At 41.7% G+C, this 144,179-nt stretch overlaps 1 protein-coding gene across 2 annotated transcripts; it reads right to left on the reverse strand.

The window, feature by feature from the left end:
* Nucleotides 1-50,939: 50,939 nt before the first annotated feature.
* On the reverse strand, nt 50,940-107,952 carry LOC124596029 (transcriptional adapter 3-B). Of its 2 annotated transcripts, none has more exons than XM_047134991.1 (2): nt 107,769-107,952; nt 50,940-53,202 (listed from the first exon to the last, which is right to left on the reverse strand). In XM_047134991.1, exon 2 carries the CDS (start codon nt 53,082-53,084, stop codon nt 51,672-51,674), a length of 1,413 nt encoding a protein of 470 aa, XP_046990947.1. In that variant the 5' UTR covers nt 53,085-53,202; nt 107,769-107,952; the 3' UTR covers nt 50,940-51,671. The 2 variants fall into 2 exon arrangements, with proteins under 2 accessions (XP_046990947.1, XP_046990946.1); XM_047134990.1 differs by lacking the exon at nt 107,769-107,952 and adding an exon at nt 97,461-97,600.
* Between the last annotated feature and the right edge of the window lie 36,227 nt (nt 107,953-144,179).

Raw genomic sequence — 144,179 nt, forward strand, 5'->3', positions numbered from 1 at the left:
AAAGACTGGACAAAGGGGAATCACGCCAAAAAAATTGCGAACGATCTCAATGTAAGCGTACAATTGCAGTACACTTTTGATTCTTGACATGAATCCTGTGTCTTTACAGTGGGCTCTATCATAATTACTATTACTCTTCTACATATAAATTTCATAAAAGAATAGGTTGGCATCATGTTTACACTAGTCTGACATATTTTTGATTTGTAGTGCAGTATCTCCACAAACATATCAGATATGTTTTAATTTCATCTTAACACTTTGCTGTCCACACGTCTCAAACAAATTTATCCACTTGGTGCCAACAGCACTAATTCGTATTACTTGTCTGGTCAAAGGCTGTTCTTGACGTTATCAGGAGATAATAAATTGTTACATTTTACTAACCTCGCCGTTAGTTCTCATAAGTTCTCCCTTTTCCCCTACTTTCAAGAAATTTTGAAGATATACATACATAAACAAATAGAAAATTTGTTTATTTCATATATTTGTTTATTTGCATTGTCTTTGGTACTTAGTATTTCTCTTTCATATGATACGCAGCAAAACAGTCCCCAAGATGTAACGCAACCCCACAAGACCTGCACTTTAAGTTTGTTGTTTTTTTGTTTTGGAACATACATGGCAGTTTCTTTATTTTTATTTATTTGTTTCAGAAATACACAGGCCTATTAGTTGGTGTTGCTTTATGTGACTGGAAAGTCTGTCAACCGGATCATAATGAGATGTATGTGATGTAGTGGCAACCTGCAAGATTTGTTCTGTGCATTCATCGTAAATAATCGTATCGTCTCTCGTGTCTGCCATGGTGAAAGGGCACAAGTACTTATAAAGACAAAAAACTTGTTGACATGTGTAACTTATTTTTACCTAAACGAAACACCAACAGAATGCAAAAGATACTAAAGTGCCGGCCACTGCGCATACTAAAGTGCGCGTCATTTATGTTGGCGGCTGAGCTTAGGTTCGTTCTGCGCATCTGACGGCCCAAAACACAGTCACCCAATGAACAGAGAACGACGTTGCGAGATCTAGATTGCAGTGCAGAGCATGGACGAGTGTCTTCAGTTTTAGAAACGTTCAGTCATAAATACAGTAATAGAACAAAAGCAATGTCTTGATAGCAGACTTTCTTTTATAGAAAGTTTGGAAAAAGCATTCTTTATACCAATTGCTTCATATTCTACATATTCTATTAATTAATTAAACCAAACAAGCAATAAGACTCCTAATTCAGGCGATAGCAAGGAAAGGTGTTTAACAATCTCACGAACCGCTTTTTCGCAATAAAGAACAGCGGTAATTGTTTATTTCCTATTGTACTTCGACGAAGCGTGAGTAATTCATAGTCATACCAACAGTGTTGCGTGACATGTTAGAGTCCTCATGGCGTTCTACAGGTAGACGAACTCCGTTAGTGTAACGGATAAGATGGGCTTCTACACGAAAGGTAATGAGTTCAAACCTTGTGCGGTGCTTAATATTTTCATTATTTAAAAACAATATCGAAGTGCCTTACTTCACGAATTATATTCGTTTGAATGCAATTTTTTGAAATTTCTAGTGCTTTGACTCTTCATTAACCCCTTCGCTGCTGCAGACACGTGCTCCCCGCATTCCGCACTGTGCGCGATTTTGTCATCACTGCACTGCTCTCGCCTGTGCAGACACATGGTGTTCCCACTGCTTTGACACACTTATCATTCGATTTCACAAAAACTATTTGGCCCGAAAATTTGATTTTTAACGTCTTCGTGACTGATACCTTCCCCCCATAAATGACTTAATTTTGTTTCGATGTTCAACGCAGTTATTATGCAGCATTTTAACGTATTAAACCATTGCACGAAATTTTGAAGAGTTTGCAGAGGTAGAAGTCCATAGCGTATACTTTCTGTATGGTCGATTTTAGCTGCCACAATGTTGAGAATGAAATGTGGACAAGATACCTAAATTTCATATAAAATTTACTGTATAACAATATCTCATTTAAGTACCACATAGGTGTCGCATGTAACATTGAGAAATATTCCGTCTTTCGCGACTGTAATAAAAGTTTTATTTACACCGGACGCGTTTGGCTTTATTTTAAAGCGCTTCAATCAATGAAAGGTATGGCACATACACAATGGTACTTATGTTCTCTTTCTTGTTTTCGTTCCACAGTCACAGTTTTATCAATGGTACTGAAATATATTCCTCTTCTGCAACTGTAACAAGCGACTTATTTAGACCAGACGCGTTTCTCTCTTTTGAAGTATCTTCAGTGGACGGTATTTTGTCTCCTCCATTGCCAAGTCACCTTCCGTAGTTTTGTGCTGCGGTAACACAATATTCAACGTTTGTGTTGGCTGATCAGTGTTTTAGCAAATAAATGATGTTTGTGTGTGCCACATACAAAAATTATATTTGACATAGCTCAGAGCACTTCACTGATAGACGGTATATTCAAGTCATAATGTTTTTGTAAGTCCACAGTTTTGTTTAATGTATTTTGTCTACTTCCTTTTGATTGATTGAAGTGCTTTAAAATAAAGCCAAACGTGTTCAGTGTTGATAAAACTTTTGTTACAGACGCGAAAGACGGAATATTTCTCAATATTACATACGACACCTATGTGGTACTTAAATGAGATATTGTTATACAATAAATTTTATATGAGATTTAGGTATCTTGTCCACATTTCATTCTCAACATTGTGGCAACTAAAATCGACCATACGGAAAGTATACTCTATGGACTTTTACCTCTGCAAACTCTTCAAAATTTCGTGCAATGGTTTACTATATTTAATGCTGCATAATAACTGCGTTGAACATCGAAACAAAATTAAGTCATTTATGGGGGGAAGGTAACAGTCAAGAAGATGTGTAAAAATCTAATTTTTGGGCCAAATAGCTCTTGTGGAATCGAATGATAAGAGTGTCAAAGCAGTCGGAACACGATGTGTCTGTACAGGCGAGCAGTGCAGTGACAAAATCGCGCACAGCGCGGAATGCAGGGAGCACGTCTTTGTAGCAGCGAAAGGGTTAATGCGGCCGTGGTGGCTTTACGTCATGAACTACGCGCTCCCCCCTAAACGTAAGCTTGCGAACAATGCTATACTATGGCGCTGCTTCTATTGGCGCGTGCGTCGTGTGCAACTGGCAACGCAGCAATCTCCCGCGTCTGGGCGGGCATGCGCGAGCCGCCAAGATAAAAGAATTCAACTATAAGCTCATGACACCACTGTGGTGTCGCCGGCCACTGAGCAGTACCATACACACAACACCACTGTGGTGTCACCAGCCGTTGACCACTATTTCTCGCACACCACTGTAATGTCGCTGGACGGCAGAGTGTTAAGTCAACTAGTTTTCATTAATACAATAGCCTGTTAATGTTGCAGTTTAGACATATGCAATTACGTAACTTTGCATAGTATCATAGTCTCCAATACATATCAAATCACATCATACACAAATTACTAACATATATTCTTTTCTTTTATAAATGCCTTGTTAGTGTCCTTCCTCCACATCCTATTTGAAGCACCACCATTCAGCATCCCACTTCTCCTCAACTTCGTTCAGATGCTTTGTTATTCTCTGAAGTAACACACAGTCCCCACAATAATAGCTCAGTCACAGTACAACTACATAAAAATGTAATGCATGTTTAAGCTTTACTTTTTCTAATATTGCACAGTTAAAAGTTAAAATGTCCCAAGTAATTCTATTATTAAATTGTAAAAGTATATAGTTAAATCACACATGTTTCAAATAGTAAAACTTCTTCATGTACACAGGTTCTTAGTACTTGGGATGCATACAGCGTACATGGAGCTACTATACTAAGCAGCTAATCAGATATTTATGATACAAACCATCTTATGTGTACAGTCGAGCATGTGTGCTTGTAAATTAGTGTATAAATCAATTCTGTGTCATCGAATATGTGCTTACACAAGGATTCTTTTCACAACCTTGTAAATATTGTCACGTAGAAGAAGGAGTGATTAGATGAATGACGAACACTAACTTCACTTAACGAAGGTTTATTCAGCGCTTCGACATACAAGAGCATGGAGCGAACTGCATCCGGCCAGAACACATACGTATATATACAGCTACGGAACATTCCAGTACAATGATTTGTGACATTTGTGGATACTTCTAGAATGTACTCGAACCGAATACAGAAAATAAAATTGTACCGTCCACTCACGACCCTCCATACAACAGTTTAGTATCATAACCACTTCACCACGGTACTACTCAACTACTCCTGCGACATTGCTCCCTCCTTAAGGGAACAGCGTCTCGGTGTTACGTCATCCTAGTCCAGGAATGAGTCATCAGTTCTGCCTACTCCGACTTCTGATGACTGATGCTCACCCCGGCAGTGATCTTATTAGAACTTCTTTTGCTGCTACGCTCTTCGTTACCTTTCCACTTGTTGCCTGTTGCCAGGGCTTCGAATTTACCCTGGGTGGCAGGATCCCTGTAGGGCTTCATTTGACGGACGTGGACCGTATCTTTGATCTTTCGTCGTCTTGCGTCAGGGTCGAAATCTTCAATTTCATAAGTAACATCAGACAACTATTTTACTACCTTATAAGGTCCAAAGTAGCGCCCTGAGGAGCTTCTCAGAGAGACCAACCTTCCGAACAGGAGTGAAGATTCAGACGAGGTCACCAAGCAGGTAGACAACAGGGCGGTGGCTCGTGTCACACCTTCGGCGATCGTTTTCTTGAGCCTGCAGCGTGCGGAGTCGAGCTAACTGCCGACCTTCTTCAGCTCTAGTTAATACCTGGCCGATGTAGTCGTCGCCCACGTCATCAGGATGTAATGGAATCACAGTGTCTATCGTCGTGGTCGGCTCACGCCCATGCGCCAGGAAAAATGGCGTAAATCCCAGTTGCTCTGCTCATCACTGACGAACGTTGATAGCATGTCTTATTAAGTCGTTCAGTAAGCCCGTTAGTTTGCGGATGGTAGGCAGTCATCACGTGATGAGTAATGTTGCTCCGACGGTTTATCTCTGTCACAAGATTCGACTGAAAAACTTTCCCTCGATCCGTAATTAACGACCTTGGGGCACTGTGTTTTAATACAATGTCTCCCACAATGAATTTGGCTACCTCGGATGCTTTGGCTGTTTTCACGGCTTTTGTAATGGCATAGCGTTTCAGATAATCAGTGCAAACAATAATCCATCTATTGCCACTAGCAGATGTTGGAAATCGTCCAAGGAGGTCAACCCCAACATGCTGGATAGGCTTTTCAACTGGTGGAATTGGAAAGAGTCGGCCAGCTGGTTTCTGAGGAACTACCTTTCTCTGGCACTCTTGACAGTGCGACACATAGTGACAGACACTCCTAAATAAACCTGGCCAGAAAAATCTCTTGCAGATTCTATCGTATGTCTTAATAAATCTGAAATGTCCAGCCTCAGGTGTGTCATGGAATCTCTGTAGAACATCTAAGCGCTTGTGTTTAGGAATCACTGGTGGCCACATCTTTCAAAACGGATCAAAGTTTTTCTTGCAAAGTAATCCATTAACTACCTTAACTTGTCCTTTCACATCTTGTGACCGATTTAAGGCAAGCAAAATTTGAGATATCTTGGTGTCCTTCTGCTCAGCAGAGAGATCCTGGAGTGCAGAGAGACGGTCACTATCTTCATCAAAGTCTTGATGGTCTTGCAGAGGGTTTCTTGAGAGACAGTCGGCATCTTGGTGTTTTCTTCCACTTTTATACACTATGGTAATGTCATACTCTTGAAGACGTAGTGCCCACCTGGCGAGTCGTCCTGTTGGATCCTTAAGACCTGTCAACCAACAAAGTGAATGATGGTCTGTAACAACTGTGAATGGCCTTCCATAGAGATACTGTCGAAATTTGCACATGGCCCAGATCACAGCAAGACATTCTCTTTCTGTAGTTAAGTAGTTTCTCTTGGCTTTTGTAAGTGTCCTGTTTTCCATCCGAAATCTGCACCAGAACAGCGCCGATCCCATACCCCCTGGCATCTGTGTGTAGTTCTGTAGGTGCTCTCTCATCATAGAGACCAAATACAGAATCAGTCGTCAGAACTTTTCACAGCATATCGAAAGAATCTCGTTGAGCACCACCCCAGATAAATTTAGCATCAGCTTTTAACAACTCTTGGAGTGGCCTGGCTTCGATACAAAAGTCTTTGCTAAAATGACGATAATAAGAACATAATCCAAAGAAGCTTCTCACATCTCTAATACTTTTAGGAAGGAAATTCCGTTATAGATCTCATCTTTTCTGATTCTGGCCACACACCTTCGTTTGACACAAGATGTCCAAGTATTTTTATGTCTTTTGCTCCAAAGAGACACTTTCTTGGATTAAGTTTCAGGCTGCCTTGTTGGAGACACTTAAGAGCAGCCCTCAGTCTTTTTATATGTTCATCAAATGACTCTGAGAACATTATAATGTCATCTAAACAACAAAGACACATCGTCCACTACAGGTGCCTTAGAAGATTACCCATCATCCATTCAAAAATTGCTGGTGCATTACACAAACCAAACGGCGTTACCTTAAACTCATACAGGCGATCAGGGGTGATGAATACAGTTTTCTCACGATCAGCCTCGCCTACTTCAATTTGCCAGTATCCCGAGTACATGTCCATGGTTGAGAAAAACTTAGCCCCCTTCAGACAATCTAGTGTATCGTCAATTTGTGGAGGAGGGAAACGTCCTTTTCAGTTATCTTATTAAGCTTCCTGTAATCAACACAAAAGCATCAACTGCCATCCTTCTTCCTGACGAAGAGCACTGATGACGACCATGGGCTCTGTGAAGGCTGAATGATGTCATTCATCATTTTCTCTAGCTCATCTTGAATTATTTGACGTTCTGTTGCTGACACACGGTATGCTCTCTGGCTTATTGGTTGATGGTCTCCAGTGCTAATATGGTGCTTCACCATCGATTTATCTAATTTGCTCTTCACCTGTGAACTGAAGCATTCAGAGAAATCTTGAAGAATGGCAAGTAGCTTCTTCTGTTGTTCCTTAGTGAGATCTGGTGATAGTCGAGCTAGAAGATCTTGTCTCATAGTGGTAGCGCTAATTTCGCCCACAGACTCGGCATGGGAGGTTTCTATGACGCTCAGCTGTTCTTCAGTTAACAGCTCAGCATTTGCTACACATATGTGTCTTGGAAGGATCTGCAGTTCTTGGCGACAGTTAACTATCCACAATTCACCGAATCTGTTCTTAAACGAGACAACAGAGGCTGGGATGACCAAGTTATTCTTCAGTGGTAGGCTTTTCTTACATTCCATTACAAGATCCAAGGGTTGACATGACATGTGACAGTTACCTTTCTAGTGCTGACTGCAGGAATGATCACTTCATCCAGCACACATAATCTCCACACACTCGGATGCACATCTTCCTGTTCACAGTATCTCATCTCGTTTAGCATAATCTTCAAGTGACCACAACCTATAAATGTCTGAGAAACTTTCAAAAAGTCCCAACAGAGAATGACGTCATGACTACACTCTTGTAAGACGATGAACTCTAAGGACTGTGTATGGCCACTTGTACCCACACGAATGGTACATCATCCTGTAGGTTTTCCATATTTCCCATTAGCCGCCTTGAGCGGAAATGTTTTGTTGTTGATGAATATGGTTTTCTGCAACTGGCGACGGCAATTCTCCAAAATGACTGAATTTGATGCTCCAGAGTCCACAAGAGCTAGGGCTGGTCGGCCATCCATGAGGATATCGACGTAGTTTCCTACAATTTTTGTAGTGATCGACGGCGGAGGATTTTTCTCTTCGGCCGCCTCACCTCCAAGGAAGGTTTCATTGGCTAGGTGACTGGTTGGAGCTTCTAAATGGAGACTCGATAGGCGTGTTGGGGAGAGTTCTCTCCAGCGGCTAGCTTGCGGCGATGGTGACCTACGTCGTCCTGCATCCACATCTTCTTGTTCACCTTCGTCGTCCCGGAGCTGGCATCAGCTAAGATCAGTCTGCTGTCTTCTGGCATGGGCGTCATCAAATATCCGCCACCTTTCTTGACAATAGCGCACCACATGTCCCAGTCGTCCACAGTGGAAACATACTGGGTGGTTATCCTGGGTCCTATAGACATCAGTCTTCCTTGGTGCCCAAACAGGTTCCTGAAGCGGCATTGTAGGAATGTAACTCCGCCTGGGTATCGCCTTTTTCACCGTTTTAAATGGAAATGAAGGACGAGAGATTAGGTTCAATGTCTGTTCCACTTCTTCCCTTATGACCTCTTGAATCATCTCGGTGTTTTGCTTGCCGTGCAATCCAAGTGCCTTCTGAACTTCGTCTCTCACTATCTGACAAAGAACACTTGTGAAATCAGTTGCTTCCTCCATCACAGACATCGATACGATGTTTGGAAGCCGTTCAGACTTCTTGCGTGTAATTCTTTTTTGATGCATTGTCTTGATATACTGGCACCATTTTATGAAGTCGTCTGTTGTCGAAACCTCATTCAGGAGTAGGGCTTGATACAAGTCCTCAGCAACACCCTTCGTGAAATGTGCAGCCTTGTCTTCCTCCTTCATTCTAGGATCCATTGCTTTACACAGCTCCAAGACATCTTGAATGTAGGATGCTGTAGTTTCTCCTGGGTGCTGTGCCCTGCACTTTAATTTATCTTCAGCCTTGCACTTCTGTCATTGTGTGTCACCAAAATACTTGCGCAGTTCTGCCTGGAATATTTACCAGCTTTTGAACTTCTCCTCGTTGTTCTCATACCATTGCTTCGCGGTGCCCTCCAAGTAGAAAAATACGTTAGCCCAACGCACAATGTCATCCCATTTGTTAAATTTGGCTATACACTCATATACCTTCAGCCACTTGTTTGGATCTTGGCCATCATCACCAGAGGACCCAGAAGGATGTCTCATGTGGTGGCACACAGTTGCTGTCCTCGTAACATCATAACATGTTCTTCTGTCTCCGATAGATTGCCATCTGTTGAATATGGCTTGAACTCGGGTTTCTCGCCACATAAACGTCGGGAGCCACTGTGTCGATGATAATGTGCACTATCACAAGTTCCAATAACCAACGCCTACACCAGAATAATGTCATGTAGAAGAAGGTGTAATTAGATGAATGGCGAACAATAACTTCAAAAAAATGGTTCAAATGGCTCTGAGCACTATGGGATTTAACATCTGAGGTCAGCAGTCCCCTAGAACTTAGAACTACTTAAACCTAACTAACTTAAGGACATCACACACATCCATGCCCAGGGCAGGATTTGAACCTGCGACCGTAGCAGTCGTGCGGTTCCGGACTGCAGCACCTAGAACCGCGTGGCCACCATGGTCGGCGAACAATAACTTCACTTGTTGTTGTTGTTGTTGTTGTGGTCTTCAGTCCTGTGACTGGTTTGATGCAGCTCTCCATACTACTCTGTCCTGTGCAAGTTTCTTCATCTCCCAGTACCTATCGCAACCTACATCCTTCTGAATCTGCTTAGTGTATTCATCTCTTGGTCTCCCTCTACGATTTTTACCCTCCACGCTGCCCTCCAATACTAAACTGGTGATCCCTTGATGCCTCAGAACAACTCATCCCTTCTTCTGATCAAGTTGTGCCACAAACTCCTCTTCTTAACAATTCAATACCTCCTCATTAGTTATGTGATATACCAATCTAATCTTCTGTAGCACAACATTTTGAAAGCTTCTATTCTCTTAACGAAGATTGATTCAGCACTTGCACAGACAAGAGCGCAGAGCAAACAGCTATGGAACATTCCAGTACAATGATTCATGACATTTGTGTATACTTCTAGAATGTATTCGAACTGAATACAGAAATTAAAATTGTACAGTCCAGGTGAATTTCGAACTCACAACCCTCCATGCAACAGTTTAGTTTCATAACCACTACACCACACTGCTGCTCAGCTTCTTCTACGACAATATAAAAGAGCTGTTGTACATATGTTGAAGGTACTTCAAGTTTTTTCCTTTAAGGAGATCAAAATTAGCTAGGATTGGCAAAGTTTAATGAGGATAAACTTTTAAAGGTTCTTTGTTGCAAGTTTATATATTAATTATTCATTTCAAGATGATCCTTTTTCATTTCAAAATGGATTTTTTTTTCATGTAATAAGTTTGTCAATAAGGATTGATATGTATTACTGTGGTTCTATACTCATATATTCAATGTAGTTTATACAATAAGTGTGATAATGTTTTGTTCTAACAGTATGTGATTATTTTATTGAAGGTAGGAACAGTCAGGAAGGCTAGAAATACGAATAGGCACCTCCCTTCCAAATAAAATCATCCATGGTTGCCATCCCATCATGTATACAGAATAGAGGATATCAAATTAAACAGCTTTCAGGCACCTGATTTCTACACTGTTATTTTATTTGGCTACCAGTTTTGGCAATTTACTACACCATCTTCAGGCCCCCTGATGAGTGCAGGAAGATTCCAACCTCAGTTCCAGTCAAAATACGGGCCAGCATTCAATACCAGTATCTGTACCTTTCTGCTTGATACAGCGATCACTTTAACCATAATCTGCCGACTCAGATGATCCTGTACCGAACAGTCAAGTCCCTCAACAATCTCTGTAAAGATGGACATACAGAGACTATACAAAGTAGGTTCATGCAGAGTCTTGTTCCTGTCCTGTAATAGGTATGACTAAACAATACTTCTCCATTCAACATAAAGTAATTCTTACAGAAATTGCAGACAGATAAAACAGTTGTGTATTTTCTCGGTGTATCAGTGGTGTACTAGTTTCAGGATATTCTTAGCACGGCAATCATAACATAAGTAATGATGGTAGTGATAATCATAATATTAATATAGTACATTGCAAGATTGCATATTCACCCCACATAAAATTTTTGTAGGTGTACAATACTGAGTGTCAAAGTGGTAATAGTGAATGTTTTTACTTGATGTGTTTACAGATAATGAATGTGTTGGTTGACCAAATGTCTGTTGGTTGACTAACTGTCCAGTTAATTCCATTGTGTACACTGTTTTGATAAAATGTTTGTGAAATATTTCATTACAGGTGACTATAATTCATATGACATTCAATAAACTCTTCAGAACATGTAAATTCAAAATTCTGACCAACTGTGAATCATCTAGCATTAATTCACAGATGATGAATGTGTTGGTTGACTAATTGTCCAGTTGATTCCAGTGTGTACACCGTTTTGGTAAAATGTGTGTGAAATATTTCATTATAGGTGACTAATTTTTATAACAATCAATAAACTTTTCAGAACATTTAAATTCAACATTTCTGAGCAGCTATGAGTCATCTAGGATTAACTAGAATGAATCTATGAATTTAGTTTCAACTGTGAAGATGTAACTCCTTCAGCGACATGAATGTTTGATCTTGAGATCTGCTCCCACACATCTAAGTTTTTCTTTAAATGCATAAACATAGATCATTATTGTTCTGGCATAACCATAAGTAGTGGAATGAAGGTGAAAAATGGAAAACCAGAGAAGCCACTGAGGAAATGTCAGCCAATAGCCACTGACAACGACCAAGTCATGCCAGGAGCGTCCCCTGCAAGAAGTAAATATAAGCGCCGCTCCTGCCAGCCTCGGTCACTCAGATCGGCTCCGTATACAGACAATAGCAGTATTAGTGACACGTCAACTTCCAGGAACATTACACATAGCCAAGACTCTAAATTATATTGCATGTCGCCCCTCACTTGCAACTACTACTTGTAAATCTTGAAGTTATGTATTGTCAATCTGCTTTATAGAAGTAAAACTACTAATGTTATTTAGTTGAATTGTTGTATAGCATTCTGAAAATGCAGCAACCACCTTTTCAACAGTTTTGTGGACAAGATGAGGAATGGCTGGAGTTCCAGTCTGAAGTGCATGTCATCGTACACAATGTTACAGGTACTATGAAACTTTGCTATCAATTATCCACGGTAAGAAGTGCAGTGTTCAGATTAATTCAAAAACTCTTTCCTAACACCACTCCAAGTGAAGTTGTGTACAACAGTGTTATAGACTCACTAACAAGCTATTATGACCAACAAGCGAATGTGGTAGCAGCTACGTATCAATTCTTGAATTGCAAGAAATGGTCAGAACAAACTTATCACAAGTGGGTAACAGATTTGCAGGGAATGACAAGGAAAGGCAAAATTCAGATGTGCTTGTGGGCTATATATTCAGATATTATGTTGCATGATGCGATCGTGTACAATGTACCTGGTGTCAAAATCAGAGAGCAAATTTTGAAACAGTCTGATCCATCATTTCAGCAGGTAGTGCAAATACTAGACCAGTACAATTCCAATGCCTTGTCGGCTCATACATCTGAGCAGCCAGCTATTTGCTGGGTTGAATCCCTTGCTTGTGATCACCCCATTCTGCACCGGCGACTTGTGCTAGCCAAGCCGAGTAAACAACATCTGCCCACACCATGTAAGCAGTTTGCTAAACAGGCAGTTACACAGGCAAACAGAATTAAGTCTTGCCCTAGGTGCTATTCATGGCACAAATGCCAAGACTTCCCCTCCCGACAATCTGTGTTACGCTTGTGGTAGGAAAGGACATGTGCAATCTGTATGTTTGCAATAGAACAAATATAACAGTTCGGACCACTCACAAAAACCTAGTCATCAGGCCCATATCATTAATGCAGTATATTCCAAGTCTGCAACTAGCAAGTGTGCAGTTTTGTCACTGATATGCTGGTCAAACAAACTTTTTGTTCATTTTCAGTTGGACATAGGTGCCTCTGTCACATTGCTAAATCATCACATTCATGAACTGTTACGTTCCCCACACCTGTCTAGAACTAGCATGCAACTAATGGCTTATAATGGACAAGACATTCCCATTCTTGGAACATGTACTTCGCTTGCCTTGTATCGCTCGCATACGTGAACAGTGACTTTTACAGTGCTACAACCACGCCAGTGTGAGAACAAATTTGGTCTTGATTCTTTTGACTTGTTTGGCTTGAACATTCAGGAGAATTTGTTGTCAGTCTCTGCATTCAATGTAAAAGAATTCCTGGAAGTCTTTTTCTGAAGGTTTAGGCAAAGCTAACAATTTTGTTGCACATATTACACTGAATGACAATGCTCCATTGAAATTTTGTTGGGCCAGAATTGTTCCCATTGCACTATGGGACAAAGTCACTGCTGAACTTTAAGAACTGCAAGATAATGGAGTTATTGCGCCCATATTATCTAGTCAGTGGGCAAGCCCATTCTTTCTGCTCCCCAAACCTTCAGGTCGCATTCACCTCTGGGTTGACTTTAAGTCTACAGTCAACCCACAAACTGTCATTGATACTTATCCATTGCCACACCCAGAGGATCTTATGGACAAATTAGGTGCTGAACACTACTTTTCAAAAATTGGTTTGTGTGATGCATATTTTCAAATACCGCTCAATGAAGAATCTCAAAAAGTGTGTGTAGTTAATACTCACTCGGGCTTATTTAATATATTTGCATTTGCCTTTGGCAGTGCTTCTGCACCTCCCATTTTCCAACAGTGTTTGGAACAGCTGATTGCACAAGTGTCAAACTGTTCAAACTATTTTGACGATATTGTTGTAGCAGGTCATACACCTGAGGAACATATTGCAAATTTACGTGCTTTGGTTCATGTGTTACCTAATGCAGGACTAAAGTGTAGACTGGACAAGTGTGATTTTTTTTAAACCATAGTTGCAGTATCTTGGCCATGTCATAAACAGTCAGGGTGTACATCCTCTTCAGTCACATTTGTTAGCAGTACGTGGCTTATCAGTTCCTCACAATATCACAGAATTGCAGTCAGTTTTAGGGAAAATGAACTATTATATTTGGTTCAAACCGAATGCTGCACAAATCGCAGCTCCATTGACTTGCTTGTGTCACAAGAACGTCCCCTTTGTTTGGACAGATGAGTGCCAAGTAACTTTTCAAAAATTTAAAGATGCATTGCTTAGTGATCAATGCTTAGTTCAGTTTGAACCTGAAAAAGCAGTTTTTTTGCAAGTTGACGCTTCCTCTTACAGAATCAGTGCACTGCTTTTATACAGAATTGGTGATAGAAACAGATCTATTGCTTTCACATCAAAAGTGTTGTCCAAAGCTTAGTGTAACTATTCACAAATTGTAAAAGAGGCACTGGCTATTGTGTATGGTGTCAGCAAATTTCACCACTATCTGTATGGCAGAAAATTCTACTTAGTAATGGATCACAAGCCTTTTCAGTGCTTGTTTCATCTGACTAAACTGGTTCCTGTACAAAGTGCCCAAAAACTACAAAGATTGGCTTTGTTGTTGTCTCAGTATGAGATTGTGTATCGTCCAACAGTTCAACTGGATAATGTGGATGCTGATACTTTCCATGTCAGCATAGCCTCACAGTACAAAAGGTGTGATTCTTGTTCAAAAAGGACAGTGGCCAGTCACGTGTGTTGATCCCTAAAGCTTTGCAAAAAGGAGTGTTGCAGTTACTTCACCAAGCACACTGGGGGATTGGTCATACGAAACAGTTAGCATGTCGACACTGTAGTTGGCAGAGTATGGATGCTCAAATAGAACAGATGATGCTACAGTGTCATGCATGTTCAGAAAAGTCAATCCACTCTCCCACAAAAGTTCTCTACTTGGCTTAAGTTGCAATCATCATGTCAGTGTGTGCACATAGACTTTGCGGGACCTTTCTCGAACCCTCGCTGGTTGATTGTGGTCGACTCATATAGCAAGTTTCCTTTTGCTGTGCCGAACTCGACAACATCACGGAGCACAATTCAGGTGCTGTCATTGATTTTTGCGTAGAAGGCTTACCTCAAGTAATATTGTCAGACAATAGCCCTCAGTTCACGTCAAATGAGTTTGAAACATTCTGCGAACGCAATGGCATACAGTGTCTAACTAGTGCACCATTCCATCCACAGTCAAATGGTGAAGCAGAACATTTTGTCACAACATTCAAGCAGAAGATGGCCAAACTTTACTCTGCACACACCAGGGATGAAGCACTGCAACTGTTTCTAGCCTCATATCATTCACACCCATGAGATGGACCATTGCCAGCGGAATTGCTTCATGGCCGCCACCATCTGCTCCACTCTCCTCAGCATCTGGTGCTGAAGGAAGGCTGCAAGTATCGCTTCGTACTGCATGATATTGTCTTTTACAGGGTTTTTAGAGGCAGCAGATGGTGGGATGAGGCAAGATCATCCGTCAACTCGGTGCTTTCATGTATCTTCTTTCAGGTCAAGATGGCTTGCAGCACCGCCATCAAAATCAACTTCACCTATGTCATGTACACAATGATCTTTCAGTCTCTCTTCCCCCAGATTCATAGGTCCAGAGGACGGCACAGCCACCGCAGCCGGCAGAGGGTGTCATCGTGACACCGCGGGATGACCCCATGGAGACGGAGCCTTTGCCATCCTATCGATGGAGCTGGACCCACCCACACCACAGCAGCCGCCGCGTTCTTCATCTGGTTCATGGCAGCAGGAGGTGGAAGCGTACCCTTCTGGTCATTTTTGGGGGACATTTCCGCCAGAGCACAGGCCGGATGGCGGGGTACGCCCTGAAGCCTGACGTCCCCTACAGCCACAGCTTCTGGCCTGATGCAAAGCCCACACTCCTACATCCCCCGCTGTGGTCGCACTCCATGCACAATGACAATCTGTCACTTTGGGAGGGAGGAATGTTCTGGTGTAACCAAAAGCGCCAGAACGAAGATGAAGAATGGAAAACCAGAGAAGGTGGTGAGTAAATGTTGGCAAATAGCCGCTGACAAGGAACAAGCCGTGCCAGGAGCACCCCTTACAAGAAGTGAATATAAGTGCTGCACCTGGCAGCCTCAGCCACTCAGATCGGCTCCACATATGGACAGTAGAGGACAGGATTTGCCGAGCAGTATCAGTGGCTTGTGTCAACTTCCAGGAACATTACACATTGCCATGGACTCTAAATTATATCGCTTGTCGCCCCTTGTTTGTGACTAATACTTGTAAATCTCAAAGTTAAGTATTGTCAATCTGCTTTAGAGAAATAAAACTACTAATGTTACTTGGTTGAACTGTTTTATAGCATTCCAGGAATGCAGCAACCTTTAGGCACCCTATAAGCAACAAGTGAGCAAGATCCAACAATTATAATATCATTTCATATAAATTTGCACCTTCAAGGTAACTCCATCAAATTGTCATTTCTGTCTCTTGAAATGTACAACCCTGTTACAATCTCTGAACTAGTTAAATATTCAGTAGCATGAAAACATATTTTTATTTATCAGTCTTCATAGCATAATCTCAGTAATTGTGTATGTGGTTTAACATCTTCACATATTTGCGCATACAAGTAAGCATTATGCCACACGTAACTGGTAACATTCGTGTTTACAGGAGGTCAGATTAAATGGTTACTACAAAGCATACTTGTTTACATACATTTCTGCTCAAATGGTGCACGGCCAGATGGAAGATTCTTGGTCGATTACATGTAGCATTATCACACAGTGGATACAATGCAGTATCTTATTCACAGAACATAATATCAGGTTTAAGTATAGTCTGTATTCATGAGCATAAGTTATACAGTGACAGTAAAGGTGATGCATCACAAATCAGTGAGCTAACAATGCAGGGTCCCTGAACAGATGGGCATTGAAAGGTTCAAATGACTCTGAGCACTACGGGAGCACATCTGAGGTCATCAGTCCCCTAGAACTTAGAACTACTTAAACCTAACTAACCAAAGGACATCACACACAGCCATGCCCAAGGCAGGATTCGAACCTGCGACCGTAGCAGTCGCGTGGTTCTGGACTGAAGCGCCTAGAACCGCTCGGCAATCCAGCCGGCGATGGGCATTGAATCTGTACCAAATAACATAGTAGTCTTGCCTCGTTCAGCGTATCATTATAGAGAAGGTTAGTTAATATGATAGTGGTGCAACATAACAAAGTATAAAAATTGTGTTTTGTTGTAGTCTTGAACCAAGGTATATAGCTTTGAATAAAAACAGTGTGCAAAGAAAAAAACTGCAAATAATACATTTCAGTTTTGTTGTGTTGTTCATTTTTCTCATAGATAATCAAGTGCTTGTTCTAAATATTTCTTCTTTGAAAGAGCTTTAGATAGATAGATAGATAGATACTTACATGAAGGAAGAGTGTTTGTTTGTGTGTGTAAAATAAGAACAGATATGCTGATGGGCCTTCCACAGATTTCAAATGAAATTGCCCTTGCGGAGTGGGATCAGTCAAAAACAAACTTAAGCATATTTACATTTAAAATGATATAAAACTGGTCACCAAATATTAAATGTTCAATACACTTAGGTGCTTATGATAATTCTAAATATGTTGTAGCCATGCATCTTTGTTAAAAAATAAATAAATAAATAAACAGGTTACACCACTTATTTACAATTATCATGTTACTGCACAAAATTTGTATAGAAGTCATATTGTACACAATATTCACATTATGTGATATGATTAACAACATTCATTCACATATCAATTAGTTTTGCAAAGAAATTTATTAATCACATAGAAGGAGTTGCCCACCATTAAATCCTTTAAAGTCTTCTCAAACTGAACTTTATTATTGGTTAAACTTTTTATATCTGCTGGCATGTTATTGAAAATGCTTATTGCTGGATAGTGGACACCTTCTTGAAACAGTGTCAGTGACTTTAAATCTTTGTGAAAGTTATTCTTACTTCTAACACTAATCTCATGAATTGAGCTGTTGGTTTGAAAAAAAGATGTATTTTAAAAGACAAATTTCATTAAGGAATAAACATATCGGGAATCAGCAGTTAGTAGCCCCAGTTCCTTAAAAAGACCTCTTCAGAATGTTCTTGAGTTCATACCACAAATAATTCATTTTGCACATTTTTCAGCTTGGAAAACTTTAGCTAGGCTTGATAAGTTCCTCATAAAAAAATGGCATATGACATTACGAAACAAAGGTAAACATAGTGAGCTAGCTTTAAAATTTTTATATCACCTGTGTTTGACAACATTCCCATAGTAAAATGAGATTTGTTTAGGCATTTCAGCAGTACCATGGTATGCTCTTCGCTCCATACTACAAAATGTGACATAGATCATAAAAAAAATCTCATATTATTCCTTATATCATTCATGGTATTAACATAACAAAGTAGATTCAGTATGATACAGTGTATCATCACAGTATGAAGAAAGTAAGAGGTGTGTATTGTATAGGACACAATAAAAGATAGAACACAGAATAATGTGACTCTGGAAATCAATCTCGCCATCCCCCCTCCCATAAATTCACATGGCTAGGGGCCTACTGTTTACCACACACTTGATGCAGAAAGATGACAGACCACCTGAAAGTTTACTTTGTCTTTACAAAAACAAACAAATATTCCTTATATCCATTAACATCAAATAATTATAGAATTTATTTTCCAGTTTTTGTTCCAAGCTTAAATGGTTTCAGTTACCTGAACGAGGATAATGGAATGTAGTGGAATTAAGTCGGGTGATGCTGAGGGAATTAGATTAGGAAATGAGACACCTTAAAGTAGTAAAGGAGTTTTGCTACTTGGGGAGCAAAATAACTGATGATGGTCGAAGTAGAGAGGATATAAAATGTAGACTGGCAATGGCAAGGAAAGCGTTCCTGAAGAAGAGAAATTTGTTAACATTGAGTATAGATTTAAGTGTCAAGAAGTCGTTTCTGAAAGTATTTGTATGGAGTGTAGCCATGTATGGAAGTGAAACATGGACGATAAATAGTTTGGACAGGAAGAGAATAGAAGCTTTCGGATTGTGGTGCTACAGAAGAATGCTAAAGATTAGATGGGTAGATCACATAACTAATGAGGAGGTATTGAATAGAATTGGGGAGAAGAGGAGTTTGTGGCACAACTTGACAAGAAGAAGGGACCGGTTGGTAGGACATGTTCTGAGGCGTCAAGGGATCACAAATTTAGCATTGGAGGGCAGCGTGGAGGGTAAAAATCGTAGAGGGAGACCAAGAGATGAATACACTAAGCAGATTCAGAAGGATGTAGGTTGCAGTAGGTACTGGGAGAAGAAGAAGCTTGCACAGGATAGAGTAGCATGGAGAGCTGCATCAAACCAGTCTCAGGAGTGAAGACAACAACAACAACAACAACAACAACAACAACAACATTTCTTAGCCGAAATTTTTATTTTGGATGAGGACTCTTCACTACTTCAAATGATGCAACATAAATTCCAAAGAATTTCTTAATTTTCCAACTAACTGGCCTTGATTTTTCATTATTTTTCACAAGAACAAGGCCACCACTCTTAAACTGTGTTGCTTTCACTCTCCATCATGTCTCTGCTGCCTAATGTCACACGCGTGCAGGAAATTCTTTTGTGAATTGTGTTTTATTCGTCTCATGATGTACATTTGCAATCTATTTGGTTTGCATACAGGAGACATGTCAAATATTTATAAAACAATTACAATGATTTTTACATTAATAAATAATAGCATTATAATAAATAACAACACTATAAGGATAACACATTGTAACCAGCTCAAATTCCCAATTTGTCCTGCATGAATTCATCCACTGAGTAATAACACTTCAGTGTCAATACCTCATATAGTTTTCTTTTAAGTGAACCTAAATTCATCTGCATCAACTTGTTCCCTATTAATTTATTACAAATTTTCATTCCCATGTATTGAGGCCCCTGGGCATACAGTGTGAGGTAGTGGCTGGGGAGCATAAAATTTTCTTTGTTTCTGGTATCATGTGAATGGACAAAATGGTTTCTCTCAAATAATTCATGTCTAGTGTACAAAAATATAATAATCTCATATATGTATAAGGATAGCAGAGTTAATATTTTAAGTTTTCTAAATAATGGTCGACATGGGCCTTTGTGATTTGCAGTACACGTATTTCGTATTATTTTTTTCTATATTTTTTGTATCCACACTATGTTTGTCAATTAGATTAAATTAGATTTACTTTCATTCCAATTGATCCGTAGTGAGGAAGTCCTCCAGGATTTAGAACAGGTCATATATATATATATATATATATATATATATATATATAAAAAGAAAGATGATGAAACTTACCAAACAAAAGCGCTGGCAGGTCGATAGACACACAAACAAACACAAACATACACACAAAATTCTAGCTTTCGCAACCAATGGTTGCCTCGTCAGGAAAGAGGGAAGGAGAAGGAAAGACAAAAGGATATGGGTTTTAAGGGAGAGGGTAAGGAGTCATTCCAATCCCGGGAGCGGAAAGACTTACCTTAGGGGGAAAAAAGGACAGGTATACACTCGCACACACACACATATCCATCCACACATACACAGACACAAGCAGACATTTGTAAAGGCAAAGATTTACTTTGCCTTTACAAATGTCTGCTTGTGTCTGTGTATGTGTGGATGGATATGTGTGTGTGTGCGAGTGTATACCTGTCCTTTTTTCCCCCTAAGGTAAGTCTTTCCGCTCCCGGGATTGGAATGACTCCTTACCCTCTCCCTTAAAACCCATATCCTTTTGTCTTTCCTTCTCCTTCCCTCTTTCCTGACGAGGCAACCATTGGTTGCAAAAGCTAGAATTTTGTGTGTATGTTTGTGTTTGTTTGTGTGTCTATCGACCTGCCAGCGCTTTTGTTTGGTAAGTTTCATCATCTTTCTTTTTAGATATATTTTTCCCACGTGGAATGTTTCCCTCTATTATATTCATATATATATATATATATATATATATAACCTGTTCTAAATCCTGGAGGACTTCCTCACTACGGATCAATTGGAATGAAAGTAAATCTAATTTAATCTAATATATATATATATTCGTTTTACTGAGAAATTCATCAATGGAGTAGAAGGAGTTGGCCACCAATAAATCCTTTAGGCTTCTCTTAAACTAAATTTCATTGGTTGTTAAGCTTTCTATGGCTGCTGGCAAGTTATAGAAAATGTGTGTTCCTGAATAATGCACACCCTTTTTTGTACAAGAGTAAGTGACTTTAAATCCTTGTGAAGATTATTCTTATTTCTAGTATTGATTCCATGAATTGAGCTGTTGGTTTGAAAAAGTGATATATTTTTAATGACAAATTTCATTAAGGAATAAATATATTGGGAAGTAGTAATTAGTATCCCTAGCTCCCTAAACAGGTTTCTGGAGGATGTTCTTGAGTTCACACCACATATAACTCTTACTGCAAGTTTTTGTGCCCGGAAAACTTTAGCTTGGCTTGATGAATTACCCCAAAAAATAACCCCATATGACATTATGGAATGAAAGTAAGCACAGTATACCAGCTTTTTCATTTTTATATCCCCTATGTCTGACACAATTCACATTGCAAATAGAGATTTGTTATGACGCTTCAGCAGTTCTGTGGTGTGCTCCTCCGAGTTGAATTTATTATCAAGCTGTAATCCCAGGAATTTAACACTGTCCACTTCTTCTATCTGCTTGTCATTGTATGTTAGGCATATACTCGTGGGACACCCCTTACAAGTTCTGAACTGCATGTAGTGTGTTTTTTCAAAGCTTAGTGACAAAGAATTGGCTAGGAACCAGTGATTAATGTCCACAAATATTTTATTAGCTGATCTTTCTAAGACTACACTTGATTTGCTATTTATTGCAATGTTTGTATCATCGGCAAACAAAACGAACTTGGCATTTGGTAATATTACTGATGAAAGGTCATCGATATACACAAGAAAAAGTAAGGCCCCAAAATGGAACCTTGTGGGACCCCACATGTAATTAGTTCTCAGTTGGATGATGCCTGATAGCTTGATACATGTCTCTTTCCCCAAAAAGCAATACCATACCTAATAATGGATTCAAATAGCTTGTATATGCTACTTTTTGTGTGTCCATGTCAGTTTCAGTTGACAATATTTGCATTGCAAATGCAAAGCAGCTCAGTTTGTTTGCCAGGTATTCAATGTGCGCCTGCCAGCTCAAATTTTTAACTACATTTAAACCTAAGAATTTGACTGAGTCTTACTTCTTCTATACCTTGGTTTTTGTGTACAATCTTAATCTGCTCACATTTTGACTGTTTGGTTCTGAACTGCATCACGTGAGTCTTAGGTACGTTTAGATTCAACCCATTTAGCTGAAACCAAGTTTCTAAGGTACTGAGGGTACCGGTCACAGATTTGGGAATTTTTTTCCGAGTCCTGATCTTCAACTAAGACAGAAGTATCATATGCGAACAGAACTGATGGGGAGCTGATATTTAACGGTAAGTCATTAACATAAAAGAGAAATAGGACTGGACCTAATATGGAGCCTTGTGGAACACCCTGAGGGTTTTTTTTTTTTTTTTTTTTTTTTTCCAGTCAGAAAAATAGTATGTGCCATTTGAAGAAATGCTAACTCTTTGCTTTCTGTTGGATAAGTAGGATTTAAGCCATCGTAGGGCACTGCCGCTAATGCCCCTTGTCAAGTTTGTAAACAAGCAATGCATGGTTTACGGAATCAAACGCCTTTTCGAGATCGCAGAAAATTCCTGCCACCTTATTTCTCTTGTCTAATGATGTACTTATTTTCTCAATGAATCTGTTTATTGCATCGATGGTATTGTTACCCTGCTGAAAATCAAATTGATTGTTTAGAATAACAGAATATTTTGCAACGAAGTCTTGGATTTGTGCAACAGCGAGATTTTCAAATATTTTGGATAGGACTGGGAGAATCAAGATAGGACAATAATTTCCCAAGACCTCTCTTGATCCCTTCTTGAAAAGTGGTTTGACTTCAACATATTTCAGTACCTCTGGGAAACAGCCCTCTTCAATACATTGATTTATTATCTGAGCTAGTGGGTTTTCAATTCTATTTTTTCATTTACGAAATCGGCAGGTTTCTTGATACATGTGATGTCAAAGTAAAAACCCAGTCGACTTCATCTCAGATCAACTAATTATCATTAACACAGTAGTTTGGAAATGTAACAGTTCGAATTCCTACAGGCATATAACTTTGCATAAATATCGCATGATAGTATGGTAATCTCTGATATGTGTGGAATCGTACTCTTCATTTAACACTTTTCCATTTCACTATGTTACAACATTGTCATTAGACGTTACTGCACATAAATCATAAGATACCTCAAAGGCAATTAAAAGAAACAAAAATGAATAAAATGCATACGGTTTTGTGCTGCTCCCTAAGACATAACTACTTAGCGAAACAGAGCACAAGAACATCAGGAGGAGGGCCAGAATATGTCTGTCACACATGCCTCCAAAATTCTAATAGTTACTTACTATTATTTAGAATTTCTTATAGCTACCATTAACATACATGAGATTACTTACAAAACTGCATTTAGGCCCATACCTGCTGACTCATTCATTCCGTCTCATCCATTCCTGCCATCCACATAAGCTGCCTGCTGCTTTGTTTACAAACACTGAATGACGTGGCAGTTGTCATTGTCTTGTTGGTCTCCCACAGCATTGAGTGGCCTGTAGGACCCGTTTACATACATAGCTCTTCCGTAGCTGGAAATTCCATGTGTAGACATTCCACTCTTGCTCTTCAGCAATTGGGATTTACTCAGCACTCCTTCTGATAATCACTCATACATACTATTGGTTGACTATCATAGCTTTATCATAGGCTTTCAGTTTCAATGCACTAAATTCATATGTTTACATAACATTCCTCTTGTGACTTCATATGCAACACATAGAAAAGGGTTTAACAAAACACACTATAAATAACAAATGTATCTCATCCTCTTACATAAAATTTCTATATTAATTGTGATCTTGTACTAGATGGATGTTCTTGATTGAGCTTTCTTGCTTGTTCATTAACCTCATTTATCTGCAGTTTTTCACACATTGTTGTGCTATACGTTACAGCACCTGTTGCGTCTAGTGAGCATTCTCTTCTGCTTTTCTTTCTCCTGTTTCATTTCATTCAGTCAACAAAAGAATTCTTGCACTTTCTGCTAATGCTCTATCTTTGCCTCTTTCTGCATACATATTCACTGCTAGATCCTCTTACAGGCTTTGAGCTTCTTGCTAAAGTATCTCTAGCGGTACCCTATCTCCCATCATATTGTTTGTCTAAAAGGCTCCATTCCTCCTAAAGTTTATTTTTACTAGTTAAATTTTCTGCTGCATCTGACTTCTTTACTATAATGTTTTATTCATCACATTGGCTCCCACTTTATAACACATTTACTAGGTCTTGTTTCTTCTGGTAGGTAGGCTCAACCACTAAACTTTCTATTAATACTGATCTCTCCATTGCAACCTCCTTTGCTTAAGCTTTCTTTTCCTCTTTACCCTCTTCTTAACATTCATCCATGTATTCCTCTTCTTTCTCTCTGATGAAATCTTTCTTCATCTTCTACTACCCTTGCAGCTTCTGGTGCCTTCTTTTAACTCCTCCTACTGACATTCACCTTTCGATGACAACAGGTAAGAACATCAATATCACTTAACTTCTTCATTTCCATCTTTTGTAATATTCCTATCCCCTGCCTCTTTGACTACTCCCTCCTCTCTTCTTCTCTCTCTTCTCAGCTGAGTTCTTTTTCTCTGTCACTCTGCCAACATATTTTGCAGTTGCAGATGATGTTGTACACATGGTTCCAGTTTCATTTCTAGTTAATTCGGTTCTGCAGTCATTGATTCCACTAGTTCATTGTAGTTCAGTGTCTGTACTAGACAGCCTGCTATCACTTGTCCTCAGTTCCTTGACCAGGTACCAGCCATCTGCTATGGATTTATAACAGACTGACAATCTAGATTCTTTCTTCAGTTCTTGAATTGTAATCTTCTCAACTGAAAATTCTGCCAGTCACCACTTTGTTTCATTGAAAGTCAGTCTCTTTGTTGATGGAGTCTCCTTCACACTCAGTGTTGCCACTCACTGTATTCTACACTCTTCTCTGTATTATTGCTCATGTAATAAACAATTTCCCCTCCTCACCCTTCAGTGTTTGTTTCTATGTCTGCTTCCTGAATTATAATAACAGTTACATGGCCTTTGTGCCTACACCAAATAACTGGTCCTGGCCACCAGGTCATGTGCATGTGCACTTCCATTGCTCCCTTCCTGGACGGATCCTCATCGATCATTTCTTCCTTCCCTGCCTTGTGGTGTGTTATTGTTGCTCTGAGTCAACGCATTCATGTAATTCATGCTCTGGTCAAGTGTTGTATGATTGTTGAAGCGTGATTCTGCCCACTTTACTTTCTATATTGTATTCTCTTCATCATTCCATGTACTTGCTCCTATTACCTCCAGTACTGACTTTGGCAATTGCTTTCATTTGAGGTTGTCATCCACAGTTAGATTTGTACATCAGAGTTTTCTAAGAATTTCCTCACAGTACATGTACACACTTTCACTATCATACCTATCATCAAATTACATGACACATCTATTTTCTTTTCCTCATTCCATTCAACGTATTGGTAATTTCCGACTTAACTCATTCACAGATTCCTTGGGATATGCTGATTGCCACTTCTGAATTCTAAATTACTGAATTTAGCTTCCACAATACCACTCAAAGTTCTTGATTAGGCCCCCCACACATGACAATATTTCTCATCCCTTCTTAAACTGCTGATCCCTCTTATTTATTTTCTGTAAAACCATACAGCCTCAACATCAGTTTCAGTTGCATCTTGCTTTTCATCTACTTCCTTAACATGTTCAGCTACCTTGCCTTCTACTTGCTCAGTGACGTGCAGCATCCCCTTCTCAATTGTCTTCTTTATCTGTTCTTTTACATCCTCAATTTTCTTGTTCACTTCTTGTCATGACTTTTGAGTTGCTACTTCACTTCTAATTTCACTTTGGCAATGATTCCTTCTAACTTTGTTTGCTCTGTTTGCACCTTTTCTATGGTATCGGTTGAACCTTTTTCTTTTGTATCTATTGCCCCTTCCTACTTTCATACTGTGTTACTTCATACAAACTGTTCAATGGTCTCATCTACAGTAGCCATATTGATGCCTCTCAATTTCACTCGTCCACTACTGAGAACTATACCTATGGAGGACATCACAGCCATTCAGACGCTTCCTTGTGACAGAGCAGAAAAAATAAGCATTGAAAAAGCCAGGATACTGTGCCAAGCAAAACCACCAGCTTGCAACCTGAAGAAAATAAAGGTACAAGCAATTAGGAACCATAACGCTGATGAGAGTACATTGGTACTGCCTGCCAATAAGGGAAATGCAACTGTCGTAATGAAGACTGAAGATTATGAGCAGAAGATCCGGAACCTATCAGATCTGACAACATACCAGACACTAACTGCAGTTCCGATGCAGCATATCCCATGGAATATGAATTGGTTAATCGAGGCATCTTCTCTGCCGGCAGACTTACAGAGGAACCTGCAAAACACAGAACCCCTACCACCTTGGCTGCATGGATTACCTAAGATCCATAAGAATAATGTTCCACTAAGACCGACTGTTAGCAATGTTGGCTCACCAATTTATAAACTGGCAAAACACTTGGCCTCTCTGCTCCAGCCACATGTGGGGAAGACTGACAAATACATAAAAGGACTCAGGACATTTAACTGAGAAGCTGCAGAAACTAAAACTTACACCAAACGACAGTCTGGTCAGCTTTGATGTTTCTTTGTTTACAAAAGTGCCACTCACTGACTCTCTGGAGCACATCAGTTCCATTTTCCCACAAGATATCACAAAGCTCTTTCAAGCACATCTCACCACGAGCTATTTGAAATGTAATGGAAACTTCTACAAACAGCTTGCATGCGTCGCGTGGGTTGTCCTCTTAGTCCAGTGGCCAACTTCTTCAAGGAACATTTTGAAGCACAAGCTGGACTTTGCACCTTGTAAACCTAAGGTGTGGTACAGATATGTCAATGATACCTTTGTTATGTGGAGCCATGGTGAAGAACAGCTCAGTGACTTCCTAAGACACTTGAACAGCCTCCATGCCAACATAAATTTACCATGGAAGTAGAAAAGGACAAAAAACTACAATTTCTTGATGTGCTGGTCACAAGTGATGCTGAAAGGCTGGGACACAGCGTGTATCAAAAACCAACACACATGGACCGATACCTGCACAAACTATCAAATCACCACCTGAGCCAGAAAAGAGGCATGATTAACACGCTTGTAATGTGAGCAAGATGAATATGTGAACTGCAGCACCTCAGATGCAAAATACAACACTTGGAAAGTGTTCTGAAGAGCAATGGGTACCTCACAAGTTATGTTACAAGTATAGCAGGGCCAAACTCTCGGTGAAGTGACAAATCAGAAAAAGAAATGTCGGGTATGGCCTTTCTGCCCTACATTCCCTGAATGACAGACAGAATTGGCCATATATTGCACAAACATGGCATAAAGACTATTTACAAACCAACAAAGAAGATCAAAGAGTGTCTCATATTGGTAGAGGAGAAAAGGGATGCACTTGCAATGTCAGGAATATACTGCATACCACGCACAGGCAGAAAAGATTATGTTGGGATGACTGTACAATCAATCAACAACAAGATCATAGAACATAAGCGACACTGTAGGTTGGGGCAGGTGGAGAAATTGGCTGTGGAAGAGCATGTGCAGTATGAGACCAACCACATAGTAAAATTCGCCAAGACGGAAGTTCTGGCTGTAGAGAAGAACTATCACACCTTCTTGTTCTGAGAAGCTATAGAAATACACAAACATGAGAACAACTTCAACAAGAAAGAAGAAAGCCTCAAGGTAAATGGATCCTGGCTTCCCAAGCTGCAGCGAATGACCATCGCAGGTAGCCAAGAGAACCGCACCAGGAATGACAGCAGAGAAGCCCTTGGGTGTTGGCGCACCAGGTACATATAGTTCGCAGCCACGAGCTCAGCTCCAATCCACCACCAGCAATGGAGAGTGAAACTTTGACAATGGCAGCCACTCATGCTGGCAAAACAGCGGAAATATCATCAGATGAACATCAGCCGAAGAACCTGAGACAGAAGCCAACAGGTAGTTTGTCAACAAGCGACCACGAAAGTCTTAAAAATTTTGTATTTTTCAAACATGATTTCTGGAATGATTTCACAGTGAACAAGTGAACTGAATATGCCTGCTGGCAGATTAATGTAACAAAAGTTCAGATCAGTTGTAAAAATTAAATGTCAATCATTGCGTGTATTAGTGGCAACCAATGATCTGAATCCTAACTGGAGTTTGATTAATTGTAATAGTGATCAATACTTGAATGCAGTGAAAGTTAATTGTACCTCTATATGTGGTCTCAACTCAACATAGCTGTCAACCAAACAAAGTCTTCTGTTAAACTTTGCACCAAGACCTAGTAATGTCAGGGTATGACAACAAAAAGACGAAAGAAGATATTACTTAATGTATAAGCTGTGTGAGGAAACAAACCAATATCATGTGACTGTTAAGTTCTAACGGCAAGGGAAAATCATATCGTGCTGATACAACTGACATTCAGATTAATAACTTTACTTATTTCTTAAATAAAAGTGATCACTATCTCTGTCTCTCCAATTTGGCTCTTTTTTTATCTGTTGTTAGGATAATGAATCTGTTGTTACATGATATAAACAAATATGAGAGTTGGCTTTGATGTCACTGCTGTATTCCAGGATGCCTTGTCAAACTTGGATAATAATAAAAAAAAAAAAAAAAAAAAAGCAATGAGACTTACAGATATTAGAAGGAAGATACTGTCACCAGGGGCTCCTGAGAAATTAATGTGGCAGGCTGGTGGTGGCTGAGCATCTCACAATAACTTTTCTTTCCTCTTGGCTGTAGTTTAACTGCAGTTTTTACAAGCCAATAATTTATAAGGACTAATATTCAAATAATTAATACACTTTGAAATAGTGAGTATTTTAAAATTTGTGATTTATAAAGCTCAATAAAATTAGATTTCAACGTTAAGTTAAAAACATAGAATTCCCTGAGGTTTTACAAAATTCCTGAAATTCCCTGCAGTTCCCAATATTCCACATAATATGTACTTCTCCAAGAATTCCAGGTTTCCCAAAAGAATCACCACCCTGTTTTTGCTTGTCTAACCTGTGTCTCCATTGCCATGAAGAATGTATTCTAGATCCAGTGCTCTGCTGACCTGCTGCAAAATGGTGGCAGCAATCTTGATCATTACTAAAATAATGACCAAACATGAAATAAAAATTTAGTCGCCTAGTCACATCGATCACTGGCACAACCCCCCAAAATAGTAAACTTTAACTGTTTTTCAGACTGGATATGGGACTGGATCTAATCGGCTAGCTGTCACATAATTATTCCCCTCAAAACCAAAGGTGGAAGCTTGGCCCTCACACTTCTAAACATAGTTTTGTACAAAGTAAGTGATAGTTCAGTGTAAGAATGAGCTCACTAAAATTTCCATTCATCAGTTACATGAAACAACAAAGATCACGCTTTCTTCTTGCCTTTTATGTCATGACAATGAGGCTCTGTTGCTTGCTCAGTGTAAATTACAATGAAATAGTATTCTCCAAACAGCTCCTTATTTCCACACTATTAAAACAACTAGTCTTTTCGTAAACTAACAGACTGTTCTCAAAATTACAACACACTCACAACTTCCCATCTTACACAATGAAGTCCTGCCCTGAACCAACTCCTCCATCAACTGTCTCCTCCTCATTCATCAAACTTTTTCGTAGATATCATTGTCTTCTACTGGGCCTAAGCTTCCAGAAATATGTGCACAGTGTACACAGGTACATTGTGAATAACATTGCAATTCAAAATAATGACATCAATTTACATAACACTTTCTCATTACAGGTTAGCACACATAAATACGATAACTGAAAGCAATTAAAAGAAAGAAAAATTGATCAAATATGTAAAGTTTTGTATTGCTCCCTATGAGACATCGACATAGTGAAACACTGTCACAAGAATACCAAAAGGCGGGCCAAAACATGTCCATTAAGCATTCTGTGGTGCTACAGATCCCGCCTCGGCAATGCAGTGATATATACAGCATGAAAGATTGGATGACTTAGCTGTCTTTGGTCTGGAAACACTGTCTGATACAGAAATGCAGCATTGTGTCCACTAACAGTCATGCAGCTGTCCAAAAAGATCACACCTACCTGCTCCTCAAATGAATATCCTGTCATGTTTGAATGGAACACTTTCAACCAATCACTAGCTGTGGTAATTTACACAACAGACACGTTGAAGAAAGACAAATGATGCATGTAAACAAATCTCCCTGCAACACAATACCATTTAGGATACAATGATTTAAATGGGTGCATAGATAAGTGAAGTTGTTGGATTGTAACCGGAAAGTCTTTAAACATCAGCTTTCATTAATAACTCAAAAATGAAGGATTTTCAGACACAACAATGTAGGGAAAGACAGATTGCTACTTACTGTACAGAACACATGTTAAGCTGCAGACAGTCATAATTAAATGACACTTACATGAAGTTTTCGGCCACAGCCTTCATCAGAAAAACACACACACACACACACACACACACACACACACACACACACCACACACAGAGCAAGCACACCTCATGCACATATGACCATCAACTCCAGCATCTCAGGCTGGAATGCAACCATTACGTGGGATGCAATCAGCAATCTGGAGGGGGAAGGGGAAGGGGAAATTAGTGTATGAGTGAGGAGAGAGACAATCACTGTCTGGTGAAGTGTGCAATGATTAGAATGCAAACAGGTGAAGTGTCAGGAGGTTGTTGAGCAGAGGGGTGAGGGGAAAGAGCCAAAAAGGAGAGGAGCAGGTAAAGATGGGTAGATGCATTAGCAGAGGGCAATAAACAAATGGGGTGGGAGATGAAAATGGGGAGAAGATGATAGGACATCTCCCCTGAATCCATTTACCTTCTTACCTCTATGATACCCCACATACCCACCTTCTATACATGCTCCCCAAAAATCACAAACCCAACAATCCTGGACACCCAATTGTGGCTAGTTATTGTGCCTCTCCCCCTCCCCCCTCCCTCCTCCCTCCTCCCTCCCCCCCCCCCAAATTGAAAGAATTTTGGCCCTCACTGACCAACACCTCCAATGAAATGCCCATAATCTAGCCTCCCACATCAAAAAGACACCAACCACTTCCTTCACTGACACTCTGCCATCCCCACCCCTTTACCTCCTGGATCCCTACTCTCGTCGTCGTTGACACGACCTCCCTATACACCACATGCCCATGGTCTTACCGCTATTGAACACTACCTTTCCCAACGTCTTTCAGACTCCAAACCCCCTACCTCATTCATCATACACCTAACTTTATCCTACCCCACAACTACGTCTCCTTTGAGGGGAAGGTATAAAAACAAATCTGCAGCATAGCCATGGGCACTCTCCTATGCCAACCTCTTTATGGCCCATTTAGAGGAGACCTTCCTAGCCTCACAAAACACCAAACCCATAGTCTGGGCTTTGATTACTTTCATCATGCAGCTGAAATGAGGGACAACCTACCCGAGATACTTCCCACCCTTTCTAAAGTGGTGTTCCATTGCCGCCCCAACCTCCACAGCATCCTAGTCCATCCCTATGCCTCTCCCAGTCCCAACCCCTTGCTGCAAGAATCATATCCCTGTGGAAAAAACAGGTGCAAAACCTGCCCAATCCACCCACCCAGAACTTCCTACTCCAGTCCTGTCAGAGGTTTATCCTACACATCCAGTGGCTGGACCACCTGTGAAAGCAGCCATGTCATTTAACAGCTCTGCTGCAATCATTGCACAGCTTTTAATATTGGTATGACTAACAACCAGCTGCCCACCAGGATGAATGGCCACCACCAAACTGTGGCCAAGAGCGAATTAGATCACAACATCCAGCTGAACGTAAGACACTTGATTTCAATGGCTGTCACTATCTGAGCACTCTGGATACTCCCCTCCACCATCAGATTTTCTGAACTGCACAGATAGAAGTTATCCTTAAAACACATTTTCTGCTCCCATAATATCCCGGACTCAACCTATGGTAACATACTGTCCCCACACGCTCCACCCAGTAGTTTCCGCCCCGTTCTGTCATCTACCCCTTAGTCTCATCTCTCACCCTGTTTATTTGCCACCCTCTCCCAACGTATCCACCGTCTTTCCCCGCTCCTCTCCTTTTTTGTTCCTTTTTTCCCCCACCGCCCTGCTCCACAACCTCCTGACGCTGTGCCTGTTGGCACTCTAGTCCCGGCACCCTCCACCAGATAGTGTTCATCTCTCTCCCACCTGTACAATGTTATCCCTTCCCCTTCCCCACCACCTCCAGATTGCTGCTTGCATCTGACGTAATAGTTTCATTAGCCCAAGATGCTGGAACTGGCGGTCATGTGTGCATGAAGTGTGCTTGCTTGTGTGTGTGAATGGTGTATTTACCTATATATTGATAAAGGCTGTGGGCAAAAGCTTTATGTAAGTGCCTTAATTGTGCCTGTCTGCAACTCAACATGTCTTCTTTACAGTAAGTAGCAATCAATCTTTTTCTACATTATTGATATTCCTACATGGAGTTCCATTGATGGATTTTCAGACATATGTATATGTGAACTTTTTTTCTTGCTTTGATGAAAGAAACCTGTTCCCAAAGTTTTGAAAAGTATTTTTGAAACACACTATATACATATCACACCTAAACTAAAATTCAACAAATCCATCAACTTAAACATAGATTCTTTTGTGGGCTTGAACAATTGACAACTATGAAGCAGAGTGGTGCTGGTATGCACTCTAGTATTCTTGGAAGCGGAGCGGTGTCATGTACTGCCTATCTTATCACCACATTTATAAGCAGCACAATTTGCAGGAGATGGAAACCTAATTTCAGTCCAGTGCTCACTCTCATGTTTACATGTTAGGCCTGAATCTATTTGCTAACCCGATAACATATTCCTTTCTGAATAACACTTGTCCAACGTGATTGAATTACATAAATCTGCTGTTCTGTTTTAGTCAGCTCTGTCAAGTGAAATTATCAGTACCTCAGCTCCTTCATAGGTGTTTCTTTCTTTCTGGAAGAGATGTTTAAAAATCTTGTCCATTCGAGACTTATTACTCACCAGATTGTGCGTATTATGTAAATTAATTGCTAAGTGATCACTGGGTCAAGAGTATTCTAATCAAACATTTTGGTCATTTACAATGGCTAGAAATATTCTAAGTAATAAGTAGTCGAAAAAAGTATCTCGTGTATTCCTCTGCATTTGGAGTGTTTAAATTTATATGCTTGTCCAGAGCAGAGATGTAGCACAAGGCTTTGAATATATTTATGACAACCAAAATGTTGTCATATGAATCCCCACAGGTGCTTTGAAACTCTTAATTTTAAAATTTTATCCAACTTTGTTCACTATTTTTATTTAGTTAGTTGTATTTATTGAAGTTCTGATCCTCTGCCATGTCATTTCAATCATAATTTTACTGTTTCTGATTTGCCCACCACCTTATAGATGGTTTCAAAAAGTTGATCCTAGCTCAGCCCCACCCTCCCCTCCCTCACCTTGAGGTTACCAAATATTTTGTCACCAGCAAATGGTTATGGACGACAACATGTGCCAGTAAGAGAAAGTGGGTGTAATACTTTAAAAATTAGCCTGTTACAAACGACAATAAGGTTGTTACTGATTCATTGTGTTTTGTTAATTCAGGATATATTTCAGCATATGGGTAAACTGTTTCATCAAAGAAAGATGAAATGTGGTTCTCTTCAAATAAATAAGACTTCATGGTCATCACAATACTTTTGTTCCCTCACTCCACACAAAAACACTTCATCCAAACAATCAACAGTTACTGTTGGCTATACGTTTGCGAACAGTGCACAGGCACCTGTGCCCAAGTGAATTTATGTCATCAGGAGATGGTAGCTGCTCACCTTGGCATTATTTTTTTCACTCCAAGAGCATGACACTTGACATATTCCAACAACACATTTTATTTTTTTGTGTTATTGCCAGTCAGTTCTATGGGATTTAGGTCTGGAGGGTATGGTAAGAGGAGAAGGAGAACAAAACCATTTTGTATAGGCAGTAAACAGGAGAAGGCTGGTGCTCCTTAACTAATGTCAAAAGTTAGGCTTTCCATAGATCTGGCTCGTAATATACATTGTTTTAGGCCAGCCAGGATTGTATTCCACCTTTTAAAGAACTAGCAGGTGCTGGTTTATTCTCCCGCTTACTGTGATCCAGGGCTTTGTCAAGAACAACAATATTCTTGGAGGTAAGCCTGGCATAAGCTGGGACTCTGCATAGTTTTGAAGATTATTACAGTCTATTTCTGAGTGATACATATTTTGAGTTTTTGAGACATATGAGTATATGAAAAGTGAACTTGTTATTGAACCCTTGTCACCATTTGCATCCATAACAGTAAAACACTGACCAGCACTTACGTTCAACAAAACTCCCCGCACACATTCACTTTGCTGATATTTATTTGCTCTGTAATGCGTATGAATCCATGTTTCATTTACATAAACCACTGGCTGCTATATTTCTGACATTTCATTCTTCCGTAAAAATCTAATGAAGTATGCCATTTTTGCAACTATGTCTCTCATTTGCACATAATACCATGTTTGTTCTAGCACCTTTTACAACTAAATCCCACAGGCAACCCAAATTTTGTAAGTGTCTCCTTGCTAGTTCAATTCTGTGCTGTGTGACAAAAGCTGTGTAGTTTTCACAAAGTTTTTATTTCTTTATGTTGCGACCACCTCGCTCCTCCTTCTTTGGTGTAGCAACTTCAATTCCACTCTGGTCAGCTTTGTGTCCCTCCTTCTGTAAACTGTAAGCTATCCTGTTAATTAACTGTAACATTCCGGCTGCACATTCCATTGCATTCTCCAGCAGAACAATAAACACTTTTTCTTTCTCCTTGTCAACAAATTTAATCTTGTTAATTGCAAGCCGTTGCATCTCCCCATGAAGACATTTTCCGCACTTGCCTCCATGCTTCCACTGCGAAGTTACAAAGTGCACTACTTTCATCACAGCACGTCTGTACCTCATCACTTGATCAGCCACATGACCACTTCACCTGGCAGGGTAACAGTTATGGATGTTATAAGCAGTAATAATTTCAAATATTAATAACTTTTTCAGTGTGTAAAATAAGGGAAAGGCAGCCACTCACCCATTGTGGGCTGATGTGCTTAGAATAGAAACACGTAACAGAAAATAATACTCACAATAACTTTCAAGCTCTTGCTCTTTTTCTAGTAAAAGTAACGTATTTACAAATACAATCAAACAGACATGTACACTCCTGCAGCCATGTTTCTCTGCCCCATACATCAGGTTGCTATAGTTGAGTAGTTACCTTTCCCTTACTTCATATTTTGATCTATTTCAGGAATTTCCATTATTGCTATAATTTCCTCAATAATAAATCTACATGTGTGGTTTACATTTCAGGGAGCTCACTCAACTGCCATGAATCAAGAGCTGTCTTTCAATTTTCCATAGCGTGTCTGTTAGCCATTTCTGTACTTAAAGTGAATTATATTACGCTTTATTTCATACACTCATTCAATGCAACCCCCCCCCCCCTCCCCCTCCCCCCTTCCCCCCACACACCTTCCTCTTGAGATTTCCATGCTGTCTGCTTCCTGTAACTTAACAGCCAGTCCCTTTTTGGTCACAGCCTGCTGCCAACTGTTCAGCTGCACTCCTTAGGGCTCTGCCTGACTTGCCTGGCCCAATCGCACCATGGCAACTTGCCAGCCTCTAACCACCCAAGCAATACTAAGCACTCAAACAGGTCTTAGATCGCTAGCTGCTTGTAATATCACAACGTTCAAAAGGATTTTACTTGAAAATTATTAGAAGAGTTTTGAAACAGAAGATAATGTGCATTGAATCCAGAAACTAACTTGCATAAAACCCAGCAGTTCATAGAAGATATAATTATAATCACTGCCAGTGACATATGCTTGGCAGCAGTGTGGAATGCTCTCTGAGTGGTGGCTCAAGCCTATTATGGGCAGTGGATTGCAATCTTGAGAGAGAATGTGTGGAGAAGTTTTTGATGGCTGATGAAGGGCTTCAGTTCATTTTTCCAATTCATCCAAGACGTGTTTGTACAATGGGCTCAGAATGGCATTACTGTTGAATGACCTTGTTGCAGGTCACAATGATGATGCAGGATGGTTGACAGGGCAGCAGGTATATAGTGGCAAGTGAACGGCTGTCATGAAGTCATAGAAGCATTGAGAAAACAATAGTCTTTTTATATTTCACAAGCAGTTGGAGTGGTGTCGTGCTGTGGTCAGTGGGTGGCAGCACACCTGGCTCTGGACAATGGTGTGCACTTAACTCAGCACACATCCTCAGAAGATGGCCAGCTCACACAGAGTTGCCAGGTCAGATGGGCAGTAGTAATGATGAGGCTGTGTCACCACCTTTGGCAAGTACAGTGTTGTGTCAGACTCAGGCAAGGGCAAGAACAAAGAAACATCATACGCTGGTCATGCTGTTTTATGCAAATGCACATCTCAATGAACCGGTAGAAAGAACACAAGCTCAAAGGCAATCAAAGACCCTAGTATGCAGACAAGTCTGTGGTAGTACAGTGCCAGCATGCACAGCAGGTGGTGGCACAATAACAAGGCAGGCAAAGGTGTGAACCCTGGACACCTGGTTAGGTGCCCTGAAGTTGGCAGAAGTCAACTGGCAGATGATCCCCAGCCAGAAGGCACCAGTTTGACTCCTGGCAGCATCAGGCCTAGATGCAGCTCATAGTTCCACAGCTAGCAGAGGTAGCGTCTAAGAGCAGCAGGCTGGACAAGACACATCAGGTCAATGAATGTCACGGAATACCTCTCGGAGCTGGCAGCAGATGATAAACACTACATAGCCAAGGTGTGTGGCATTTATGAATGCTCAACCTCATCCTGTCCATTATAATTATCCGGGCTGTTATGCCGTGGTCGGTTGACGAATTCTGTGTCGATTCCCAACGTTTCGTCTCCGACTGCGGGAGACATCTTCAAGGGGGTCCGTAGCTCGATGGAAGGTCCAACACACCCACTGGCTCGCTACTGACTGCCGCTAAATTCCGTGTCCGCGCGCTCCCACGCCGCAGCGTGACATCACGTGTTTTGAAAACGTCAGTGCAATTGGCCACTGTCCGTCACCGTCGATCGCTGTTGCCATCACCCAGTAGTGGACGGGTGGTACACATCTTCCTTAGCACCGGCATCCATATACCATTTAATTTCACGCCCTCCTCCTTTTGGTTGAAATTATTTGGGTGTTTAGCGATTTCGATTGCCTCCCTGTAGAGCCTTTCATAATATCCGCTTGTGGCCGCTAGTATTTGCGTCTCCTCGAAACGAATATTGTGGTTCCCTGGCTGGAAAGCATGCTCCGCAACAGCTGATCGTTCCGTTTCTCCTCTTCTACAATTTCCCTTGTGCTCTTCCAAATGTTTAGAAACAGTTCTTTTAGTGGTACCCACATGAACATCACCACAGCTGCATGGGATCCTATACATTCCAGCTTTTTCCAACGGTTTGCGAGCGTCATTGGCAGGCTTAAGGTATTCCTGTATCTTCCTGGGGGGTTTGTAAATTACGGTAATATTTCGCTTCGTCAAGATTGGAGAAATTGACGGAGATCCGAAATGTGAAATGATTTGGGTGAAGGTCACGGTTAAAGCAGGCTCAGGCATGGTAATTGGATGTCTCTATAGGCCCCCTGGCTCAGCAGCTGTTGTGGCTGAGCACCTGAAGGACAATTTGGAAAATATTTCGAGTAGATTTCCCCACCATGTTATAGTTCTGGGTGGAGATTTTAATTTGCTGGATATAGACTGGGAGACTCAGACGTTCATAACGGGTGGCAGGGACAAAGAATCCAGTGAAATTTTTTTAAGTGCTTTATCTGAAAACTACCTTGAGCAGTTAAACAGAGAACCGACTCGTGGCGATAACATATTAGACATTCTGGTGACAAACAGACCCAAACTATTTGAAAAAGTTAACGCAGAACAGGGAATCAGTGATCATAAAGCGGTTACGGCATCGATGATTTCAGCCGTAAATAGGAATATTAAAAAGGGTAGGAAGATTTTTCTGTTTAGAAAAAGTGACAAAAAGCAGATTTCAGAGTACCTGTTGGCTCAACACAAAAGTTTTGTCTCAAGTACAGATAGTGTTGAGGATCAGTGGACAAAGTTCAAAACCGTCTTACATAATGCGTTAGATGAGTATGTGCCAAGCAAGATCGTAAGAGATGGAAAAGAGCCACCGTGGTATGACAACCGAGTTAGAAAACTGCTGCGGAAGCAAAGGGAACTTCACAGCAAACATAAACATAGCCAAAGCCTTGCAGACAAACAAAAATTACGCGAAGCGAAATGTAGTGTGAGGAGGGCTATGCGAGAGGCGTTCAATGAATTCGAAAGTAAAGTTCTATGTACTGACTTGGCAGAAAATCCTAAGAAATTTTGGTCTTCTGTCAAAGCAGTAGGTGGGTCAAAACAAAATGTCCAGACACTCTGTGACCAAAATGGTACTGAAACAGAGGATGACAGACTAAAGGCAGAAATACTATATGTCTTTTTCCAAAGTTGTTTCACAGAGGAAGATTGCACTGTAGTTCCTTCTCTAGATTGTCGCACAGATGACAAAATGGTAGATATCGAAATAGACGACAGAGGGATAGAGAAACAATTAAAATCGCTCAAAAGAGGAAAGGCCTCTGGACCTGATGGGATACCAGTTCAATTTTACACAGAGTACGCGAAGGAACTTGCCCCCCTTCTTGCAGCGGTGTGCCGTAGGTCTCTAGAAGAGCGTAGCGTTCCAAAGGATTGGAAAAGGGCACAGGTCATCCCCGTTTTCAAGAAGGGACGTCGAGCAGATGTGCAGAACTATAGACCTATATCTCTAATGTCGATCAGTTGTAGAATTTTGGAACACGTATTGTGTTCGAGTATAATGACTTTTCTGGAGACAAGAAATCTACTCTGTAGGAATCAGCATGGGTTTCGAAAAAGACGGTCATGTGAAACCCAGCTCGCGCTATTCGTCCACAAGACTCAGAGGGCCATAGACACGGGTTCACAGGTAGATGCCGTGTTTCTTGACTTTGGCAAGGCATTCGATACAGTTCCCCACAGTCATTTAATGAACAAAGTAAGAGCATATGGACTATCAGACCAATTGTGTGATTGGATTGAGGAGTTCCTAGATAACAGGACGCAGCATGTCATTCTCAATGGAGAGAAGTCTTCCGAAGTAAGAGTGATTTCAGGTGTGCCGCAGGGGAGTGTCATAGGACCATTGCTATTCACAATATACATAAATGACATTGTGGATGACATCGGAAGTTCACTGAGGCTTTTTGCGGATGATGCTGTAGTGTATCGAGAGGTTGTAACAATGGAAAATTGTACTGAAATGCAGGAGGATCTGCAGCGAATTGACGCATGGTGCAGGGAATGGCAATTGAATCTCAATGTAGACAAGTGTAATGTGCCGCGAATACACAGAAAGATAGATCCTTTATCATTTAGCTACAAAATAGCAGGTCAGCAACTGGAAGCAGTTAATACCATAAATTATCTGGGAGTACGCATTAGGAGTGATTTAAAATGGAATGATCATATAATGTTGATCATCGGTAAAGCAGATGCCAGACTGAGATTCATTGGAAGAATCCTAAGGGAATGCAATCCGAAAACAAAGGAAGTAGGTTACAGTACGCTTGTTCGCCCACTGCTTGAATACTGCTCAGCAGTGTGGGATCCGTACCAGATAGGGTTGATAGAAGATATAGAGAAGATCCAACGGAGAGCAGCGCGCTTCGTTACAGGATCATTTAGTAATCGCGAAAGCGTTACGGAGATATAGATAAACTCCAGTGGAAGACTCTGCAGGAGAGACGCTCAGTAGCTCGGTACGGGCTTTTGTCAAAGTTTCGAGAACATACCTTCACCGAAGAGTCAAGCAGTATATTGCTCCCTCCTACGTATATCTCGCGAAGAGACCATGAGGATAAAATCAGAGAGATTAGAGCCCACACAGAGGCATACCAACAATCCTTCTTTCCACGAACAATACGAGACTGGAATAGAAGGGAGAGCCGATAGAGGTACTCAAGGTACCCTCCGCCACACACCGTCAGGTGGCTTGCGGAGTATGGATGTAGATGTAGATGTAGATCCTCCCTATTCTTTCCGTTACATTTTTAACAAACGGCAGGAAAACCTTAGATTTTGCAGTAGCCTGTACATCAGTATGATTTCTGTGTGGCTGCCTCAACGCACGTTTTATTTCGGCGAACGAATATCCGTTCTTCATTAGTGCATTGTGGAGATGTTCCATCTCAGCGTCGAGCGACTCAGGTTCACAAATATTTCTAGCTCTGTCCGCTAACGTCTTGATAACACCCCGCTTCTGTTGTGGGTGGTGGATCAAATCCCGGTGCAAATAACAGTCCGTGTGCGTGGGTTTGCGGTATACTAAGTGGCCCAAACTACCATTTTCGTTTCTAAAAACAAGCACATCGAGGAAATGTAATTTGCCGTCTACCACCTCCTCCATTGTAAACTGAATTCTCGTGTTTATGCTGTTCAGATGTACGTGGAACCGGCTTAGTTCCTCCCTACCATGTCTCCACAGCACAAACGTGTCATCCACGTATCGAAACCATACATTTGGTTTCTTGCTGGCAGTACCTAAGGCCTGTTCTTCGAATTTCTCCATAAAGAAGCTTGCAATTACGGGACTTAGGGGGCTTCCCATAGCCACGCCATCCATTTGCTCATAAAACTGTTCATTCCACTTGAAATATGTGGTCGTCAAACAACACTTAAACAGTTCTGAAATGTCGGCAGGAAAAATTCGATCGAGCTGTTCCAATGCATCATTAACTGGAACCACGGTAAACAGCGATACCACATCGAAGCTGACCAATATGTCCTCCGGCTGGACCACTATGCCATTCAATCTGCTGATGAAATGTGCCGAATTCTTTATGTAAGAGTCCGAACGGCTAACATGTGGTTTTAACAGCGTAGTCAAATACTTGGCTAACAAGTAGGTGGGCGAACCAATGGCACTTAATATCGGTCTTAACGGCACATTTTCTTTATGAATTTTGGGCAATTCATAAAGCCTCGGTGGTAGCGCAACTGAATTGCAGAGACCTTTCTGTACACTCTCTTCAGTGGAGGACTTTTTTATTAACCGCGACACAGTTCTGAGAACGTTGTTAGTGGGGTCCTTATTCAGCTTCCTATATGCTTGCGGATCCAGTAGATCAGTAATTTTACTCTGATAGTCGGCCACATCCATAACCACCGTTGTGCTTCCTTTGTCAGCTGGGAGAACCAAAATACTATCGTCGTCATGCAGGAGTTTTAAAGCTCTTCTCTCACCCATAGTTATATTACGATCAGTAATAAACTGTGCAGCGGTGACTGGGATAAAATTGATAGACTACTGCATGATACCATGGGGAAGCGTATGTTGACAACATATAGTAGACAGAAGAAGAAGTTTGATAATTTGCTACCTAATCAGACTGTTCGGCATTTAGACATTTCCCAGACCGTTATCAATTTGTCCAAATGTTCGTTATCTGACGATGAGACATTTGTGCTTGCCAAGGGAGGAAATTTTGCTGTTAGTCCGCGTTTTGTGCCCACGGAAGAAATTATAGCCAGTGTAGAAGCAGGAATTGGCAGTGTGGATTCTGTAACAGCTGAAGAAATCCATATAGAAACAGTGAGAATATTAGCCAATGCAAAACCACCGAAAAGTAATATAACTGTAGGTGAGAGAAGAGCTTTAAAACTCCTGAATGACGACAATAGTATTTTGGTTTCCCCAGCTGACAAAAGAAGCGCAACAGTGGTTATGGATGTGGCCGACTATCAGAGTAAAATTACTGATCTACTGGATCCGCAAGCATATAGGAAGCTGAATAAGGACCCCACTAACAACGTTCTCAGAACTGTGTCGCAGTTAATAAAAAAGTCCTCCACTGAAGAGAGTGTACAGAAAGGTCTGGGCAATTCAGTTGCGCTACCACCGAGGCTTTATGGATTGCCCAAAATTCATAAAGAAAATGTGTCGTTAAGACCGATATTAAGTGCCATTGGTTCGCCCACCTACTCGTTAGCCAAGTTTTTGACTACGCTGTTAAAACCACATGTGAGCCATTCGGACTCTTACATAAAGAATTCGACACATTTCATCAGCAGATTGAATGGCATAGTGGTCCAGCCGGAGGACATATTGGTCAGCTTCGATGTGGTATCGCTGTTTACCATGGTTCCACTTAATGATGTATTGGAACAGCTCGATCGAATTTTTCCTGCCGACATTTCAGAACTGTTTAAGTGTTGTTTGACGACCACATATTTCAAGTGAAATGAACAGTTTTATGAGCAAATGGATGGCGTGGCTATGGGAAGCCCCCTAAGTCCCGTAATTGCAAACTTCTTTATGGAGAAATTCGAAGAACAGGCCTTAGATACTGCCAGCAAAAAAACACCCCAAATGTATGGTTCCGATACGTGGATGACACGTTTGTGCTGTGGAGACGTGGTAGGGAGGAACTAAGCCGGTCCCATGAACATCTGAACAGCATAAACACGAGAATTCAGTTTACAATGGAGGAGGAGGTAGACAGCAAATTACATTTCCTCGATGTGCTTGTTTTTAGAAACGAAAATGGTAGTTTGGGCCACTCAGTATATCGCAAACCCACGCACACGGACCGTTATTTGCACTGGGATTCGAACCACCACCCACAACAGAAGCGGGGTGTTTATGCGGACAGAGCTAGAAATATTAGTGAACCTGAGTTGCTCGACGCTGAGATGGAACATCTCCACAATGTACTAATGAAGAACGGATATTCGTACGCCGAAATAAAATGTGCGTTGAGGCAGCCACGCAGAAATCATACTGACGTACAGGCTACTGCAAAATCTAAGGTTTTCCTGCCAATGCAGCTGTAGTGATGTTTATGTGGGTGCCACTAAAAGAACTGTTTCTATACGTTTGGAGTCCGCAGCTCGAGGTTGTGCGGTAGCATTCTCGCTTCCCACGCCCGGGTTCCCGGGTTCGATTACCGGCGGGGTCAGGGATTTTCTCTGCCTCGTAATGACTGGGTGTTGTGTGAAGTCCTTAGGTTAGTTAGGTTTAAGTAGTTCTAAGTTCTAGGGGACTGATGACCATAGATGTTAAGTCCCATAGTGCTCAGAGCCATTTTAACCATTCTAAATGTTTGGAAGAGCAAAAGGGAAATTGTAGAAGAGGAGAAACAGGATGATCAGCTGTTGCGGAGCATGCTTTCCAGCCAGGGAACCACAATATTCGTTTCGAGGAGATGCAAGTACTAGCGGCCACAAGCGGGTATTACGAAAGGTTCTACAGGAAGGCAATCGAAATCACTAAACACCCAAATAATTTCAACCGAAAGGAGGAGGGCATGAAATTAAACAGTGTATGGATGCCGGTGCTAAAGAAGATGTGTACCACCCGTCCACTACTGGGTGATGGCAACAGCGATCGACGGCGACGGACAGCGCCCAATTGCACTGACATTTTCGAAACACGTGATGTCACGCCGCGGCGTGGGAGCGCGCGGACACGGAATTTAGCGGCAGTCAGTAGCGAGCCAGTGGGTGTGTTGGACCTTCCATCGAGCTACGGACCCCCTTCAAGATGTCTCCCGCAGTCGGAGACGAAACGTTGGGAATCGACACAGAATTCATCAACCAACCACGGCATAACAGCCCGGATAATTATAATGGACATGATATTTCCGGCCGTGAAAGTCTACATTTTAGTATCAACCCCATCCTGTTTTGACAGGATATCATTTCTGATCACGTAGCTCATAGAACCAGCGGAGCACCAGGCTCTGACATGGTGCAATCTAGATCACCACTATAACTGTCAGATCCCCACTGCAAGCTGTGCTGACAATATTCTGGACACCAGAAGCAGCAATTAGTATAAACAGTGTGACAACCGGACTTGTTTAAGTGCCAAGGAAGGGTCTTCCACCATGCCAGCATGGCTTCTCTGCAGCTGCTTGCATCAGAATGCAGTAACAGCTTTCTACTTGCTTGGACACAGATTACAGCCACCAAGTCAAAAAGCAGCTGTGCAACGTACCTCACCTTTTTGGAAGATCTGGTCCACCAGATCGCAGTGCAACAGTAGTTCTGAAAATCACTTAACAACACATCTTACATTTTTTTCATTTATGCACACTGCATTCCAGTTTCTCTTCTGCTAATCGAACCTGAATTATAGAAGCCAATGGTTGGTATGTTAATTCATTACTTATTTGTTAAGGATGACCCTCTCAATCAGTACTTGGTGTTCAGGGAGTTCAGGAGGGTAGGCAGTTTCCTACCATTAATAGATATAGGCCGCACAGATGAGAGTCGAAACCAAGATTGCACCCAAAGTCGACACACTTATTGTCATGATTTTGATGTGGTGGTTTCGACAGTACCGTTGCGTATGCTGAAGCATTTGCTCAACACTAATATGTCCTTTCTGTGCTGCTATTACCTCAATGAACTTTCCTTGCTTTTCACACATAGCCATTACGTGCATTGAATCATCATGTAACAAAGATAACAAACTAGTAAAATAATATTGTGAAACTCATTCATCCCATTTATCTGGTGGCTTCTTCATTTGCTGTTTTGATATATCCCTTTATACTTTGTCTTTGCAACAAAGGTCTGCCCTATGTTCTCCCAGGAAGTCTAACCCTAAAATTATGCTGACCCATAACCCACATACGGAACTAACAATAATTGCTAATGCAGTTTCACATACTCCCCCTGCTTCAATATTAATCACAGGTTGAATTCTTAATGCTCTTGGGATCATGTACACAGTTTTACTTGATTTATCTGTCACCATGGTAAGCAACTGTCTGGTTTTTTTTTTTTTTTTTGTTTTTTTTTTTTTTAAATAACTCATTTTTTTTTTAAATAACTCAACATTCTTATCCCCATGACATGGAAAACAACAACATTCAGGATAACTCTCACTCAGTATCCTTACCTGCTTAGCAAAATAAAATTCATGAATCTCCCAATCACTTGAAGTAAAATCACATTCCCTCTTATCTTGCCAAGGTTCTCTGCTTACATCATTACCTACAATCACCTGTTGTTCACCATTTATGACTGAATGTATGTGTACCCCCTCTTTATCCACAACATTCTGAACATAATTGATACCATCGACAGCCTTCAGTGAATCCTTCACAGTATATTAAGCAAAATTATCATCTGCAGCTACACTCTGCACAATAAAAATTTTTTTTGGTATATACACCATGTGTACATGTCCATCCATGAAAACACTTGTCACTGGCTCCACTACCTGCACACAACACACATCAGTTTCAAACAGGGGAGATACCCCTGTACTTAAATCAACACCGTCCTTATTGCTATTCACACACTCATCCATCTCACTACAGCACATATTCAGTTCCTCTGGAATCATAGCTGATCCAGACTCTGAGTTCTTAGAAGATATTAAACCTGTATCATCATATTATTTTCATCGCCTTCTACACACTTATCATTTTCTTCATGAACTAAATTTACCTATCTCTTACAGCTCTCTAATGCTTTACTGATATAAAGTGGTGAGTTTCTCTTTCAATAACAATAAATACATAACAAATGTTACTTACACTATTATCCAAAGATATCCTGGTTGGACTGATCACATGAGCCCTCTTCTTTGTTTGGGTGTGATTATTGCCCTACAAACCACCCAAAACACAGAGGATTAGTAAGTGATGTAGGATCCATAAACATTCATTGAGCCAAAAAGAGCCCCACTTGTTTCCTTAAGAGTTATACAACAGTACTGCGCCAGATATCCTAGAGGTCATCAGTTAGTAACTGATTCATTTCATTTCAACAGCCATCCACCCATAGGTATATAGAACAACTTTAGGTTCAGGGTTTCTTTTTACAGGCATTTATATCATCTTTGCAATCTGGGCAGTAAAGCCAAGATCCCCTTCCTGTGACACAGAAGATTCTGCCACCACACCGCACTGTGGGCAATGAAGCACATAAGGGATTACAGTACAGAGCACTAGCGGTGCTCACTGCCCCTAACTCAGGAACCATGTCATCACCAAATCCACACCCAGCAAAAAGCTGAGTTCCCGGAGGTAGGTTACTCACCATTGTGCATGATCATACAGAATGCAATGGGCATGACAAGCATTAACCCCTTACTGAAGTAGCACTGAATTAACTTGTGGCTAGAAGAATGTCAGAGATTTTACTTTCCATTTATATCACGACAAAAAACTGTTTTACTACTTTAATTTGGTGTACACTTCACAAATTATCACAGTGTCTTGTCTTCACTATTTCCACATTATACAAAATAAATTTTTCAATCTTTTGTTGAAGTAATATTTCTATATTAACATTAAAATTATATTAACACTAAAATTATGTAAAATTCCTTTCTGTAGTATCCATTTTTTAAGAAAAGGATCCCGCCTTCTTGAGCAAACAATTTTCAACAGTCACCCATACATATTTTAGTGAATTTTCAGCTTTTGGTACATCTGATATTTTATTACAGTTCTGTCATCTGCAATTTTATGTTGTGTAATACAGTGCATGTTTGTGAGTATACTTTCACAGTCATAACAACATGGAAACCACAAAAATTGCAGATGAGAAACTGCCAAAATATTAGCTGTACTGCAGCTGTCAGACACATACATGATCAACAGTATACAGACAATAAATAACAGCAGTGATAGACCACATCTTTGGAACTACTTATGAATTAGGTTTTCAACAGATTTTCCATCATCTAATTTAATTCTGATATATGTAGATAGGTACAAGTTTATAATTGTACTGATTAAATAATTTGGACCTTTATAATTTTCTAATATTTTAACAAAAATCTTCCAACTCAATTATTTGCCTTTCAAGATCTAAAAACAACATATACTGGAGACAAACAATTAATACAGAATTTTTTTTCTTTTACCTATCCATGAACATCCCTTCCTAAATCCACATCATTCCTCTCCAAACACCTACATCACTTTTTTATAGCTTTTTACTTAAAACCAGCATCTATTTTATTTGTAGTTGTTACTAATGAGATTCATGATGATGTATTTCTGCATGCCATTAAGTACTTACGTTAGTCAAATTATGTCTAGGGGGCAACACAGATTCATGGAATTTCCACATGATGCCAGAGATTATGTCAATGTCTGTGACTAAAGAACACTGGTAGTGGTGCTGATTTCATTAGATGATGGATAGCTCATTTATTTCTCTGTTGCCTTTCAGCATTAAGCACTCATTTCCATGTACCACTGAGGAAGGAGCTGCTGCCCCAGTTCAAGTTGTTACACATTCTGATATCAATTGCTTCTTTTATGGCAGAATCCCTGTAGGTAGATGCATAGGATAATGCTTCTGTTTCATCAAACATAATCATGTGTTAAGTGATGAGCTTCCAGATGTTCAGCTGATTTGTTGTTTCCATTTTCTACATAATATTTTGATTTTCTATATATTTTTCTTCAGGTACTGGAGTTTTCCTACGATGTGTATTTGCTGCCTGGACGCCAACAGAGAGATCACATATCATATGCTTGTTCATGAGGCTGTACACAAATAATAAATAATGACTCATGCTAATCTACTTGGCTTTCATAATTATGGAAATTACTACCAGATAACTTTAAATTTCACAGTTTACATTTCTTTAGTTTCTCTTGATAGTTTTCGGCTATTGCACTTCTCGCTCACATTCCATATAAGAAAACGAACCCCAAGAAAAATGCTAGATATACCAAAATTGATGATTTCATATTCTGCTTACTTTTTATCCATAACTTTGAATATTTTAGCAGACAGTGAATTTTTTAAACATTCATCATTTTTATGTGCATTTGTTTCTTATTGCTTTACGGAGATGTCTTACATTCTACGAACATAAAATGAGCAGTAGCATAGAACAGAGAGTGTTTGTCCTTTTGCTTTTTGATAAAATCCAATTTCTTCCTCACTGCAGTAATTTTATTGCATATTTTGTCTGGCAACTAGTGTCTCCATAAAAATTTGTGTTCCAAAAGGTGAACTATTTAAAACGTATATATTAACTACTAAATTTCTGAGTCATAATGTTCGCATTTTTTTCTCGCTTCTCTGGTCACAGGTGTGGACCCCAGTGGTTTTCCACCTGCATACTTCTCTATTCTATGTGGCGCTCTTCTACTGTTTGTTCTAGCATCCTCGAACGTTTGGGTAAATGGTATGAGGAATATCTATGATAGCTAACAACAAACAAGATGTAATTTTACGTATTTCAGCTCGTGTCAAACATCTGCTACGATTACTGTACTAACACAGCTGCTGCTAACATGAAGTCAGCAGAGTAAACACCAGCTCATAATTAAACTCATTATCCAGTGGGTACATACAATTTTTTTCCATTCGGTTCTGTATAACGCTCCAAATTAAGTCAGACAATGTATCACTGGATATATGAACCACGGTTCTTTACTGGCGACAGTCAGTAACCGCATTCCAGGTGGGTTTTTTTTTTTTGTGTTTTTTTTTTTTTTTCATTCAAATATTTACTCAAGTGATTATGTTACTAAGAAAGGACAGTGGGCTTTAGTCCCCACTGTCAGCTTAACTATAAAAGTCAAAATATTTATTCATTCTCTCTACACAATCTATTTGAAATTATGATTTTTCCCCCCTCTGGAAGATATGCGAGAGAATTCATCTTCAGATGTGTATGAAGCTTGGTAGTTTCTATGTCAACAATTGCAACATTTGTAACTGGCAAAAGTGTACCTTTAACAAGACAGCATTGTTGTACGGAAAATTTTACATCATCAATTTAGAGACCAATTTTCTTAAGAGAACACTGATTATAATATAAAAACCATAGAGTAAACACAAACAACTCTACTGTGAAATTTTGAGAGAACTGTCGGATATCGGTAACTTGTTGCTACGATATTTCATCACAGTCTTCTGGCCATCTTCACATATATACTGGGTAAGGTACACTGTCCTCCACTAGAAATTAGCACCTGTGTAAGTCATTCCACAGACATTACCTGAGTATATGTGGTTCTGCTCCAAGTCTTTGTACTGCTCCAACCGCTCCCAGTGATGTCAACTAAGCAGTATCAGATCGATCAGTTCAGTTAACTCACAGCAAGAAGTCAATTAGCCAAAGAACAAGGTTTCCAGATGACAGGGTACTTTGTGGTAGGCCTATCTAAATGGAAACCAGTGCCGTGACTGATAGTCATCAGACAGCTGTATTTCCACTGATTCTTTGAACAAATCCTGGAAGTTTGATGTACGGGCCACAATTTTCATTTCATTATAATTAACCAAATAGCCAGTAGAAACACAGTGTTCGGCAACAACAGCTTTGTTAGTTTGTAAGAGATGCATATATTGCTGGTGCTCCACAAAGTGCTTCTGAACTGTACACACAATTTTCCTTATGTAAGATTTGACAGACTTGCTCTGAATCCTACAAAAGCCCATCTTGTGAAGCAGGAAGTTCTCTTTGAAAGATACTAGAAATACAAAAACTTCTGCTGCTGGGGGAAAAACTATATAAATCAATGTTTCTCCAGTGCTACACCTATTTCTGTCGAAGCATTCCCAACATACAGTGGGTAGCCTCAAAGGCCTCATTCTTTTCCTTGGTCTGTGCTTAACACATCTGTAGCACAATCTGTATTTGAAAAGACCAATACACAATTTGACGATGTTCCAAATCTGCTTGGATCTTGTCTAATACAGCATGGCCTTGACGAATTAATGTACTGAGACTGCCCACTGTCTTTCCAGAATGTTGGAAACAAGTAGCCTGTAAATATACATCACCTTTTGTCATGTCTACGGTAAATTTTACATTTTGACATTTAAGAAACACTTGGACACTGTCCAAACCATGAAGTCAAACTATCCATGTATAGTCAATACATTGTCATAATACTGTCAGTTTTAAAACAGCTGAATGTAGTGCACACTCTCAAATTCAGTCAGAAAATAGATGGGCATCACAAGATACGAGGGACTGCTACTGTGATGCCATTAGATTCTTCACAAAAGTAGTCATTAAATGAAAAGTACACTGGGAAAAGAGTGGGCTGATATTGGTCCATTGCAAACCTGTCATCTACAAGCTGTACAGAGTCCTCCAAAAGAACTTTTGTAAAAACTGAAGAAAGAAAAAAAATGAAAACTGTTTTTCAGCCTCAGTGACTACAGTCTCCTGATTCAATCTGCTGATAACATCAGGAGAATTATTTGTGTGTTCCAAACATTCTTAAAATGCACATGAGTAAAGAGACCAAGTAGGAACAGAAATACGTTGTCTCAGTCTCTTAATGACCTCCTTTGGAAGAGAGCTCACAGTTGAAGGAGCCCAAGATTTACTCACTGTGTGATTAGTCAGGACCTTATTGATCCTGTGGTCCACTGAATCACAACTGAACTCATTAATATAGTCATTCCATGGCATGAGCCACCAACAACACCACTTTTAAATTTTTCCAGTTTTCTCAATCAACAATATATTTGTTGGAAATGCCCCCATTGCTTGATAATTTGAGATATTCTACATGATTCAGATACTATTGCACATGAAAACAATAGTGAAACAAAAGTTGTTCCCATAACTCAATTGAAGGCTGGTTTCTAGATTCATTATCGGTATGTTTGATAAAGATGTGAATATTACAGAAATACTCCATGAACTCAAATGGAAGAGATGATGTTCTATTCACAGAATACCAGTGAGAAAATTTAGAAAACTGGCATTGGACATTTCAGGAGAATTATCAACAAAAAACATACTGTAACAGACATACATTTACATTTTTTTTTATTTTTGTACATAAACTGAGAAATGGCAGAAAAAAACTGTAGTTAACACAATGCAGCTACCACAGCACAGTCACATGCAATCTCATACACACAAATGTGAGCTGCATTATCAAGTTTCTAGCAAAGTGCAGAAATAGTGTTGCAACTAATGAAAAAGATATCACAAGTAACTTTTAAATGTATTCTCATTATCTATGTTCCATACAAATGTCTCAATGTTTCTTTACTCCATGCAGCAATGTATTAATTTTATATGCATCAAAAACTTTGACCTTTAATTATTGAAAAATGAGAAAGGCAATTACAGAAATGTTTCTCTGTGAATAGAATCTAAAAACCAATTCACGAAAATAGTAATGGCACAATGCTGTTTCCCACACACTAATATATTATCACATAGAAATATCTGGAGAGTGCTTGAAGCAAGTTCTATGGTATAAAAAATTTGTCGAACTATAAAAGAGAAATTAAAAGATTTATGATGCCTTTTCAAAGAATCTAGAAAATCATAAAGCACAAAATAACGAGATCATAACATTCACTGTATTACTAAAAGGTATAAATTAAGTTTTTGTTTATGAGCAATATTACATATTTTAATCACACGAACAGGCACACTTCGTACCAGAATTTTTTTCCAATACTGTTACACACTTCTGTAACTTTTTTATACTTCAAAACATCATTCTATAACTCAAATTAAGCCTATATCTCTACAGAGAGTCCAAGCTCATCAAAATTGCATCTCTATCTTTAAGAGCCTTCCATACTGCATCTTGTTCCTTTTTTGACAGTGGTTTCTTCTTCTGCTTTGCTGAAGTGACCTTGCGATACATCTCTAGAACTTCATTATCTGCTTGTTGCAATTTTCTTTTTAGATCCTGCCTTACCATTTCCTCATTTGCAAGTCTTAAAAGTCTCTTTAACTGTTGAACATTATGTGCATTTACTAACTTTAATTCTTCTTGACATCTTTTTAACTCTTGTAAAATTTCATCATCCTCTGGATCTGGACTTTCATCAAATTCAAATATGCCTTGTTCTTCAAGCTCTTTTCTAACAATTCTTTCAAAATTGGCTGCACCACTAACAGCAAAATTTCTAAAAAGACCTGAGCGAGGTGCTGCATTTTCCCCACTCCTGCATTTTTTTGGGTCAAAAGGTTCAGAAAGTGGCACCATAATATTCTCTTCCATCAATGCAGAAATGAGGCGCTGTGTTAGCGGCCCTGACGCAGGTGTTGAACCTGTTGTCCCATCACCAGGTTTTTCTGCCTTCTTTAGCAAGTTATTAACCTCTGCATTATTACCATTTGATTTACTTTTACTATCATTACTGGATGCCTCCTGCTCCTCCATTAAATCTTCTTGACTCCAGCGCAGGCTATAATGGCGTCCAAGTGGTGGAATTTTATAGTATTCACTATCATTTTCGTGTTCTTGTATTAGTTCTTCAAGCAATTTAACATCTTCTGGAGTTATATCAGCACAATAGGGTTCAACAGATGCCCAAAATTTATTTGGTGTGTCATTTTTTGGAAGCACAATTTTAGGCGCCTCCATCTTGCTCAAGTCTTGTTGATCATGTTCAGGAAGAGGTAAGGGTGACTGGCTCAAAGTTGCACTAGGCACATGTTTTACCTTCGTGAATTTAATAGGAAGAGGAGCTTGTGCTACCTCACTCCTGATTTTACCAGGCATTTCTTTAAGCTTTTTCACTGGTCTATCTTGCAATTTGATCTTTTTCCCTGGTGAAAGAGGTGGTTTGTTAATCGAGAGCTTCCCTTTTTTATCCCTCTTTTCTTCGGCATTACTAAGGACTTGTATCTCTTCTCTCAACACCCTGCTTCGTACAACAACAGCTGAAAGTAATGCCTCCAGTTCAAGTTGTAGAGCGTCTAGATCATCCATACCAACTCCCTCTTCTTCTGTACGACTGAGTATAGCAGAATAACGTGGTAGAGTTCTGCTGTTATCCATTGTTTTAAGGAGTGGGAATGATAATACTGGCTCTTTTGATGGTGACTCAGGTACTTCAACAGGTTTCATCTTCGTGCTGCTTTTACTGGAATCCTTAAGCTTACCACTACCCTTTTTGGGACTTTGTTTGCCCTTTGTAGATATCATTTTCTTCACTATATGTTGTTAGTCTGTTCAAGGCGTAGATACACTTGCTTGCAGAAGCCACACACATTCAGCTGTTTCACTAAGTATCTGTCAAAATCACCACACTACCACAGCACACCTGTAACAAGAAATACAAAGATTTCTTGAAAACCAAGTTACCACACATATTTAAAACAGTCTGTTAACATGAAATAAAAATAGAAAAGCAATATTAAAACAGCTTCTTACCACTAAATAACTGGTCAAATAATCGATACCAATTTGATACCAATGGTATTTAACATCACAACAAGAAAAAGTTTGCCACAGGCACATAGCCAGATCTTAGAAGACTTTACATGAAACATGTACCTCACTGTCAGAACTAATCAGTAATTTCTGAGAAAAAATAACACTTTCGTTTAAATAAAGACATACATTCACTTGTACACCACAGAATGTAGATAGGCTGACCTCCTTTCTAATTGATGAGCATCCTGTTTTTATTGAATAACAGTTCCCATGTTCAAATTACGCTTACATACACATTCATTTTAACACTTTTATAAATAAGTGAAAAATGTTACAAACCAATAAAGTTTCAGCAGCACTATGTACCACACCATGGAAAATAAATGTGAATTAACACATTAGTTGTTTGGTATAGAGCGGTATCTCCACACTTCAATTCCTTACATAATCAGAAATGAACTCCCTTATATAAAACAGCTCACAATGTCTGTTTACAAATTATGTTTAAAGTTTGCTGGAAGTTGCTAAATCTTCATTGAGTGATATATGTGGATACTCTCTGCAAAATTTGTTGCAAATGTAGTTAGTAAATTAAAATATCATGCCTGATGCTGAAGTTTTACCACACAGACAGCTAAAATGAAGCAAGCTGTGAACTTTTTTCCTTTCATTATTTTTTGGGGTGTGCCAGTGAGAAAAAGTTTCTAAAATGGTGTGTAAAATTTGTTAGAAGTTGATAAGTGCTTTCGTTCTCAAATGCTTGATGAATGCAGTCTGTGTAATTTGTGTGCATTGAATTAACTGTCTAAAGATATATACAGAGTTCTTCTAATAATTTCCGGGTATGCAGCCGGATCCCGTCGACATTCTGCCACGATATTTCGGCCCAGAGACGTCCGGCCATCATCAGGTGAGTACACAACTACTGAAGAGCCCAGGTGCAGTCGCGGTATTTATGCCGAATCTCGCGCATGTGAAATGTACTGGCATCCTACAGCGCATGCGTCAGGTGTTGACATGCGCAGCATAGCCGAGTTGTACGTGCTGCCCTCGGTGGTGGAAATAAAGGTTCATCTAGTCATTGAGTATCAAATGACACTGTCGATTCCGCTGTGATTGTATAATTTTAATAACAGGATTCCGATTTTTATCCAGCTGAAAGCCGTTGTCACGATTTATAAGATTATTGGCAAGACGTATTTCCACTGATTCCTTGATTACGGAATCCCAAAAACCGGACACCGGGGATAAAATTTTTGTTACATTGTATTCCATTGAATGTCCCAAAGAAATACAGTGCTCTGCTACTGCCGATTTTGACGGTTGCCGCAGACGGGTGTATCTTTCATGTTCTATACATCGTTCATGGACAGTTCTTGTCGTCTGGCCAATATATGCAGCGCCACATTCACAGGGAATTTTGTAGACGCCTGCCTTCTTCAGTTGTAAATCGTCTTTAACGGATCCAACCAGGGCCCGGTTCTTTGCTGGTGGACGGAAGATAACCCTGATTTTATTTTTCTTCAGTAATCGGCCTATTTTCGAAGACACATTCCCGGCGTATGGAAGGAACGCAGTTGATTTAAAGTCATCATCTGCGTCCTCAGTGCGTTGCTTCTTGTTATGATAGTTGCGCATGGCCTTCCTTATTTGGCGAGAAGTGTAGCCATTCTCTTTGAAAACCTTCTCCAAGTGTTCTAATTCTGCGTGGAGGTTTTCATCATCCGATTTTATATGCACTCGATGTATTAAGGTACTGAGAACACCGGCTGTTTGTGCTGGGTGATGGCAGCTTGACGCCTGGAGATACAGATCTGTGTGAGTCGCTTTCCTGTACACAGAATGTCCTAATGACCCATCATTTTTACGGCGTACTAGCACGTCTAGAAATGGTAAAGTGCCCTCTTTTTCAATCTCCATCGTAAATTTGATGTTCTCATGTAATGCGTTTAAGTGATGAAGGAATTTCTCCAGTTCCTGTCTGCCATGAGGCCATACAGCAAAAGTATCATCTACGTACCGCCAGAAGACCGTAGGCTTTAAAACAGCAGACTCAAGTGCTTTCTCCTCAAAGTCCTCCATAAAGAGATTAGCTACCACAGGCAACAAAGGGCTCCCCATGGCGACGCCGTCTGTTTGTTCAAAGAATTCGTCTTTGAATAAAAAGTACGTTGAGGAGAGTATGTGTTCAAACAAGGCTGTCATTTCTGCACTGAATAAGTTACCAATAAGATGTAATGATTCCATTAAAGGCACTTTGGTAAAAAGTGAGACCACATAAAAGCTGACTAATAAATCCGAGCTGCTAAGCTTAACTTCCTTCAAGCGACTGACAAAATCCTCGGAATTACGTATATGGTGGCAACACTTACCCACATACGGCTTTAGTAATGAGGCCAGATATTTTGCTGTAGAATAGGTCGCAGCACCAATATTACTCACTATTAATCGTAGTGGGGCACCATCCATGTGTATCTTCGGCAACCGTCAAAATCGGCAGTAGCAGAGCACTGTATTTCCTTGGGACATTCAATGGAATACAATGTAACAAAAATTTTATCCCCGGTGTCCGGTTTTTTGGATTCCGTAATCAAGGAATCAGTGGAAATACGTCTTGCCAATAATCTTATAAATCGTGACAACGGCTTTCAGCTGGATAAAAATTGGAATCCTGTTATTAAAATTATACAATCACAGCGGAATCGACAGTGTCATTCGATACTCAATGACTAGATGAACCTTTATTTCCACCACCGAGGGCAGCACGTACAACTCGGCTATGCTGCGCATGTCAACACCTGACGCATGCGCTGTAGGATGCCAGTACATTTCACATGCGCGAGATTCGGCATAAATACCGCGACTGCACCTGGGCTCTTCAGTAGTTGTGTACTCACCTGATGATGGCCGGACGTCTCTGGGCCGAAATATCGTGGCAGAATGTCGATGGGATCCGGCTGCATACCCGGAAATTATTAGAAGAAGAAATACGCCGGGAAAATTTCAGAAGTCACATATACAGAGTTTCTAACTTAAATACTTCTCTTACTGTGTGCACCGAAAGATTGTAGATCTTAATGAGTAGATTATGACACCATTTTAAATTTTTAAATTCAGTCAATAATTTTATAAAATACTAAAAACCAAATTTTTGTTGTTAGACAGGAAACCTGTAACTGGGACCAGATTACTATTTCAGCCATTCAGTAATATGGATTGTTACTATTTTACAGAGAAAAACTAAATTGTGGGCCGTTACACACTTTAATCTTGAATTTATGTGAATATGGATTTAAATAATCATATACAGTTGAATATGGCATTAAGCAGCATCTCAGGGCCTATGCAATGAGACCTTGTTTATTTAAATCTGCCAACTGCCTTGAGGATTGTAATTTTTCCATCGAGTAGTGATTTGCCCACTAACAATTGCACATCTGGGACGGGAACAATGACAGCTGCAGTCAATGACGAAAGAGGTAGCTGGGGAGGATCAAACTAGCTAGAGAAAGGAGAACGAATATTGTCGATACCAAAGAACACAGCCACTTTCTTGGCAGATAAGGAAGAGTAAGGCTATGGTTAAATTTTTACTTTTGAGTGCCATACAGCCAATTGTCTGCAATCGTGGGACTTCATAATATTTCACACGTGATGTTAAGTTGCGACTCTGAAAGTTTGTACTTTCATTTGCTGATAGAATTTGAGGACTAAACCAATGAATGTTTACCTGAAGCGTATTTGATTTGTAGTAAATCTCTCATTCACTGGCTACAGTTATAGTTACAAAATTTAACTGATAGTTAGCAGCATCTTTTGCAACCAACGGCTGCTTCGTCAGGAAAGAGGGAAGGAGAGGGAAAGACGAAAGGATGTGGGTTTTAAGGGAGAGGGTAAGGAGTCATTCCAATCCCGGGAGCGGAAAGACTTACCTTAGGGGGAAAAAAGGACGTGTATACACTCGCGCACACACACACACACACACACACACACACACACACACACACACACACACACACACACACATATACAGACACAAGCAGACATATTCAAAGGCAAAGAGTTTGGGCAGAGATGTCAGTCGAGGCGGAAGTGCAGAGGCAAAGATATTGTTGAATGACAGGTGAGGTATGAGTGGCGGCAACTTGAGATTAGTGGAGATTGAGGCCTGGTGGATAACGGGAAGAGAGGATATACTGAAGGGCAAGTTCCCATCTCCGGAGTTCGAATAGGTTGGTGTTAGTGGGAAATATCCAGATAACCCGGACAGCGTAACACTGTGCCAAGATGTGCTGGCTGTGCACCAAGGCATGTTTAGCCACAGGGTGATCCTCATTACCAACAAACACTGTCTGCCTGTGTCCATTCATGCGAATGGACAGTTTGTTGCTGGTCATTCCCACATAGAATGCGTCACAGTGTAGGCAGGTCAGTTGGTAAATCACGTGGGTGCTTTCACACGTGGCTCTGCCTTTGATCGTGTACACCTTCCGGGTTACAGGACTGGAGTAGGTGATGGTGGGAGGGTGCATGGGACAGGTTTTACACCGGGGGCAAACTTTGTATGTGGTAATCCCATTCCTGATGTCCAGACAGAGCTTCAAGGCATCCTCAAAACCTTAGGCCCCCTACAAAACCTTTCACCTGAATCCATCAACCTGCTGACCCCACCGACACCCCGCACCCATACCTTCTACCTTCTTCCTAAAATTCACAAACCCAATCATCCCGGCCGCCCCATTGTAGCTGGTTACCAAGCCCCCACAGAACGTATCTCTGCCTACGTAGATCAACACCTTCAACCCTTTACAAGCAGTCTCCCATCCTTCATCAAAGACACCAACCACTTTCTCGAACGCCTGGAATCCTTACCCAATCTGTTACCCCCGGAAACCATCCTTGTAACCATTGATGCCACTTCCTTATACACAAATATTCCGCACGTCCAGGGCCTCGCTGCGATGGAGCACTTCCTTTCACGCCGATCACCTGCCACCCTACCTAAAACCTCTTTCCTCATTACCTTAGCCAGCTTCATCCTGACCCACAACTTCTTCACTTTTGAAGGCCAGACATACCAACAATTAAAGGGAACAGTCATGGGTACCAGGATGGCCCCCTTGTACACCAACCTATTCATGGCTCGCTTAGAGGAAGCCTTCTTGGTTACCCAGGCCTGCCAACCCAAAGTTTGGTACAGATTTATTGATGACATCTTCATGATCTGGACTCACAGTGAAGAAGAACTCCAGAATTTCCTCTCCAACCTCAACTCCTTTGGTTCCATCAGATTCACCTGGTCCTACTCCAAATCCCATCCCACTTTCCTTGACGTTGACCTCCATCTATCCAATGGCCAGCTTCACACGTCCGTCCATATCAAACCCACCAACAAGCAACAGTACCTCCATTATGACAGCTGCCACCCATTCCACATCAAACGGTCCCTTCCCTACAGCCTAGGTCTTCGTGGCAAACGAATCTACTTAAGTCTGGAATCCCTGAACCATTACACCAACAACCTGATAGCAGCTTTCGCATCCCACAACTAACCCCCCGACCTGGTACAGAAGCAAATAACCAGAGCCACTTCCTCACCCCATCAAACCCAGAACCTCCCACAGAAGAACCACAAAAGTGCCCCACTTGTGACAGGATACTTCCCGGGACTGGATCAGACTCTGAATGTGACTCTCCCGCAAGGATACAACTTCCTCAAATCCTGCCCTGAAGTGAGATCCATCCTTCATGAAATCCTCCCCACTCCACCAAGAGTGTCTTTCCGCCGTCCACCTAACCTTCGTAACCTCTTAGTTCATCCCTATGAAATCCCCAAACCACCTTCCCTACCCTCTGGCTCTTACCCTTGTAACCGCCCCCGGTGTAAAACCTGTCCCATGCACCCTCCCACCACCGCCTACTCCAGTCCCGTAACCCGGAAGGTGTACACGATCAAAGGCAGAGACACGTGTGAAAGCACCCACGTGATTTACCAACTGACCTGCCTACACTGTGATGCATTCTATGTGGGAATGACCAGCAACAAACTGTCCATTCGCATGAATGGACACAGGCAGACAGTGTTTGTTGGTAATGAGGATCACCCTGTGGCTAAACATGCCTTGGTGCACAGCCAGCACATCTTGGCACAGTGTTACGCCGTCCGGGTTATCTGGATACTTCCCACTAACACCAACCTAACCGAACTCAGGAGATGGGAACTTGCCCTTCAATATATCCTCTCTTCCCGTTATCCACCAGGCCTCAATCTCCACTAATTTCAAGTTGCCGCCACTCATACCTCACCTGTCATTCAACAACATCTTTGCCTCTGCACTTCCGCCTCGACTGACATCTCTGCCCGAACTCTTTGCCTTTGAATATGTCTGCTTGTGTCTGTATATGTGTGTGTGTGTGTGTGTGTGTGTGTGTGTGTGTGTGTGTGTGTGTGTGCGCTCGAGTGTATACCCGTCCTTTTTCCCCCCTAAGGTAAGTCTTTCCGCTCCCGGGATTGGAATGACTCCTTACCCTCTCCCTTAAAACCCAAATCCTTTCGTCTTTCCCTCTCCTTCCCTCTTTCCTGACGAAGCAGCCGTTTGTTGCGAAAGCTAGAATTTTGTGTGTATGTTTGTGTTTGTTCGTGTGTCTACAGACCTGCCAGTGCTTTCTTTTGGTAAGTCACATCATCTTTGTTTTTAGATATATTTTTCCCACGTGGAATGTTTCCCTCTATTATATTCATATCATTAATTTGAACCCAACAATTACGTTTGTTATTGCCACTGTTGCATTTCGAAATCTTTTCTGTCGTCTTATTTTCTCTTTCTGTTTTTGCCAGTAGTTTCACTTTGTATTCACCTTCTCCTTTTTACCGTTATCTACTATACAATTTTATCCCGCCTATATATACTCAATAATACGTAACCCACTTCCAAACCATAACCAAAAATAATTTTTTCCACTTTCAACACCACCGTTGCTATAAATTCCACCGTTTCTAGTTCACAAACAGTTCCTTTCACCTATTAAACAACCATTTCGGCTAGTTCTAATAATTTTCGCTATATTTCCATTTCCGTTTTTTCCCACATCACTCATAATTTTTAGCCGCTTCCCACAGGTTTTAACGTCATTATTTCTTCGTCAGACAATTGTTAGCCTCATTTTCATAATCTGCCACCACAAAACCACTCCTTTTAATACATTTACACGCAGTTTTTTCGAAATTTTCCCAAATTTCTCCACCCTTTAACGTGTTTTGGCGGCAACACAACCACCTAACCTTTGTACACATAGTTGTCTACCAACCCAAGTTCACCACAGGATCAACATAGCCCAGCTTTAACCAACACTTTTTCGCCTTTTTTCACACCAGATCTCCAGTTACTTTCTAGTTCACCTTTATCTCTCCCCATATATTTTTATTTTCATTTTCATTTCAGCCTAATGTTACACTTTCCACCTTCTAATACCATGTCACCCTCACAACACCCCCACAACGACCCCATTAAGTTTTATTTACATTCTCTCCGCAAACATGCCTTCGCCCTAGCCAGATTAGGCTCCCATATTTTATTTTCTCAGGCTTGTCTGACATTTGGCATTACCCCCAAAGGCCTCACACTTAAAGTTCCCACCTCTGGCTGCAACCCTTCTTTCCATCAGTCCCTATACCAGTTCCAAACTGAACAATCCATTGCCCTCACCCACCTAATCCTTCACCTCCACATCAACTCAGCCAATGAACACACCCGTCAACTCCTATCCTTAATAAAAGTCCTCAATCTTTCCTCTCCCACATCCACACCGGCTGTTCAGAGCATCCTCCTACAGGCCAACCGCAAATTAGAACAGCATGCCACCCTCCACCTCAAAAAACGATCCAATCTCCTGGTTTCCCACCTCCGGAAAGGCAACTCACTCACCCTTCACAACCTTTCCAGCAAACCTCAACCTCCTCTCATTGCACACAAACCCAGTATCTGCCATCTACTCAATCTCCCACTTCCAGCTCCACTCCCTCCAAAACCTCAAAATTCCAATCAACAAAATCTGGAACCACAACACCCTAATTCAGTAGTTAACCTTTCCTCCAAACCTCTCTCCCAATCCGAAACCTCAGTCCTATCCAAAGGCCTCACCTTCAGCCCCACTCCCAGATTCAACCAAACAGCCCTCATCAAAGATTTACTGTCCTACACTCATACTCTCTGCTGGAAATATCACTTTGCCACGAAGAAAAATGATCCTAATCCTACTCCTAATGATCCAACTTCCCAAGACACTATCCAAATTGAACCCTGCCTGGAACAGTTCCGTCCTCCGTCACAGCGGGACCCACCTCCTCTTCCTCAAAATCACCCTCTCCAAACCTTCCAGGAATTTCTGACTTCCAGCCTTGCCTCTCAATCCTTCTTAAAAAACCTTAATCCTACTCCCAACACCACCACTGCTGAAGCCCAGGCTATCTATGATCTGAAGGCTGACCGATCCATCGACATTCTTCCGGCGGACAAGGGTTCCACGACTGTGGTACTTGATCATCGGGAGTATGTGGCTGAGGGACTGTGTCAGCTTTCAGACAACACCACATACAAAGTTTGCCAACGTAATCCCATTCCTGATGTCCAGACAGAGCTTCAAGGAATCCTCAGAACCTTAGGCCCTCTACAAAACCTATCACCTGACTCCATCAACCTCCTGACCCCACCGACACCCCGCACCCACACCTTCTACCTTCTTCCTAAAATTCACAAACCCAATCATCTCGGCCGCCCCATTGTAGCTGGTTACCAAGCCCCCACAGAATGTATCTCTGCCTACGTAGATCAACACCTTCAACCCATTACATGCAGTCTCCCATCCTTCATCAAAGACACCAACCACTTTCTCAAACGCCTGGAATCCTTACCCAATCTGTTACCCCCGGAAACCATCCTTGTAACCATTGATGCCACTTCCTTATACACAAATATTCCGCACGTCCAGGGCCTCGCTGCGATGGAGCACTTCCTTTCACGCCGATCACCTGCCACCCTACCTAAAACCTCTTTCCTCATTACCTTAGCCAGCTTCATCCTGACCCACAACTTCTTCACTTTTGAAGGCCAGACATACCGACAATTAAAGGGAACAGCCATGGGTACCAGGATGGCCCCCTTGTACACCAACCTATTCATGGCTCGCTTAGAGGAAGCCTTCTTGGTTACCCAGGCCTGCCAACCCAAAGTTTGGTACAGATTTATTGATGACATCTTCATGATCTGGACTCACAGTGAAGAAGAACTCCAGAATTTCCTCTCCAACCTCAACTCCTTTGGTTCCATCAGATTCACCTGGTCCTACTCCAAATCCCATGCCACTTTCCTTGACGTTGACCCTCATCTGTCCAATGGCCAGCTTCACACGTCCGTCCATATCAAACCCACCAACAAGCAACAGTACCTCCATTATGACAGCTGCCACCCATTCCACATCAAACGGTCCCTTCCCTACAGCCTAGGTCTTCGTGGCAAACGAATCTGCTTAAGCCTGGAATCCCTGAACCATTACACCAACAACCTGATAACAGCTTTCGCATCCCGCAACTACCCTCCCGACCTAGTACAGAAGCAAATAACCAGAGCCACTTCCTCACCCCATCAAACCCAGAACCTCCCACAGAAGAACCACAAAAGTGCCCCACTTGTGACAGGATACTTCCCGGGACTGGATCAGACTCTGAATGTGGCTCTCCAGCAGGGATACGACTTCCTCAAATGCTGCCCTGAAGTGAGATCCATCCTTCATGAAATCCTCCCCACTCCACCAAGAGTGTCTTTCCGCCGTCCACCTAACCTTCGTAACCTCTTAGTTCATCCCTATGAAATCCCCAAACCACCTTCCCTACCCTCTGGCTCTTACCCTTGTAACTGCCCCCGGTGTAAAACCTGTCCCATGCACCCTCCCACCACCACCACCTACTCCAGTCGCGTAACACGGAAGGTGTACACGATCAAAGGCAGACACACGTGTGAAAGCACCCACGTGATTTACCAACTGACCTGCCTACACTGTGACGCATTCTATGTGGGAATGACCAGCAACAAACTGTCCATTCGCATGAATGGACACAGGCAGACAGTGTTTGTTGGTAATGAGGATCACCCTGTGGCTAAACATGCCTTGGTGCACAGCCAGCACATCTTGGCACAGTGTTACGCCGTCCGGGTTATCTGGATACTTCCCACTAACACCAACCTAACCGAACTCCGGAGATGGGAACTTGCCCTTCAATATATCCTCTCTTCCCGTTATCCACCAGGCCTCAATCTCCACTAATTTCAAGTTGCCGCCACTCATACCTCACCTGTCATTCAACAACATCTTTGCCTCTGCGCTTCCACCTCGACTGACATCTCTGCCCGAACTCTTTGCCTTTGAATATGTCTGCTTGTGTCTGTATATGTGTGGATGGATGTGTGTGTGTGTGTGTGTGTGTGTGTGTGTGTGTGTGTGTGTGCGCGCGCTCGAGTGTATACCCGTCCTTTTTTCCCCCTAAGGTAAGTCTTTCCGCTCCCCGGATTGGAATGACTCCTTACCCTCTCCCTTAAAACCCACATTCTTTCGTCTTTCCCTCTCCTTCCCTCTTTCCTGACAAAGCAGCCATTGGTTGCGAAAGCTTGAATTTTGTGTGTATGTTTGTGTGTCTATCGACCTGCCAGCGCTTTCTTTTGGTAAGTCACATCATCTTTGTTTTTAGATATATTTTTCCCACGTGGAATGTTTCCCTCTATATATATATATATATATATATATATATATATATATATATATATATATATATATATATATATATATGGAAATATTCCACGTGGGAAAAATAATATACCTAAAAACACAGATGATGTAACTTACCAAACGAAAGTGCTAGCTTGTTGATAGACACACAAACATACACACAAAATTCAAGCTTTCGCAACCAACGTTTGCTTCATCAGGAAAGAGGGAAGGAGAGGGAAAGACGAAAGGATGTGGGTTTTAAGGGAGAGGGTAAGGAGTCATTCCAGTCCCGGGAGCGGAAAGACTTACCTTAGGGGGAAAAAAGGACAGGTATACACTCGCGCACACACACATATCCATCCGCACATACACAGACATAAGCAGACATGTGTAAAGCAAATAGTGCTCCCTACATCATCAATGGATTGTTAACAATTTCCCAGATAAAACAATGCACCCATAACAAATAACACACCAGCAACCTTGGGAGCCTGACAGGTTTGGCCACTTGGCAATGGGGATATCAGATACTGGGAAAAATCGCCATGGACCAAAATTTGCTTTTATTTTAATCGTAGTTAACAACAGCTTCACATAATTCTGTTGTATAATGCTTCAAAATACTGGCTTGGATGGATAATTGTAGACCATCATGGAAAAAGAACAACTGAGGAAATTTTATATTTTTTGGAAGAAATAATGGCGATTATTGCAGGTATGTACCTTTTGAGACACAGTGGTCAAAAAGTCTTTTACTTATGCAGCACAGTCCCCCCCCCCCCCCCCCTCACCACTCAGTTTCATCCCCCTGTATCTCAACTACAAATCCAGATGTGGCAAAAACTTGCAGGTTTTTTTTTAACAATTTATGGGAGAAGGTTACTAAAGGGATGCTTCATAAACTAACATACAAAAATTGATCAAAATCTAAAATTGCTGAGTGGGGACCATCTCTATAACTAGACCCTCCTATTTTAAGTCCTTTTCAATTTTTCCCTGCAGCTTTCTCCTTTAGTAGAGTAGCTGCTACAGAGTAGCTGTTACTGATTCAGATAGAATCAAAATTCAGGACTGTCTGCTGTTACAAATTGCTTTTTCTGTGGTGCTACTGTGGTTTGTTGATAGCTTTTGCATTAATCATCAATTTTTTTGGATGTAGCAGGTATAACAACAGTATTTACATATGATCCCCTGTATAGGTTTCTGGTTTTTTTTTTTTTTTTTTTTTTTTTTTTTTTTGTGGTTTTAGGGCGCAAAACTTCTATGGTCATTAGCGCCCAGCCCATGACGTAGGAAACAGGAAAAAAACGAAATTTAAAATCAGCATCAAGGGGAACAAAGTCATAAAATTTGAGAAACTAAAGGCAGAAGGAATGCTTAAAAATCCACTATAGAAAGGGGTTGGTTGTCCCCAAAAAAAAAATCAAATGACTGACGTCATTTCACTGTCACTAATAAACTGTAGAACGCGGTCAGCTGAGCGCGTGTCATCTGCTAAAATCAACGATAGATCAGGCGATAGCTGTAGACGGGAGCGTAACGGATTAAAATAGGGGCATTCAATTAAAGGGTGTCTGACCGTCCACAGCTGAGAGCAGTGGGGACAGAGTGGGGGAGGATCACCGCTTAAAAGATGTCGATGGCTAAAAAGACAGTGCCCTATCCGGAGTCTAGCTAAAATTACCTCCTCCCGACGACGCGTTCGGGAGGAAGAGGTCCAAGCGCAAGGAAGGGCTTTCACTTCCCGCAATTTATTATGGGGAAGTGTTGACCAATGCGCATGCCATAAATGAGCAACTTGGCGACATAAACCACTCCGTAGATCGGTAAACGGAAGAGACTGAATAGCGGGCCGAGGAAGAGAGACTGCAGCCTTGGCCGCTATATCGGCCGCCTCATTCCCACAGATACCAGCGTGTCCCGGGAGCCAGAGGAACGCCACTGAGACGCCCACCAGGTGGAGCAAGCGCAGACAGTCTTGAATCCGTTGGATCAGAGGGTGCACAGGGTAAAGAGCTTGGAGACTTAGGAGAGAGCTGAGAGAATCTGAGCAGATTACGTACTGTATCCACTGATGGCGGCGGATGTAGTGGACAGCCTGGAGAACAGCATAAAGCTCCGCAGTATAAACCGAACACTGGTCGGGAAGCCGAAAGTGATTTGGGGTGTCGCCAACAATATAGGCACTCCCTACACCTAACGATGTTTTCGAGCCGTCGGTGTAAATAAATGTGGCTTCCGTCATTTGTGCACATAGAGCAGCAAATGCCCGACGGTAGACAAGTGTAGGGGTACCATCCTTGGGAAATTGACATAGGTCTCTGAGCAAGTCGATCCGGGGACGGAGCCAAGGCGGTGCTGTACCCCAAGTTGTCAAGAAGGTTTTAGGAAAGCGGAAGGAGAGAGAATGGAGCAGTTGACGGAAGCGGACTCCCGGAGGTAGTAGGGAGGAGGAGCGGCCTGCATACCCGACATCAAAGGAGGTGTCGAAAAAAAGGTCATGGGCTGGATTAGCAGGCATGGAAGACAGATGGCTAGCATAACGACTCAGAAGGACTGCCCGCCGATTGGACAGCGGAGGTTCAGCAGTCTCAGCATAAAGGCTTTCCACAGGGCTGGTGTAAAAAGCTCCAGACACTAAACGTAATCCACGGTGGTGGATAGAGTCGAGATGCCGAAGAATAGATGGCCGAGCAGAGGAGTAGACTATGCTTCCATAATCCAATTTCGAGCGCACTAAGGCGCGATAGAGGCGGAGAAGGACCACTCGGTCCGCTCCCCAGGAGGTACCATTCAGGACACGGAGGGTGTTAAGGGAACGCAGACAGCGAGCCGAAAGATAGGAAACGTGGGAGGACCAGCACAGTTTTCTCCTTGATAGTGCAAAGTTTAGTTGGTGTACTCAGGGTGCAACCATTCAGTATTCCAGTTCCCGAAAACTTTGCGGCGAAAGATCGCCATTGCAATGGGAATTCACCATCGCTCCAGATGCAGTTGAAGATGGCAAGGAGGCGGTGGTGGGAATCCGGTGACAGATATTTCAGCATGTGTGAATGGATGCGGTCTGGGCTAGGGGATGTGTCAGGACAGTCGGCAAGGTCACTGAGAAATTCCCCCTGACTGAAGGAAGCATTATAAGGTTCAGGGTGGAGTGGAGCAAAAGATAGGTGTTGTCGTTCTACCCTCTGTTTGAAGAGACGAAAGGTGAGTTGGTAATTCTGAGACCCAGAAATGCAACCATAATGCTCAGCAAGAAGCTCTATGATTACATCTGGATTGGCAAACACAGCTCCATTTGTGGAAATTCCAGGTACACCTGCAGGGTTCTGATAGCTGTAAGGTCGGCAGAGTGTGGTCCAAACATGGAAGAGGGAAGTTCATCTTCCAATGGTGGACACATAGCATTCCCAACACTCCTGCTTCCTTCGTTTGATGAGGAGGCGAACCTCGGGCACAGAGCCGTTTGAATACAATAAGGTTCTCCAGGGACAGGTGGCGCTTATGATATTGGAGGCCCGCCTACGGTCTCTAATGGCCGCAGTTGTTTCCGGCAACAAGCAAGGGACTGACTTCCGCCGGGGGCAACTGGAGGAACAATGAATTGCTCATTCAACTGCAGCAACAATGGTATTAGTGACGACATGGATCACTTCATAGATGGTGGCATGCAACGGATACTCAATGATGTGGAAGTGTCCCATTCAGCCTTGGGAAGAACCCACCTGGGCAAGTGTCAAGAGAAGGGACACTGGGGTAGGACAGGAAGAGTGGAAAGTGGTCACTACCACACAAGTTGTCATGTGCTCTCCAGTGGACAGATGGGAGAGGGCCAGGATGCAATCTGAGAGATCGATGGCCACTGTATTTAGGAGACAAAGGTACAGTTGGGTTAGTAGGTTCTCAATATCTTTGCCACAGCCAGTAAGCCTTGGCTCCACCCCACAAAGGGTTATGGGCGTTAAAACCACCCAGAAGGAGAAAAGCGCACAGGTTCACTACAGACAGAGGTAAGGATGAAGATGCATACTCAACCTGACAGTCTGTCATAGGCAGGATGGTTTCTGCAATACCCCCGATAGCCATGAAGGGCAGAGGCCCGCATTATGGGAAACCAGATCTCCTGAAGGGTAATGCAAAAAGCAGATGTACTGCTTAGAAGTTGAAATAACTCAGCCAGGTGGGAGAAAAAACTGCTGCAGCTCCACTGGAGAATGGCGCTTTCTGTCATCTGTGATGGCACGGAGTGACCAAGGAGGCAAATTGGGCCTCATCATCACCTGTCGCCATTGGTTGAGTGTTGGCATCCAGTATCACTGCATCAGAGGGGTCAGGGAGATCTATGTCCTCAGGGGACAGCAAAATCTCCACCTCGTCCTCTGACGCAGATCCGTGGAGGAGTGCTGGTGCCACTGGAGGCTCCCATTTCTTAGCAGACTTCTTTCAGCCACTGGCTGGTGTCCACTGGACAACTGGGGGGTGGGGGGTGGGGGTGGGGTGGGGGGACCATGGAAGGTAGAGTCTCAAGGGGCCCTTCTGGTTGAGAGGAGCCGGAGAAGGCCATTACTTCTCCAGCTGGGGGGAAGGGGACCAATGTCCCCAGCATTTGGGTCGAGGGGGGGGGGGGGGGGGGGGGGGGGGGGGCATGCGATGCTCCCAAAGTAGAAGCCCAGTGGAGTAACCTTAGATGATGGGTGTAACAGCATCATCGATTGCAATGTCGTCATGGGGGCAGCATAAGAAGATAGCAAGGGAACAGGGTCTAGTCTTTCATATTTAGTTTAGCCTCATGGTAAGATAGCCTGTCCATGGTCTTGTACTCCATAATTTTCTGCTCCTTTTGGAGTACCAGATAGTCCGGCGAGCAGCGAGAACAATGCTCTCCACAGTTCACACATGTGGGAAGAGGTGCACATGGCAAATTCAGATGCAGTGAATGTCCACAGATGTGGCGCTGGAATTGCACCGGGAGAACATGTGCATGAATTTCCAGCACTTAAAGCACTGCATAGGGGGAGGGACATAGGGTTTGACGTCACATCAGTACACCATCACCTTGACCTTTTCAGGTAATGAATCACCCTCAAAGGCCAAGATGGTTGGTTGGTTGGTTGGTTCAAAAGAAGTGGGGAAGGACCAAATTATGAGGTCTTCGGTCCCTTGTTCCTAATAAAACAATGCCACAGGTGTTACAATAAAACAGATGAGACATATAACACAAAACGAAAAGAAAGGAAAAACCACAAGAACGAAGGAAATGCAAGGAACACTAAAAGGAACAAAAGAGGACAAGGAAACAGACAGACACTAGAAACAGAAGAGAGTAAAACAAGAAAGCAGATTACAGATACCCAGACTTGTCAACAGCGGTCGACAAGAGGTTCATGAACTTACACCACTTATTGCCTGAACCACCCATTTATGAGCTAGAAATATCCTTTTACAATGGGAAGAGTTACCCCAAAATATAATACCATGTGACATAAGTGAATGAAATTACACAAAGTACACTAATTTTCATGTCAAACAATCAATCACTTCAGATACCGTTCGAATAGTAAAATGGCAGCATTAAGTCTTTGAACAAGATCCTGAACGTGGGCTTTCCATGACAGTTTACGATCTATCTCAACACCTAGAAATTTGAACTCTTCAGTTTCACTAATCATATGCCCATTCTGTGATATTAAAACACCAGATTTTGTTGAATTGTGTGTTAGAAACTGTAAAAACTGAGTCTTACTGTGATTTGGCTTTATTTTATTTTCTACAAACCGTGCACGTAGGTCATGAACTGCACTATTTGAAACCGAGCCAATGTTGCACACAACATCCTTTACTACCAAGCTAGTCTCATCAGCAACACAAATATTTTAGAGTTACTCATAACACTAGAGGGCATAACATTTATATAAATAAGGAACAGGAGTGGCCCCAACACTGATCCCTGTGGCAACCCCCACTTGACCATACCCCACTCAGACCCCACATCAAAGCCATTGTGAATAATCACCTTTTGTTGTCCATTGCTAACGTAAGAGGTGAACTAATTGTGAGTTACTCCTCATACTCCATGATGGTCCAACTTCTGGAGCAATATTTTGTGATCAACACAATCAAATGCCTTAGTTAAATCAAAAAATACGCCTAGCGTTTGAAACCTTTTTTTTTACCCATTCAGTACCTCACAGAGAAAAGAGAATATAGCATTTTCAGTTGTTAAACGACTTCTAAAGCTGAACTCTACATTTGATAGTAAATTGTGTGATATAAAATGATCAATTATCCTTACATACATAGCCTTTTCAACAACTTTAGCAAACACTGACGGCATAGAAATAGGTCTAAAATTATCTACATTATCTCTTTCTCCCTTTTTATAAAGCAGCTTTACTACTGTGTACTTTAATGGTTCAGTAAACTAACCATTCCTAAAGGAAAAATTATAAATATGGCTAAATACAGGGCTAACATGTGCAGCACAATACTTTAATATTCTGCTAGGCACTCCATCATAACTATGAGAGTCCTTAGTCTTCAGTGATTTAATTACTGACTCAATCTCCTCCTCGTCTGTATCACAGAGGAGTAATTCAGACATCAATCTTGGAAAGGCATTTTCCAAGAAAGTTATATTATTCCCTGCAGAAACTAAATTTTTATTTAATTTACCAGAAATGTTCAGAAATGATTGTTAAATGCTGTACATATATCTGATTTATCAGTAACATAAATATTTTTATTATGAACTGACTTTATATCGTTGACCTTGTGCTGCTGACCAGACACTTCCTTCACAACTGACCATATGGTTTTAATTTTATCCTGTGAATTAGCTATTCTATTTGCATACCACATACTCTTTGCCTCCCTGATAACATTTTAAGCACCTTACAATACTGTTTGTAATGGGCTACTGTAGCTTGATTGTGACTACTTCTAACATTTTGATATAATTCCTGCTTTGTTTTACATGATATCCTTATCCCACTAGTTAGCCATCTGGGCTGCTTATTACTGCTAGTATCCCATTTAGAAAGTTCTAATGAAAGCAACTCTCAAATAGTTTGAGAAATGTGTTAAGGAAAGGATTATATTTATCATCTATGTCATTGGTACTATAAACATCCTGCCACTCTTGTTCTTTGACAAGGTTTAAAAAACTCTCTATTACTGTTGGATTATCTTTCCTACATAGTTTGTAATTACAAGTGACATTTATTTGGGTACAAAAGCCTTTTAGTGTTAAAATTTGTGCATCATGGTCTGGAAGGCCATTCACCCTTTTCCTAACAGAATGGACATCTAGTAATGAAGAATAAATAAAAATATTGTCCATGTCTGTGCTACTGTTCCCCTGTATCCTAGTTGGAAAAAACACAATCTGCATCAGATCATATGAATTTAGGAGATCAACAACATCTTTTTTCTTGCACCATGATATACAAAATTTATACTGAAGTCACCACATATAAATAATTTCTGGTACTCCCTACAAAGTGAATCAAGAACCATCTCTAGTTTGAGCAGAAATGCTCTGAAGTCAGAGTTAGGAGACCAATAAACAACAACAATTCGAAGTTTAGTTTCACTAAATTCAACTGTCCCTGCACAAAATTCAAATATCTGTTCAGTGCAGTGCTGTGATACATCTACGGACTCAAACGAAATACTGTTTTTTTACATACATAGCCACTCCTCCACGCTGCAAGGAATTGCTTGAAAAACAGCCAGTTAATCTGTATACTGGTAAAGGAAGCCTTTGAATTGTCAAATTATTTAAGTGGTGCTCTGACATACCAATAATTTCAGAGTCAATATCTATAAGCAGTTCACCTTTATCTCTAATATCTCTTATATTTTGATGAAATATGCTAATTCCTTCTCTACCTGGAAACATGACTTCATCTGAAGGTGTAATGCATATCGAAAAGACAGATTAAATGCCATAGGAGGGGAGTGTTCAATGCAATGGACAAATATAATGTTTGTGATGTACTTTTGAACACAGTTTTCCGAATACTGTCTTGAGCAGCTAGTTCGACAACCCAACAACAACAACAACAACGACAACGACAATGACAATGACAACAACAATGTGCATTCAAAATTATGGGCTTATGAACTTCATTAAGATTCAACTGGCAGGCCAAGTGTGTCTTTTAGTCAAATACAACAAAACTAACACAAATTTGGCATTGCCTGGGTAGTCATTTTGTCAATTTTCTATTAGAAACAAAAGCAAAAAATGAACTGCTTTTATAATGAAGTATCAAAAACATCTCACTTCCATACACTCATGAAAATACCTTTGAAACTGTGAAACAATCAAACAAAGAAATATGCACAATGTTTAGATGTATAAGTGCAGTATACAAATTAAGCAACATTATCCCAGATAATGTCCATATCCTGGGCGCAGCTGCATCACGTGTCTATAACGCGAATTTGTAAATGTCTCTATGGCAACACTCTTCATAGCTCTAAGTCGTTCGTGCTTTGCACTTCAAAAATGTCAAAAGCACTGCCAGCTGTCAGGAATTTCCTTAATTTACTCAACTGTACAAGTTTCTTAGTAGTTAGTACAGAATAAATGTATTGAAACTTCATGCACAATGTGGCAATTTTTCAAGCATCTCAGTTCACACACACACACACACACACACACACACACACACACACACACGCGCACACACACGCACAATATTCCACACATGGGTTTTCTAGTCAAACATTCTGTGAATTCTATTCAACCTTCAGTGCCATTTTGAACAATAGACACTACCCGATCTAATTTGCACCATGGAGGTGGGTTGTGGGAAGTTTTAAACTTTCATGCTCACACAGTTTTGAAACCTCTATCAGGCTTGCAATTCTTTAAAGCAAATCAAACTCCGCTAATGCTCACAGGACTTAAGCTAGAATTAGACAGACTGAAAAGCAACAACTTCTTCCATCTATTTCTTTCAGCCAATGGGCCTGTCCTTTGGTGGTAACACAAAAGCCGGGTGGTTCCTTCTGCTTGCGTGGCAATTTTAAACTTATAGTCGATGTACAACCAGAAGCAGCTTCATATATGTTCCCATGCCGTGACAGACCCTTTTTTAAATTTTCAGGGGATCACAACCTGCTTCCAAACTGATCTCAGAGAAACTTGTTTTCTGCTTCTGTTAGACCAGACCAAAAAATGTTGGTGTTGAACACCCCTTTGGCCTCTGTCAGTACAATAGATTTCAATTCTGAGTTGCTAGTACACCAGCCATATTTCAAAGAGTTTTGGAACAGGTCATTACATGTATCCCTTGCTGTGGAAACTACCTGGATAGCATTTGGATAATGAGGTGTGCTAACAAAGAAAATGTCGTAATCTGAGTCTCATTTTCACAGTGGCCACAGAGGCCTCAAAAGTATAATATTTCAAAATATTCTTTTTTCCAGCCTCTTGTTGCATACCTTGACTATGTTCTCAGTAAAAAGAACCTTTGACACATGCAAGAGTACACTTCCACTGCATGTAAATCGACGATCCCCAAGTCAATAACAGGTCGACAAGTGTTTTTTGAGAAGTTTAATTACTGTTTCCATTTTATCCCATGGACAGTTTACATTGACTATCCATTGACTGTTACACAGAGGTCCCCTTTCACTGATCAGGTGCTTGCACTTGTTAGAAGACTTCTCAAACCTTGAAATTCTTCAATCCTGTGCCCTGTTTCATGATGCAGCAGCCTTACTTTATCACTAACTCTGGCTACTGATGGCTCAGCACATGGAATAGGAGCTGTCCTGTCTCATAAACAAATGGTATGGAAAAACTTAAAATGTTTGTGACCAGAACATTAAATCAGCCCAGGATCATTAATTGCAAAAGACAAGTTGGCTGTCATTTTTCACATGGCCAGAAGTTCCATTTAATTACAGATCATAAGCTATTATCATCACTGTTCAGGCTCCAAGACCAGGCTCCCAGAATGCACTAGCAATTGCCTATACAAGTGGGTCTTGTATTTATGAAATTATCAGCACTCTATGACTCCACCACTTCTGTTTCCAAGCCAGGATGAGAAAGTAGGGAGGGATAGAGGAGTAACACCTCTTTACAAAACCTTGGGTCACCTGGTGCAGGTGATAGTACTTGTATGGAGACCTAGGCAGGGTAACAGTGAAGAACCCAATAGCAGTAAAGGCAGAGATTAAAGTTATTGGTGTAGCAGAGCTGGCAAAAGGGGCACCTGCTTACTGAGGCTAACAGTAGGAACCAGCTACCTTGTAGGAAGAGGAGGGATCCTCAAAGGCTAAGAAACCACCTCTGACAGAAAAGGCAGCCACTCAACAGGATGTGAAGGGGCAGCCCCAGTGGTGGTAGTGGGCAGAGATGACTTCCTGGGTGTGTAATATGCATGTAGACACGAAAATGTCAAGCACATGTGAAAACCAGATAACCTCTATGACAACAACCAAGCACGAGACACAGACCGCTGTAATAATGGCTACTTGGTATGTGCTGAGTCTTTTCAAAGCAGGAGCATTCAGGAACAAGACCAACTGATAAAGTACTAAACAGGAATAGCAGCACTGCAGGAGATAGGTGGGGAGAAACCTGTTGGTTGGATTCAGTCTTGGAACCAGCTTTCTAGTACAATGGGAATACAAGTTAGCAATACAGACCTTTGGAACAATAAATAGTGGGGTATGCACACTGAGAATAAAATTTGAAATTCTTCACCATTACACTGATTTGCACTCGTACTCCAATAGAGCAAATGAATGATAAGGCTAAAGACTCCTTTTATAAACAACTTGACAGCATGTATGATGCTACAGCTAAAAATGATGTGAAAGTGATTCTAGGAGATATGAAAGCCAAAGTGAGAAGGGAAACTGTGTTTACACTAAATATGAGAAGGTACAATCTACATGAAGAGTGTAATGACAACAGATTGAGTCTGGTTGATTTTGTCATGAGCAAAAACCTCAACATAAGCAGCACCATATTACCACAAAAGAACACCCATACAGAGATGTGGAAATCCCTAGGTGGGGACACAGTCTTCCAAATACATCAAGTGACTATCCAAAGAAAACACAGATATGACATTAAGGACATCAATAACAATCTATAACCACGTAGAAAGAAATGAAGGGTATAATAAGTATAATAAGAATTTTATTACTAAATTAAACAGCATAGTGATTCAACCAGAGGACATATTTAGTTTTGACTGTGTGTGTGTGTGTGTGTGTGTGTGTGTGTGTGTGTGTGTGTGTGTGTGTGTGTGGATCTGATGGGCACCCAACGTCGAGATGGGAACCCAACGTCGAGCTCATCAGCACCCTTACACTTATGACAACAAACGAATGTAAAGATGAACTTAAAGTTTTGAACATGCATGCACTCGAAATGACCACACAGCCACTCTGCATCACTTGCACTAAAACCAATTAGGAGGGAAGAGAGCTAATCAAGGAATTAAATCACAGAGAAAACAAAACACAGAAGAACTAAAAGAAAAGCACAGGGAAGTGTGACTGGCTGACCACTTACAAAAAATTAGAGTGAGCCAGCCACCCTTTGACACATTAAGAACATCTCCCTAAAATCTTGTTAAAAAGTTGGACAATTCACATAACTATAGAAACCTAACCACATTCGTTTGATCATTACATAAAATAGACAGCAGATCTGCCAGCAAATATGCCACAGTTCACTGGTCGGCAAATAAAATGCAGTCCAATAAAATGTGGTGCATTGTGATCTGCACACCTCAAGCACCTCTCACCAGGACATAGGGCTGTAGCCTATGCAAAGATGAGTAAGAAGGACCTCGTCCCGCCGACATGACTGGAAGGTAACACTCCACGGCCGAGTTGTGGGCTTGATGGTACACAGCTTGTTATCCGTCACTGCCAGCCATTCATCTTCCCGTCGACTCACGACTTTGTACCTCAATAACGAGGTGATAGCATGCAGGGGGATAGCACACCGAAATACCAGAGAATCACGACACACCTCCTTGGCTGCTAAATCTGCCCTTTCATTCCCACAATTTCAATGTACCCCAGGTACCCAGCAGAATTACACCTCTTTACCCAGTAATTGTAGTTGTAGAAGGGCATCCTGATTACTCTGGGTTACTGTACCTGCTGGGTACAAACGTTGCAGAGAGTAAAGGGCACTCAGACAATCTGAGCACACAAGAAATCTAACACCAGGAGAATGTCTCATATGATCCAGTGCTCAGAAGATCGCATATAATTCTGCATCAAACACAGTAAATTCTGGAGGCAGTCTGACCTTGAGGACGCGATCTAGGAAAATGACAGAGCAACCAACAGAGACCTCTGCTTAGACCCATCTGTAAAAACAACTTCACAAGGTCGTGGTACTCAGATAAAATATCAGAGAATATCGCATTAAAAACAGAAACAGGAGCACTATCTCTCCTGTACTGCACCAAATCTAAAATCACTCTGCAACAGAGCGGCAGACGGTTAAAGCCCTGGATTTGGGGTCATAATGGCTCCACACTGAGTGACTCCAGCACATGCTGCATGCGAATCCAAAATAGCATTGTGGCTCATGGACAGTTGGAAAAAAAGGTGATACAGAGGAGGACGAGCAACAGTATGGTATGCAGGTGAAGTTGGAGCTGCAAGGAACTTAAACGCCTGAAGCACCTTGAGGAGCTGGCGCCAGATGGTAAGTGGCGGTTCCCCCACCTCAGCACAGATGCTACGTATGGGACTGATCCGATAAGCACCCGTGGCCACCCGAATCCCCTCATGATGGACAGCATCAATGATCCACAAGTAAAAGGGCCTTGCTGACCCATACACCGTGCAACCATAATTCAGCCGCAAACGCACAAACGCCTGATAAAACTAAAGGAGGCACGCCCTGTCCACTCCCCAACACCTGTGGCTAAAACACTTGTTGATGTTCAGTGCCTTCAGGGTTCTGGCTTTCATGTCTCACAGGCTTGGTAACCATGACAATTGGGAATAAAACATGAGGCCCAGAAACCACACTGTGTGTCTAAAATAATGTAGGATGGTGTCTCCCCTATTCAAGACAGGCAAATTAAAAAGATGATGAGAACGATTAAAATGAACACACACACACACACACACACACACACACACACACACACTTATCTGCAGAAAACTGGAAACCCATCGTTGCAGCCTACTCCCTCAACATCTGCACTGTAAGTTGCAACTGACAGCACATCGTTGTAACACTGGAGGAGCAACAAAAAACAGCAAAATTGTTTACAAATAAGGAGCACTGTACAGGACTCCTTACCATAGATGTGATATTGTTGATGGCTATGGCAAAGAGGGTAACACTTAAAACATTGCCCTGAGGAACACCATATCCTCCTGCTCAAATCGATCAAGCAGTGTGTCACCAACTTGGTTCCTAAAAAACTGCCGAGACAGCAAAGAGTGTATGAAGATGGGTAGGTGGCCTCGAAAGCCCACTGAAACAGTTGTGCAAGAATACAGTGTCTCCAAGTAGTATCGTATGCCCTACTTATATCGAAGAATATGCCGATACAGTGATGCTTACGGAGGAAATCCTGCTGAACAGCCACCTCTAGGAGGGTCAGATTGTTGACAGTGGACCGAAATCTTCGGAATCCACACTGAGAGCGGCTAAGGAGTTGCTTGGTCTCTAACAAATGGACCAGACAATGGTTAACCATTCGCTCCGGAGTCATTCCTACACAGCTCGTTAAGGCGATACTCTGATAACTACTGCGGCATGTGTAGTCCTTTCCTCCACAAGTTTGGAAAGTTGCCTGTCTGCCGTATTAGATTAAAACTTACGAGGAGGATTTCCTTTGATTCCGCTGGTAAATGTCGAAGCAAGCAGTACCGGATTTGGTCATGACCAGGTGCAGTGTCACAGATCTCAGTCAGTGCCGATTCAAGCTCCCACGTGGAGAGAAGGAGAGTTGTAGGCCTCAGAACTGTTGAACCTGAAGTCCAACTTTTCCCTCTCAACAGTTGCATGATAGCGATGAAACCGCAGATTCTGGTTTTCATTGGCAGTAGTTTGTGCAAAATGTTCAGCCAGTGTCTGAGACATCTCTGGGTGTTGTTTCAATGCACCCCTGTTTCAGCACTGCTGTTTAAGGTAAACGGCTGCGTTTTCTGGAAATCCTCCCGATGGCTTCCCATATTTTTATACAAGAGGTGGAACGATTTATGGAATACAGGAACACTTGCCATGACCTTTTCTTACTCTCCCTAATGATACATCGAGCCTTGGCCTCGCAACTTGAAGTTCCTAAGGTTGTCTGCTGTCGGTTGGCATTTAAAATGTCGAAGAGAAGCACGCCTTTCCCGGATCGCGGAATGGCACTCATCTGTCCACCAAAGTACTGGTCTCCTCCTAAGGTGACCTGAGGATGGAGGTCAGTGGCACGATGAATCACTTGTGTGATGTAATCCACCCATCCTTGGATGCTGTCACAGTGTTCAAACACAGCCAGCTGGCTGAAATGTGTCCAGTTAGCCCTGCTGACCATCCATTTAGGGGGCTTAACTTCAGATGGTGAGCCATTTAGTAGGTGAAGGCAGATTGGGAAGTGATCACTGGAATGAAGGTCATTAATGACCTCCCACTGAACAGAGTCAGTGAGGGTGGGAGAACAGAAAGAGAGGTCAATGGCTGAGAATGACACAGTAGCAGTAGAGAAATGTGTGAGATTACTGCTGTTGAGGATTCACAGCTCATGAGATGTCATGAGGCCCTCCAAGATCCAACCCCAAGGGCAAGTATTGGTCAAGCCCCACAGGACATGATGGGCACTGAAGTCTCCCAGCAGGAGGAATGGTCGCGGGAGTTGTGTGACAAGATCCGTGAGAGCCTCAGAGTCTAGTGCATCTTGCGGAGGTAAATACAGCAGAACTGTTGTTGGTCTTTCCAGGTACAGCTGCCTGGATTGCTTTGTCCTTACTCGTTTTCCCTTGACTTGTACACACGCAAGTACAGGAGCTAGTGGGGGATACAGGCACGCTAGGCGTCGTCTGTGTCTAAGCGTCCGCCTTGGTTGGTTGACTGATCCTTCGACACACAATAATTTGAACTGCAACTACTTGAAGGTCAGTAGCCAAGGGGAGAGCAGAGGAGTGGTGCGCATTATTGACAAACACTGTGACACCTCCCTTGGCCCTTCCCCCAATAGGTCATCATTGCGGTATGGCTTATATCCCTGTAGCACAGGGACATCTGTATCTTTAAAATGCATTTCTTGTAAACAAAAGCACACAGGACGTGCCTGTGCTACAAGTTTCAGTTCCTCCACATGAGTTCTGAACCCCTTCATGTTCCACTGTAGTGTGGAAGCCGTGTCATCAGTGCCGTTTTAATTTACCCCTGGGGAGGTAAAGCACTTGAAGAGCGAGAGGGAGTGGAGAGGTCGCCTGAATCCAAGGCATCTAACTCCATGATATTCTCCTCAACAGTCAGATGGGAAAGAATGATGTCTGATGGAGCTCGGGACAGCTTTTGACCCGAACGTCATGAGCCTTTCCCTGTACCCTGGCCCTTAGAGGATGAGGAGGAAAGAGGGTGTTGAGAGGCACTCTGCTTTTCTTGTACCTTCTGGATGCTCACTGCGGAACTGTTGTTGTTCTTTCCAGGTGCAGCTGCCTGGACTGCTTTGTCCTCATTCATTTTCCCTTGACATGTACACGTGCAAGTACAGGAGCTTGTTGGGTCTACAGGCATGCTAGGCATCATCTGTGTCTAAGTGTCCGCCTTGATTAGTTGGTTTGTTTGTTTAAAAGACAGTGGGAAGGGACCAAACTGCTAGGTCATCGGTCCCTTGTTCCGAATAAAACAATGCCACAAGGGTGAGAATAAAACACATGAGACTGACAACACAAAACAGAGAGAGAGGAAAAGCCACAAGAACAACGGAAGGGCAACAAACACTTAAACGGACAAAAGGGGAGACAAAAACCACAGAAACGCAAGAAATAGGAAAATAGATTAAAACAACAAAACTGATTACCATGGCTGGCAGACCATGAGAATAAAAAGGAGAATCCATCCACCCTGCAACACATTAAAACCTCCACTCTAAAAGCACTAGGGTGGAGGACATAGAGAGACAAAGGACATGCACAAAAACTTAGATCAAATGATAAAACCTACTCTCACAAATAAAATGTAAATGTAAATCTAAATCAGCCAATGAAGTGTCGTCAGATAAAATTAGCGGAAATGAGTCCAGTAACCAAAGATTTTGTCACAGGGCAGTCAAAGTGGGACAGTGCACCAGGATATGGGCACTGTCAACCGCGTGCCGCATTGACACGGAGGTGGGTCTTCACAGTGCAGGAGGTAGCCGTGGGTCACCCAAGCGTGGCCAATGTGGAGCCGGCAGAGAACCACAGAGTCCCTGCGAGAGGCCCGCATGGAGGACTGCCACATATTCATAGTCCCCTTAATGGCAAGCAGTTTGTTGTCATTCCATCTCCCAAAGCCGAAAAACCTGGCAGTGTAAAAACGAATGCAGATCAGTTATTGGAATGCCAATCTCCATAAGCGGTTTCCGCATAGCCTGTTTGGCCAGCCTGTCAGCAAGTTCGTTGCCTGGGATTCCAACATGTCCTGGGGTCCACACAAACACCACTGAATGACCAGACCATTCCAGGGCATAGATGGACTCTTGGATGGTCACTACCAAAGGATGATGAGGGTAGCACTGGTCGATAGCTTGTAGGCTGCTCAAGGAGTCAGTACACAGAAGAAACAACTCCCCAGGGCATGAACAGATGTGCTTAAGAGCAAGAAATGTTGTTCAATATGTCCTCCATGGACATACGCGAAGCCAACGTGTTCCATCAGCCACTAAGCCGTCAATGTAAACCACTTCATGGCCTCGGTACATGTCAAGAACAAAGAGGAAGTGACAGTGGAGAGCCGCATAGTGAACTGAGTCCTTTGGGCCATGTGAAAGGTCCAGACGAAGTCGCGGCCTAGGTGTACACATGGAGGTGTACACGAATGGACCTGGTATATAGGTGGTAAAGGGAAGGATCCCATTTCAAACAGAAGAGATTGGACGTGAACTGCAATTGTACACCCTGACCTGGGCCGCCGACAAGGGAGATGAACCGCTGTGGGTGGGAAAAGGAGACGGTAATTCGGGTACGCAGGAGAACTACAAATGTGTGCAACGTAACTGGCAAGCAGTTACACATGCCCGACATGCAATGGAGGTACTCCAGCCACCACCAGGACGCTAGTCACCAGACTCGTCCTAAAAGCACCTGTCGCTAGTCGAACGCCACAGTGGTGCACTGGGTCGAGTAAACGCAATGCTGAGGGCGCCACTTAACCATAAACCAGACTCCCATGGTCAAGGTGGGATTCAACAAGGGCTCTGTAGAGCTGCAGCAGTGTAGAGGGATCTGCACCCCAGTTGGTGGTGCTCAGGCAGCGGAGGGCATTGAGGTGCTGCCAGCACTCCCACTTAAGCTGACGAAGGTGAGGAAGCCAAGTCAACTGGGCGTTGAAAACCAGTCCTAAAAATTGATATGTCTCTACTACAGTGAGGGGATGGCCAGTAAGGCAAAGTTCTGGTTGATGAATGGTACGATGCCGACAGAAGTGCATGACACATGACTTTGCAGCCGAAAACTGGAAGTCGTGGGCTAGAGCTCATGACTGCACCTTGTGGATGGCTCCCTGTAAGTGCCGCTCAGCAACACCAGTACTGGTGGAGCAGTACGAAATGCAGAAGTCGTTTGCATACACAGAGCGTGAGACGGACGTCCCTATGGCTGCTGCTAGACCCTTAATGGCCACTAAAAATAGAGATACACTCAATACAGAGCTCTGCAAGACCCCATTCTCCTGGACATGGGAGGAACTATGGAAGGCACCAACTTCGACGCGGAAAGTACGAAGCGACAGGAAATTCTGGATAAAAATTGGGAGTGGGCCTCAGAGACTCCACTCATATAATGTGGCAAGGATATGATGTCACCAGGTGGTGTCGTATGCTTTTCGCAAATCAAAAAAGACAGCAACAAGGTGTTGACATGTGGAAAAGGTTGTTCGGATGGCAGACTCGAGGGACACAAGATTATCAGTGGTTGAGCGACCCAGGCGGAAACCATCCTGGCACAGAGCCAGTAGGCCATATGACTCCAGGACCCAACCCAACCGCTGACACACAGTACATTCCAGCAGCTTACAAAGAACGTTGGTGAGGCTGATGGGCCGATAGCTATCTACATCAAGCGGGTTTTTGCCGGGTTTGAGCACTGGCATGATGGTGCTCTCCCACCAGTGCGATGGAAAGATGCCATTGCACCAGATCCGGTTGAAGATCACAAGGAGATGTCGCTTGTAGTCAGACGAGAGATGTTTAATCATCTGACTGTGGTTCCGATCTGGCCCAAGAGCTGTGTCAGGGCAATGTGCAAGGACACTGAGGAGGTCCCACTCCGTGAAAGGGGTGTTATAGGGTTCACTGTTGAGTATAGTGAACGAGAGGACTTTCCCTTCCATCCACTGTTTGAGAGTGGGAAAGGCTGGGAGGTAATCCTCCGATGCAGAGGCGCGATCGTAGAGCTCAGCAAAGTGCTCGGCAATTGCATTTGCGTCAGTAGATAACTTGCCATTCATGTTACCTCCGGGAACACCTGCTGGGGTCTGGTACCCAAAAACTCATTTGATCTTCACCCAGACTTGGCACCCAATGATCGAGACGTATCTCTTCCAACACTCCTGTTTCCATCGTTTGATAAGCTGGCGAACACAGACACAGAGCCATTTCAAGGCTATGAGGTGTTACAGGCAATGATGCTGCTATAGAGCTCGCTGACGCTACTTCATTGCCCCAGTGGCTTCCGGCGACCCTCAAGGGACTGTCTTTCACCGGGGACACCCTGAAGAGTTAAGGGATCATGTTTTCTGCAACAGGAACGATCGTTGTAGTTACCTGCTCAACCCCCACATTGATGTTACCATTTGGGGGAGATCCAATGGTGACAGCAGAGGCGAAGGCTTCCTAGTCTGCCTTGTTTAAAGCCCATCTGTGCAGGCGTCAGTGGGCCTGGCACTGCGGCAGTGACAGGAAGATGGGAATGTGGTCACTACCACACAGTCATCATGTGCTCTCCAGTGGATAGATGGGAGAAGGCCAGGACTGCAAACTGAGAGATCAATGGCTAAATATGTGCCATGTGCCACACTGAAATGTGTGGGGGCACTTGTATTTAAGAGCCAGGGGTCAAGTTGTGACAGTAAATTTTGCGACATCTCTGTCTCGGCCAGTTAGCACAGTGCCCCCCCCCCCCCCCCCCCCCCCAAGTAGGAAAGGTTTAGGGAGTTGATGAATCAGTGCAGCCAATCCTTTCAGGGGTACTGCACCATCTGGAGGAAGATATACGTTGCAGACAGTTATTTCCTGTGTCGTCCTTATCCTGACAGCCACAGCTTTAAAGAGGGGTTTGAAGCGGCATAGGTTCACTGCATACTGAGTTCAGGACATAGACACTCTATTATAGTCACTACGGTTCTTGTAACATCCTATATAGCTGAGGAGGACAGGGGTCCGCATTGCTGGGAACCACATTTCCCAAACGGCAATGCAGCAAGCAGGTGTAAAGCTTAAGAGTTGCCGTAGCTCAGCCAGGTGGTAGAAAAAACCGCCACAATTCAACTGGAGGATGACGTTATCTTCACGCTGGAAAGGCATAAAGCGCACAAGCATGCACGTTATGCCTCACGGTCACCTGCTGCCACAAATTGAGTATTTGTAGCCATTTCTATGGTGGATGAGGAATCAGTGAGATCCAGGCCCACAGGGGACACTAAAATCTCCACCGCATCCTCAGATGCAGAATTGATAGGGAGTGGTGGTGGTCCTGTTTCTTAGCAGACTTCTTAGTTTGCTTGCTCTCTCCCTTCTCTTTAGGGGTTTGCTGGAAAGATTTCTCCAAAGCAGCTTCAGGCACAGAGGAAGGCCATGAAGCTCTTCGTCCAGCAGCTTTTGGCTCCATGAGCCACTGACAAGTGTCCGCCGTGGCATTAGTGAAGACCTTGGGAAAGAGGGCCCCATGGGACCCCTTCTGCACAAGAGAAGCAGGAGGAGGCTGTTGCTTCTCTGGCAGGAGGGGGGCGGGGGGGGGGGGGGGGGGGTTGATGTCCCCTGCATTTGAGGGGTCCTTGCTCTCGAAGTAGGTGCTTTGGGAGCAACGGAGGAAGATGCCCACCATGGGGGAAGATGTATTCTAGTGGCCCGGAGGGCCCACTGTTTATGGCACAGAGTAAGGAACCACTGGCACTTGTGATGGTGATGGTGACGTAGCTGCAGCATAGGTCGACGTCAACCGAATGGGGTATAATCTTTCAAATTTACATTTAGCCTCTTGGTAAGTCAACCAGTCCAGGCTCTTGTACTCCATGATTTTCCACTCCTTTTGGAATACTGGGCAGTCTGGCGAGCAGGGGGAGTGGTGCTTTCCACAGTTGAAGCAAGTGGGAGGAGGCCCACATGGAGTATCTGGGTGCAGTGGACATCCGCAGTCTCGACATGTGACACTGGAAGTGCAGCAGGAAGACATGTGACCAAACTCCCAACACTTAAAGCACTGCATAGGGGGAGGGACATATGGTTTAACATCACAGCAGTAAACCATCACCTTGACCTTTTCAGGCAATGAATCACCCTCAAAGAGCAAGATGAAGGCACCGGTTGCAACCCTGTTGTCTTTTGAGTCCCCTGTAAAAGCACCGGATGAAATGAACACCACACCATTCTAAATGGGCGTGGAGATTGTTGTCAGACTGCAAGAGGAAATCGCGATGGAAAATCATCCCCTGGACCATGTTGAGGCTTTTATGGGGACTGACAGAAACAGGAATATCACCCAGCTTGTCACATGCAAGCAACACTCAGGATTGGGCTAGGGATGCTGTCTGAATCAAGACTGCGCCGTTTCGCATCTTGGACAGCACTGTCACTTCTCCAAACTTATCCTCAAGGTGTTCAATGAAAAACTCTGGCTTCATAGGTAGAAAGGAAGCCCTACCAGTTCTGCTGCAGACTAAAGTCATAGGCGAATGTGGCTCTCACCATTCTGTAGCCCTACGTTCCTCCTATAGTGTAGCGAGGGAGGGAAACGATTTAGGGCCATACCTGTCAGCATTGTATTTGATCTTGCCCTTCTTAGAGACTGCTGGTGTTGTACGGTCACCAGCAAGAGATGACTTAGTCCACTTCATTGCAGGTCATCCATCCTGAGGCCACCCACTCCGATCAGGCGCTCTCCTCAGAGGTGCCACCCAGCTACAGCAAAGGTAAACTGGCATGATGGCCATTGCTGGGAGTCCTGATGCCCCAGGAAGACAGGCATCCACTCCTTGGCATACGAGGTGAGTTTACAGCTCAGGCATCAGCAGTGCAATCCCTGTGTTGTCATGGGGCTACCACCAAATGGGTACGTGATGGCCCCACCACAACGGACTGACTGCCATGCTGGATATAGGGCGCAGAGAAATCCAATATTGTCATGGGGGTGATAGAGGACAATGGAAGAAGATGACATACCCTGGAAAGTGTCCCCGCCCAAAATGTTGAATCGCAGGTGGAGATGCAAAGTCATGTCAAGAGATTCAGGAGATCGAATCTAAGGGCACTATGGATAACTCGTGCACCACATAAGGCATCCTTCCCCTTATGGCCCGTACTTCTGTAGAATTTTGAAAGTGGCAGGTCAAACCATACAATGGGAACTAAACTCGTAGGGCCGAAAAGTGTGAGACTCCTTTTAATCACCTCTTACGACAGGCAGAAATACCTCGGTCCTATTCTAATCCCCAGACCCACTGGGGGCATCAGCCTTGGGAATAGGTTTCTGCACCATGGAAGAATAGAGGTGGCAAAGACAAGGCGTTTTGTCACCTTATATTCTTTCTTGCCTTCAGCATAGTGGATCTGCTTGATCACTTTTATCCACTGTATTTTGCGTTCTTCAGCAAAAACAGGGCAGTCTCAGCTCCAGACTAGCTGGTCAACAGAGTAATTGATGCAGTTCGCCGGAGTTGAGCAGTCAGCCCCAGTGTCATGAGTGGCTTTTCAGCAGTTCCCGCAGATTGCTTCACCTCCACAACTTATGATTGTAGGGTCAAAATGCTGGGATTTATAGCACCACGTAGGGTTTGGAATGTAAGACCGATCACTGGGTCGAAGGAACCCCACCATAAGATGTTCAGGCAGTGACGCAGAATTGAATGTGACAAAAAAGTGGCAGTCTTTACAGTTGCTCCATTATTCTTGCGCGTTAGTTGCTCCACATCGACTATTCCCTGGGATGCCCATTCTTGCTTGAGTTCTATGTCCATGTCCATGTTATCCGGCATGTGATAATGCCCTTACTGGAGCTCAGAGAGGTGTGCGTATCAACAATGATATCACAGTCACCCAGTTTCTTAAGAAGGTCTACCTGCTTTGACCCGTTAGTTTCAACCAACAATAAGCCACTACGCAATCGTTTTATAGATTTTAATGTTCCAGCAAGGCCTTTTAAACCCTTATGGACATAAAAGGAGGACACTTTCAAATGTCCCCTCCATCCTCTTTTATCACCAGAAATACATTGTTATTCATGACTCGATGAGCCTTGTTACTGCAGTCCAAAATATTCTTATTATCAGGAGGACCAGCCTCTCTCATTCTTTTGGATGGATGGGTGTGAATACTCCCAGATGGTACACCCTTCTTGCTGGGAGGAGAAGATGATGATTTCGAGGCTTCCACCTCAGTCCCACGAGCAGCTTGGGAAATAAGGGTCACTGAGACAGAGCCCCACATGCCTCAGTAAGCCTTATACAACTGACGTGTGGCAGGTTCCCCAGAGGTTGCCCACTAACAGCTGTTCCACCTCAACAGGCAGGCATCCCGAAAGCGCGCAGCACACCTTGAGACTGAGGTTTTTTTTATAGAGGTTTATCCCGTCCTCACAATCCAGGCAGTCAAGCCAAGATCCCCATTTCCTGAGACACAAAACATTCCACCGCCACGCTGCGCAGTGGTCATTGAAGCATGCCCAGAGCTTACGGTGATGGGGGCTGGGTGGCACTTACCAGTCTCCAGCTCAGGAACTCTGCGGTCACCAAGCCCATACCCAGCAAATCAATGCTCAGCCCCTGAGGGCTTTGATGTGGTATTGCTATTTACTATCATTCCACTCAATGAAGGGTTGCAAGATTTTTCCTCCCAATATTGCAGAACTGTTTGAATATTGCCTCAAACCACACATTTCAATGGGCTATGGGGAGCCTCGTAAGCAAAGTAATAGCAAATTTCTTTACGGAAAAATTCAAAAAGCAAGCACTGAAACTGGAAACAAGAAACCGAATATTTGGTTCCAGTACATGGATGCTACATTTATTGTGTGGAGGTATGGCAGAGAGGAACTAGCTCATTTGCACAAGCATCTCAATGGGATTAATCTGAAGATTCAGTTTAGCACAGAGGAGGAGGTAGGCAGAAGACTGAATTTTCTTGATGTGCTAGTTTTCAAGAAACCAGATGGTAGCTTACACTACACAGTTTATCGAAAACCCACGCACACAGACAGGTACTTACACCAGGATCTGATGACCACACACAACAAAAGCAAAGGCATCATAAAAACGTTGGTGGTAGAGCAAAGAAAATTTGTGAACCAGAGTTGCTTGACGCAGAATTAAAACATCTCACCAATGCACTGTTCATGAATGATTATTCATCCATTTTATTTTTTTTTTTTCTTTTTTTTGGGGGGGGGGGGGGGGGGAGGGGGGGGGCAGCAAAAACAACTGAGGTCATAAGCGCCCATGTCATAAACTTAGAAAACCAATATGTGAAAGAAATTAAAAGCAACTATACACTAAGCCCAACCACTGGAAGGAAAGACTGCTAAAACCAAAGGTAAAGATCAACAAAATATGCTGTAGAGAAGCAGAGGTCTCTAACCAAAGATTAAATGTTTTACGCCATATTCCTACAATGGAGAAAAAGTAAACCCCCATCGATAGCCCATGTACCATTAGCTAAAACAGCCAAAAACTAAGATGGAAAACATAAACTGACATATAAGCAGTTAAAATAAAAGCATTGGGTCAGGAAATGGTGAAACGTCAAAGGTTGATGACAATGAGCACAAGTGGTGAGGGATCACCACTTAACCAATAGCTGTGACTAAAAAGAGAGTGCCCAATACACAACCTACATAAAATTATCTCATCGCAGCAAGAGGGCCAAGCAGAGATTAGCCAAGCAGCTGGGAGTGTTTTAATTTCCCAGAGCTTGTTCCCATGATGGGAATACCTGTGTGACGCCAAAGTGACACCACCTGGTGACAGATGGCAACACGGATATCATCGAAAGGAATGGAGAAGTACTAGCGTGCCAAGGCAGGAGGACTGCATCCTTGACAGTTTGACAGCTGACAGCAGTGACAGCAGGTTCGTTTCCCATCAGGCCAACATGACGAGGAACCCACACGAACATCATGATGACTCTCTCAACAGCGAGCAAGTGGAAGGTTCCTTGGATCTGATGCACTAAGGGATGGACTGTATACAGCATACTGATGCTCTGAAGGACACTGAGAAAATTGGAGCATATGCCACAGTTAAAAAGTAACGTTACTGCATGTACTGGGTGGTTTCATAGAGGATAAAGAGCTCTGCTGTAAAAATCTAGCAGTGTTCTGGAAGTACATACTAAAAATGGTCAGTGCCAATGAAGAAGGCACGGTCAACAGTTGGTATTAGAGTTATCAGCAGACACGAAGGAGCTACCACTAAGTTGCGTGCTAAGGTTGAGAAACACAGCAATAGATCGAATCTGGGGTAGTGTCCTTGGAAAGCCTATGAAATCCAAGATGAACATGGGCTGCTGCACAAAGTCAATGCGGTGCAAGTTTAACACCCATCAGGAACGTGGCAGACAGCACAAAATTAAGCTGCCGGAGCAGTAGCCGAAAGCAAACTCCGAGAGGTAACAGAGAAGAAGTGCGGGCCCCATGCCGGCAGTCAAGAGTGTCATTGAAAAAGGGGCAAGGCTTGATGGCCAGGCATGGAAGAGAAATGGCATTCATATCCACTGAGGAGGACATCACACTGGTAGGACAGTGGTAGAGTTCAGCAGTTTCTGCACAGATACTCTCAACTGGGCTAGTGTAAAAGGCGTCACTGGGCAAACGTATTCCACAATGGGGGATTACGTTAAGATGGTGTAAGGTGGTCGGATGTTCAGATGAACAAACAAAACACCCATAGTCTAGCTTCAAACAAACAAGGATCAGTACAAACAAAGGAGGGCGGTCCAATCCATTACCTAGGAAGTACTGCTTAGGGCACAGAGGACATTGAGGGATCAGGTACAGTGTGCAGCCAGGCAAGGCACGTGGGAGAACCAAGAAAGTTTCCTATCAAGATTGAGCCGCAGGAATTCTGTAATTTCAGTAAACGGAAGAGCAAAAGCCCCAAGATGCATAGATGGTGGAATAACTCACCACGTCAACAGAAAATTATACACACGGTTTTGTCAATGGAAAAGCGAAAGCCATTGTCAATGCTCCACTATTGACTGGTTGAGTGAGGATGGTTGTAGGACTAAATGGCAGGATCATCATCCCATGATTCAAAAATTACGTGCCAAAGATAGAGGCGTCCCCTTAAAGTGGGTGCATCCAGTCAGAGGGACCCATGACCACACCCCCATGCAAAGTTCGCTCTTTTATCCCTCTGTTTTTCCAGGTTTTAGATTTTACCTGCCTTTTATGCCTTTAGTGTTGTGGTTTTAGATAGATTCCTTCCTTTATAGTTTGAACCCTCTGACTGAGGGTTGGGCTTAGTGCATAGTTGCTTTTCATTTCTTTCAAGTACTGGTTTTCTAAGTTTATGACACGGGCGCTTATGGGTCCAAGATCCAGAAAACTTGAAGAGCGGCGACACCACAACTACCCTGCCCCTGCTTCAGGAGGAAAGTAAAAGATTATAAATGAAAATAAAAACCACTTTCATGAAGGAAACTGAGGACCAGTTCAACCATCCATGAAGTATCTGCTAATATTAAAGACAGGGAATCTCAAAGGCTATCCTTAGTACAAAGGGACAAAAGAAGGGGACATTCCACCAATAATGCTGCACGATTAAACACAATCGAGACATCGCTGAAGACACCACTCAAGGAGACAAGCCCATGAAGAACTGCAACAGACTGCAAAGTCGTTGACGAAAAGTGAGCCACAGATGCCTTATCGGAGCCAGAGAGGCCTAGCAGGAGACAGGCCATAACAGGGTTACACACTACGGCAAAGAGAACGACACTTACAATGGAGCATTATGTTGTTGTTGTGGACTTCAGTCCTGAGACTGGTTTGATGCAGCTCTCCATGCTACTCTATCCTGTGCAAGCTTCTTCTTCTCCCAGTACCTACTGCAGCCTACATCCTTCTGAATCTGCTTAGTGTACTCATCTCTCGGTCTCCCTCTACGATTTTTACCCTCCACGCTGCCCTCCAATACTATATTGGTGATCCCTCGACGTCTCAGAACATGTCATGCCAACCGATCCCTTCTTCTAGTCAAGTTGTGTCACAAACTCCTCTTCTCCCCAATTCTATTCAATACCTCCTCATTAGTTATGTGACCTACCCATCTAATCTTCAGCATTCTTCTGTAGCACCACATTTCGAAAGCTTCTATTCTCTTCTTGTCTAAACTATTTATCGTCCACGTTTCACTTCCATACATGGCTACACTCCATACAAATACTTTCAGAAACGACTTCCTGACATTTAAATCTATACTCGATGTTAACAAATTTTTCTTCTTCAGAAACGCTTTCCTTGACATTGCCAGTCTACATTTTATATCCTCTCTACTTTGACCATAATCAGTTATTTTGCTCCCCAAATAGCAAAACTCCTTTACTACTTTAAGCGTCTCATTTCCTAATCTAATTCCCTCAGCGTCACCCGACTTATTCGACTACATTCCACTATCCTCGTTTTGGTTTTGTTGATGTTCATCTTATACCCTCCTTTCAAGACACTGTCCATTCCGTTCAACTGCTCTTCCAAGTCCTTTGCTGTCTCTGACAGAATTACAATGTCACAGGCAAACCTCAAAGTTTTTATTTCTTCTCCATGGATTTTAATACCTACTCTGAACTTTTCTTTTGTTTCCTTTACTGCTTGCTCAATATACAGATTGAATAACATCGGGGATAGGCTACAACCCTGTCTCACTCCCTTACCAACCACTGCTTCCTTTTCATACCCCTCGACTCTTATAACTGCCATCCACTTTCTGTATAAATTGTAAATAGCCTTTCGCTCCCTGTATTTTACCCCTGCCACCTTCAGAGTTTGAGACAGAGTATTCCAGTCAACATTGTCAAAAGCTTTCTCTAAGTCTACAAATGCTAGAAACGTAGGTTTGCCTTTCCTTAATCTTTCTTCTAAGATAAGTCGTAGGGTCAGTATTGCCTCACGTGTTCCAACATTTCTACGGAATCCAAACTTATCTTCCCCGAGGTCAGCTTTTACCAGTTTTTCCATTCGTCTGTAAAGAATTTGCGTTAGTATTTTGCAGCTGTGACTTATTAAACTGATAGTTCGGTAATTTTCACCTCTGTCAACACCTGCTTTCTTTGGGATTGGAATTACTATATTCTTCTTGATGTCTGAGGGTATTTCGCCTGTCTCACATATCTTGCTCACCAGGTGGTAGAGTTTTGTTAGGCCTGGCTCTCCCAAGGCTGTCAGTAGTTCTAATGGAATGTTGTCTACTCCCGGGGCCTTGTTTCGACTTAGGTCTTTCAGTGCTCTGTCAAACTCTTCATGCAGTATCATATCTCCCATTTCATCTTCATCTACCTCCTCTTCCATTTGCATAATATTGTCCTCAAGTACATCGCCCTTGTATAGACCCTCTATATACTCCTTCCATCTTTCTGCTTTCCCTTCTCTGCATGGAGCATTAAGGTACCCTAATATCCCAGATAAAAGTGTCCAACAAAGACGAATCCAAATGTACCTTGAAAACTCTGTCTTTTAAAAATCCCTGAAGGAAAAGTGGCGGGCGGACTAAGGAGCCCCAGGTGTATAGAGTACACAGGATACCAGTCCTCTCCAGCAGGTGTTGTAGGTTTCCTCCAAATCAAAAAACAAAACCACAGTCTGATATTTCTGCACAAAAAAGGTTCATGACATGCATTGACAAAGTGATGAGACAACCAACTGTAGAACACTGTGCATGAAATCCTCATTCTGCAGGCGTAAGTAGATTACGGGACTCGAGCCACCATACCTGCTGGCCATAAATCATATATTCCGTCACCCTGTGAACACAGCTGGTGAGTGAAATGGGCAGTAGCTGGAAGGAAGATGTTTGTCCTTGCCAGGCTTAGGTACGGTTGTGACAAAGTCTTCACATCAGTGGCTGGGAAACGTGTCACCTGCCCAAATGCGATTGTACGTATGAAGGAGAAAGTGCTTGCTCATAAGAGAAAGGTGCTACAACATCTGAATGTGAACATCATCCAGCCCTGGGACAGAAGATCCGGATGAAGTGGGAGCATGATCTAGCTCCGCATAGTAAAGGTGGCATTTTAGCATGCCTGATTCTGAGAGGAAATGATGATATGACAGGGTGATAGTGAGTGGAGATCAAAATCTCTGCAAAATAGTGGCCCAAAGCATTGGAGATAGCAATGGTGCCCACAATGACATCAACTGCTATGGTCAGGGTGGAAACTGGGCAATGGACCTTGGTCAAGACAGTTATCGGAGGTTGGCCCAAATGAAGGAAAAGGGAGTGGAACTGTTAAAAGAACTAATAAATGAAATCCAGGTAGCTTTTTTGCTACCCTGAAGAATGTGACAACACTGCACACAAACTATTTATAAGGAATGCAGTTCTCCAATGTAGGATGATGGTGAAAAATGTGGAAAGCTCATCTCTGTGCGCAAACTGCGTCACACCACACCTCTGACCACCATGGGACCAGGACTTGGCATGGTAAAGGTGAAATGCGAAGATGGAATGTTCTGCAGGATAATATCTGTAAGATATTCTACCTGGTCATCACAACTGGGGAAATGTTGTTCATCAAAGGATGCCAGGGAGCAGTAATACCTCCAGTTGGCCTTTGAAAGCTGCCAATTTGGTTTACATGTAAGTGAAGTAGGAATCAGCAAATGGGCAGCACATGGGAAATGATCTCTCAAGTACATGTCTGAGAGAACGGACCACTCGAGACAAAGGGCAAGCTGGGCAGTGTAGAACAAGTGCTCCAAATGGGAATAGGTGTGTGTAGAGTCTAGAAGGAACATGGGTGTTCCAGTGTTAAGGTAGATGAGGTTGAGCTGACTGAGAATGTCAGCCAAGAGGGCACCTCTTGGGCAAGTTAGCTAAGAGCCCAAAATGGGATGGTGTGCATTCAAGTCACGGAGAGGAGGAGTTGTCCAATAAGCTGGACGAAGTCTGCCCTGGTGACACCGAATGATGGAGGGATGTAGACGGTACAAAGAGAAAAGATGAAGTGGGGAAGGAAAATGCAGATTGCAACAGCTTCCAGCCAGGTGTTCAGTGAGATTGTTTGACCAAAAATGTCATCCTGGGTGAGCAGCACGACTCCTCCATGGGTTGGAACGCCGTCCTCAGTGGGAAAGGTCAGCGTTCACCAAAAAAGAACTGCAAGATATCAAAGCGGTCACTAGGATGCAATTTTGTTTCCTGAAGGCAGAAAACAAGTGGGTACTGTGATTCCCAGAACAGCCTTAATTCGTCCTTATTGGATTTAACATCATGAGATTTCCATTGGAGGAGAGTCATGATGGGGGAAAGGGGAGGAGAGAAATAAATGAAGGGTTGTCACCTCAGCGGCTGCTGAGTACCAGCCTCCAAAGATTCACTACTACAGAGTGCAGAGGCTGGAGGATCTGCTCCATAAGATCTACAGAGGTGTTGGCATTCTCCTCAGGTCAGCCAGCACATTCCAGGGCAGAGAAATGGTTGGCAGGGCGCACCAGCGAGATGGAGTTCGGCCAGGTAAGAGTATCATGCAGTGACACCGTGGGAGAGGGTCTTCGAGTCAGCAAAGAAAAGACCGTTGCCTTTGTTAGGTTTCTTTGAGCCTTTGCATTTGGCAGATGAAGACAAAGGTGTTTGTTGGCTGGCGGGACATAGTCTTCACAGGGGTATTCCTTCTGTCCTTATGGACTAAGTGGTGGCACACCTTAGTGTTGAACATTGGTGTTTCAAAAATTGTTTATTAGTGATTTTAGAAATTCATTGGAGTGGTTGAGACCTATCTGCTGAAACTCGTTTAGGAATTGTATGCATGGTGATTTGTTAGTAATTTTAATGTCAGCTACAGACTTGCTTCTGGCTTTAGAATTATTATTTCTATTTTATGCTCATGGTTGAAGATTTAAACATGTTTTTCGATTCTTATTAATTATTTGATATGACTATGAAGTTTACCAGCAGTTTCTTGTATGTCATAATGGGTGATGATATGGTGACAACTATTTACCTTTTGTAAATGTATGGCTTGATTCTGCACATGTGGAATGCCATGTCTGTGCTAAAGTTACAAAAATAATGGAAGTTACTGTATCACTGGAGAGTGGCAAGTTATTTGGTGTAATCAGCACGACCATGTTTGGAGATCCATTTGGAGAGGTTCCCGGTTTGAGAGAAATGACTGACATAATATCCCCCCCCCCCCCCGTGTGTGTGTCATACTTGTTCGTTACTAGTATATCAAAGTTGATGGTAATGTAATTTTTTATGAATTTTTGAGTGGAGTTATTAGTCGCCAGTAATAATGATTGAGATTGATGGGTATCATGGGGACTGTGCAAGCTATTTTGGTTAGGCTATGTTTTCAATAAACCTACATATAGAGCTTTGGCTTATTGGTATTGTAGATTTCATTTCAGCTATGTAGGCCACATGAAATTTCCCATACCAACTTTTTGCAGACTCATTTGTGTTTTAGTATCACAGATTTCACTTTCTATATTTGTGTTTGTTAAGGTTTTTGAATTTTTGAGAATAGACTTTTAAATAAGTATTTGTTTGAAATGTCTTTGATATAACAAATGTCATACTTTGTCAGCCACCACCCAAAATCCAATTATTGCAGTTGTCCCATTGGTTTTACATTGTTTTACAATTACATGTATCTTGGACTAGTTTTGTCTGTTTGCACCTTTAATGTGATATCATGGTCATCGTTTTGTGCAAGGGCAACATGGTGATGTCCACCATCTTGATGACATCATGGGTCAAAACTGACTAGTAGTATCAAATATTTTGGTAGTTCCCAAATACCTTCCACTCTACCCTAAATCTGTGACTTTGCTAGAGATCAGTCAGTCACCACAATTACCACTTAAATATGTGCAAAGCAGAATGACAATATCACAATTATCAACATAGCCGCCATCTCCAATTAACATACACAGGTTAAGTACACAACGCACTCCAAGCCACCACCCACAGTAAATAACACAATGTTCATAAACACAACTGAAATATATAAACAAAACAATGGTAAACACTTCAGACATCACACTTGAAAGAGTATAACACTGCCTCATACTCCTATTGTAGACTAGACCCAAAATCTTGTACTATTATCATTGCCCTTGTTGGCCATGACAAATGGCAAGGATGCTATTCAATCCCACAGACCACATAAATGTAGCCTATTAATTTAAAACTACATACACGTTGTGACAAACATATAAACAGAAACAGAGTTGCCAGTTTTAATATTCAAGCTATTTCCAAAGCAGAAAGTGATTCACTAGCGTTTGTGTAAAATGGCCAGGTCAGGTACTTGGTTCTAGGATATGGAGAAATCCCAATGCACACAGAATAATGGCTGGCAACACTGGAACACAATCCTCCTTACAAATGTAGGCTAGGTTATGGAACTGCACCATGGCTTGTCGCTTATTACACAAGTCGTATGACTGCAGATCAAATGATTTACAAGTACTGCAGCACAAAGGAACACATCACAATGGTATATTGGTTTTGATAGGTGAAAAGGCATTTTCACAAACACAAACATGATTGGCCACACAGGCAGTGGGCTCTGTTACTTTATCATGAATGGTTTTACACTATGGGGCTACACATTTCAAGGATGAAGCAAACGAAAGAAGCAGGAACTAGTGAAGCAGATGATTATTGGTTGCGGGAAACAGAATATGTCAGGAAGGAAGGACAGCAAAGAAAGAACAAAATTCAAGAAGATTGCAAGACCTTGTGGCTCATCGAGTGACACTACCAGAACCTCAAATCCTGGTTGGAGAGAAGTTTTGTAAAATTTACATCACTCATGAACTCACAGGTTAAAGTAGCAGATCAAAGCATGTGTCCAATTTCCCAAGAGACAGCTCAGTCGGAAGGTAGGCTATAGATACCAAATAAATCAGTCAGGTCTCAACAAACAGAGCACCTCAGTTTTACGGTCAGCCCAACTAGTGAGATGCACCTAAATTTTACTAAAACTTAAGGAGAAATAGTTTTTTATCTGGCCAATTACGATTATAAACGCAGTTTCTAACAGTTACTTCATTTTGTTGATATAGGACCCACCTCTTGACTTGTTCCCCATCTTGAAGGTTCTGAGTTATATTGGCGTACACACAGCACAATAACCGAGCTAAGCAATAAACGGACTAAAAGTAATTTGTGCCCGAAATGAGTGGATCCAATGTACTACCCCAAATGACTTACACTAATGAAACCAATAGCATCCATTTGAAGATTATCTCAAGTCCAGATATCTCTATATGTAAAGAGCTCATTAGTGCTTGCAATCTATCCTGTTCGGTAGTATGCTCACTCAATGTTTCTCTATTACCCGTCAGTGCGGTAAACAGTTTTTAGTTGTTTACAAAACAAAACGTCAAACGCTTAGATCAGAAATGGACCAGCAAACACATATTACGGAAATGAGTTCCCAAATATTCGCAGGAAGATGTCGCAATGACATTTTACGCAATACAAATGAAACAAACATTGAGTATATACACTGATTGACGTAGAAGACTAGAGTCGAAAGTTACAAGATGTTAACAACATGCTACGCGCGCAATATGCTCTGTAATGCGCATATCGGAATCATCTGGTACAGATTTTCCAAGCAAGAAAGATGACACACCTTAAGCAACTTAAATTCTGGTTAGTTTAATGATCAGAGGGTGTCACTTGTTTGTGCTTCAAATTGTCAAATTCTGATTTGGACACCCTTACGAATAAGACAAGACCTGAATTAAACAAGCAGTTTACCATTCTAAACGACACACGTCGCATACCACAATACTTACAAGACTGTATCACACAATATGTCACTGAACCGCGAACATAAACATTACATTTTTCCCTCCTCAACCATAGGGCTCTCACTTTGTGTTTATGAATTAGTCACAGATGTTAAGTACTGTGGAACTACCTCCTTGGATACCAACGATTCGCATTTTCCTGTCGTTGCAGTATTGCTGATATTTTCAGTTGCAACTTCACCTGTGTAATGACTAATTTAAATGCTGTTTGGTTCCAACAAAATGTTTAAATCATTAGGGAGCCTTACGCAGAAGAGATCTGATGGTAAATGCTGTTTTCGGTTTTTATTGCTCTGCATAGTGCTGCGTTTCTATCTTGGCTAACCTGCAAGATCTCGTATTCAATTGAATGTGAGACGCGGGCTATTCGAAGAGTTGGGGCCTTAGTACAGTACAATGTAAATTATGAAACGGGAGGTTTTGCCGGTTTAAGATGCCAGATTTTACATATTGATAAAATAAATTCTAAAATATAAACAAGAAAGATGTGCGCTTTTAAACTAGGTTTTAAGTGACCGCAGAAATTGAGCTTAAAAGCAAGTAAATAATTTTAGAGTACAAACTTCTAACTGAGCAACGGTGTGTGCAATGGAATGAAGCGTCCTAGCGAATTAAAAATGTGTGCAGGATCGGGAATCAAACCGGTAATCTTTCTTTCCATGGCAACCGAACGAACTATCCAGGCCCAAGAATTTTGTAATATTTAGTAGGGGAAGAATGACTCCTTAAATGCCTCTGTGTATGCTGTAATTGGTTTAATCAGTCGTCATTGTCCATATAGGAGCTATACATACAGGGCTGCAGTATATGCCTAGACTCCGCAATTAATACAGGTTGTCGAAACGTAGAAAGTAGGATTCCACAAGACAGTTGATGCATATCACCAAGCATCTCCTAGTTCGACGTTTTCAGCATTTCAGTGATGCTCTTCTGAAGCCAAACAAATCTGTAACTATTCATAGTGCCCTTCTTTGTGTACGTTCAATATGTTCTGTTCTCTTTGACATGGGCTCCACACATTCGAACAGTATTCTAGAATGGTTCACATGACTGTTTTGTAAGTGATCTGCATTTATAGACTGACTGTATTTTTCCAGTAACCTACAAATGAACCAAATTTGCCTGCATCTTTACGTACAACTGAGTGTATGTTTAGAATGTTTATTATCAGCCAGCCGCTCAGTACATTTTGATACAATTGGCCTTGTCAGCATGTAAGGTACAGCTTTATGAGTAAATAAAAATACAATAATTAGAGTACAATGGCAGACACTAGTTCACTTATTAGCATGTATCTGTAGCTACTGGAATACTTTTTTTATACACACGCAGTTCATGAACTATAAATTGGCATCTTGCCATTGGGGGTTGTAGGGAGAGAGGATACGGTTTGCTGTGGGGAGAGGTGGGGTGTATGACAGGGTAACAAGCACCACCTACATGTACTGTAAGTAAGCAGTGCAGGAAACATAAACCTGTATTTTGAGCTTCCACAAGTTCCTGATAACTTGCTTCCTTTTCCAAACTGGAGTAGAAGGTAACACTCACAATGTGCCAGCACCGCCGACAGCACTCATTTAAAAAAAAAAAAAAATCGCAACGAAAATAATGCCACAAAACACAGACAGTGACAGCACATCTCAGCAATAAGTCAGACGACAATGCAGTCAATATCAGCTAACAGTACACTGCACAGTTGGCAATGAAGATTTGCAAATAAGTGCAGCAGTAAGTCTCCCGACTGCTGCCATCTGCTAGAGATCACAACCGGGATTCCATGTGCCGGCTTATAGTTTCCACATAGTATAAACATTTAATTAATATTGTATATCAATTACATATATTTACATTTTAATTACCTGCAGTTACAGTTTACAGTTACTTATCGCTACTTGAGATGCATAATTCTAATTGTGTGATTGTTACATACAATTTTACTGAAAAGTACAGTTACTAAAAGCACAATTCTTGAACACCACTCTCCTTGACTTCATCAACTGTGTAGAATTCTCATTCACTTAGCAAAGTTTCGTAAACATCTTTAAACTTCTGTAAGGGAGTCAAGTGAGCTGTTTTTGAAACTTGTTGAAGAACTTCAGTCTCATGTGTGTATGGCTACTTTGTGTGTGGGAAAGCCTTGAGTATAATAAATCTATGATGTGGCTATTTTTGTTTACATTTTCTTTGGCATAAATTAGAGAATCGTAGATGTAAAGGATGGGGACTGCCACAATATTAAGTTATTTGAACTGAATTCTGCAAGTCTCTCTGGGAGGCAAACCCTGATTGCATCTAACGGCTTTCTTCTGCCACTGAAAAATGTGGGCCGACTCTGGTGTACCAGGTGTAGAAGTATGAAACTGAAATTTCCCTATAGATGGTGCAGGTATACAAGTGTGAAGCCGGAATTTCCCTATAGATGGTGTTAGTCATCAGTGTAGGTCCCGTGAGATCACATCTGCGGTGCCATCTGCTTCCTGTAATGTCTGATAATTAATGTCAACACATAATAACCCAAGCTCCATACATCAGTATCCGTAAACCCGTAAACAAGTGCCTCGAACCCATTTGAGGGGGAGGACTCGTGATGGGCGGATGTTGTGCTGCCAGCCGTAGCGAAGCAAAAGTCATCATGTGGGTTGTGTGTACACAACGCAGTTAAACTGTTGTGTGCAAAAACACACGCTTTGTGTGTGCGTGACAAATTCGTTGTGTGAAGACCTGGGCAGGGTCTCTTAGTGCCGCAGCTGCTGCTGGTCTACTGGCAGCACGGTGGTCGTGGAAGTTGGGCTGTTTTTGTTTCGAGCCGTCTGATCTGCCACCAATGTGTCCCAGTCAGAAACTGTCACAGGGTACTCCCCCTGCTCCTCCAAGAGTGGGTAAATTCCTACATCAGCGCCTGTGGTGCTACCTGGGGACCCCTGCATTTTCTATGCTAGGGCTGGCACTCTTCAGGGAAACCTAACGGTGCCAGCGAATGAATAACCAGAGCCCCTTGCAATGTCGGTCTGACTTTGGAAACCACTATCGCAAATACATTGGGTAAATCCAAAGCCCCAGTCCGCTGTGACATCCAGTCTTTGGGCTCCCACAGCCATCCCTTCACAAATATCACTAAAGCTAAAACATGCAAACAAATGGACACAGATGTGATGCCAGCCACAAAGCATCTGGTTCCTAGTCGCTTGGCTTCAGATTGTTCCACTACTGGAGATGACATGGAGCTGGGTGAGGAGACTGTAGTCGCCAATATCACCACTTCCAAAGCCTTGCCCCGATTTCATCCCCAGAAGAGGATGAAATTATGGCAAAGAGGGATCAACCCTCAACATCAGGGTCCCAGCCAAAACAGAAGAGGGAAAAGATACCCCCCATTATTGCCCCAATCCAAAATGGCACCACGAAAATAATGAGAGAAATTGTGCTGATGTTAAAAGGTGTCCTCAACACCTCATGCAGGGGCACATCGGTAAAATTTCAGGCCTCCACACCTCCTGATTATAGTATGATAAAAGATTATTTCCAGATGAACAACATTCCCCATTACACTTCTCCAACAACAAAGTGAGACACATTCAATGAGGTGTTTAAAGGGCTCCCTCACAACACTGACCCAGCAGAAATCAAGGCAGACCTCATCTTCTGCAAATTTAAAGTCATAGAGGTCAAATAAGAAACACGCGCCTCTGACCCTGCAAAACCAGGTGAAGGTCGCAAAAAGCGCGCATCCTCCCTGCCCAGCAAAACCATGAACTATATGCGATCAAACACCTGTTGCACTGTGGCATAACCATTGAAAAATATTGGCAACCTGTAGGTCCTGTATAGTGCCACCAGTGCCAGCAGCTCTTTCACACTGCCAAAAACTGCAATCACCCTCCGAAGTGCGCCGGACCCCACCTCAGTAAGGCATGTACCAAGAAACGGGACACACCGGCAAAATGCACTCTCTGCGGCGACAGCCATCCAGTGAACTACAGCTGCTGCCCTACTAGACTGAAGCTGATGGCAAGCCATTCCCCACAGTCATCCCTGCAAACTACTGCTGCAGCTGTGACCCGCAGTCATCCCTGCAAACTACTGCTGCAGCTGCGACAACGGCCGCGAGCTCTACACCTGCAGACACAGCCACAGGTATGAGCTCTCCTGATGTCAAAAGCCACAGACCAAATGTGCCCAGGCCTGAATCCCATCCTGCGCTTCCCCCACCACATGCCCTGATGCCGCTGCCGCCTGGCCACCTCCCGCTCCACCACCTCAGCCCTCCCCTCCCCAGGACACTGAGCATGCTACCACACAGCACTCAACTGGCAATGTTTCTCAATGAGCTGAGAAAGCTGTGGCAACTGTTTTCAGGATTCGGTCTCATTACCCTGTTTAACACAATTAAGGACACCTTGGCAAATCTCTGTGGTGTGCCTGATGCCCTATTAAAATTTATGATTATTGCCAAAGGAGCAGTGACATTGATGACATGCCTTGATGGATCCCTTTAGGTCCAGAATAATAAAAATAGCAACATGGAACGCCAATGGTGTTAAAACCAGGAAACCATTTTAGAAGACATTCTAGACCGCAGGCCATTGATATTACGTGTCTGACAAAAACACACCTGAAGCCTGACGACCGATTCGCTGTCAGAAATTACGCCATCCACCAGTACGACCGTTGGACCACCCAGGCGGCAGGACAGCGGTATTGGTTAAGGGCAGAAGGTGCTTGCGCTGCTTGGAACTCATGCAGACTCAAAGTATTGAGGCTGCTGGTGTATAAATCAAAACTGGCTAAAACCTTTGGCAAATTATTTTGACCTACCATCGCCCCCTCCCCCCCCCCCCCCCCCTTCCCTCCAACACTTCACGTATCTCTGTACAAGACCTTCAGGTTCTACGTGGGGCTGGCAATCATGTATTGGTAGAAGGGGACCTAAATTTGAAACATAGAGCCTGGGGCTGTCGTGCTGAGAATGCAAGTGGCAGGACTTTGCGGGGGATCGTCGAGGGGCATGCCACCCTTAGTGTCATCGCCCCAGATGAGCCCACACACATTCCTGGCAACACAGACAGAAATTCTGATATCTTAGCTATTTTTGTCACAAAAAACTTTGATTTCGATGTGGTGGCCACAGTGCACTACAAGCTGAACTCCGACCACAGTCCTGTCATGCTGGATCTAGTCAGTGTTGAAGACAATGCCGGGAGAATGGCAAACACACACATGATCACAAACTGGGACAGATATACCCACTTGGTGGAAGAGCACATGGAAGAAATTCCCCCACTTCAGATGGAAGGAGACGTGGACAAAGCTACTGAGAAACTAGTGTCAGGATAACCACTGATCCTGATGCCAGGGACTTGCCCCATGACATCTGGGACCTCTTAGTCACCAAAAGCAGGAGGCAACGCTATCACGACCCATCTGTCCGCCGCCTGCTGCAAAGTCTAGAGGACGAGGTGAGATAAAGAGTACAAGAGCACAGGGAGCCACTGCTGGGAGAAGAAACTAAGATCTACTGAAGCAGACATATCCAGACGAAAAATCTGGAAAATGATCTGGCAGTGGAAAGCTCCCACCACTCTACGGTGAGAACATAATTGCATACGACAAGCAAGAAAAGGCAGAAATAATAGCAAAATCGCTGGAGGCACAATTCCAAACTCACGTCATCCACAATTGGCAAGAGTGAATAGTTATCAGATGAGTGACTCAAATAAGAAATACGCACTCAATTAAATAATTCATGCCCGTTAGCGAGTCGACAATGTGTGCTCTCATCGAGCAGCAGGGTAACCACAAATCTGCTGACCCCGACTGCATCCGCACCCCATTCCTAAAACACCTTCCCCCTCCCACCATATCCGACCTAGCAAGTGTTTATAATGCTTTCTTGAAACTCACATACTTCCCCTCAACATGTAAAACTGCAAAGATCATCACCCTACCCGAATCCAATAAAAACTGCTCCTTCCCGAAAGCTACAGGCCCATTGCTCTCCTAACTGGCCTGAGTAAAATCCTAGAATTAATAATCCTTTCACCCCTCTGTCAGTTTATGACTGAAAGCAATATCCTTGTGCCTAACAGTTTGGATTCCATGCTGAGCATTCCACTATCCAACAATCCCTTCACTTGGTCGAACACATTTGTCTGGCCAATGCAAGGAGAGAAGCAGCAGAAGCAGTGTTCCTGGACACAGAAAAAGCATTTCAACACATTTGGCATGATGGTCTAACCTACAAACTAGATCAGATAGGGTGCCCAGTACACATAATCTGGATCATCGACTCCTTCCTTACAGGACGTCAGTTCTTCGTGAGGAACAGAGACAAGTCCAGCCAGACACAATGGATTGCAGTAGGAGTCCTGCAAGGTTCGGTGTAGGTCCTGTCCTTTGTACCATATTTACGAATGACATCCCTAGGCAGACTGGTGGAGAGATTGCTCTCTATGCAGATGACACCGCCATACACAGAAGCAGTCACAGCCTCCTCCTTATACACCACCACCTCCAACAACATCTCAATAAGATAATGCAGTGGTGCAACTGGTGGAAAATAAAGATCAATCCTGCCAAATGTCAGGCGATCTACTTCACCCCTAAAATCAGGCCCCCTGATAATCAACTCACCATTGGTGGCAAAGAGTTAACTTAGAGAAATTCAGTTATTTACCTGAGCCTCAAAATAGATTGACGCCTAACATAGAACAGGCATCTCACCACCACAGCAAAAAAAGGCTGCACCCTCTTCTGCAGGTTATATCCTCTGCTGAAAGGCGATGGAATAACCATTCAGTGCAAACTCCTCCTCTGGCGCCAGCTCATACTTCCAGTCATCCTTTATGGCTCGGAGATATGGTCTATGGCATCAGACACAGCACTATCCCGACTACAAAGTCTCCAGAACAAAGTTTTCCATGTTATCTCAGGTGCTGGCAGATACATCCCCAACATACATATAAGAGACTTCATAGGCCAAACCACCATTTACACACTTACTGAAGACAAGTCCACAAAATTGTACAAAACAACACAAACTTCGCCCCATTTTCTCATTCAAAGTTTAGGAAATAAACCACCAGAAACTTCTCACAAACACCATTAATTAACCCTTACGTGTCTCTTTAGGGATGAATAACACATACATAAAAACCAAACACAAGCCTGCACACAGAAAACGTGCACAACACCAACGCCTCAACTTCGTGCAAACCTCTAGCACATTCTGAAGTCAGACGGGCACGCTCAGCGGTACTTCATACACAACCAAAACGACCATAGCCTCATCACCTCGAACTACGATTTGCAGACAGCATTGGTTTTTTGTTATCATTTGAAGAAAACTGCTGCAGAATCAAATTGAATGTTTGAAAAAGTGGTGATTTTGACGTGAGAAATGACGAAAGTGGGAAGCCACAGAAAAAGTTTGAAGACAATGAATTGCAGTCCTTTGTGGATGAAGATGATACTCAAACTCAATAGGAACTCATGGAACAATTGCATGTGATGCAGAGAGCCGTTTCCCTTCGGTGGGAAGATGGGTTCCGCATGAACTGAATGAAAGGCATCTTGTGAAATGCTGCTCATCAGATACAAAAGAAAGTTGTTTCTCCATCGAATAGTGCCATGTGATGAAAAATGGATATATTTTCAGAATCCTAAGCATTGTAATTTGTGGGTGAATCCAGGCAAACAATCGACATCCACTGAATGACCAAAACTCTTTAGAAAGAAGACAATGATCTGTGTTTGGTGGGATCAGATGGGTGTCATCTATTAGGGGAGGTTGAGGCTAGTGTGGGCATTTTTTATGTTTCATGTTTTATCCGAAAACCATTTGAGGCAACCTTTTTAAATTCAGTATCTTTGTGAGTGAGTGAGTGTGTGAATTGTGAATGTGAATGTCTAAGGGACCAAAATGCTGAGGTCATCAGTCCCTAGCCTTACACACTACTTAAACTAAGGTAAATTATATTATGCTAAGAACACACACATCCATGCCCAAGGGAGGACTCGAACCTCCGGTGGGAGGGGCAGCACAATCCATGACATGGCACCTCGAACCGCACGGCCACTCCGTGCAGCTCAGTATCTTTGGATTCACCAGTTTTCACCCTACTAGAATCATTAAAGCAATTCTTTGTATCTTCAAAATTTTGACTACTAGCTAAAAAAAAAGGAAGATGTCTGAAATCTGCCCACCTTTGCCTCGTGGTGAGGCAAATGTGGTCATTGATTGAAATAGCATGGGTAAAAGTGGACAGCATGTTTTTGATATAAATAAAGCCAAGTTTCCCAAAAAAAAAGTTTTATTTATTCTTGATAAATGTGAAACATCAATATTAACCTAAAGAATTTTTTTGATATTTTTAACAAATATTGTACTTTCCAAAATTAACATTAAACTGCAGCATCCTCCCATGCCTTTGCGTCCCAGTTGTGTTTGTAGAAAATAAGAGACAAATAATATCAGATCTCTCCACTATTGACTCATCTGGGACAAAAGGGAATACAAATCCAGATCCTTTTTTCCACAGATAGGAAACATACACTTTCTCTTTCCCAACAGTATTCACAGCTTTCCCAATATAATATTTAAAGTCTTCTTGGTGGTAAAATGAACCAAAACAAAATCACCAGACCTCACTTCATCATCTGTCAACATTTGTAAGGTTTGGGCTTCATTGTCGCCTCTTTCACAACATCCCTCATCCTCAGATTCCATCACAGTGGATGAAAGGATTTCCAGTTCACTGTCTGTATCATCACTGATTTTATTTTTGTGAAATCTTCAGGTCCTTCTTGCTCTGGAACAAATTCTTCTTTAAAGCTGATCTCATTTTACCCACCACTGCTGCGTCCAATTAATCTTTGATTGGAATACTAGTGTAAACTTCAGATTTCTATTGCCTTGATTTTCCTTCTCACCTTGTGGCTTTTGAGAAAGGTTGACAGTCTTCAAGAGTTGGAATTTCAGTTAGGACTGCACCTGAAGTGGAAGGTGAAGCATCACACAAACTTGTAGGTTCCACAGGAGAAGGTGTGGCAGAACTTGATGTAGAGGCTCCTGGGTACTCAGTTGTTTCCAATGGCCTAAAATCATCTTCAGTGAATGCCAACTGATTAAGTAACCACAATCCAGGCACCTTGAAGCCAAAAGCGATATTTTTTTGGATAAATGAAAGTGGAAATGCTATCCACAAAACATAGAGATCTCTGAAATAGTGACTGGACGACCAGTATGCATTCTCATCTAGTCAGCCATTGCTGTTCTTAGATATCCCTTAAATGGCCCAAACACACTAATATCTAGTGGCTGCATCCTGTGGGAACAGTGTGATAGGAATGTCAGCAGAGTGATTTCACCATCTCAGCTCATATTGATAACATCAGTGCTAATGTGGCTTGCATGAGTGTCCAGAAGTTTGAGTGGGCAGTTGTCTTTCAGACAGCTCATCTGCTTAGCTACACACTTCAAAACTTTGAGGAACAATTCGGTTGTCATGAATCCAGATTTGTTGGTGAATCCAATACTACCATCTGGCACAACATCGAGAAATTTGTCTTTTATATAGACTCATGGAAAAATGAACACTGGCAGTATGGCCATCCCTGAGGCTTAACAGAAAGCACACATGGTGACATTTTCCCCTCTCTCTTGTCATGCTACCATTCCCACTTGCTTCTTGCCATGCTCTCCAATAGCTTTAGGAGGCTGCAACCAAGTTCATTATCCTGTATGGTGTGAACTTAAATTTGTCCAATACACTCAAAAAATTGTCAAAGAAAAGGTTAACATTTACTTTGTTAAATGTTGCATCCCTTGTGAAGCCCATATTTTCAGGTCTATGAAGAGATAGCTTCTGTTGCCTATGTAAAAATTCATACAACCAGTCCTTTCCTGCTATATGCTTTACGTCCCAACTCCTAGGGTAATTTCCTTTTTGGAGTTTTTTTAACATACATATATGCCAGTTCACGTGCTTGGTTGTATGTCAGTCCATAATGTAAATTTGATGCCTTCATGAAGTATTGAGCTACTAATTTCTCTTGAGGATCTGTAAAAACCTAGCAAACTATGTATTTTGACTCTGTTTGGATTTCTTCATCTGAATTTCCAGAATCACTTGTATCACACATATCTCAAAAAGTATGTAATGAAGTCAGCCACAATGTACGGAATAGAAAAGGATTTTTGCAGTTACACAACTGTATCTGTTATTTGTCTAAGACAGTTGGTTTACAAAGAACAATAGAATTATTATATGGTGCCATAGTTGTTTGGAAACTCACCTGGACAGGTCTGAATGCTTTCAGCAGCACATTTCTTGGCTGTGGTGATCTCTTTCTGTAGCATAGACTTCTTTAATCCAAATTTCTCTGCAGTTCGTTGAATACTCCCTTTTTTGAACAAAGCTTCTTTAACCGCTTTCTGAACTTTTTCTTCACCAATATTAGCCCTGTCAGTTTTCTGAATCTATGTCCTCACCATCTGCAATATAGATAATTTACTAAAATTGTTTATGAATGTAAAATTTTGAAACTAGATGTTGGCCTCTGTTCTAAATCAAGACTGGGTTAACAGTGGACACCGTCCACACTTGCCCCTCTTCAAATGTATACACTTGCCCCAGAGAGCCATTTTGGATATGAAATCAATTTGTAGAAAATGTATTGTATTTAGATGAAACATTACACAAACAAAAGTTAGGGAAATCTTCATAAGCCACAACAGTTTATATCTTCAGTACTAACCTTTTGGAGTAGTCTTCAAATGTGTTTATGACAAAAAATCAAATAGAAAGGACAGAAATCAAATTTTCACTTCTCTTGCTTGCAACGATAACCAGAATGGCACCAAATTTCGTTTGATTGTTTACTACATCCTACAGAAATACCAACATGAACATACAAAATTCCAAAGATTATTTCACTGAAATAATTCTGTGTCGACTCTTACCCCCCCCCCCCCCCCCCATCCACACTAGTCCCACTCTCCCCTATGAGCTGCTAAAACCTGATGAAACCATTAACACTGATCACTAACAACAGCAAATGATCAATTTAAATCAAGCATTATGTGAAAAACAACCAGAATATGGAAAAAGGCAACACAAAGTCATATTGCTCCATGATAAGGCCCCATCACACACAGCAAAACGAGTCAGAGAAATGATCAAGGCAAGGCATTCAGTTAGGGCACGCAAAATGGTTCAAATGGCTCTGAGCACTGTGGGACTTAACATCTATGGTCATCAGTCCCCTAGAACTTAGAACTACTTAAACCTAACTAACCTAAGGACATCACACAACACCCAGTCATCACGAGGCAGAGAAAATCCCTGAACCCGCTGGGAATCGAACCCGGGAGTGGGAAGCGAGAATGCTACCGTATGACCACGAGCTGCGGACCTAGGGCATGCAGTTTATTCTCCAGACTTGGGTCCATCCAATTATCATCTCTTTGCATCAGCTGGACACATTGTCGCTGAACAACAATAAGTATGAAAATGGCTTGCTGACTAGTTTGCTTCAAAAGAAGAACTCTCTTTTTTTTTTTTTTTTTTTTTTTTTTTTTCAACAGATGTGTAATTATTGCAACCAAATTCTGGTTTCATACTTCTACACCTGATATGTCTCACACAACAGTATTTCGTATTGCAGTTGTGACTGGAAGAATGCAGTATAACAATAGTTCTTACTGACAGTTTTTCTTAATTTATGTAACAAAAATAGTACTCTTGCTAGTTTGCTGCTTAAGTACTTTATGTGTCCATCCTAAGACAGTCTTTTATCAACCACAAGTCCAAGTAATTTCCCATTCTTATGCTCAGGTTTCATTGCTGTGAGATAGAAACGTAGTTCTGTTTTTGTCTTGTTAATGGACCTCTCATAGCGATTAGTCATCTTGATTATTTCTCTGTTGTTATTTTAAACACTTTTTATGTTTCCACCGGTTATTATCAGTGTTACATCATCAGTTTACAGCACATTTTCAAATGGTATATGACTTGAGAAATCATTTATATAAACAATGAAGAGAAGGGGTCTAGGAATTTACCCCTATGGTACTACACATTTTATTTTCAACAACCATGTTGCTTGATCATTTGTATATAATTGTTGTAGCCTGCCAGTTGGATAGGTTCTAAATATACCTAATGATTTATCTTTAATGCCATAGTGAGCTAATTATATTAATATAGTCTCATGTGACATCAAGTTGAAGGCTTTGCTCCAGTCTGTAAGTGTAAAACGTGTAGCTGATATTTTTCCAACACCACCATATACAATATCTAACAGATTTCCTACTCTCCTACTGTTTACAGATCTAATCTAACGCCAAACTGTTTTGCACTCAATAACCTCATATTTTCAAAATAACCATTTATTTGTTTATGTGTACAGTTTTATGTTATTTTTGATAAAGTGGAACAACTGAGATTGGCCTGTAGTTACTAGGGAAGTGTCTTTCTCCTTTCTTAAACACCTGGAGGGTAACCATGATTTTAAGAGCTTCATGAAAAATACCATCTACCCATCTGCCACAATTCTGTTGAATAGATAAATCATTGGCATTATTTTTCTTTATGACAAAGTTACCCATTCCACAAAAGACCTCTGGTTTAGAATTTTGAAAACTGTTAATTGCTTTTGCCTTTTTTGCTTTCTGTATATGTTCATTATCCCCTGTTAGTCATATCTGGTATGGGTCCCATACCCTTGAGCAATATTCTAGGATGGGTCACATGAGTGATTTGTAAGCAATCGCCTTTGTAGACTGATTCGACTTCCCCAGTATTCTACCAATAGACTGAAGTCTACCACCTGTTTTACTCACACCTGGGCCTGTGTGATCATTCCATTTCATATCCCTACAGATTGTTAAACTCAGGTATTTGTATGAATTGGCCAATTCCAAAAGTGACTCATTGACATTATAGTCATAAGATAGTGTGTTTTTCGTTTTGTGAAGTGCAAAATTTTATATTTCTGAACATTTAAAGCAAGTTGCAAATATTTGCACTGTTATGAAATCTTATAAAGATCTCACTGAAATGCATCTTCTTTCAGACAGTACTTCATTTATGCATCATCTGCAAAAAGCCTGATGTTACCATTAATATTGTCTGCAACATCACTAATACACAACGTGGATAGCAAGGGTCCCCAACATACTTACCTGGGATACACCTGAAGTTACTTTTACATCTGATGTTGATGCTGCATCCAAGATAATATGCTGTGTCTTCCCTATCGAAAAGTCCTCAATCCAGTCACACATTTCACTTGATACCCCATATGACTATACTTTTGACTATAAACATGTTGGTGTGATACTGAGTCAAATGATTTTCTGGAATTAAGAAATATTGTATCTGCATGACTGCCTTGATCAAAAGCTACCAGTATGAAATGTGAGGAAAGTGCAAGTTGGGTTTCACATGATCGATGTTTTCAGAATCCATGCTGGTTGGCATTAAGGAGGTCATTCTGTTCAAGGTAACTTAATATGTTTGAGCTCAGAACATGTTCTAAAGTTCTACAACAAATTGATGTCAAGGATATTGAACGGTAGTTTTGTGGATCACAACTACTACCCTTCCCGTAGATGGGTCCGAGGTATGCTCTTTTCCAAGAATTGGACATTCAATACAGAATCAGATAAGGATTCCATTGGGCCCTGGAGCACTGTTCAATTTAAACAATTTCAAATGTCTCTCAACACCACTGACACTAATACGTATTTCGTATATCTTTTCAGTGGTACAAGGTCAATTCACCTGGGTTTTCCTGTCTAAAAGTACATTTGAAAACAGAGTTAAGCATTTCAATTTTTGCTTTTCTACTTTCATTTTCAGTTCCTGTCTCATTCGGTAGAGACTGGATGCTAGCTACCTTCGGCACCAAAAACAGGCTTTACATACAATCAGAGTTCCTTTGGGTTCTGTGAATGATTATTTGACAATATTCTATTGTGGTTCTCACTGAAGGCATCATACATTGCTCTCTTGGCAGCCAAATGTGTTTCATTCAGCATCTCTAACTATTACCCTACACTTTGTTTTATATACACACACTTCTACTTGGTTTAGTTACACTTTGTGCTTTGGAAATCAATGTTGCCATGACCATGTCATGATCACTGATACCAATTTTGATGTGGACATCCTCAAAGAGGTCAGGTCTGTTCATTGCCATTAGATCCAGTATGTTTCCATCACAAGTGTGGTTCCTAACTACCCGTTCTAGGTGGTTTTCGGTGAAGGTACCTAGTACAGTTTCACAGAATGTCTTATCACCCCCACCACTAACAAAATTGTAATTCTCCCAATTTATTGTTGGCTGATTAAAGTCTCCACCAGTGATTACTGTATGATTGGGGAACGTACATGCGAGTGAACTGAGGTTTTCTTTAATATTCTTGGTTACATCAGTAAGGGAGCCTGGTGAGCGATAGAAGGATCCAGTCATCATTTTATGCCTGTCCCTGATACTAAGTCTTGTCCAAACTATCTCACATGCAGCTTCAGTTTCTATCTTTGTGGATTTTAGTTCCTTGTCTACTGCAACAAGTACACTACCTCCATTTCCCAGATCCCCAACAATCTCACTGCTATCAATGTCAGGTTACAACCAGCTTTCTGTACCTAGTATTGTCTGAGCTTTGCTGCTTTTCGTGAGCACTTCAAATGCTGGCACTTTGTTCTGAATGGTTCAGCAGTTTACCATTAGGATTTTAATACTCCCACCTGTGGGAGGCATTTCTTTCGATCTCACACTATACTTCTGGTTTCCTAAAGCTACCGTTATCTGGATTTGACGAAATGTTACCTAATCTAAAAACCTTTGTGTGCACCCCATACACAGTCAACTACCTGAGTAGCAGCCTCTGATGTGTAGTGCACACCTGACCCTTTTAGAGGGACCCACAGTTCTCAACCCTACTGCACAAGTCCAGGAAATCACAACCTAGCTTGTCATAAAACCTTCAAAGTCTCTGATTCAGTGCTTCTGCTCGACTCAGAACCAAAGGGCCATGATCAGTTCTGCGGACAATGCTGCAAATTGAGAGCTTCATTGAAACTCCATTTGCAAGGTTGGTCTTCTCAACCTTCTCTGCCAGTTGCTGCAATGACCCAAGTATGACCTCAGATTCCAGATGACAGGCATCATTTGTTCCAATGTGTGCATCTTGCTCCCTCAATGGCTGCTGGAACAGGCCCCAGGCACATACACAGAGTGCACCTGGTGTCCTTTCCTGTCTTTTGCTGCCATTTCCCCAAGGGGTACCACCATTTTCCAAACATTTGAATTGCTAATTATTAATAGGCCACTATCCTTTTGCACTTCCCTCCTCTTGACACTGGACAAAACAGGTTTCCCCAAAACATGTGAAGTGACTCCCACTGGCTCAGTTTATGTTTCAGTGAGAGAGAGCACCTCAAACTTGTTGGTTAAGGGGATTGGTACAACACCTTGAGTCCTCCCTGGTCCCGTTGACCCTGTACTGGATGCCTAGATCTACTATTGACACACCACACACACAGTCAAGTGGATGAGTAATGACAGGTTCTGTACTTTCTGTGGAGGAGACAGGACCCACAGGAGAGGATGTTACTTGAGGTACATCTGGTATCAGTATCACAGTTACAAGACTCTCGGGTGGTCTTTGAACACACCAATTTACAGCAGCTGCCAATCATTTGACAGAAACAGGATGACTTCCAGCTGTTTACAAATGTCAGCCAATTCATCCTTTGTTCAAGAACTGCATTCACAGTGGGGCTGCATTTTGGCTGGTACAATTTATTACAAGGCAGTGAAAAAATAACTTTAAATCAAGCCCCCTGATTATCTTTTAAACTGTTGAGCCAAAAAGTTGCTAATTCCCTATAAGAATTGAAGATTTCTGCCTTGGAGTATACCATATTTTAGTATTTTGTGATCTACATTTAGTGTTATTAATATTTTTCATATAGATGTTGAACAGTTGCCATTTAGTATGTGTTGTACAATATCTACAAACAAAGTAGTGCATCCATCAATAGTTCTTTCAGTGGGCAATTTACAGGACCAGTCCACTGATTTTAGTACCTTCATAATATTTATTCTTATTTAGCATTCTATACTTTACAAAACTTTTGGTACACAAAGAGTGACTGCCTTATTTTTAGACATGGTCAGATATTCCTAATTCAACCACACCGCCTTCTACATCATCTCTATGCTCACTGGTTATTATGTTGTCTAAGCATGCTCCTATCCTTGTGGGTTGTTCATTGATGCAGTAGAGATTAAGTAACTTTATTGTATTTATTAAATAAGATATATTCTTATTTTTTTCCTGTATGTTTATGTTAATGTTACCAGATATGAAAAGTTTGAGATGTATGTATCTTGAAGCTAATAATATTAGCTTACTAAGGTTATCCATGAAAGTTTTTTTCATCAGTTTCTGGTGGATGATAGAGTTAAACAATTACAACTTTTTTATGTGTGTGGTGCCACTGCTGCTGCTTCAAATACTCCTTCTAGACACAGACAATTAGCATCTATTATAAAGTACTTCATATGTAGACTGTCTCTAACATACACTGAGACCCCACCAGGCACAATGTTTGTTCTGCAATAACATGTGATCAGTATCTAAATGGGACACACAATTCTATAGGTAAACTATTTAACCAGTGCTCATTAATATAGAGTAAGCCACATTTAGTTTGTTCATGCCAGTACTGTAATTCATTAAGTTTGTCCTGAATAATTGCACATAAATGTGAAGTACAATTGTCTCATTTTTTGTGCATTGAGGTACATTCCCTTCATTGTATTTTCTAGTTTTTGTTTGTGTGTCTTTATGAATTACATGATCATTCCACTTCATTACCCCTCAAATTGATAACCCAAATATTTGTAGGGGTCTGTCTATTTCCACTGTGACTCAATGATATTGCAGTCATAGGATACTACATATTATTAATTTTCCAAAGTGCATAATTTTGCATTTTTGGACAATTACAGCAAGTTTCCCATCTTTGCACCAGTTTGAAATCTTATCAAGAGCTGACTTAACACACATGCAGCTTTTTTCATATCAGATTTAATTATTGTGTTCAAGTTTCTCAGCATTTCTGTGAAAAGACAAAAACATAAAACAATGAGTTGGGAATATCTACCAGCTCAAAAGAAAATTAGTAAATCTAATACCTCATTATGCACTATTTCTACAAATTTTCTGAATAAATCTATCTGCAATGAAGGATTGGAAAGTTCTCTTAGCTTCTTGGGAAATAGCAGTTCTCATGATAAACGTGCATGACAAGTGGCAATGTAATGTAAATAGGACTCAGTATCGGTAAATGTAGGTAACTATCCATATTTTCTTTGGAAAATACTATTGTAACTAAGTAAATATTAAGCTGCCGGCACCAGTAATAGATAAACAGTAGCTGTCTAGTATCACTGAGGAAGTACCAGCCTTTTTCAAAGTAGCAGCTTTTTGGTATAACCTGTACACTATGATGACAAAAGTCATGGGATACTAACAAGGGAAAGTCCCCATTGCAGCCCCCTCAGATTTAGTGGTAAGATGGCCCACTGGCCAACCTGTCAAAAACTGAACACAGGTCAAGCATGAAAACAGGAAGAGGGTAAACTCAACAGTGAAAATAAAGCGAAATAGAAACAGTGAACGGTCCAAGCACAAAAACTGCAACAGAGAGCAGTGTGGAAGAGGTGCGGTGTGATGTTGGATTGCAAAGTGTTATTGAAATGCTTGTTTTCTTTCTGTAGTCATGGTGGTTGTCATACTATGCATTGGTTATAGAATATGAGTCCTGTGGTAAGAACACATTACTGTCACAAGTAAATGTGAGGAGTAGTGAAAACAGACAAGATAACACATAGACATCTCACACAAAAGAAAACAGAAAATAAATGGGTGTGAACTATTCTACAACAAAGGAATTCATGCATCAAAATTTCCAAAATAGAATGCATCTTCAAAAACTGTAAAAACTTATGTTTTAAGAGACCCTGTGATTGTGAACTTGTTGTGTCCATTTCTCACAGCTCAGTGACAAACTATGTTTTCATCATTTCCTTGGGAGTGAACACATTCACATTCGTAGGAACACCTACATTGGGCAAGGAGGCATATCTCACACACACACCAGGCGTACAAATTGGTGCATTGATAAGAGATTCCTATCATGTGACATGCATAAGGTGACTAATGCTATGTATGACACACCAGACTTGTTTTCTGGTGGTGAATTTGGCTGACTTGTCACCTTTTCATCACTCAAAAGCCACTTCCTTTTGGCTGCTAAAAGAGTAGTTGTGCAGAATCAACTCGACACATCCTTACACCTCGCTGCCTTGAACAGATGTTACACCACAACACAGACATAAATTTGAATATAATGGGTAAGAAAAAATAATGGGCATGTATATGTATGTATGGTATTCTGCCTTATGGCAGGTCTTGTCATGGGTTAAGCCTCTTCCACTTTTGTCTGTCTATAGGCAGTCTTTTCATTTCTGAATATTTGCCTCCTCTGATATTGTCCAGCATTTGATATCTTCTTTTTCCTCTTCCCCTTTTTCCCTCCACCATTCCTTCTATTCCTTCCTTCAATAACCAGTCCCTCCTCAATCAATGTCCAATCCAGTTCTGTTTTCTCTTTCTGATGACTTTCAGCATGTTTCTTTCTTCTCCAATTCTTCTTAATAGTTCTTCAATCCTTACTCAGTCTTCCCATTTCACTTTTTCCATTCTTCTCCATATCCACATCTCTAGTGCCTCCAATCTTCTTTCATCTTCCTTCCTCAATGTCCAGGTCTCCGCATACAGTACAATGCTCCAGATTTAACATTTGGCAAGTCTTTCCCTCAGATCTTTGTTTAGTGGTCCACAAAGTAATTTCTGTTTCCTGTTTTCTGTTTGGATCCTTCTTTTGCCATTGCAATTCTTTTCCTAATTTCTGTTGAGCAATACATATCATCCATTATTACACTTCCCAAGTAACTGAAGTTATTCACTTGCTCCATTTCCTCTCCCCCTATTTTCATATGGCATTTTCTCCCCTTTCCTCCAATTACCATGCTTTTCATTTTCTTCTTGTTAATCTTCATTCCATATTCTTCTAATTCTCTGCTTAGATCATTTAACATTTGTTCCATCTCTCTTGCACTCTCTGCCATTACAACCATGTCATCTGCAAATCGTACACACTCCACTCTCCGACCCCCTATACAAACTCCTCTCCTTCTATCAAAACTTTCACTAATAATTTCCGCCAGATATATATTGAACAGTGTTGGTGCTAAACAACAACCTTGTCTTACACCTCTTCCCAGTTCAATTTCTTCACTCATCACCCCTCCTATTCTTACTCTTGCTCTCTGGTTCAAATGTTGTTGTTGTTTTGGTCATCAGTGTAGAGACTGGTTTGATGCAGCTCTCCATGCTACTCTATTCCTTGCAAGCTTCTTCATCTCACAGTACCTACTGCAACCTACATCCTTCTGAATCTGTTTAGTGTATTCATCTCTTGGTCTCCCTCTATGATTTTTACCCTCCACGCTGCCCTCCAATACTAAAATGGTGATCCCTTGATGCCTCAGAATATGCCCTACCAACTGATCCCTTCTTCTAGTCAAGTTGTGCCACAAATTTCTCTTCTCTCCAATTCTACTCAATACCTCCTCATTAGTTATGTGATCTACCCATCTTATCTTCAGCATTCTTCTGCAGCACCACATTTCGAAAGCTTCTATCCTCTTCTTGTCTATACAATTTATAGTCCACTTTTCACTTCCATACATGGCTACACTCCATACAAATACTTTCAGAAATGACTTCCTGACACTTAAATCTGTATTTAAAATTAACAAATTTCTCTTCTTCAGAAACTCTTTCCTTGCCATTGCCAGTCTGCATTTTATATCCTCTCTACTTTGACCATCATCAGTTATTTTGCTCCCCAAATAGCAAAACTCCTTTACTACTTCAAGTGTCTCATTTCCTAATCTAATTCTCTCAGCATCATTTGATTTAATTCTACTACATTCCATTATCCTCATTTTGCTTTTGTTGGTGTTAATCTTATATCCTCCTTTCAAGATACTGTCCATTCCATTCAACTGCTCTTCCAGGACCTTTGCTATCTCTGACAGAATTACAATGTCATCGGCGAACCTCATAGTTTTTATTTCTTCTCCATGGATATCAATTCCAACTCTGAATTTTTCTCTTGTGTCCTTTACTGCTTGCTCAATATACAGATTGAATAACATCGGGATTAGGCTACAACACTGCCTCACTCCCTTCCCAACCACTGATTCCCTTGCATGCACCTAGACTCTTAAAACTGCCATCTGGTTTCTGTACAAATTGTAAATAGCCTTTCACTGCCAGTATTTTACCCATACCACCTTCAGAATTTGAAAGAGAGTATTCCAGTCAACATTGTCAAAAGCTTTCTCTAAGTCTACAAATGATAGAAACGTAGGTTTGCTTTTCCTTAATCTATTTTCTAAGGTAAGTCGTAGGGTCAGTATTGCCTCACATGTTCCAACCTTTCTACAGACTCCAAACTGATCTTCCCCGAGGTTTGCTTCTATCAGTTTTTCCATTCGTCTGTAAAGAATTCATGTTGCAGCCATGACTTATTGAACTGATAGTTCAGTAATTTTCACATCCATCAACACCTGCTTTCTTTGGGATTGGAGTTGTTATATTCTTCTTGAAGTCTGAGGGTATTTCGCCTGTCTTGTACATCTTGCTCACCAGATGGTAGAGTTTTGTCAGCACTGGCTCTCCCAGGGCTATCAGTATTTCTAATGGAATGTTGTCTACTCCCAGGGCCTTGTTTCGACTTATCTTTCAGTGCTCTGTCAAACTCTTCATGCAGTATCATATCTCCCATTTCGTCTTCATCTACATTCTCTTCCATTTCCATAATATTGTCCTCAAGAACATCGCCCTTGTATAGACCCTCTATATACTCCTTCCACCTTTCTGCTTTCCCTTCTTTGCTTAGAACTGGGTTTCCATCTGAGCTCTTGATGTTCATACAAGTGGTTCCCTTATCTCCAAAGGTCTCTTTACTTTTCCTGTAGGCAGTATCTACCTTAACCCTAGTGATACATGTCTCTACATCCTTACATTTGTTCTCTAGCCATCCCTGCTTAGCTATTTTTCACTTCCTGTCATTCTCATTTTTGAGACGTTTGTATTCCTTTTTGCCTGCTTCATTTACTGCATTTTTGTATTTTCTCCTTTCATCAATTAAATCCAATATCTCTTCTGTTACCCAAGGATTTCTATTAGCCCTCGTCTTTTTACCTACTTGATCCTCTGCTAGCTTCACTATTTCATCTCTCAAAGCTACCCATTCTTCTTCTACTGTATTTCTTTCCCCCATTCTTGTCAATCGTTCCCTAATGCTCTCCCTGAAACTCTCCACAACCTCTGGTTCCTTCACTTTATCCAGGTCCCATCTCCTCAAATTGCCACCTTTTTGAAATTTCTTCAGTTTTAACCTGCAGTTCATAACTAATAGAATGTGGTCAGAGTCCAAATCTGCCCCTGGAAATGTCTTACAATTTAAAACCTTGTTCCTGAATCTCTGTCTTACCATTGTATAATCTATCTGAAACCTTCTAGTACCTCCAGGCTTCTTCCATGTATACAAGCTTCTCTCAGGATTATTGAACCAAGTGTTAGCTATGATTAAGTTATGCTCTGTGCAAAATTCTACCAGGTGGCTTCCTCTTTCATTCCTTACCCCCATTCCATATTCACCTACTATGTTTCCTTCTCTTCCTTTTCCTAATATCGAATTCCAGCCCCCATGACTATTAAAGTTTCATCTCCCTTCACTATCTGAATAATTTCTTTTATCTCATCATACATTTCATCAATCTCTTTGTCATCTGCAGAGCTAGTTGGCATATAAACTTGTACTACTGTGGTAGATGTGGGCTTTGTATCTGTCTTGGCCACAACAATGCCTTCACTATGCTGTTTGTAGTAGTTTACCCACATTCCTGTTTTCCTATTCATTATTAAACCTACTCCTGCATTACCCCTATTTGATTTTGTATTTATAACCCTGTATTCACCCTGGTTCAAATATAACTTTCTAATTAGCTGTCTGTCTCTCCCATCAACTCCATGTTTCATTAGGATTTCCATCAGTTTGTCCCATCTGACAAAGTCAAAAGCCTTCTCAAGATCAATGAACACAACATACACCTTCCTTTTCTTCTCCATGTACCTCTCCCCTATCACTCTCAGTAGCCCAATGGCATGTCTAGTTCCCACTTCTCACCTGAAACCAAATTGTTCATCCCCTATTACTCCATTCAGCTTTCCATATAGCCTTCTGTTGAGCATCCTCAGCAAGACTTTGGCTACATGCGATATCAGGCTCACTGTTTTATGTTCTCACACTTTCTGCTGTTAGGTATTAAGATACTTTCTGTAAAGTCCTTTGGCCATTTTCCTGTCATGTGTATTTGATCACACAATTCAGTCAACTCCCTTTTCCCTTCTTTTTCCAATGACTTTAACAGTTCCACAGGAATCTCATCAATTCGCATTGTTTTTCCATTTTTCATCTCCTTCATAGATTCTTCAATCTCACTAGTTAGTATTGCATATGCTTTGTCATCATCTGCAACTTTATCTTCTTCTTCTTCTGTCCCAAGGTCTTCTTCACTTGGTCATCTGTGTGCAGTGTTTAGTCATCCTATATCTTCTTCCCATCTTCTCATTATTTCTTGGGGGTTCACTCACCATTTTACTGTATGCTGCCTCTACTTCAAAATGTTCAAATGTGTGTGAAATCTTATGGGACTTAACTGCTAAGGTCATCAGTCCCTAAGCTTACACACTACTTAACCTAAAGTATCCTAAGGACAAACACACACACACTCATGCCCGAGGGAGGACTCGAACCTCTGCCAGGACCAGCTGCACAGTCCATGAGCTGCCTCTACTTCCTTTGGTCCATTGTTGTTTCTCTTTTCCCTGAATGTCAAATCCATTGCTTCCCTGTACATCAAATCATATTTTCCTTCTTTCTGTAATTTCTCTATCTTGTCACATTTTTCTGTCAGCTATTTCTCCTTTGCTTTTTGTGTCTCCCTTCTTAATTCATTATTTATCCTGCTGTAGTTGTGCTTCCCTTCTTCTATGTTTACAGCTTTCCATTTTCTGCGATCATCCAACTTGGTTATCATATCTGGTGTTACCCATTCTTTCTTTACTTTTTTCCTCTCCTTGGCTCCAAGCGTTTCCTTAGCTACCTTTTTGATCCCATTTTTAAAACAACCCCATCTTCCTTATGTGTATTCCGTCTCCTGTCCTTTCATCATGATTTCCCAATATGCATTCTCTAATTTTTCACACTTGCTTTTGTCTTTCAGTTTCTCAAAGTTAGTGTGCTCTCTCTTCTGTCCTTTCCAGGTTTTTTCAATTTAACTAGAACCTCAGCTATTACTAATATATGATCTGAATAAATATGTGCCCCTGGATAGCTTTTTACACTCTTTAGACAATTTCGGTATCTTTTTTCTATCATTATGTAATCGATTTGATATCTTTTGTTGTCAACTCGAGATATCCAAGTATACCGTCATCTTTTGTGGTTATCAAATAGGGTATTTCCAACTACCACGAAATTTTCATTGCAGTATTCCAACAATCTTTGCCCTCTCTCATTTCTTTCTCACAGTCCAAATTTCCCCAGAGCTTTTCCTTTGGTCCTTTGCCAACTACAGCATTCCAATCACCCATTATAACAATACGTTCTTTTCTTTTCTCTCTCTCTGCTAAGTTTTCTATCGTTTCATAACATTCTTCTACCTCTTCATCTGAATGATTACTTGTTGGCATATAGACCTGGATGATAACTTTCTTTTTCCCTTTCAGTGTCATCACCATTATTCTTCCACTAAAATATTCAACCTTGTTAACTTTGTCCTTCAGTCTTTTACCTATCAAAATTCCAACCCCATACATTCCATTTTTATCTTCACCTGAATAGTACAATCGAAAGTCATCACTTTCTAGTTCTCCACAACCACCCCATCTCACCTCACACATTCCGAGTACATCCAATTTGTGTCTTGTCATTTCATGTTTGGTGTTTTTTAATTTCCCTTCCTGGAGAAGGGTTAAAATATTCCCAGACCCAATCCTCAATAAGTCTTTCTTCTTCTTCTCCTTCCTTCCTTTTCATTTGCCCTAATCTCTGGAGCCCTCGTTGTATTCCCCTCCCAGAGATCTGATTGAGGGGAAGCTTTACCTCCGGAATATTGTACATGGGCATGAGGGAGTTTTAAACACGGCCCAGCTGCTTTGGAGTTCAGTACTGTGACCACTGTACCACAATGCCATGGCAGTCCAAGCCAATCTATGTTGCACTTCCTCAGCCTGGACCACTCACTGTTTCTATTTTGCTTCTTTTCTTAACTGTTCAATACACCTTCTTCCTGTTTCCATACTTGATCTGTGTTCAGTTTTTGATGGCAGTGCATTGGCAGAGCTGTTGTTTGTACTCAAATGACTCATTTGAAAAGTTTTCCACTGTGATTATGGCCACATGGCAGTAATTAACAGACTTTTAACATGGATTGTAGTGCGAGCTAGACAGAAGGAACATTCCAAATTGGAAATCATTAGGGAATTCAATATTCCATGATCCACAGTGTTAATAGTGTGCTTGAGAATACAAAATTTCAGCCATTACCTTTCACCATGGACAATGCAGTGGCCGACAGTCCTCACTTACTGACTGAGAGAAGCAGCGTTTGCATAGAGTTGTCAATGCTAATGGACTAGCAACTCTGTGTGAAACAGCTTCAGAAATCAATGTGGGCTGTACGACAAACATATCTGTTAGGACAGTATGGCAAAGTTTGGCATTAATGTGCTATGGCAGTAGACATCAGACACAAGTGCCTTTGTTAATAGCACAACATAACCAGCAGCACCTCTCCTGGGCTTGTGACCATACCAGTTGGACCCTAGATTACTGGTAAACCATGGCAGTGTTCAAGTGTGGCACAGACCCCATGAAGCCATGGACACATGTTGTCAACAAGGCACTGTGCAAGCTGGTGATGGCTCCATAATGTTGTGGACTGTTTCTACAGGGAATGGACTGGGATCTGTGGTGCAACTGAATCAATCATTGACTATAAATGGTTATGTTTAGATACTTAGAGACCATTTGCAGCCATTTGAAGACTTCATGTTCCCAAACAATGATGGATTTTTTAATGGATGGCAATGTGCCATGTTACCAGGCCACAACTGTTTGTGACTGGTTTGAAGAACATTCTGGAGAATTTGAGCAAGTGATTTGGCCAACTAGATTGCCCAATATGAACATTTATAGGACATAATTGAGAGGTCAGTTTGTGCACAAAATCTTACACCAACAACACTTTGACAATTACGGTTGGCTATAAAAGCAGCATTGGTCAATATTTCTGCAGGGGATTTTGAACAATTTTTTGAGACTATGCCATAGCAAATTGCAGCATTACACTGGCAAAAGTAGGTCCAACACAATACTAGGAGGTATCCGACGACTTTCGTCACCTCAGTATACAGCGTGTTATAAAAAGATACGGCCAAACTTTCAGGAAACATTCCTCACACACAAAGAAAGAAAATATGTTATGTGGACATGTGTCCCAAAACGCTTACTTTCCATGTTAGAGCTCATTTGATTACTTCTCTTCAAATCACATTAATCATGGAATGGAAACACACAGCAGCAGAACGTACCAGCGTGACTTCAAACACTTTGTTACAGGAAATGTTCAAAATGTCCTCCATTAGCGAGGATACATGCATCCACCCTCCGTCGCATGGAATCCCTGATGTGCTGATGCAGCCCTGGAGAATGGCGTATTGTATCACAGACGTCCACAATACGAGCACGAAGAGTCTCTACATTTGGTACTGGGGTTGCGTAGACAAGAGCTTTCAAATGCCCCCATAAATGAAAGTCAAGAGGGTTGAAGTCAGGAGAGCATGGAGGCCATGGAATTGGTCTGCCTCTACCAATCCATCGGTCACCGAATCTGTTGTTGAGAAGCGTACGAACACTTCGACTGAAATGTGCTGGAGCTCCATCGTGCATGAACCACATGTTGTGTCGTACTTGTAAAGGCACATGTTCTAGCAGCACAGGTAGAGAGTATCCTGTATGAAATCATGATAATGTGCTCCATTGAGTGTAGATGGAAGAACATGGGGCCCAATCAAGACATCACCAACAATGCCTGCCCAAACGTTCACAGAAAATCTGTGTTGATGACGTGAAGTCAACATTACCTTCCTTCAATTGGGCCAACTGCCGGTGAATTGAGGAAGTACAGTACATACTGACAAAACTAAAATGAGCTCTAACATGGAAATTAAGCGTTTCCGGACACATGTCCACATAACATCTTTTCTTTATTTGTGTGTGAGGAATGTTTCCTGAAAGTTTGGCCGTACCTTTTTGTAACACCCTGTATATCATAGGTGGATACGCTCAAGGGCACTGCCTCTGGTGCTCTAGGTTTGAGCACTCCGCCATCAGAAACTGTGCAGGCCAGCCACCAGAGGTCACCCATGACCTGTGCGCATGGCATGGCACCCACCACACTGTCTTTCGGAGGTTTCTCCTGTGTTAGGCAGCATGGCAGGCACTCATCTTCAGATATATTCAACTGCTTCATATTGTCCCTATGCTTGTGTGTTCTTGAATGTGGATTAGTAAACATTTTCTTTGGTGGCCCCACCATAACTTGTGTCTTACAGTTATGACACAACTGGCACTGAGTGTGGAGTTCACTTCTGAGTGCTCAAGTCTCTCCTCAAGCAGCAACAAGCTTTCATGGCTGCTATTACAAGTTTGTCAGCCATGTTTGGCTTGCAGTCTTCCACACTGTCAAGTTATCCAATACCTTTTCCCCTTTATGATGATGCGGCCAAAGACTAGGAAGCTTACTAGAAGCAGCTTTGTTAACTCTTCCTCGCTTTTGGTGTTACTGATGCTAACATGTGTAAGGCTTTGTTTCTTTCTTGGATTTCCCCTCAGATTTACCAGTTGTTGTGCTTGTTGTCCCCTGCCAGAACCAGCACTGCTTCTGTTTGATCTTATGTATAAGTTGTTGTATAATTATCACCATAAATGCACACATGTCTTTGCGAAGCATGTTGAGTCATATTGCTGCAGTAAACAGCTCCATCAGCCCTGCACAGCCTCAGTCACTAATGTCAATCTGTTATTGATGCCCATTGTGATTCCTGTCCTGATTCTGTGGTCTGTGACACCATCATTTGGTTTGTTCCTGATAAGGAGGTGCATCAATGCACATTACAGTGCACAAATTCATCTTTGGCTGAAGTATTAAATATTGCCCAGTCTTTTGAGGTGTCTCATGTTGCTGGTGATCAGATTGTGCTTGGTGTGATGTCACCATGGTGGCTCCTATTTTTGGATGTCAGACATCAGTTAGTTCTTGGGGGGAGTGTGATACGGGGGTAGTGAAAACTTGGCTTCTGTGCCACACTGGACAGAGACATGTCAAACAACAACAACAACAACCACAGCAATGGCAGCACTCAGCACTCCCGTCTTGCCTACACTGGTTCATACAACATGACAGGGCAACCTGCAATAACTGTAGAAAAATAGGACATGTAGCTTCTGTGTATCATTCCCAGCCTTCTCTTACAGATATGGACATAGATGTTAATTGTGTGTCTCCAGTGTTTACACATACTAACAAACCATTTATTGAAGTGCAAGTGATGGGTAAAGTGCAAATCTTTGGGTTCTTTGTGGTTCTCACTGTGTATAAATAGGTGGTTCATTCCTTGAATTTTTTGGTAGTGGATGATACTGGTGCTGATAATTCGTTTGGTCTGGACACTTCAAGTGCTTTTGCTTTTTCTGTTGTGGATGCAATGCACTTTGTTTCCAATGAGGCCCCTTACTGGTACTTAGATTCTCTGCATTCTGAGTTCTTGTCTCTTTTACTGGGTGGGTTAGGTTGTGCCATTAATTTTACAGCCCACATTACTCTGAAACTTATAGCAAGTCAATGTTTCTTCTGGACATGCCCTATCTGATTGGCCCTGTGTGATCAAGTGAAAACCAAGTTGGACAGACTGGCATCATTGGGGAGTCATACACCATATTAAGTCCAGTGAGCAGTTAGGTTAGATTCAGTTTTTGTTCTGTAGTTGCAGACCCAAAAATGAGATGATTCTCATGGGTGTGGAACATGTCAGTAAGAATAACATAAAAACATAAAACATTTGAATACAATAGTTACCACCCTGATCATTTGTCAGGAGAGTGTCAAAATAGGTGAATACATTACAGTAACTGCTAATATTTACAGAATTAATACATTGTCAGAATGAAACATTGTTTCATTTACCACGCACAAAATCCCTTATCTTAACTGTAGTGACCAAGTGCTGTCAAAACTGAAACCTAACAGACATTTTTACTTAAGTTGATCTTACAGTCCCTGTTGAGATATTCATCTACAGAGTAGAAGGAGATCTGAAATTGCTGTTAATTTATTGAAAATGTGTGTACCTGAATATTGGACCCCTTTCTGGACCAAGGTAAGTGTTTTAGGTCTTCATGTAGACTGTTCTTATTCCTACTACTAATTCCTACTACTAATAGCAGAGACATACTATTTGCATCGAATGTCATTAAGGAATAAATATATTGAGAAGCAGTGGTTAGAATACCTAGTTACTTGAAAAGGGTTCTACACGATGTTCTTGAATTTACCCCAGAAATGAGTTTTATTACAAACTTTTGGTCTCTAAAAAATTTTGCTTGGTTTGCCAAGTTACATCAAAATATGCTCCCATGACATAAAAAAATGAAAGTAAGGAAAGTATGCAAGTTTTTTATATTCATATCTCCTGCAGCTGACATCATTTGCATTGCAAATACTGACTTTTTAGGCCCTTCCCGACTGAATTTGTTATCTAGTTGTAATCCCAGAAATATAATACTGTCAACCTCTCCTTGCTACATGTCTTCACAAGTTATACACAAGCTGGAAGCAAATCTCTGAGAGATTCTGAACTGAACATAGTGAGTCTTCTCAAAGTCTGATGACAGTGAATTACCTTTAAACCATTTATTAATCTCAGTGAAAAATTGATTAGCAGCTATTTCTAAATCTGTACTTGACTTGCAATGTTTGTATCATCTGGAAACAAAACAAACTTAGCAGCTGCAGTGTAACAGATGAGAAGTCATTAATGTACACAAGAAAAAGCAATGGACCCAAGATGGAGTCTTGAGGAAGACGACATGTAATTAATTCCCAATCAGATGAAGACTGATGGCTTACTCCACGAATATTTTGCAATGGCACCTTTTGTTTCCTGTTAGTTAGATAAGACTTGAACCATTTTGCAGCACTGCCATTGACACCATAAAACTCTAATTTACTTGAGAGAGTGCTGTGATTCACAAAGTCAAACACTTTTGACAGGTAACAGAAAATGCCAGTAGCCTCTAATTTGTTATCTAGTTCTAACTGTATGTGTAAATAGTTTTCTTATATCGGAAGCCTTAAGGAACCCAAGCTGTGACATGTACAATATATTATGTGCAGTCAGATGCTTAAGAAGATGCTTGAACACAACCTTTTAAAATATTTTTGAATAAGCTGGTAAAAGTGCAATTGGTTGACAGCTTGATGGTATCTCTTTGTCTGCCTTATTGTAAAGAGGCTTAACTTCAGCATATTTTAGCCCGTCTGGAAATTCTCAAATGATAAGGGATTGATTACACAATTGATTGAACTCAATTCACATAGTCTACACCCCCTCCCCCCCCCCCCCCCCCCCCCCCCCCCTCTGTCCTATGATTGATAAGAAACCGAATGGTCAACTTTACCTCTGTTGTGGCTTTAACCTGTCTGTTAACATTGACACCTGCCCTTTACCCTGTCAGGATGAGTGATTCACCAGACATGTTGGGGGGCATCTTTTTTTTCTAAAATTGATTATTCTGAAGCCAACAAAGAAGTACATTGGACGTGGATTCAAAACAGCTCCTGGTGCTTAATATGCTCTTTGGCTTGTACCAGTATCAGCACCTCCCATTCAGTGTGGCTAGTGCCCCTGTGGTATTTTGAGCATTTTTTTTTCAACTATTAATGATAGCCATTCCAGGATACATCAATTGTCTCGATGACATAATTGTGAAGGGTGCATCCATGGATGAACACTTATGAATCTTACACACATTATTCATGGTCTTACTGCTGGGTTGCAGTGGAAATGGCCAGGTCCCACTTCTTTCAACTGTCAATTGTGTATTTGGTCTTTGAGATTTCTTGGGATGGCGTAAACTTTTGTATTGTCATGTCATAGTTGTCCCTTCTCTGTCTCACTCCACGAACATCAAAGTACTACAAGCTCATTTAGAGAAAATTGCTTACTATCACAAATTCATTCTGGATGAGGCCACTTTGGCCTTTGCTCTCCATTAATTACTCCACAAGACTGTTCCTTTTCAGTGGATGCCAGCCTGTGAGCATGCATTTACTCTTTTGAAATCTAAATTGCATTCTGCTCCTTGTCTGGCTCCTTCTATCATCTCCATCACCTGGTCTTGATACACACAGCTCCCAGTATGGTCTTGGGACCATTCTTGCCCACTGCTGTGGTGATGATTTCGAATATCTGATAGCTTGTGCATTAAAAATGCTTAATTCTTCTCAGCAGCACTACTCCCAAGTTCAAAAGGAAGCACTTGCAATTGCCTACACCCTCAAAACGTTTCATGTAGTTTTGTATGGGTCTAAATTCCACCTCGTTATGGACCACAGGCCTTTGGTTTCACTGTTTAATCCTGCTGTTTCATTGCTCATCAAGACAGCACTTAGTTTCCAGCATTGGGTCTTTTCTCTGTCTCACTACAAGTATGAAATATATTTTCGATGTACTGTGCAGCATGGCAATGCCGATGCACTGTCCCAGCTTCCAATGAGGCCAGAGCCTACTTTTAATCAGTATGAACCCCTTTATTTTCAGTTAGGTGTTGAGGCACAATGTACAGTGGAAGGTTTCCTATTATAGGCTCCCAGATCACAGCTACTGTTACTGCCAATCCAGTTTTGCACTGGTTGTTCACCTTGTTCATCATGATTGTTCAGACAGGCCTCCAGGTAGGGCTTCTGACCCTTTACATAACTATTTTTCCCTCCATCAATGGCTTTCACTGTTTAAGGGCATTGTTCTCTTAGCTACAGATAGTCTGTCACCCAGGGTTGTGACCCCAGCTGCCCTTCAGTGAGATTTTCTTCAGCTGCTACATCAGGGATATTGGGGGGGTCTTGCATACCAAGTCACTGGCCTGTCAGCATATGTTTTGGACCAGCATCAATGGTTACATTATGTGTTTTATTGTAGCCCACTCTCAGTGTGCTTCACAGCGGGTGATGCCACAGGTGTCACTCTCTCACTCTCCCAAGATTATTTCTATTGAAGGATTGTCAAATACACTTGTTACAGATAACAGCCCACAGTTTGTGTCTCAGACCTTCCACAATTTCTGTGCCCACCAAAGACTGCTCCTCCTTTCCAACCCCAATCTAACGGTGAGGCAGAATGTCTTGTCTGTCCATTCAAGGTTCAAATGAAAAAGTATCTCGTGGTCTCTTCCACAGATGATGCCTTAACATGCTTCTTGAGTTCCTACAGGTTGATGCCAGTGGGTGATTGGAGCCCAGCTGAGATGCTCCATGATCACCAACCCTGTGGTTCATTCATGGCTCAGCAGTCTGGTCTTGAGAGTTTGGCTGCCAAACTGAAATGGATTCTGGCCACGGTCCACAGCTGCCACCTCTATAGGGTGTGCACCTGTGACAGGCTGGCAGTGGGCCATCAAGATCAGCTGTGTCTTCACACCATGGTGAGGGCTGCGACCTCCACCTTCTCCCTCAGTGTTTGTCCAAGTCTCACGGGGTGATCCTGCTGTGGGGGCAGACCGTCCCTCCTTGTGGATGTCACTGCCTCCTGCCACTCCTCTGGGGTCCAGCACTCTGCCGCCTGCTGCCAGCCCTTCACTCGAGGCCCTGGTGCCATCTGCAGTTTCACTGCCGGCTGACTTGACGCCATTGGCGTCCTCAGCACTGGCATCCAGGGCATCCCCATCCAAGCAGCTAGCACCTTCACTATCATTGCATTTCCTGTGCACCAAGGCTCCAATGTTGAGATGCTTCCTGCACCCTTGTCATCCATCCTCTCTTCTGGTACTTCACGGGGGGGTGGCCACTGCGTATGTCCGATGCCATGCCGCTTCTTCCCTCCTCACCAATTCCAGCCCAGAATATCCTTCCACCACAGCCATTATCACCTGTGTCACCCACCACAGATGACATGGCTGTGCAGTGGTCATGTCAACACCTGCATCAGTGGAGCATCATTTCCCTAAGGGGGCAGGGATGCTATAAACACTGTATATTGCACATGGATATGCATCACAGGCCTGGCTGCTGGCTTGCTAGATTCAAACACTCCACCATCAGCATCTGCATGGGCCAGCCACAAGATGCTGCCTGCAACTTGTGCACATCACATGCCATATGCTGCACTGTCTATGATAGCTCTTCCCTATATAAGGACAGTGCGGCAGGTGCTTGTTCTCAGATGTATTCAGTTGCTTTGTATTGTTTCTGTGCTTGTGTGTCCTCGAATGTGGATTAATAAACTTATCTTTGGTGGCTGCACTATTACTTGTGTCTTACATTATGACACTTTCCTTTAATTTACTTGATTGAATTTAGCTATAATAAGCACAAATAGCATTAAGCAATACAGTAACGGTTTAGTGTTAATATATTATATACATTAATTTTGTAAGATTTCCTAGTTATTTGTTAATGTACACCTCGAATCATCCCATATCCATGAAGATTCCCCGCCCAGTTCTTAATGTGATCTGTGGAACACGAGGGATGGATTATGTTGTTCTGAGAGTCAAGCAATTGTGTAATCCTTCACGTGCCCTTCATGTGTACCTTCAGTATCTCCTGTTATTGTCAGGCCATCTGCAAGAAGTCTGAGGTTACTATTAATATTGTCTGTCAGGTCATGATTATACAACACAAACAGCAAGGGCCCCAATACATTTCCTTGATGTGCATCTGAAACTACTTCTGCATCAGTCAGTGGCTCTCCATCCGAAATAACATGCTGCATCCTCTGTAACAAGAAATCTTCAGTCCATTCACAAAGTTCATTTAATACCTGATAGGGTTGTAGTTTTATTAATAAGCATGGATGGTACTGAGGAAAATTCTTTCCAGAAGTTAAAAAAATCCTGCATGCCCTGATTGCCTTGATCCATGACTTTCGAAATGTCATGTGAGAAAAGTGTAAGTTAAGCTTTGCACAACAAATATTTTTTGAATCCATGCTGGCTATCATAGATGAGGTTGTTCTGTTTGATATGTCTTATTAGTTTTGGGCTCAGAATATCTTCTAGGATTCTGCAAAAGATGAAAGCTTTGTGTGTAACAGTTCTTTTGCTGTGCCTGTCTGCAGCTTAATGCATCATCTTTATGATGAGTAGCAATCTATATATTTTTGTAATTGTTGATATTCTGACATGGACTTTCCCTGTTCAAATTCAGCAATTTTAGCAGTTCCACAGTACTACTGACAATAATGCCTATTTCATTCATCTTTACAGTGGTACAAGAAGTAAAGTGGGGAAATGTTTCTGGTATATGAATATATGAAAATGGAGTCCAATACTTCAGCTTTTGTTTTGCTATCCTCATTTTCATTTCCTGTGTCAAGGGTGTCTGGGTACTAATTTTGGAGCAAGTTAGAGGAGAAAACTTGAGAAACAATACCGGTACAAGAAGTATATTGAGATAGAGCAAAATGGAGGCAAATTGTTCGTTCATAAGCACACTATCAGGCTTGCTGCAAGGATGTGATTGGAATAGCATCTTGTGAAAGATCATTCAATAATGTTCTGCTTTGGTAGTCAGTGAAGGCTTCATACATTGCCATTTTGACAGAAAAGTGAGTTTAATTTGGTGTACCTGTATCTATAGCTCTGTGCTTTGTTTCCCATTAACCAATCCTTTCACTGAGCATTTAGACTCACTGCAAAAGAACTCACAGCCGTCAATTTTGAGTTTTAGCCAGATTTCTGTATCTAGTAATATGTCCAGCTGTCTCTCTTTTAGGTCATCATTTTAGTCATGTCTGTCTGTTGAAATCCAGCAGAAAACTTCCTTGGTACAATTACTATGTGCCTGGCTGCCTGCTCCAACCACTTGTGTTCATTTTCATAATACTCACAACTTTGCCTTCCACTGCAGTCTGTTTCTTAATTTATTTGTTCCCCTCAGGGGACTCACAACTCGTAACTCATTCACATGTACATCTATAATGGGCATAGGGCCCCAAGCCATTGCAGCACCTACTTCCTTTCCTGTGTTGCAATCTCTCATCTCCGACTATCCTTCCTTCTGTTATTCTCTTTCTCATGGTGGCAGCCTTTTGTGTTGACCCAGCTACTCCCTGTGTTCTGCTTTCCTTTCTTGGAGTATTGATTCATTCATAACCTTTTGGTTGAAGTAACTTTATGTGCCCTTCTGGGTTTGACCTTCATTTTCCATTTTTTTTTTTTTTTTTTTTTTTTTTTTTTTTTTTTTTTTTTTTTTTTTTTTTTTTTTTTTTTATTGTGGACAGATTGGGGAAGAACACCTTAAATAGCAACTATGGTTTTTAGAATTAAAGATCATCTGTGCACAGTACCTGCTTATGCTTTTATACACATTCCAAAGCCAACACAGTGGTCACTCTGATGTGTGGCACAGGGGGAAAGGGGGGGGGGGGTATTATGTACCCTTTCAGTTGACCCCCTGGCAATACAGGATTCACACTGCTGTTGCCTGAGCTGCTAGCTCCCCATCATACCAAGGAATATATGCCCTTTTTCATGGGGCATCAGGTCTCCTAGCAATGGTAACTGTGCCGCATGGCCTTTGCTGTGGCAGAGTAACACCTGGGGGAAAGGTATTTAATAGACATATTAAATTACACCAACACAATGGCTGTTTTCAGCTGGCCGTTTCATTAGACAGTTATAGAAATTTCAGTACTGACAGTTATAACCACACTGCTTTCCCTACCCTGGGTACACCATGGGAAGAGGGACAAGCCAGACATCTGAGAGTGAAACATTTTGTCCAATACTTAATATGTACTCGAACTGATGGGGATACTTTCACTGCAACAAAGCCGTTATCTTTTTGTGGAACATATAGAAGATAAATCTGGATAAACTGAGGAAAAATGTGCAGTGGATTGCTATTGATTAAAGCCTCCTCTGCTGCGCAGTCTGTGGCTCTTCAGGCACATGAAAGTCTGGGTAACATACTAGTGGCCATTACCCCACACAAACTTGTGAATATGGTCCAAAAAATCATCTTCCTGAGAGATCTTATGATCCAAATAGGTGAGGAGCTACATGATAATCTCGAACAGTGAGACACACATTTTGTCCGACATGTCCAAAGACGTTCTAAAGATAAATGACCAGATACAGGTGCCTTTATCTTAGCTTTTGATAGGAATGTCTTCCTGGAAAGAGTTAGTCATGTGTTCAGATGTTATGTGAAACCTTATGTCCTACCACCTGTAAGATGCTTCTGATGCTTATGTTTTGGTCATATGATGTTGTGCCACTGCATGATGGACCCAAAATGCAGTAACCCCAGACAATCACTCCATGAAGGCAGTCCTTGTAAACAACCACCTTTGTTTGTCAGTTGCACATAACACCATCTTCCACATTCACTGGTTTGCCAAGTCTTCAAGAAAGAAAAGAAAATACAGGAATATAAATCTGTTGACCACCTGTTGTATACTGAGCCATGAAAAAAAATATGAATGCCTACAGTATGTTGGTATGATGATCAATTATGCAAAAGTCACAGCCATCACTCCCCCTACCTCAGTTTTTTTTCCAAACCAATTCTCCCGCTGTCCTCTCCTGTGGTTCCCACAGCACCATCTTCATACACCACATCCTGCACTCAGCCAGAGGAGTAGCTTCCTCCTCCAGGAGGTCCCTCCTGTGTCCACTCTCCCTGAAAACTCACAGGTCAGAGACTGAAAGTGGGTCCCAGAGCTGCCTATTCTTCGTCTGTCACCGTGATCATTGCAGATAGGCCTTGGAAAGAATTCCACCCACCCAAGACAGTGAAGAAGGAGGAGGAGGTAAAGAATAATAAGAAGAAGAATTTGAACAGGCTACTCCAATGATTCTAAAGCAGTCAGATCACTCCCCCCCACCTTGCCATTGGATTCTGAACCATTTCTCATTGATGTGTTCCATCTCCATTGATGACAGGCATTAATTCTGGGGCATGGTCTGGACACCCATAACAGGCTCATTCAGTGGAACTGTAATGGATATTACTGTCAAATTTTACACAAATTCTTTGTCACTGTTGTTGTTGTTATGGTCTTCAGTCCAGAGACTGGTTTGATGCAGCTCTCTATGCTACTCTGTCCTGTGCAAACTTCTTCATCTCCCAGTACCTACTGCAGCCTACATCCTTCTGAATCTGCTTAGTGTATTCATCTCTTGGTCTCCCTCTACGATTTTTACCCTCCATGCCTCCCTCCAATACTAAATTGGTGATCCCTTGATGCCTCAGAACATGTCCTACCAACCGATCCCTTCTTCTAGTCAAGTTGTGCCACAAATTTCTCTTCTCTCCAATTCTATTCAATACTTCCTCATTAGTTATGTTGTCAACCCATTTAATCTTCAGCATTCTTCTGTAGCACCACATTTCGAAAGCTTCTATTCTCTTCTTCTCTAAACTATTTATCGTCCACTTTTCACTTCCATACATGGCTACACTCCATACAAATACTTTCAGAAATGACTTCCTGACACTTAAATCTGTATTTAAAATTAACAAATTTCTCTTCTTCAGAAACTCTTTCCTTGCCATTGTCAGTCTGCATTTTATATCCTCTCTACTTTGACCATCATCAGTTATTTTGCTCCCCAAATAGCAAAACTCCTTTACTACTTCAAGTGTCTCATTTCCTAATCTAATTCTCTCAGCATCATTTGATTTAATTCTACTACATTCCATTATCCTCATTTTGCTTTTGTTGGTGTTAATCTTATATCCTCCTTTCAAGATACTGTCCATTCCATTCAACTGCTCTTCCAGGACCTTTGCTATCTCTGACAGAATTACAATGTCATCGGCGAACCTCATAGTTTTTATTTCTTCTCCATGGATATCAATTCCAACTCTGAATTTTTCTCTTGTGTCCTTTACTGCTTGCTCAATATACAGATTGAATAACATCGGGATTAGGCTACAACACTGCCTCACTCCCTTCCCAACCACTGATTCCCTTGCATGCACCTAGACTCTTAAAACTGCCATCTGGTTTCTGTACAAATTGTAAATAGCCTTTCACTGCCAGTATTTTACCCATACCACCTTCAGAATTTGAAAGAGAGTATTCCAGTCAACACTGTCAAAAGCTTTCTCTAAGTCTATAAATGCTAGAAACATAGGTTTGCCTTTCCTTAATCTATCTTTGAGAAAAGTCATAGGGTCAGTATTGCCTCAAGTGTTCCAGTACTTCTACAGAATCCAAACTGATCATCCCCGAGGTCCGCTTCTATCAGTTTTTCCATTTGTCTGTAAAGAATTCTTGTTATTATTTTGCAGCTGTGACTTATTAAACTGATAGTTCGGTAATTTTCACATCTGTCAACACCTGCTTTCTTTGGGATTGGAATTATTATATTCTTCTTGAAGTCTGAAGGTAGTTCACCTGTCTTGTACATCTTGCTCACCAGATGGTAGTGTTTTGTCAGGGCTGGCTCTCCCAAGGCTATCGGTATTTCTAATGGAATGTTGTCTACTCCCAGGGCCTTGTTTCGACTTATCTTTCAGTGCTCTGTCAAACACTTCATGCAGTATCATATCTCCCATTTCATCTTCATCTACATGCTCTTATATTTCCATAATATTGTCCTCAAATACATCGTCCTTGTATAGACCCTCTATATACTCCTTCCACCTTTCCGCTTTCCCTTCTTTGCTTAGAACTGGGTTTCCATCTGAGCTCTTGATATTCATACAAGTGGTTCTCTTTTCTCCAGAGGTCTCTTTAATTTTCCTGTAGGCAGTATCTATCTTAACCCTAGTGATACATGCCTCTACATCCTTACATTTGTTCTCTAGCCATCCCTGCTTAGCCATTTTTCACTTCCTGTCATTCTCATTTTTGAGACGTTTGTATTCCTTTTGTTCCTGCTTCATTTACTGCATTTTTTATATTTTCTCCTTTCATCAATTATATTCAATATTTCTTCAGTTACCCAAGGATTTCTGCTAGCTCTCATCTCTTTACCTACTTGATCCTCTGCTGCCTTCACTATTTCACCTCTCAAAGCTACCCATTCGTCATCTATTGTATTTCTTTCCCCCATTCTTGTCAATTGTTCCCTAATGTTCTCCCTGAAACTCTCTACAACCTCTGGTTCTGTCAGTTTATCCAGGTCCCATCTTCTTAAATTCCCACCTTTTTGAAGTTTCCTCAGTTTTAATCTACAGTACATAACTGATACATTGTAGTCAGAGTCCACATCTGCTCCTGGAAATGTCTTACACTTTAAAACCTGGTTCCTAAATCTCTGTCTTACCATTATATAATCTATCTGAAACCTTCCAGTATCTCCAGGCCTCTTCCATGTATACTGCCATCTTTCAGGATTCTTGAACCAAGTGTTAGCTATGATTAAGTTATGCTCTGTGCAAAATTCTACCAGGTGGCTTCCTCTTTAATTTTTAGCCATAATCCATATTCACCTACTACGTTTCCTTCTCTTCCTTTTCTTACTGTTGAATTCCAGTCACCCATGACTATTAAATTTTCGTCTCCCTTCACTACCTGAATAAATTCTTTTATCTCATCATACATTTCATCAATTTCTTCATGGTCTGCAGAGCTAGTTGGCATATAAACTTGTACTACTGTAGTAGGCATGGGTTTTGTGTCTATCTTGGCCATCATAATGCGTTCACTATGCTGTTTTTAGTAGCTTACCCGCACTCCTATTTTTTTATTCATTATTAAACCTACTCCTACATTACCCCTATTTGATTTTGTATTTATAACCCTGTAGTCACCTGACCAGTAGTCTTGTTCCTCCTGCCACCAAACTTCACTAATATCTATATCTAATTTTAACATATCCATTTCCCTTTTTAAATTTTCTAACCTACCTGCCCAATTAAGGGATCTGACATTCCACACTCCGATCCGTAGAATGCCAGTTTTCATTCTCCTGATAACGAGATCCTCCTTAGTATTCCCCGCCCAGAGATCCAAATTGGGGAATATTTTACCTCTGGAATATTTTATCCAAGAGGACTTCATCATCATGTAACCATACAGTAAAGCTGCATGCCCTTGGGAAAAATAACAGCTGTAGTTTCCCCCTACTTTCAGCCGTTCGCAGTACCAGCACAGCAAGGCCGTTTTGGTTAGTGTTACAAGGCCAGATCAGTCAGTCATCCAGACTGTTGCCCCTGCAACTACTGAAAAGGCTGCTGCCTCTCTTCAGGAACCACACATTTGTCTGGACTCTCAACAAATACCCCTCCATTGTGGGTGCAACTATGGTACGGCTATCTGTATCGCTGAGGTGCACAAACCTCCCCACCAGCGGCAAGGTCCATGGTTCATGGGGAAAGTCTTTGTCACTAAACTTTGAAAAAACACACTACATGCAGTTCAGAACTTGTAAGAGGTGTGTGCCTAACATAGGATGATAAGCAGATAGAAGAAGTGGACAGTGTTAAATTCCTGAGATTACAGCTTGATAATAAATTCAACTGGGAGGAGCACACCACAGAACTGCTGAAGCATCTTAACAAATCTCTATTTGCAATGTGAATTGTGTCAAACATAGAGCATATAAAAATGAAAAAGCTGGCATACTATGCTTACTTTCATTCCATAATGTCATGTGGGATTATTTTTTGGGGTAATTCATCAAGCCAAGATAAAGTTTCCTGGGCACAAAAATGTGCAATAAGAGTTATATGTGGTGCAAATTCAAGAACATCCTGCAGAAACCTGTTTAGGGATCTGGGGATACTAACTACTGCTTCCCAATATATTTATTCCTTAATGAATTTTGTCATTAAAATATGTCACTTTTTCAAACCAACAGCTATATTCATGGAATCAATACTAGAAAAAAGAATAATGTTCGCAAGGATTTAAAGTCACTTACTCTTGTACAAAAAACGGTGTACATTATTCAGGAACACACATGTTCAATAACTTGCCAGCAGCCATAAATAGCTTAACAAACAATGAAATTCAGTTTAAGAGAAGCCTAAAGGATTTATTGATGGCCAACTCCTTCTACTCGATTGATGAATTTCTCAGTAGAAACAACTATATATATATAATGGAAGGAAACATTCCACGTGGGAAAAATTATATATAAAAACAAAGATGAGGTGACTTACCGAACAAAAACGCTGGCAGGTCGATAGACACACAAACAAACACAAACATACACACAAAATTCAAGCTTTCGCAACAAATTGTTGCCTCATCAGGAAAGAGGGAAGGAGAGGGGAAGACGAAAGGAAGTGGGTTTTAAAGGAGAGGGTAAGGAGTCATTCCAATCCCGGGAGCGGAAAGACTTACCTTAGGGGGAAAAAAGGACAGGTATACACTCGCACACACGCACATATCCATCCACACATACAGACACAAGCAGACATATTTAAAGACAAAGAGTTTGGGCAGAGATGTCAGTCGAGGCAGAAGTGTAGAGGCAAAGAAGTTGTTGAAAGACAGGTGAGGTATGAGTGGCGGCAACTGGAAATTAGCGGAGATTGAGGCCTGGCGGATGACGAGAAGAGAGGATATACTGAAGGGCAAGTTCCCATCTCCGGAGTTCGGACAGGTTGGTGTTGGTGGGAAGTATCCAGATAACCCGGACGGTGTAACACTGTGCCAAGATGTGCTGGCCGTGCACCAAGGCATGTTTAGCCACAGGGTGATCCTCATTACCAACAAACACTGTCTGCCTGTGTCCATTCATGCGAATGGACAGTTTGTTGCTGGTCATTCCCACATAGAATGCGTCACAGTGTAGGCAGGTCAGTTGGTAAATCACGTGGGTGCTTTCACACGTGGCTCTGCCTTTGATCGTGTACACCTTCCGGGTTACAGGACTGGAGTAGGTGGTGGTGGGAGGGTGCATGGGACAGGTTTTGCATCGGGGGCGGTTACAAGGATAGGAGCCAGAGGGTAGGGAAGGTGGTTTGGGGATTTCATAGGGATGAACTAACAGGTTACGAAGGTTAGGTGGACGGCGGAAAGACACTCTTGGCGGAGTGGGGAGGATTTCATGAAGGATGGATCTCATTTCAGGGCAGGATTTGAGGAAGTCGTATCCCTGCTGGAGAGCCACATTCAGAGTCTGGTCCAGTCCCGGAAAGTATCCTGTCACAAGTGGGGCACTTTTGTGGTTCTTCTGTGGGGGATTCTGGGTTTGAGGGGACGAGGAAGTGGCTCTGGTTATTTGCTTCTGTACCAGGTCGGGAGGGTAGTTGCGGGATGCGAAAGCTATATATATATATATATATATATATATATATATATATATATATATATATATATATATGCTGTGACTTACCAAATGAGAAAGCACTGGTAGATAGACACAAACACACACACAAATTTCAAGCTTTCGCAACCCAAGGTTGCTTCATCAGGAAAGAGGGAAGGAGAGGGAAAGACGAAAGGATGTGGATTTTAAGGGAGAGGGTAAGGAGTCATTCCAATCCCGGGAGCGGAAAGACTTACCTTAAGGGGAAAAAAGGACAGGTATACACTCGCACAAACACACATATCCACCTGCATTGTGCTTGTGTCTGTGTATGTGCGGATGGATATGTGTGTGTGTGTGTGTGTGTGCGAGTGTATACCCGTCCTTTTTTCCCCCTAAGGTAAGTCTTTCCGCTCCCGGGATTGGAATGGCTCCTTACCCTCTCCCTTAAAACCCACATCCTTTCGTCTTTCCCTCTCCTTCCCTCTTTCCTGATGAGGCAACAGTTTGTTGCGAAAGCTTGAATTTTGTGTGTATGTTTGTGTTTGTTTGTGTGTCTATCGACCTGCCAGCGCTTTCGTTCGGTAAGTCACCTCATCTTTATTTTTATATGTAATTTTTCCCACGTGGAATGTTTCCCTCTATATATATATATATATATATATATATATATATATATATATATATATATATATATATATATATATATATATATAGAGAGAGAGAGAGAGAGAGAGAGAGAGAGAGAGAGAGAGAGAGAGTTGGGAGGGGGGGGGGGGGGACATTCCACGTGGGAAAAATATATCTAAAAACAAAGATGATGTGACTTACCAAACGTAAGTGCTGGCAGATCGATAGACACACAAACATAACACAAAATTCTAGCTTTCGCAACCAACGGTTGCTTCATCAGGAAAGAGGGAAGGAGAGGGAAAGACGAAAGGATGTGGGTTTTAAGGGAGAGGGTAAGGAGTCATTCCAATCCCGGGAGTGGAAAGACTTACCTTAAGGGGAAAAAAGGACAGGTATACACTCGCACACACACACATATCCACCCGCATTGTGCTTGTGTCTGTGTATGTGCGGATGGATATGGAATGACTCCTTACTCTCTCACTTAAAACCCACATCCTTTCGTCTTTCCCTCCCCTTTCCTCTTTCCTGATGAAGCAACCGTTGGTTGCGAAAGCTAGAATTTTGTGTGTATGTTTGTGTGTCTATTGATCTGCCAGCACTTACGTTTGGTAAGTCACATCATCTTTGTTTTTAGATATATTTTTCCCTCATGGAATGTTTCTTTCTATTATATATATATACATTGGTGTATGTGAGGATGGATATGTGTGTGTGTGTGTGAGTGTATACCTGTCTTTTTTTCCCCCTAAGGTAAGTCTTTCTGCTCCCGGGATTGGAATGACTCCTTACTCTCTCCCTTAAAACCCACATCCTTTCGTCTTTCCCTCTCCTTCCCTCTTTCCTGATGAGGCAACAGTTTGTTGCGAAAGCTTGAATTTCATGTGTATGTTTGTGTTTGTTTGTGTGTCTATCGACCTGCCAGCACTTTCGTTCGGTAAGTCACATCATCTGTGTTTTATATATATATATATATATATATATATATATATATATATATATATATATATCCAAAAAGAAAGATGATGAAACTTACCAAATAAAAGCGCTGGCAGGTCGACAGACACACAAACAAACACAAACATACACACAAAATTCTAGCTTTCGCAACCAATGGTTGCCTCGTCAGGAAAGAGGGAAGGAGAAGGAAAGACAAAAGGATATGGGTTTTAAGGGAGAGGGTAAGGAGTCATTCCAATCCCGGGAGCGGAAAGACTTACCTTAGGGGGAAAAAAGGACAGGTATACACTCGCACACACACATATATCCATCCACACATACACAGACACAAGCAGACATTTGTAAAGGCAAAGAGTTTTGCCTTTACAAATGTCTGCTTGTGTCTGTGTATGTGTGGATGGATATGTGTGTGTGTGCGAGTGTATACCTGTCCTTTTTTCCCCCTAAGGTAAGTCTTTCCGCTCCCGGGATTGGAATGACTCCTTACCCTCTCCCTTAAAACCCATATCCTTTTGTCTTTCCTTCTCCTTCCCTCTTTCCTGACGAGGCAACCATTGGTTGCGAAAGCTAGAATTTTGTGTGTATGTTTGTGTTTGTTTGTGTGTCTGTCGACCTGCCAGCGCTTTTGTTTGGTAAGTTTCATCATCTTTCTTTTTGGATATATTTTTCCCACGTGGAATGTTTCCCTCTATTATATATATATATATATATATATATATATATATATATATATATATATATATATATATATATATATATAGCCTAACTTCTGCACCATTTCAGTGCAGTAATGTGTTAACTGTAAATAAGTATTGTAGTAGTTCTGTTATATGTTTATTACCATATAAATAAAAAAACATTTTTTTTTAATTTTAAATTCAGTGCATTAATGCGATCTTACTAAATGAGTGTTTGTAAAATGATTCTTTCATATAGTGTTCATTAAAAAAGTGATGATCATTCCACTTGGGGGCTGTGGAAGGTACATTAGCATATTTGCTTTAGTTGTAAATATTTGACATGTATAATTGTTTTTCTGACATATTCTACATCCTGGAGGACCTCCTCACTACAGATCAATTGGAATGAAAGTAAATCTAATCTAATCTAGATCCACCATACTGTAGCCCCATAAATGATCAAGGGTCTTATTACAGTAGTGTATATCCAGTACATAACCCTGGGGTCTAGACCCCAGTTTTACACAGGCACTTTGAGTTCTCTTAAGAGGCTCATGACTTACATTCTTTGTATGATCAGTCCGTGATAGCTTTGCATCCAGGGATATCCCTGAATACTTCACTGCCACCTCTGCTGGTAGAATTTCATCAAGCAGCTAGAATTTCCAGTATATGTACTTTCTCATAAATGAAACTATAACAACTTTCTTGGGGCTAACCCTTAGATTGCACCAATTGTCTACAATGTCTAGTGTGCACGTTGCCATTCTTCTAACGATACTAGCAAATTTGCTAAGTATTACTATGAGTCAATCACCCGCTTATCCTCAGCACTAGTAGCCTCTAATATTTAATTCTTTAATGAGTTCATTCACCACTAGGTTCCTAGTTTTCCTTTTGTTTACCTGTAAACCAGTGTATCTCAAGGACTGACTCCTGGTCTGTGTTAACTGCCACAGTGCATTTTGGAAGTGAGTCTTGAGGATCACTTCCAGCACCTCACTCGCTGTCCTTGTATAAGCATTGTCCTCCTTCCTTAAAGTACCTCCTGGATTAGTTGGTGTTCTGGTGAGGATTTTATGACATCTAGTGCAAGTAGCTTCCATTTGCTCACAGAATACTTTCCTGGAAGCTAGCTTCGTATGCTTGATTGCAAGGTTGTATTTGATGAGTGCCTCCTGATATTTTATCCATTGTCATTTCTCCCTTGCAAGGTTGAACAGCCTTCTTATCTGCTTCAGTTGCATTCAGAAGTGCACCACCAAGGTACATTTCTATTTACATACGATGAGACAGACATGTTTTGGAGATCAAGACTTTTTAATTCCTTTTATTTATGTTTAGGAAGCCATTCTTTACCTTCCTTTTCTTTCTGTTCTTTGTGGAGTTTCCCCCTCTCATCCAAGAAAAGGATATGATCTTGACTTGGTTCAACTGCTCAATAACTGTTTCCACTTCTTAGTCTGGTCTGTCACCCAATCCAATAGCAGAAACAGCTTCCACTGGTACCAATCCTGATGCTTTGGTGTTTGAAGTCTCATCAAGTCCATCAGTTTTTGTTTTATTTCCCATTTTCTCCTTGTTAGTCTCTCGAGGTTTGGGAACCTAGTCAGTTGACATGATGGAACCCCCTGTGGTGCAAGGCTAATTACTGAAGGTCTCCTGCTATCCCTGATGCTCCATTAATGACACATTTTCCTTCCCATGTGCCATGCATCCCTCAGCATGGATCAAATCTCACTTTTGGTTGGTATTTGGGGAACTCAGGAAGGACTATGGGAGTAGATAGGAGAGAGATGGAACATTGTGGTACACACTTTGTCTGGGTCTTCCACTGAGGCTTGTTCAGCATGGAAGACCCTGCCAGTATTTGTGCTACGATGGGCATAGCTCTCCCAGCTTCTTGCAAACATGCAAGTGTCTCTGCCTGATGGACATCTGGCTGTTGCTGAATGGGGCCATCTCTTTATTATGTTCAACTGTATTTGGCTCAACAGTGTCTTTCCTTCACAATGGTGAGGTATTATCATCATTCCAGTCCTTAAGCCAGGCAAAAATCCAATCTCTGTTGATAGTTACCATCCAATTAGCCTCACCAAAATGCTCTGCAAATTGCGTGAAAGGATGATTGCTCTCTGGTTGTGCTGGGTTCTTGAAACTCAGGATCTTTTGACCCCCTATCAGGGTGGTCTGCCTGTAGTCGTAGCAAAGCATGATTCTTCATTGATGGAACTGAATAGTCCATCCAAATTTCTCCTCAACCAGCTGTAATGGTTATAATCATTGCTGATATGTGAATTTCTCTTGTCAGCCCCAGTAGATTTATGCAACCCACAAAAATTTCACAGTTCAACTAAGCATCTCAATTGATTTATGGAACACATCTCATTGATAATGGTGTGATAAGAACATCTTCAATGGCACTCAACCGGCCAGAACAACCTTTGTTGTGAGTGCTTACTGGAACAAGTTCATCAGTGTGGAGATCCGAATTTCCATAGTCTATGACTGCTGGTGATGCCTATAAGAAATCCTATCTTAGAATAACATTATAATTACATTCTGTTACAACAACTAATTGAAAGAGCTGTGTACTATGATTGATAGTTATTTATGCAATACATTTTCCTGTTGGTTCAACATATTTTGCATTTGTGACTTTCAGCACAATCACTTTCATATTGTGAAATGTAGCTGTCTTTATCTGATGTGATAAG

Source organism: Schistocerca americana, chromosome 2, assembly GCF_021461395.2.
Source record: "Schistocerca americana isolate TAMUIC-IGC-003095 chromosome 2, iqSchAmer2.1, whole genome shotgun sequence".
Lineage (NCBI taxonomy): Eukaryota > Metazoa > Arthropoda > Insecta > Orthoptera > Acrididae > Schistocerca > Schistocerca americana.

What these genes read in the sequence shown, in the direction of transcription:
- LOC124596029 (XM_047134991.1), bottom strand. Translation starts at nt 53,084, where the DNA reads ATGATATCTACAAAGGGCAAACAAAGTCCCAAAAAGGGTAGTGGTAAG.